Genomic DNA, 144,179 nt, shown 5'->3' with positions numbered 1-144,179 from the left:
GGTAGTTATAGTTAGGACCCCTTTTCCATAGGAAATCCGCAACATTCTATTTTGAATAACTTTGGCGCCGGTCGATGAATCCTCGCGAATTTCTCAAAATAGGTGGGGCGCTACGCTCCGCTCCTACCCTGAAAGTCTCGGGGGGATTCGTCAAGCGGGGGCTGAGATAAAAGGGGGGTCCCAAAACGCGTTTTTCCCATGCATTTTTCCATAGGACCTTTAGAACGAGCTACAGCCCGAACGGCTGAACAGAATTACTAGAAATTTGGCAGAGAGGTAGCCATAAGGTCAAGGAAGTGCCTTTTGCAGGTCTGGTGTAAATCTGTTCAGTATTTCCTGAGTAAATAGCATTTAAAAGCATATATATATGTGGGCGGAGCCTAACCACACATCTCATCCTGAGATCTGATTGGCTGTCAGCACTTCATCCAAGAAGTGTTGGCAGCCATCTTGGGACAAATATACATGATAGCACCTCATTAAAAAGCATTGCAGTTAATAGAAGGTTTTAAGACTTTAGTTACATTATAAATCATTTGTTGATGGTACCATACTCATTTTAGGAATTGTGGTATGTTCTAAGGTGATTTCACCATGTGAAAAAGCCTTCTGCTGGGATATCATGATTGAGAGAAAAATATTTTCTCATGCTTTTACCACAGAGGTTTGGAAGGTGATCTATAGGCTAAACTGAGAGCTTATTTTCTGTAAATTCACATTATCTTTCTCAGTCATGTGAGAATGAAGTCTGATATTCTCAGTAAAACATGTACATCCAACAAGGGCAGAGACTGTCAGTTGATTCCTTTGTGTTCTACTGCAGCTTCCCAGAGTGTTCCAAAGAACTACTAGAGCGCTAACAGTCCTACTTATGATAAACGTATGGCACACCTGAAGCCATCTTGCTTGGATTAAAGTGGTAACTCTTAAAACATTTAATTTAAAAAGGAACAAAATGAGGGGGTTCATTTTTCCATAAAAAGTATGATTAGTGCTGCAGAAAGCCATCTTGATTGGAATAAACTGGTAACACATTTAATTTAAAAAGGAACACAATGAGGAGGTTCATTTTGCCATAGAAATTATGATTAATACTGAAGAAAGAAAATGAGGGCACATTTTGAGTGACTTCTCAAATCCTCTTCTATTTCATTAAAAAATTCTGACATGCAGACTGAAACATGCACTTTCAATACCAGCAGCAGTTTTCCCTGGTGAGCAGTAGCTTTACTACAGTGATCTAATGAGCAAAAAGAGTGCTAACATTCTGAATTTATGGCAAATGTGTGACACATCTGAATGCCTTCTTGATGGAATCAAAGTAAAAAACTGAAAGTATTTCCTACTGAGGAGACTGCAGTAAATGAGGAAATTAGGAAACTTCATAACAAATAAGTCTCCCAAGATGGCCACCAGAGACAAAAGAGCCCAAATGTAGCCCAAATATCACCCAGATGTAGCCCAAGTATAGCCCAATGACAGAATGTCCCAGAATGTTCTTAAAAACAACTAGAGCGCTTACTGTCTTCATTATGACAAAAGTATGGCACACCTGAAGCCATCTTGATTGGAATAAACTGGTAAAACATTTAATTTAAAAAGGAACACAATGAGGAGGTTCATTTTGCCATAGAAACTATGATTAATACTGAAGAAAGAAAATGAGGGCACATTTTGAGTGACTTCTCAAATCCTCTTCTATTTCATTAAAAAATTCTGACATGCAGACTGAAACATGCACTTTTAATACCAGGAGCAGACTTCCATGGTGGAGTAGTTTTACTACAGTGATCTAATGAGCAACTAGAGTGCTAACATTCAGAATTTATGGCAAATGTGTGACATATCTGAATACCTTCATGATGGAATCAAAGTAAAACACTGAAAGCATTTCCTACTGAGGAGACTGCAGTACATGAGGAAATTAGGAAACTTCATAACAAATAAATCTCCCAAGATGGCCACCGGAGACAAAAGAGCCCAAATGTAGCCCAAAATCAACCAGATGTAGCCCAAATATAGCCCAATGACAGAAGTGTGCAAAACACTTATTATTTTGTGTTTTTGCAGTGTTATATAGTGCAGACTTGTCAGGTATTGGAGTGCTTTACATGAGCATTGGTTACATCACACAAGAACAAATTCATTTTGGTTGTAGACATGGGGAGACTAAGTGATTTGACCAGAATCACAGAATGTCGAGCTGAAGCAGAAACTTCAACCTGGTTCCCCAGTTGCAAAGTCTGCAGTTCTGGAAGTAACACCACATCCTCTCCCCTAAGTGCAACATTTAATCAAGTGGTCAACTGGATAAAAAAACATAAAGATAACAAATAATTTAAAAGTGCTTTGTCGCTATTTGAAAACTCAGAAAATATGTCCTTATTTTAGTCTTTTAGAGCACTAACCATAATTTTGATGCCAATAAGACCCTCTCATATATGTAATTTCTAAAGGAAATGCTCTAGGTATTACAGTTTTGATTACATCAATATGATGTCAGGCGTTCCACACTTTTGTAATAAATATAGAATGTTAGCAATCTAGTTGTTCATTAGGATACTGTTGAGAGGCAGAGGCCAGGGGCACGGACTCTGAAAATTGAAGGCAGGTAGGAGGGTGCAAAGGCAACAATTTAACCACACTGAGCAGGCAGGAAGGGCCGTGGAAGCACAACAGACTATGGAGGGCAGTGGAAAGGGGGGCAGGGGCAACAAACCAACAATAAAGGACTTGCAAGAGAGGCTGTTGGAGGGAAGATCTATTACGGGTCAAGGAAGCTAGGGGTGGTCCCCAGATCCCCGGGAGCCACCACAGAACTGAGCAGGAGAGTGAGTCAGGGACAAAAGGGGCACCTTAATTTGAGCCGGGGTGCCTAGGAACGCTTGCTCCAAAAATGAAGAAAACAGACATATGAGACATGGAATTGGAGGCAGAATACAATGGCAGTTTAATGAGAAGATGCAACTTCAAAGAAACCGCAGAATAGAGACATAAAGTACAAAAAACAGAATCCAGATAATCATACAGCTGTCATAATATTCTCTGTATCTCAATTAATGTACTGACAGAGAGAGAGAGAAAACACATCTATAAATGCATCATGAGAAACAAGTTACACCAAGGAAAATGTTACCTAGGAACACTCACGTTTACTCTTAGAGCAAGCATTCCTGCAATTACAATACAAAATCTTTTAAATGCAAAAGTAAAGAGAACAATGGTTAAACATAACATGACATTTCATATAGGTAAAATAGAATAAGATACTTCAAGCAAAGCAGAGCAAGACATTTTAAGCAAAGGAAGACAAGAGCTCCCAGCTCTTGGGGAAAACCTGCACTGCCTGTTAACCTACATACAGACGGCGAGGTAGTCCGTCGATATCTGTGGGTGCTCCCTTTTTATATCATTTTGTGGGCTCCTTTGCACGCTACATCTACCTACGTATGCTACCCAAAAGCTTCGACTGCAGATTTTACCAGACATTTCGTCATTTACCCACTTAATGCTGACAATGGACTGGGTGAAAAGGTCAGTCTCTCAGGCCAATCGCTTATCGTAAGTTCCATAGAGCAAGCAGAAAATAATGGGTATTGTACGGGAATTCAATATATTCATGTATAAAATCTCCTCAGTTCTCCTAACTTGACGCTCTGCGGTTGCCACTTCCTTAAAAGCGGGAAACCTGCCCAGGAAGCAAGTACCAGTCCAGGATGCAGCCTACTGTATGTCGACAGCTTCAGGGGGATGTTGAACTTTGATACCAAGCACGGAGCACTCGGGTAGGGTGGGGGCTACTAGTTTGGATCAGAAGGCCTCGCAGACCTGCCTTCAGACTGCTATACACTAAAATTGCAGAGCTATGGTCAATTTAACAAAGAGGCCTACATATTGAACAGAAGGGCCTACACAGGGGTTTTATGCTGGCTGAGTGGTAAGGATGTCTCAGGATAATTATATAGCAATACAGGACCCGCTGGTCAATTTAATACGGCCTACAAATGCAGCTGGCAGGGCAAGGACAAGGGTCTCATACTTCAGGTGTGGACAGAACGGGCCAGGGGCCCCCTGTGATACAAAATCTACCCTCCTTCAAGGCTGTGGCAATGTAATAGACCATTGTGGGCAGAAGGAAGAGGCAATGGTAGTACAACCATACATGCCAACAGACCCGATTCAGCCAGGAAACGTCCAATGTTTTTAAGCTCAAATGGGCTTTATTTGATCTGTCTCCTGTCTACAATATCCTCTTTTTCAATGTAACTCAAAGGGGAAAATCAATACCCCAGTTTTTTTTCAAAATCTCCCTCTTACCAAGTTCAAAATGTTCGCAAGTATGGTACATTGGATCATGGAAGGAAATGGGATAGGGACATGGACTTGGATAACAGAGGACAGGAGGGACATGGAGAGGTGCACCAAACTGACCCTGCAGGGCAGGCATCAGGGTTTGCAGCAGCACAATACACCACACAGGGCATGCAGGACGGGAGTGCAGCACAACAATCCATAGAAAGCAAGAGGGAGGGGACAGGACCATGCACATGGACAACAGAGAACAGAGGGGCAAGAGGCAATGGTAGCTAGCTGACCATAATGGACAGACAGGAGAGAAAGCTGCAGCATAACAGACCATAAAGGGCAGGAGGGACGGATCAGGGGCATTACAATGGAACAGACAAGCCAGGAGGGAGGGAGTAGGGCTGGGGGCAAGGGGGCAGGGCAGGAGCAGCAAGATAGCCATGGAGGTCAGGCAGGATGGGCACTAGAAGCAAGACACACCATGAAGAGCAACAGTGAGACTGTGATGGCATACACACAGACCATGGAGGGAAGGTGGGAGGGGGTCAGGGGCAGCTAACTGACCACACAGGGAAGGTGGGAGGGGCCATGGCAGCACAGAAGACCATGCATGGCAAGTGGGAGGGTTAGTGGCAGCACAATGGCTATGATGGGCAAGAAGGAGGGTGGAGGGGCATGCACAAAGGACAATGGAGGATAGAAGGGAGGGTCAGGACCTGTGCACAGACAAGAAAGTTCAGGGGAAGGGACCTCACAACAGACCACACGGGGCAGGCAGGAGGAGCAGTTGCAGCACAACAGACCAGGGAGGGCAGAAGGGTGTGGCAGTACAATGGACCATGTAGGACAGGAGGAAGAGGATAGGGGCATGGCATGTGGACAGGCAGGGTGGAGGTGGCAGGGACAGGTTACAGTCATCTGACAATGCTAGGCAGGTGGGAGGGGAGTGGCAGCTCAACAGAACACTCAGAGTAGATAGGAGTGGCAGGTCCATGGGACATGGTGGGCAAAAAGGATGGAGCAGGGGCATGCACAAAGACATCGGAGGGCAGGGGGAAGGAGAATAGGGGCAGCAAGCTAAGCACAGAGTTTAAGCAGGAGGTCAATGATGGGGCATAGAATTGGGCAATGGAGGGCAGGAGGACTGGACTGGTACATCATACTAAATTGAGGGCAGTGGCAGCACATCAGACCATGCATGGCAGGAGGGAGGAGGCTAGTCCATGGATTCACACAACAGAGGATAGGGAGGAAGGGGATGGGGCAGCAAGCTAACTGTTCAGAGAAGGCGGGTATTAGGAACTTTATTGTTTTTAAAACATTGTGTCTGTGCGAACTACTTAAAATATGAACAAGTATGCAGCATAATCTCACTTTTATTCAGGAAGAAGAGGACGTTTGTGACTGTGACTCCGGGCTCACTTGGCAGAAACACCCCCTGACCCTCCACCCCCTATCGCAAAATGTAATGCCCGTGAAAAGGGTAGGTGAACACAGTGTTATATAGAACATAGTCCTGAGAGCACGATTGAAAATGAAAACTAGATATAGTGTATGGTATAAACTATGCACCAAAAAGTGTGATATAAGATGAACCGGGCGTGAAATATAATTTGCAATACATTGTGCGCAATGACAGATTCATTGGAGAGCGCGAGATAGCACAGGCACTAGCGCGTGCTATGCGATATGCGCCTTGGAGTGTAATATGCACAGGGCAGTGTTGTGTAACCTAACTAGTCTCTAAAGTTGTAATATAAAATATGTGCTGGGGAGTGTAACGTTGCATATGCACTGTGACAAATATATGGATCCCAGATTGTAATATGTATGGCATAGCACTGTGCGTTATAACATAGGCATCGAGAAAGGCACGTTAGATGGGGCAATATAACCCGTGCGAAGACAAGTGTGGCATGACATATTCACGGGGTGGTGTTACAGTGCACATGGGCTAGAGAGTGTCATAGCATATGCACTAGCTAGTGGAATACAACACAGAGGTGTGTGGCACTCGGCAGGCAATGGTGGGTGTAACACAGCATTGGGCTCTGTCAGGAGCACGCTGTGACTCTCAAGTGATGTTCGTCCCCTTTCCAGAGAGTAAAATAAAAAGTATTACACATCCGGCAGTGGATGTGTGTTTTATTAACCGTGAGGGGGGTTTCTTGCATAGTTTTGGTCGAATTTTTGTCGAATCCCCTTTGAATGGCTTGGTGTGCATGTGTATTAAATGTGCCCGTCAATAGCTACCCATGTTTGTATAAATAAACGACAAGGGTGTCTACCAGGATTAGGCACGGTAGGGCATCAGACATGTCAGAGCTTCACTAGTGGTGTAAATACATTCCACGTGGATTCATTGCATGCATAGTCGCCTTTTAATGAATATCACGCAAATCGTCATGGTGATAGGTACGTACGGTTTGTCCAGCATGTCCTAGGTGTGTCTATAAATATATATTTTTTAAAAATAATAAAAAACAGTGGCCGGCCCTGGGGATTGGGGTCAAAAAAATATAATTAGGAGACTGGCCCTGGGGGATGGGGTCATCAGGGCCAATAAATTAGAATAAGAAGGGGAACCAAACAGCCCCCCTTCTTAAAAAACTAAAATAAATAAAAGACTGGCATCGTGCCGGAGGCCATGCCCCCTCCGTGCAGCACTCTGCAAACGCGCCTCCAACAGGCATCTCCAGTATGCGCCAGGGAGCTGCGCTGCAGCCAGGTGTTCTGAGGCCAAGCCCCTTTTTACACCTCTCTGCAACGCAGCTCTGTGGCGCTTACTGGAGGTACCTAGTGGTCTAGTTTGACCCTAGGGGCCCTTAGGATTCAGGGGGACTCTCAACTTAGAACAGCCACAGGGCGCGTTTACAAAGTGGTGAAGGGAGGGGACGGGGCGTGAGGTGACGTGTGCAAACACGCACTATGGCATGTTTTAAATTGGGGATATAATTTCCCTTCAATACTGAGGGCCCCTGGGGGCTAACTAGCCCACCAAGTGCTTCCAGTAAGCGCCACTGAGCTGCATTGCAGAGAGGTGGTCCAGGCCGTGCCACTTTTTACACCTCTCTGCAACGCAGCTCTGTGGCACTTACTGGAGGTACCTAGTGGGCTAGTTGGACCCTAGGGACCCTCAGGATTCAAATGAACTTAATCTCCCAACTAAAAATGGACACAGGGCGTGTTTACACAGTGGTGAAGGGAGGGGACGGGGCCTGAGTTAATGTGTGCAAAAACGCCCTGTGGCCTGTTTTAAGAGGTAGTTTTAATCCCCATGCCCTATTATACACTAGGGGCTTACAGAGGAGGTCATGCTAATCACAGGGGGACCCCAACGCATAATGTTCCCTAGTGTATGTAGGTGTTTTCACTGTATTCTAAGTGTCTTTTAACATAGCACTGGCTCTAGGACTGGTTAGTCAGACTCAGTTACCACCAGTATCCGTCTGAAAAAGTTGAGGGTACAGGATGATTTTGCAACAAGGCTTCTTTCTGCTCTTCTTTTTGTTCTTTCTGCACGTTATCCTTCTTCCTGCACTTATCTTCGTATTTGAGGACTTCTGTTGCTTCTTTCTGCACTTCTTTTGTTTCTTTCTGTGCATTTTTTCTTCTTTCTTCACATGTCCTATCTCTGTAGGCATAGTTAGAAATTAGCATTTAAAAAACCTTTGAAATTCACTAAAAAAACCATGGGTTTCACACACGTTATAGTTAGGAATTAGCATTTAAAAAACCTTAGAAATTCAATGAAAAAACCAAAGGTTTCACACATGTTATAGTTAGCTGGACATTTCACTCGTAAAAAACCATTGAAATTCCCCCGTTATAGTTAGTTCAGCTAACTATAACTCGCGCGCCCGCAATGCACTACTGATGACGTCACATATTACATCACTCATGACATGGTCACTGACATCACTCATGACATCACTGATGACATCTCAAATGACATCACTGATGACATCACTGATGACATCATCCAGTGATTGTGTGTTTTTATGAAAATTATATATTTTTTATATTTATGTATATCTCAAGGTCAAAGGAAGAATAAATGGGTATATAAGTGTCTAAATGGATACTTTTTTTTGGAATTTTTTTTGTGTAACTGACTGTTTAAGTGTATCATAGTGAATACATGGCTTACTGAGTAATCTTTAAATATTTAAATATCTGTATCAGTTTCTTACTTTGTGTATAAGTGGCTGCATGGGTTGGTGAGTAGCTACATGAGTGTCTATATAGGTTATTAGTTGGTTTTTTATCACTATGAGTGTCTGAGTTTCTGTATGGTTCGGTGGGGGGTATTACTTAGTGCATAGGTGCATGAATGAGTGACTCACTGTTTGTATGTGTTGAATACAGCATGTGTGCAGGACTGTATGGGTGGATGAGTGTGTGCATGGGTGTGTTAGTGAGTGAATGACTGTCTCAATAGTGTCTTTATGAGTAACTACATATGTTTTAAACTAGTATATGTGACTATTGGTGTATATAAGTGAGTATATGTGAGAGTGAGAGATTGGAAGAGTTCCTGTATGAATAAGTATGTGTTTCTATAAGTGATTGTTTAAAAGAGTAAGTATATGTAAGTTTCTGTAGAAGTAAGTGTGGTGGTGTGTGTATAACTGTATATGCAAGTAAATGGATGATTGATTCTTTATTAGCATGAGTGACTATGTGTGTGAGTTACTCTATGGATGAGTGGCATTGTGTAACGGGATGTACAGGTGTATGAGTACATATGATGAGTGAGTACATGTATGAGTGACTGTAGAGGACTGTTGGTGAATTACTGTATGTGTATGTGGTTCTTAGAATTACTGAATAGGTTGTTGTAACTGATATTGATATGTTCATTATTTTGAACATTTTAGTTTCTATTTTTGAATGTGTGTTTCAATGGTTATATTAGGGGGAGAGGAGGTCTGCCACTCTATCACAAGGATGATGTCATCAGTGATGTCATCAGTGATGTCATTTGAGATGTCATCAGTGATGTCATGAGTGATGTCAGTGACCATGTCATGAGTGATGTAATATGTGACGTCATCAGTAGTGCATTGCGGGCGCGCGAGTTATAGTTAGCTGAACTAACTATAACGGGGGAATTTCAATGGTTTTTTACGAGTGAAATGTCCAGCTAACTATAACATGTGTGAAACCTTTGGTTTTTTCATTGAATTTCTAAGGTTTTTTAAATGCTAATTCCTAACTATAACGTGTGTGAAACCCATGGTTTTTTTAGTGAATATATATATATATATAGAGAGAGAGATATATAGATATAAAGATATATAGATATATATATATACATTATCTACTGGCGGTCGCCAGTAGATAGTTATAGTTACAACCTAGTTTCCATAGGAAATTTCTAAATTCTATTTTGAATAACTTTGGCGCCGGTTGACGAATCCTCGCGAAATTTTCAAAACTAATGGTGCGCTCCGTTCCGCTCCTACCCTGAAAGTCTCGGGGTGATTCGTCAAGCGGGGGCCGAGAAAAAAGGGGGGTCCCAAAACGCGTTTTCCCCATGCATTTTTCCATAGGACCTTTAGACACAGCTACAGCCAGAACGGCTGAACAGAATTACTTCAAATTTGGCAAAGAGGTAGTCCTCAGGTCAGGCATGTGCCTTTTGCATATATGGTGTAAATCTGTTCAGTAGTTCCTGAGAAAATCAAAAGTAAACTCATATACATATCTGGGCGGAGCCTAACCACACATCTCATTGTGAGATCTGATTGGCTGTCAGCACTTCATCCAAGAAGTGTTGGCAGCCATCTTGGGACCAATATACATGATAGCACCTCATTAAAAAGCATTGCAGTTAATAGAAGGTTTTAATAATTTAGTTACATTATAAATCATTTGTTGATGGTACCATACTCATTTTAGGAATTGTAGTATGTTCTAAGGTGATTTTACCATGTGAAAAAGCCTTCTGCTGGGATATCATGAATCATGTTTGAGAGAAAACTATTTTCACATGCTTTTCCCACAGAGGTTTGGAAGGTGATCTATAAGCTAAACTGAGAGCATATTTTCTGTAAATTCACATTATCTTTCTCAGTCATGTGAGAATGAAGTCTGACATTCTCAGTAAAACATGTACATCCAACAAGGGCAGAGACTGTCAGTTGATTCCTTTGTGTTCTACTGCAGCTTCCCAGAGGGTTCCAAAGAACAACTAGAGCGCTAACAGTCTTACTTATGACAAAGGTATGGCACACCTGAAGCCATCTTGATTGGAATAAAGTGGTAGCATTTAAAACATTTAATTTAAAAAGGAACAAAATAAGAGGGTTCATTTAGCCATAGAATGTATGATTAGTGCTGCAGAAAGAAAAATTAGGGCACATTTTGAGTGACTTCTCAAATCCTCTTCTATTTCATTAAAGAATTCTGACATGCAGACTGAAACATGCACTTTCAATACCAGCAGCAGACTTCCCTGGTGAGCAGTAGCTTTACTACAGTGATCTAATGAGCAACTAGAGTGCTAACATTCTGAATTTATGGCAAATGTGTGACACATCTGAATGCCTTCTTCATTGAATCAAAGTAAAAAACTGACAGTATGCCTACTGAGGAGACTGCAGTAAATGAGGAAATTAGGAGACTTCATAACAAGTCTCCCAAGATGGCCACCAGAGATAAAAGATCCCAAATGTAGCACAAATATCACCGAGATGTAGCCCAAGTATAGCCCAATGACAGAAATCCCAGAGTGTTTTAAAGAACAACTAGAGCGCTAACAGTCTTACTTATGACAAAGGTATGGCACACCTGCAGCCATCTTGATTGGAATAAAGTGGTAACATTTAAAACATTTAATTTGCAAAGGAACAAAATGAGGGGGTTCATTTTGCCATAGAAATTATGACTAGTGCTGCAGAAAGAAAACTTAGGGCACATTTTGACTTCTCAAATCCTCTTCTATTTCATTAAAAAGTTCTGACATGCAGACTGAAACATGCACTTTGAATACCAGCAGCAGACTTCCCCGGTGAGCAGTAGCTTTACTACAGTGATCTAATGAGGAACTAGAGTGCTACCATTCAGAATTTATGGCAAATGTGTCACATCTGAATGCCTTCTTGATGGAACCAAAGTAAACAAGCATTGAAAATGCAATAGGTCTCGCCCTCGTTTAAGTTAAAGCAATAATGTTTGTAATTAGGTGGCTTTTTAGCTTTGCTTTTATTAGTGTTTTTCAAAATTTCATGTAAATAACATGCATATCTGTATAAGTATGCATGCATTTATATTTGTATTTATATAGATATGCAGATTATATATACGTTTATATATGTATGTATATACATATCTATACACATACATATATATAAATGCATATATGTGCATATGTGTGCGTGTAGAGAGAGGTAGAGAGGTAAAGATGTAGAGGTAGAGACGTAGAGGTAGAGAGGTAGAGGTAGAGAGGTAGAGGTAGAGAGGTAGAGAGTAGTAGAGAGAGAGGTAGAGAAAGGTAGAGAGGTAGAGAGTAGAGGATGAGTAATAGAGAGTAGAGAGTAGAGAGAGAGTAGTAGAGAGAGTAGCAGAGAGTGAGTAGGAGAGAGTAGTAGTGAGTAGTAGAGAGTGAGTAGTAGAGAGTAGTAGCGAGTGAGAAGTAGGGAGTAGTAGAGAGTAGTAGAGAGTGAGTAGTAGAGGGAGTAGTAGAGAGTAGTAGAGAGTGAGTAGTAGAGGGAGTAGTAGAGAGTGAGTATTAGAGAGTGAGTAGGAGAGAGTAGTAGAGAGTGAGTAGTGGAGACTGAGTAGCAGAGAGAGAGTAGTAGAGAATGAGTAGTAGAGAATGAGTAGTAGAGTGAGTAGTAGAGAGTAGTAGAGAGTGAGTAGTAGAGAGTAGTAGAGAGAGTAGTAGAGAGTGAGTAGTAGAGAGTGAGTAGTAGAGAGAGAGTAGTAGAGAGAGAGTAGTAGAGAGAGTGAGTAGTAGAGAGTAGTAGAGAGAGTAGTAGAGAGTAGTACAGAGTGAGTAGTAGATAGTGATTAGTAGAGAGTAGTGGAGAAGTAGAGAGTGAGTAGTAGAGAGTAGTAGCGAGTGAGCAGTAGAGTGAGTAATAGGGAGTAGTAGGGAGTAGTAGAGAGTGAGTAGTAGAGTGAGTAGTAGAGTGAGTAGTAGAGAGCAAGTAGTAGAGAGTGTGTAGTAGAGAGTGAGTAGTAGAGAGAGTAGTAGAGAGTAGTAGAGTAGTAGAGAGTGAGTAGTAGAGAGTGAGTAGTAGAGAGTGAGTAGTAGAGAGTAGTAGAAAGTGAGTAGCAGAGAGAGTAGTAGAGAGTAGTAGAGTGAGTAGTAGAGAGTGAGTAGTAGAGAGAGAGAGTAGTAGAGAGTGAGTGGTAGAGAGTAGTAGAGTGAGTAGTAGAGTGAGTAGTAGAGAGAGTAGTAGAGTGAGTAGTTGAGAGTGAGTAGTAGAGAGTAGTAGAGAGTAGGTAGTAGAGAGTGAGTAGTAGAGAGAGTAGTAGAGAGGGAGTAGTAGAGAGAGTAGTAGAGAGAGAGTAGTAGAGAGTAGTAGAGAGTGAGTAGTAGAGTAGTAGAGAGTGAGTGGTAGAGAGTAGTAGAGAGTAGTAGAGAGTGAGTAGTAGAGAGTGAGTAGTAGAGAGTAGTAGAGTAGTAGAGAGTATTAGAAAGTGAGTAGTAGAGAGTGAGTAGTAGAAAGTAGTAGCGAGTGAGTAGTAGAGAGTGAGTAGTTTAATTTAAAAGGAACACAATGAGGAGGTTCATTTTGCCATAGAAATTATGATTAGTGAGGAAAAAAGAAAAATTAGGGCACATTTTGAGTGACTTATCAAATCCTCTTCAATTTCATTAAAAAATTCTGACATGCAGACTGAAACATGCACTTTCAATACCAGCAGCAGACTTCCCTGTTGAGCAGTAGCTTTACTACAGTGATCTAATGAGCAACTAGAGTGCTACCATTCAGAATTTATGGAAAATGTGGGACACATCTGAATGCCTTCTTGATGTAAACAAGTAAACAAGCATTGAAAATGCAATAGGTCTCGCCCTCGTTTAAGTTAAAGCAATTCTGTTTGTAATTAGGTGGCTTTTTAGCTTTGCTTGTATTAGAGTTTTTCAATCTTTCATGTACATACCATGCATATGTATGCATATATGTATATGTTTGCATGAATTTATATTTATATAGATATGCAGATTATATTTATATGTTTATATATTCACTGAAAAAACCATAGGTTTCACACACGTTATAGTTACGAATTAGCATTTAAAAAACCTTGCAAATTCACTTAAAAAACCATAGGTTTCACACATGTTATAGTTAGCTGGACATTTCACTCGTAAAATACCAATGAAATTCCCCCGTTATAGTTAGTGCAGGCAACTATAACTCACGCGACCGCAATCCTCTGCTGATGACGTCAGATATTACATCACTATATTTAGACACTTATTTATCCATGTCTTCATCCATTAATCTTTAGCTATACATATATTACAAATATTTATTTTTCATAAAGACACATATGTCATCAGTGATGTAATATCTGACGTCATCAGCAGAGGATTGCGGTCGCGTGAGTTATAGTTGCCTGCACTAACTATAACGGAGGAATTTCATTGTTTTTTTACGAGTGAAATGTCCAGCTAACTATAACATGTGTGAAACCTATGGTTTTTTAAGTGAATATATATATATTTACTGAAAAAACCCAAAGGTTTCAGGGGCGTTATAGATAGCTGGACATTTCCCTCGTACAAAATCCTAGAAATTCCCCTGTTATAGTTCGTTCAACAATGCACTGCTGATGACATAACATATTACATCACTCATGACATGGTCAGTGACATCACTGATGACATCACTGATGACATCTCAAATGACATCACTGATGTCATCACTGATGACATCATCCAGTAGGTATGTGTTTCTGTACAGTTTTAATATGTTTAATATATATATGGAAAGGTCTGTTGAAGAATGAGTGGGTGTACAAGTGTGTGAATGGATGATTTTGTAGGTGCGTAACTGACTCTTTAAGTGAGTCATTAAATGTATCTTACAGCAGACTAGTGACTAAACTGAGTGAATGTCTGTATGTGATTGTGTGTAGGTGTATAAGTGGCTGCATGGTTTTGTGAATAGCTATATGAGTGTCTATATGGGTTATTAGTTGTCTGAGTATCTGTATGGGTGCCTGAGTGTTTGTGTTCGTTGGGTGTGTATGACTCTATGCATAGATGTGTGTGTGGGTGATTCTATGGGTGTATGGTTTTAAGAGTGCATTTGTGATGGACTGTATGGTTGGGTGAGTGTATGTATGGGTGTGTTAGGGATTGAATGTATATCTCAGTGGTACATGTGTGACTAACTACATATGTGAAAGGCAGTATATATGTGTGTAAGAGTATATAAGTGGGTATATGTGAGAGTGTGTGATTGTGAGAGTGGCTGTATGGATGAGTGTGTGCTTGTATCAATGATTCTATTAGAGCGTAAGAATGTGGAACTATTTTTATGAGTAAGTGAACTTGAGTGTGTTTAACTGCATAGGTGAGTAAATTGGACTGTGTTTAATTACTTGCACAACTGACCAGGTGTGTCAGTACCTCAATGGATGATTGGCGGTGTGTGAGTGTCTATATAGGTGTATAAATGCATATGATAGTCTTGTACGGAGTGACTGTAAGTATGAGTGACTGTACAGGTAAATTGATACTTGTATAGCGCACTACTCACCCGCAAGGGTCTCAAGGCGCTTGTACGAATACCGCTGTGGAACCCATCCTGGCTTTCCCTGTGAGGCGTCCACTCCTGGGCACCCCCAAGGTGGAGGCCAGGCATCCTTAGCGTTGTGGGGACCGTTGTGGAGATTAAGCAAGCTAATGCCCAGAGTTGCAGAGTGGGACTCCATGATTGGAATGGCACCGAGGCGAGAATTATCAGGTCCGTGGAATTTTTGAGCCCAAGACCCGCCGAGGCGTGGAATTGAACCCTGGTCCCGGGCTAGACCTCTGCATCAGGGTCTGCCGCTCTAATCATTGAGCCACACTTCTCCACAGGTGAGTGAGTGGAGGTGTATGTAGACCTAAGAGTTAATGAGTGGGTATGTAGTTATTGGTATTGGAGTATCTATGATTTTCAAAATGGCCGTCTGAAATTTTGAGTCGGTGTATCAAAAGTTATATTAGGGTGTGAGAAGATGCACTAATTTATCACATGGATGATGTCATCAGTGATGTCATCAATGATGTCATTTGAGATGTCATCAGTGATGTCATCAATGATGTCACTGACCATGTCATGAGTGATGTAATATGTGACGTCATCAGCAGTGCATTGCGGGGGCGCGAGTTATAGTTAGCTGAACTAACTATAACAGGGGAATTTCTAGGGTTTTGTACGAGGGAAATGTCCAGCTAACTATAACGCCCCTGAAACCTTTGGTTTTTTTCTCTGAATTTCTAAGGTTTTTTAAATGCCAATTCCTAACTATAACGCCCCTGAAACCTATGATTTTTTCAGTGAATTTCAAAGGTTTTTTAAATGCTAATTCCTATCTATAACCTATCTCTAAAGATATCATGAAAATCATTCTTTTTTAAAAGTAGGGTGCACATTAGTTTTGTGGAAAAGCATCTTTGTGATTGGTTAAGAAAAAGCAGTTTCAACATGGAGTACATATCAAAGGATAAAATTTGCTCAGATCAACCACACTTGCTACTTGCATTTGAAAGGCACTGTTCGAACTTAAAACAATCGTCAACTTTTAACCTGCACGTGTCGTTAAATATTCAAAAAAATGTTACAAAAAAATATCGTTAAGTTTTAAAAAATTGATAAACTTTTAACCTGCACGTGTTGTAGAATGTTCTAGAAAGTGTGTTGATAGAATACGTTGCACTTCTGACTTCTATGTGTTGTTCAATATTATAAAACGGTTCATATGGAAAATTAAAAAGAAACCAATAGAGAAGTTTTGAAACCTAAAAGAATCAAGGAACTGTTCTAATTTATTCTTTACATGTATTTATGTGTGCAGCAACAAAATTATAGACACAACAGCAGTAGGAAAAGGAAGAAGCAGGGAGTGGGGGGAGGGGGGAAATGGGCAGAATGGCACACAGGCACAATTAAGTACAACACACATATAAACTAACAATGGCCAAAATGAAACACAACAACAAGCAGCACAAGTCACACAACCCGCCAACATCACACCACTGAACGAGCATTGAAGTGAAAACCACGCTGCATTCATACAGGATGTGTACAAAGGCCAGTCGTTGGTGTTGTGGGATGTCTGCGACCGTGGTCATCATGGATGAGATGCCCAGCATGTGGCACATGGTCGAGTTCACTGTGTGTTATCTTGCCAAACGGCTGTACCTCCCTCCCACGAACCCCCACACTTTTGTACGGTGCGCTGTTGTATCTCGTGCACTCGTACAGCACACCATTGTATTGCCTATTTGCGCATGTCCTGCTACATTCCAACTACAACATCACAGTGCCGTTTGGAGGTGGTGCATGCCAGTTTACAACATCAACTGCTGCGGCTCTTGTAGCAGGCCACACCAGAACACAGAGAAACACTTACCGCACTTCCTGTACACGGACATGTCCGAGACACCCCGTTCCCCTTGCCGGATAGGCCCACCCCTGCACTGACCTGTGAACCCCAGACCAGCACACGCCAGTTGTGCATGCAGAAGGATGCGTGCGTAGCTACACATCCAGGCTCACTGCCAACGCTGAGGTGACAGCACACTGTGATGTTGCAGGGCTCGTGCCTATCATGCTAAGACAATGACCACAGGGACACACTTACTAAGATGTGGCTTTGGGGGTCATTGGCAGTCCTGGAGTTGTTGAGATGAGTCTTCTGTCCCTCATGGGTATCCCTGTATCATGCTCATTGACTCTATGGTACCTGTGGGTGTTCCGGTGTGGCTCTTGACTGTGTTCCCTTTCATGGTGCAGGTAGTTGTCCTGCTTAACACCAGCAGAAAGCAGGTGTAAAATCCCTGGTGCAACGTGTCTTATCGCCGGAATTTGTTTCGCATTGCAATTGGTGGTTCCCAAATACACACAGACTCACAGTGTGATTCTAGACAAACAACACTGTCCCTCGCAGCTTACCAAAACTCATTCACTACAGTGGAAGTGGTAAGGGAACTGCACACAATCTACATATTTCACGACTGCACTTTAGTGTCAATGCCTGACTCATTTAATCAACGCATAAGCAATGACTGGCTTCTAATGCTACTAAAACTTGACAACATGACAAGTTTTAAAACAGTTTTCTGTCAGCAAATACACAATGTTAACAAACGCTTCTTTCACAGTGGTTCCCAAATGCACAAAGACTCACAGTGTGATTCTAGACAAGCACGAGTATCCCTAGGAGTTTACCAAAACTCATTCACAACACTGGAAGTGATAAGGGAACTGCACACAATCTACACATTTCACGACTGCTCTTTAGTGTCAATGCCTGACTCATTTATTCAACACATAAGCAAAGACTGGCTCCTAATGCTACTAAAACTTGACAACCTGACACGAATCTGTCAGCAAATACACAATATTACCAAATGCTTCTCTCACAGTGGTTCCCAAATGCACACAGACTCACTGTGTGATTCTAGACAAACAACACTATCCCTTGCACTATATGAAAACACATTTCTTCATCTAGAAGTAGTACTACATTTTAGTATAGAAACATAACATAACTCATTTCACAAATTCATAAACAATGACTGGTTTCTAATTCTACCAAAATATAAAAACTGCACAGTTATCTCTCTACAAACACATGAAAAACACAAATGCCAATCACAGAATGGTTTCTACATGCACACACATTGTAGAGAAAAAAATTACTCCCTACACTTTAGCAGGAAAAATACATTAGTCTGATTAAAATCTAAATAGTCCACATACAACCCCTCACAATTAAATAACTCATCTTTCAAGTTCTTTTGTAGATTAAGGAGTATATCAATCACTCACCATATTTTCTTTTACAGCATCTCTGCACTGTGCTCCTCAAAAGCAAAAGCAAAGAATGGAAAAGTTTCCCTTTCATTTTCCACACATATACATGTAAACATCAAATCATAATCCTTTGCACATAAACTCAAAAGCAAACACACATTTCTATTGGTTAAACATTTCAACCCTTTCCAACTGAAATACATTTCAACCCTTCCCCCAATCTGCCTTCTGCCTGTTACCATAGAAACAGGTCATGGAACACTGCACTGAGCTCACAGGTCACAAGTTCAGCACACAAAGTTCCTACACAAGACAGGAAGTGTGCTTGACTTTTCAACATATCAGCTTATCATATATAATGTTCCTTACAATCTGTTTTTGTTAACCAATAACAATCATACCTTTAAAAAACAAAAATATACACCCTACCTTTCAGTGTAGAAAGTTGTTATACAACCAATGATTTCTTGTTGTTTTTCAAAAAACGTTGCCGTGGATCCGCGCACCCACCGCAAAAGAATCCGTGCATCCAACACGATAGGATGCGCGTACCGTGCGCGCATTTCGCCGCTTCTGGGACCTTCTGGGACCCCCTAAGCACCTCTAGAGGGTCAGAGTATTCCCACTCTGCCCCTTTTATATGTTTTACGCACTTATTCCCCTTGCTTCTTCAGCCTCGCTTCTATCGAGGCAGAAAATGGCCGCCAACAGTTCCTGGTTTCGAATGTAGAGAGACGCTCCACAGTCAATTAGCATTCAGCGCGCAATCGGGAGGGTGCGCGCTCGGTTCGGGGAGGGTTCGCGTACGGTGCGGGTACGGTCCGCGGATCCTCCACGGCCATAGATATCACTAACTTTTTTACCCTCATTTTCTCAGGAACTACTGAACAGATTCACACCAAATATGCAAAAGGCATGAGTCCGAACTGAGGACTACCTCTTTGCCAAATTTGGTGTCATTCCGTTCAGCGGTTCCGGCTGTAGCTGCGACAACAGATTCTATGGGAAATTGCAAGGGGAAAACGTGTTTTGGGACCCCCCTTTTTCTCGGCCCCCGCTTGACGAATCACCACAAAACTTTCAAGGTAAGAGTGGAGCGTAGCTGGCCAAAAGTTTGGAGAATTTCGCGAAGATTCGTCAATCGGCGCCAAAGAAATTCCCAATAGAATGTTGCGGATTTCCTATGGAAAATAGGTCCTAACTATAACTATCTACTGGCGACTGCCAGTAGATAATATATATATATATATATATATATATATGCACTCTATGGTGTGGGTTACAGGTATCTTGACCAGCGCCAAAATATCTCAGATACTGTTCCCCACCATATATAATTATATAAATCACAAACAATACTGAGAAATGAACATATCCAGTCAGTCAAGTTAGCTTTATTCGACGATTGTCATAAAAGCATACAGAATTAAATATAAGTACAAAAAAGAAGAACATATTAAAATATTTAAAAAAAAAAAATAGTATTACAACATGATTCATAATTCAAGGTTTTAAAAGATCTGCCCAGCCTTCAATTTGCACCTAATTACCCAGGCCCTTCCAAGGAATTTAGCAACAGATATGTAAATACATGGAATTTCAGTAGAGCGCAAAATTCTAACTGCTACCATGGCATTCCTGGTGCCCAACTGTCGACACATTGGTTTTATCCAGGCCCGTCGCGGGATTGCATATGATGGGCATTGAAACAAGAAATGGTTAATTGATTCTGTAAGTGCCAAGCAACCCGGACAGTTGAGCATGTTTCTCGAGGACCATCTAGATGTGAATTCTCTGACTGGAAGACTACCAACTCTAAATTGGAAGTAGAGCTTCCTATCCAGAGGAATAGTAATATCGTCCCAGAAAGTTGCCAGGGAAATCGTGTCCTTGAAATCAAGAAATACACCTGATAGTGAGAGCGGAGGTGTGCTTCTATAAACTCGAGTAGCCACCATTTCCCAATATAAGGCCTTCAAAGCATGCTTTGACGGGAACCTGGCATTTACTGGGTCCTCCCACAGTTCTTTAAGACCCAACTCTTTAAGCGTCTCATATATCCTATAGAGCCACTTAACTTTGTGGAAGGTATCAATCTTAATTATGTCCATAAGACCAAGAGCAAAGAGCCCAAGTTCCGGGGTAAACCATAATCGTAGCCAGTACAAAACTGGTCGAAACAAGGCAATTAATGCTATTGGTCTCATTCCTAGATCATAAAACAAAGGGCACAAAGGAGTACTCTGCAGTAGCTTAGTAAGATTGCATAAAAATCTATTTTCTGAAGTAGACAGTTTATGTAGATTCTCAAATCCCCACAACTCAACTCCATAGAGCGCTGCATCAACAACTTTTCCATCATACACACAGACTGCCGGGTCGATTGGTTTTGTCAAAGATTTAGTATGTTCTTTACTCAGCGCACCAGAGAAAAAACCAAACCACAAAGCTAGCGGTAGCCCTCTAGAGCAGCACCAGATTTAAAAATAACTCAATGTAATCGTTGGTGATATAATCCATTCACCATAAGTGTGCAATTTTTTGTTGACACCCGCCAGCACAATACCGTTCCAGTAACTGGAATATACATGTACAAAAACAACACCAAATGCACCACTTAAACAATGTAATTCAAATAAGTCCAAATCCTTAAGGTATTTTTCTTTTTCAAAAAGGTCTTCTTTATTATGCAGTGAATATTGCAATTAAAAAAAAAAAAAAATTCTTTCAACACAGCCAAAGCAGCCGACGCGTTTCGTCCACCTCTCGACTTCTTCAGGGCAAGGAAACTTGTGAGGGATTAACACCGTCTTCGGGTTCTAAGTTTCTTGTTACGGCTCCCTCACTATTTCAGTTGTCAGAATTAACGGAGATAGAGGTCAATATTTTTATTGTCGAATAAAAAACTGATTAATCGGAATGACGAAGTTGTCCGTTAATTGGCCCAAATGAGGCTTGACAAAGTAGTGGTGGTCAGTATCAATATTCATCCAATTGTGGAGGCAGCTAAAACATGGTCAGAGATACCCGATTCCGTATCTCGATGAAAAGGTCAAATACACCGTTCCTGTCAAGCGGCAACAGGAACGGTGTATTTGACCTTTTCATCGATTGGATGAATATTGATACTGACCACCACTACTTTGTCAAGCCTCATTTGGGCCAATTAACGGACAACTTCGTCATTCCGATTAATCAGTTTTTTATTCGACAATAAAAATAGAAGACGGTGTTAATCCCTCACAAGTTTCCTTGCCCTGAAGAAGTCCAGAGGTGGACGAAACGCGTCGGCTGCTTTGGCTGTGTTGAAAGAATTTTTTTTTTTTAATTGCAATATTCACTGCATAATAAAGAAGACCTTTTTGAAAAAGAAAAATACCTTAAGGATTTGGACTTATTTGAATTACATTGTTTAAGTGGTGCATTTGGTGTTGTTTTTGTCAGCGCACCAGAGAGTTGAGAATGTTTAAGGTTGCCAGATCTACCTGCTTCGTCCAACCCAGGTCGTGTTGGATACAAATACCTAGATAAATAAAATCTTGAACCTGATCAAGTGGCAGATTGTTCATAAATATTTTGCCCTTGAAAGTTTTGGACTGATATAAAGTCATAAATTTTGATTTTAAAACATTTATTTCTAGCCCACGAGCTGAACAAAAGTTCTCAAAAATGCTTAAAGATTTCTGAAAACCGCTCGGGGTTTTAGCTATAATCAGGCAATCGTCGGCAAACATTAAAATAGGAATTTTAGCACCTGCCAATATAGGGGCATCAACATTTGCATCAATTAATAATTTAGCCACATCATTAATGTACATAGAAAATAAAGTTGGCGCAAGAACACAGCCTTGTCTAACCTCTTCTGTATGGGGAACTGAGTGGTCACTTGTCCTACACAACCCCACCTAATCTGAGAAAAGTTATCCACGTGAAGTCTGATAATTAAAGAAAGTAATGAAGGTGGCATACCCATTTTGTCTAGGACAGCCCATAGGGATGCCCGAGGGACAAGATCGAACGCTGCCCTTAAGTCAATGAAGGCAGCATATAGGCTGCCTCCTCCTAGAAGTACGGTCTTCCAGTGGACCATAGCAAAATGCAACACCTGGTCGATAGTGCTTATTCGGGCTCTAAATCCTGCTTGTAAATGGGAAAGGATTCGATGTTCAGAGGCCCAGTCCAACACTTAATTCAAAATCAACCTACCCAGAATTTTTTGAGTGGTATCAATCAAAATAATTGGTAGATAGTTACCGGGGAGGGACTTATTCCCTTTCTTAAACACCGGAATAATTTCAGCGCCTTTCCAGGAGGTGGGTATCGGAGCGCCTCTAGCAATCAAATTAGCTAATACTAGTATATACTTTCCCCAGGATTCACTATTACTCAAAAAGATATCTGCTGAAACTCCATCCATACCGGGCGCCCTACCTGGAACCACATGTTTTAGAGCATTATTAACATCACCCAAAGTAAAAGCTTCATCCTTATAGACCACAAGTTGAGACTCAGGGGTAGTGCTCTGACCCTCTCCTATGGCATAAAGGGACTCAAAATACTCAACCCATGGTTCCTGCGATACCGAGTTTTGGTGTTTGTCAGGATTACCCCCACTCCCCCACTTGAGTACTGCCCAAAAGCGTCTAGAGTCTTGTTGAGCACCTGCTTCCCTGAGTTCCTGACATCTTTGGTCATCCCATGCTCGTTTGGCTTTTAGTATTACTTTCTTATAAACTTGTCTTGCAGAGCGAACACAGGAACTTACGCCACTTTTAAGGGCAATACCCAGGTTCAAACGAGCTTCTCTACACTCTGCAGTGTACCAGCGGGGGAAAGAATCATACTTATTCTTTTTTTTTAAAAACTCTTTTTATTATACATAAAAACATAACAAGGTCACATACGAAGACTTGGGTCATAAAGAGAGCAGGTTTGTTGCAGCACCGGCCATACAGACGACAGTGTAGTACTAGACAAATTAACCTTAGGTCTGAGCATAGGCTAGATTCAATCTTTGATCTCCAAGCCGGATAATCGGGCCTGCGGAGGCTCACAAATGTCACCTCTGTAGGTGTTCCAAAGCGCCCACACCTCCCCCCACTTTCTGGGGCACCCCCTTGCCGTGTATACCGTCTTCTCCTGCAGCATACACCAATCCATGTCTTTCTGCCAGTCCACCAATTTCGGCAGCCTCGCTGCACCCCACAGTCGGGCTATGTTCCTTTTGGCCACCATTTGCCCGAGCGTGACCCAGAGCCTCCCCGTGTAGATAAGTCTGTGGGTTCTCATATGTTCAGGAGACAGCGCTTCGCCTCTGTGCGAAGGTCCACCTCCCACACTTCCCCCATGCAGGACACAACTCGCCTCCAGAACCGCTGCACCCCGGGGCACTCCCACAAGATATGGAAAAAGGAGTCCGTCGCCCCACACCCCCGCCGGCAGAGCCCCTCCCCACCCCCCCCATCGCCTGAAGTCTTGTGCAAGAAACGCATACTCTGTGCAATATTTTAAGCTGCACAAGTCGGAGTCTAGCCGATATCGCCACCTCCCTTGGGGACGCCAGAGCGGCAACCCACTCCTCATCGTCAATTTCAAGTCCATCAGCCACCCACTTCTCTTTCAGGGAGTCGAGTGGATCTGGGGGGTTATTTATCAGTTTTTTGTACGTGAGTGAGATGGCATGTTCTGGCATGTGCCCGTCGAGCAGCCGATCCTGGAGCGGGGAGGCCTGCGGGGGTCGAGTTCCGGGTGGAATGTTCGCCTGGAGGGAGTGTCTAATCTGCAGGTACCGGAAACACTCCGCCAAGTCGTACGTTTCCTGCAGGTAGGCAAAGGATCTAACCCCCTCGGATCCCCACAGGTCCTTCACCTGGGAAATCCCGATAAGGTCCCAGCTACGGAACCCCTTTGTGTGTCCCAGGCTTCCCAATTTCTCCGACGCCCACAGGGAGGTGGCCATGGTCAAAGTGTTAGACGAGCCCAGCTTGCGGTGGGCCGCGTGCCATAGTTGCACCGAATGCTTCGTCGGGCCGGTACTTGCCGGGTTTAGAGTAAAGCGCGACCTCATAATTCCCCCCTGGGAGTAACCATCTGTCCATCCCGTAGCCTGGGTCATTCCCAGCACTATACGTCCCCTGATTGATCGCCGAAAGGTGTGCGGCCCAATAGTACTTGCGGATATCTGGGAGGGCTATCCCCCCATCGTACCATCCCAACGTGAGTTTCCGCAACGCTATCCTGGGCGCGCGCGCCCAAAGGAGAGCTCGCTGCGCCGCCTCTATAGCCACAAAGTACGAATTGGGCACTAAGTCCGGGTAGTTTTGGAGTGCGTATAGAAATCTGGGGAGTGCCATCATTTTAAAGAGGGCCGCCCGACCCAGCAGGGACAATGGGAGTTTCTGCCACGAAACCGAGTCGCTTTGAAACCGCTGCAGCAGCAAGTTCTTTCCATACCGTAGAGTGACAGGGTGACAAACACGCCAAGGTACCTGAAGCCGTCCTCCGCCACGGTGAGCGGGCAGCTGTCGGGGAGCCTGGGGGGGCCACCATGTAGGACATAAAGGACGGATTTGGTCCAATTCATGCGGAACCCTGAGTTGCGACCGAAACGTGTAAATATATCCATTGCCGCCACTAGAGATCTCCGCGGGTGGGACAAGTAGAGGAGGATATCATCGGCATATAGCGAGATTTTATCCTCCCAGCCGTCCGTCCAGCGCAACCCTGTGAGTTGGATGTCCTGTCGGATCCACGCCGCCAGCGGCTCAAGGGAGAGCGCAAAGAGGAGAGGAGAGAGCGGGCACCCCTGTCTGGTGCCCCTCTCCAGGGCGAAAACCTCCAAAACCCTGTTGTTGACCACCACCTGGGCCAGGGGCTCTGAGTAGAGAAGGCGAACCCATGCCGCAAAGCGGGGCCGAAGCCCAGTTTACGCAGTACCACCATCATGTACGGCCATTCGAGGGTGTCGAAGGCCATGGTTGCATCAAGCGACACCACCACTGCGTCTTCTCGTGTGGCACCTACCCAATACACCATTCAGGCGGCGAATGTTTAGTGCCGTATTGCGATGCGGCATGAAGCCGGACTGATCAGGGTGGACCAGCGTGGGGAGGACGGAGAGAAGCCTATTGGCGAGAGTTTTCGCTAATATTTTCGGCCCGGCATTGAGCAGTGAGATCGGTCGATACGATGAGCAGGCATCTCTTGGCTCCCCTTCATTCGGTATTGGCACTATAGTGGCCAGGCGCTGCTCGCGCGGCAAGCTCCCCGTCTCCGCGCTTTCCTCAAACATATGAAGGAGGTGCACGCTAAGAACATCGGGCTTCAGCTTGTAGAGCTCGATCGGCAGACCATTCGGTCCAAGTGCTTTACCCGGGCGGAGGTCCACAATCGCGCGCTGCAGCTCTTCAGCAACGAGAGGGGCCTCTAGGGCCTCACGGTCGGCCTCCGACAGGCAGGGCATGCGAATATCTGCGAGCAGTTCATCAGAGTCCTCCTCCAGACGATCCGACCCCTTACTGTATATCTGTCGATAATGCCCTGCGAATTCCGCCGCTATCTCTCGGGGCTCCGTTAGCACGTCCCCCGACGCCTTAAGAATCTCCGGCACCACAGTAGTGGCCCTTTGTTTTTTCTCAAGCCAGGCAATAAGCTTGCCCGCCTTGTCGCCCTGGTCATATATCCTGCCTACCTTGTGTTGAATGGCTGTCTGAGCAGCGTGCGTGACCAGCTCCTTATACTCTGCGGTTTTGAGGCGCAACGCGGTCTCCTCCAGTGCCCGAAGGTCCGTCTCTGCCGAGGCGATTTGCGCCACCCGTTCCTTGCGGCTGCCTGAGATGGCCGAATGGGCCTCTCCCCGCAGCACCGTTTTAAAGGCCTCCCACAGGGTGACCGCGGAGGTAGTCGACCCGACGTTAAGCTCGAAGTATTGCTCGATAGAGCCGGCCAACTTTTTCCGTATGTCCTCACTCCTGAGGTGCCAGGCGGGTATGGGCAAAACACAACCCTCCCGGCACCCCCCCCCGCAAGGTGCACGGAAACCGGGGAGTGATCAGATATGCCGCGCGCCAGAAGGGCGGCCTCCCGTACAGTCATGTCAGGCTGTGAGGAAGTCAATATGTAGTCTAGGCGGGAGAAAGAGTGATGAGGAACAGAGTGGAAAGTAAAGCGTCTGCTCGTGGGATGCAACAGCCGCCAGCTGTCCGTGAGCCCAAAGGCGTCGAGGAAGTCTGCCAGCCACCGTTGCCCCCGCGGTGTTTCCCTAGGTGGTTGTCTGTCAAGGGTTCCGGAGATGACTGCGTTAAAGTCACCCCCGATGATCACCGCCCCGTCCGGGAGGGAGAGCAGGAGCCTACCGAGGTCCACATACGCCTAAGTCTGGAGGCCTGGGGGGGATATAAGCAGAGAGGAGATTCCACCGGCGGCCAGCCCATCTCCCCGACAAGCCCGCAAAGCGGCCCAGTGGGTCCGTTTCTGTGTGATCAAAGTGCAGTGGCAGGGCCCGGCGAAGCAAAATCCCCACCCCCCAAGAGCCGGAGGTGAAGCCAGAGTGCACCGCCAGAGTGTACCCCCATCTGTTGAGGGCCTGGCATGCGTTTCCCATTAAGTGCGTTTCCTGCAGTAACACTATATCTGGGAGGTGGCGCTTGATAAATTGTAGGACAAAAGTACGCTTGAGCCCATTGCCCAGACCATTAACATTCCAGCTAAGAACCCGGAGGCTATCTTCCCGGCTACTAGCCATACCCATTACTGTAGGAGCCCACCTGTCTTCGAGTGCCGGCACCGCCTTCCCACCCCTCCATATCATCAGTGTGTGACCGGAACAACCTTCTACCCACCCCCCCCACCCACCCCCAACCGCTCAAAACAAGAGACATAGCAATAAGGACTGCCCAACGTGGGTCCGTCCCGGTTCGTATTCTTGACCCAGCCAGAACCGCTGTAACATCCCACCAAACATAGCCCCCCACCCCCCACCCTCACCTCCGCAGGTTTTAAACTACCCACCGCCCCAATTAGCAGAGCACCTGTCGCCCAACCCACCCCGGAGAGAGTAACCGCCCCCCCGGGAGAACTCTGTTTAGGGAGTACGTAAGCCGGCCCCAACTCCAGCCGCCATAACCGTGTGTTCCCAGACCCATGGTCCCCTGAGTGCGTGATGAAAACCAGATCAGTCTTAAAACCAGTTAGGGAGGGAGCGACAAAGGCTGCATCACCACCCATCCACATCAACCAGGACCCCGGTAGACGCCCTATACCTTACTGTTCCGTATGTCCTGGTCCCTTGTTTGGCAGTCTCAACGTTCCGCAGCGTCCGTAGGCGAGTCCCAGCGGGGGCTATTCGATCTGGACCTCCACGACCCCTGACTCTGTGCAGCTCGCGCCGCTCCCCCGTCCACTGAGCCAGGGGATGCCGCTCCCCTCTGCGGCGTGTGTTCACGATCGTGCCCCCTTCGCACCTCCGTCACCGTCACATCAAGCCACTCCTGGACCGCCGCCAGCGAGGTGAAGAAATGCGATTTGCCGTCCGCGATGATTTTCATTTTAGCGGGGAAGAACATCATGTATTTTACGCCCTGGTCCCTGAGCGCCGCTTTCACGCCCAGGAACGAGCGGCGCTCCTGCTGAACTCGCAGCGTGAAGTCAGGGAAGAATCTGATGGTGGCCCCTTCGTGCTGGAGATCGCCTTTCTGCCTGGCCACCTGTAAGACGGCGTCCCTGTCACGATAGTTCAATATTTTAGCGATGATTGTCCGCGGCGGCGCCCCCGGCCTGGGTCTAGGGAGCGGGGCACGGTGAGCCCGCTCGATGGTGAAGAGCTTTGAGAGTCGTCCGGGCTTTAAATGATGCAGAATGAGGTCCTCCAGAAAGAGCTCTACGCTGCGCCCCTCCATTCCCTCCGGCACACCTACGACACGGATGTTGCTCCTTCGGGCCCTCCCTTCCTGGTCCTCGATGCGAAGGGCCATTTGACGATGCTGGAGGACAAGCTCGTTAATGCGCCTCTCAAGTTGTTTCTCTGAGGCCTGCAGTGCCTTTATGTCCACCTCATTAGCTTTAGACCGCTCCGTAGTTTTGCCGAGGTCCGTGCGCAGCAGATTAACCTCAATCGAGATCTTGTCCATCTTTGTCTCAAGGTTAGTACCTAGCGTCTGTATCGCGGCCATAATGGAGGTCAGGGAGGGTTCTGCACGTTCCACAGCGGTCTCCATCGTCTCCATCGTCGCCCCAGACTGCGCCTGGCCGGTGGGTACTGCGTATTTGTCCAATTTATTGGTTTGTGTGGGTTTCCCCACCTGCGAGCGCATGGTGGGTCTCGCCCTCTGCTTCGCCAAGGATCGTGGCTCAGCCCGAGCACCGGCGGGCACCCCTTGCCTCTGGCTTCACCTCCTCTCCGCCCGGGCGATGCAACCTTCCCACCACACCGGCCGGCCACGTCGCCGCCGTAGAGCCATCAGCGCAGCCAGCTCACCACGCCGCGGTCCGCTGTCCTCCTCAGGCCCTGCCGCCCGCCGCCGTTTGCCGCTACTGAAGGGCTCCCTTGGATGTTGGGCAGAGGGCGCGGGTGCGCTCCCACTGCACCCCCGGGATAGGCCCCACCGGTTCACCTGCGCCGCCTCCAGCCGGTCGAACTCCCGGCCTCTTCTCATTCGGCGGTGTCAATCCCTCGGGGCAGGCCTGTCTCTTCGCCTCGCCCTGGACCTCAGTCGTGCCTCAGGTGCTCCGGCTTCCCCCGCAGGCTTAGCAAGTCCGTGTGCCGAGCTCCACCCGGGAGCCCAGCCCGCCGTAGGCGCCCGCCACCACAGGCCGGGCCGAGAGGCGTACAGTGTTGTCCCCGCTTCTGTGTGCTCACCAGGGCTCCCAGCCGGCAGTCAGTCGTCAGGCCGCGATGTCCCGCGGCGAAATCTCAGACGCCGCCCGAGATGCTCCGCTCTGCGGCTGCCGCACCCACGATGCAGGCCTCACGCCTGGACCTCAGGCAGCGGCCCTCCCGCGTCTCGGGTTCCAGCCGCTCGCCAGCGTCCCCGCGGCACTAGCAGTCGCCGCCGCCGGTCCTCTCACAGCCCCCGGACGCCGCTCCAAGCGCTGAGCAGTCGCGCTACACTTCAGGGAGGTGGCGCTGCGAGTTTGATGCGCGCCACCCGGAGAAATGGACGGATATCCTCGGGAAACACGGTGGGCTCTGCGGAGCTCTGTCTCTAGGCGGCCATCGTTGTCGGCGCCTGGCCACGCCCCCCAATCATACTTATTCTTGATTGGTTTGCATGGCCTCACAAAGATATCTCTGAGTTCTTTGAAAAAATGATTTGTGGATCATTATGGCTGGGATGCGGGATAAATCTAAGGCACTCTTTTGATACTCTGCCCCTAATTCCTGAATAGCAAGGTTTAGGCTACTTAAGATAAAATTAATATTTTCTTGACTTTGGACTACTTTTGCCCATCTAACATGACGCATATCATTCGCAATGACTGGATCTTGTTGAGACTGAGCAGACAAGTCTTGGCGGGCAATAGGGTTCTCCCAGAACAAGAGTGACAAAGAAAGAGGATTATGGTCACTCTCCCGTCTATCGATAATCGTCATCTCTCTCAGGTCTTCCCTTAGTTCAAGGGATAACAAAATGTAATCGATTCTACTGGCACGTGAGCCACTCTTAAAAGTATTGGACCCTAATTTGTCTTGCTCAGACCTGCCATTAGTTGTTCGAAGCCCCTTATTCAGACAAAGGGCATTGATCTGAATTGCCACTTCAGACCAACGATTGATAGGATCAAGGTCTAATTTTGGAATACCCCATAGACTCTCCTCTTCATCCAAAACACTCCAGTCAGCGCCAAATAAGGGTTCAAAAGTAGTATTAAAATCTCCTCCAATAATTACATGGGAGTGCTGAGAATAGAGAAGCATAAGTTCCTCAAGGCAAGCTATGGTATCAGATTTCTTACCACCAGTGCTTCTAGCGTAAACATTATAGATATCTAGTGATTTCCCATTTTTAAACTTGACATTAAGGAGCTGAATATCAGGATGTAAAGTAGAGAACTCCTTGACAGTAGTGCCAAGGATCTGCTTGATCCAAACAGTAAGACCGCCTGAAGGGCGCCCTTTTTTACCCTTTTCTGCCAAGACATTAAAATTCAAGAACCCAGTAAAATACTGGGCCTCCAGGAGCCAAGTCTCCTGGAATAAGCATACGTCATAAAGATTAATAAACGATGCCCAATCAGGGTCCTTATTCTTTGATTTTAGACCTGCAATATTCCAAGACAATAGCATCCCAAACTCTGGATGAATTACACTACCTTCCTGATGAACCTCCAAGATACATATCCATTAAATAAACATTTGTGAACAATGAGTCCTCTGATTCCGTTTCTTTTATATTTTTTTAATTTTTCTTGTGTGGTCAGAAAAAAACACAATGCCAACACGTGTTTTGCTCACACTGCGCTTCTTCAGGGCTGTCATACAAACACAAAAAATACAATTAGATTTTCAACTAGTGTTCCCAATACACAAATAATATTTCAATGTATCCTACCTATTTAATAAACACATATTTAAATTTAAACTATATATACAAGCACAAATATAACTTCCTAAATTTATAATATATAGTGGAACTAGTATATCAACATTTTGAGCCTTTTTAACAACACTCATCTGGATTTAAACCATATATAGGAGCATATATTTAGCCCCCACAGTTTTCATCTTGAATGCAATAATTTATTTAGGCTGCAAGAAAATACTTTACTCTTTTACATTATACCATTCTCTTACTTAAATTCCTTCCTCAATGTTCATGATTTCTAGTTCTACTGTTTTTCTATGTTATTGACATCTAAACCATCTCTTCTATTTTGGATTCAAGATTCCATATCCATTCATCCTCTATGTCTCCTAAGGGGCAAGAAATCTCTATTTGAATTTCCTTATGTTATATCTTGAGTCCCGTCTTATTGGATCTATCCCTCAACCCAAACAACCTATGTATTCAGTATCCTGAAAAGTATATTAAAACACAACCTCATTACTATTCAGAGTTGAAAAACTGATTTTAATATTAAGTCTTTTTATTCTAACTTATTAACTGTTTTCTCACCTTATTTTTTAAATTAAAGTTGGTATAGATGCATTATTTATATTTTCATTATAAACGGAGTTTTCACGTCCTATTTCACTGGTCTTAGCACTCTTAAGCGCCCCTTGATACGGTCTGTAAAATGGAATTAAGTGAGACTTGTTTTAATCATTATTTATGTATATACATAAAGAAACATTATAGAAATTATATAAATTCCCTTCTGTTTATGTCTCTCTAACCACAAGATTACTCTTAATTTTCAGAGCCCTCCTTCAATATTAGAATAATGGAGTAAGGACTTTGCTCTTGCTATCGCCCGGTTCGATTTCCTCCAATATCACCGTTTAAAAAAAGAGAATCTGCAATCCCAGCCCACAGTAGAGCCACTCTTAGTTCCCATAGCCCAAGCACAATGCATCAAAGCTTTATTCCTCCTTACCGCAATAAGGCTCGGAGCCTCCGTGTCCGTCCCACGTCAATTCCCAGCAGGTAGTGAATGGTTCACTACTACTACCTTAAATACTCCTCCCTCCTTAACCTGCGACAGCTGTTGTTGGCGGGAAATGTTTTAACGTGACGTGGTGCATCTCCCTTCCTTTGATTTTACCTCATTATGATTAAACTCAAAATATTGTTTTTTCTGGAATATTATTTACCCGTGAATAAACCAAAATTACATATACAAATTATAAATTAGAATGAAATTATCTAAATTGAATAAAAAAAACAAAATTCTTCCAAAGGTCAGGATCGAACATATTACCCTATTAGCACCAACCATCGTGTTTAGTATGGTGTGCTAATATGCTTACCTATTTGTTCATTGTGCTCTACTTCTTATATTATATTCTATAAATGGTAATTTAATTGTGTCTGACGTCAATTTTTATGCACTGTTTGGTCCTTATGTATATAATACACCTTATCTGTGCCACGATTGTTAACAAAAAACCTGAGATCACCATTTCTTCAACTCTCGTCTATTGTTAAACAGCAAGATTTCAACCGGCACTGCACCGTCCCACTCCATTTCAAAAAGTTTTTAATTATCATGGACTTACTCAACATTTAATTTTTAAATTATGTGCACTTAAAAAAAAAAGGTGTACACATATTGTTAGTCTTTCATTTTTTTATTATTGGACCCTATTTCAATGATTTTTCGCCCGAGGTGGGGAACGAACCCACTACTAAGATCACATCTGTCCCCTTGTTTAGTCTGATGCGCTATCACGTTTCTTGTTAACATGTTATGTTCTTTGTCTTGTTGATCTATTAACAATGTCTAATCCAACTTTGAATATCAAGGTACTGGATCACTAGTATATCACATGTCTAGATAAGATATATAAACTTTCTTAAATTCTATTGAATATTCTACTTGAATCATTTTGAAACTGCACTTTCATATTGTCTTAATGTTAGTTCAGTGGAGTAATTTCGAATAAGTCCTAACCTATTAGTGTGGATATCTCACGATCAGTATTGAGACCATATTGAACCGCATACAGTTTATTAATCAAATAGGTTTCTCTGCTCCGCAGTTTAGCTTCTAAGTCTCCACCCCTTCTATCTGAACTAATCTGTTCTATTCCCAAGAATCGAATTCCTCCTATTTCTGTGAGTTGATGTGTCTCTTTAAAATGGACCGCCATGGGGTATTTAAGATCACCATTCTTAAAAGCCCGTATATGTTCCATCCATCTTATCTTGAGTTTCCTCACTGATGACCCTACATATATTTTCCCACATATACAGGTCATTATGTATACACAAAAACTGGTGTTGCAATTGATAAATGGATTAATTCTGTATATTTTCCGGTGTCTACTGTCATGAAATGTCTGTGTCTTATCCACAACATGTTTGCAACAAATGCAATTATTGCATCTATAGCACCCTAGAGGTAATGCACTCCCTGTTCTGTCTGTAGTTTCTCTTACCACAGTGGGCACTTCATACTTAATCCTGTTGCAGGGACTTAGTATACTTCTTAGAGTAGGTGCTTTATTGTATACCATCTTTGATTTGCTTTGCAAAATGTTTGCAATATCTTTATCTAAAGTTAATACATCCTAATGTTTACACAGGGTGTTATAGACTCTGTTATTCTCTTCACTGTATGTGGCGATATACCTTATTATTTCATTACTGTTCTCCTTGGGTTTACTTTTATCACTCAATAATTCATTCATTGTCACTTTCTGAGCCCTCAATCTAGCTTTATCTACCCACATTTTATCATAACATCTTCTAAGAAATCTCTCAGTTATATCCTTACTAACTAATTCATATTCTTTCTCTTCACTGCAATTTCTTTTGGCTCTTAAAAACTCCCCGTAGGGGATGTTATCAATTTGTCTCCTCAAATGTCCCGATGTCGCATGAAGTACTGAATTAGTTGATGTGGATTTTCTATGTAACTTTGATTCTATGTGCCCTTCCGTGACATTTTAACATCAAGAAAAACAATACTCTCCTTGCTGTATTATAACGTGAGTGAAATATTGTACTCATTGTTATTTAAATGGTCATGGAAGAGTTTCAGTTTTTCTTCATCCCCCTTATAGATCATGCACATGTCATATATAAATCTACCCCAATAGATAACATTCTCTTCATAGATATCCCCAAACTTCCAGCCATTGCCGTTGCTATTACTTGATGAAATAAATCCTTTCTATAGTAGAAAAAAATGTTGGTGAGCACCAGCATTAATAAATCCAAGATCATATTTGAATGCTGTAAGTAGCTAGCAGACTTCGTATATAAGAAGTATCTAACGGCCTCTATCCCTTTCTCATGTTTAATACTGGTATATAAACTATTGACTTCCATAGTTACCATGATCATCTCTTTTTCCCAGCTTATGTTTCTCATTTGTCTTAAAAAATCTTTAGTGTCTTTGATGTAAGATACAAGTGTTTTGACAAATGGTGCCAAATGCATGTCTATATATTCTGAAATGTGTTCTGTCATACTTCCTATACCTGATATTATAGGTCTCCCGGGTGGAATCCTCCCCCCTTGTATTTTTGGAAGAAAATATATTATGGGCATTTTTCCATTATCTACCCTTAGATAGTTGTCCCGGCCGTATCTAGTAGATGTTTCTCTAAATATAATCTTAGTTTACTTTTAATGACATCTTTTGACTTGATCACCTGGGTTACATTTGCTTTCACATAGCTATCACGATCTCTAAGTTGTCTTAATGCTTCATTGTGAAAGTCACTGTGAGTTAAAAAAAACTACATTTTCCCCCTTATCTGCTTGTCTGATGTAATATTCTTATCATTACTCAAATCTTGTAGTGCTTTAAATTTATCTTTATTAAGATTGAAATTATGTTTTATGGGTACATGTTTATCAAAGTCTCTCATAACTAGATTGGTAAATACATCAATTACATTCTCTCCTTTTGTAGGAGGTACAAACTTTGATTTGAATTTTAAATTACTCTATACTATGACCAGTTTCAATTTCTAGTTCTATAGCAATGTCTTCAATATCACAATGGGTCTCATTATCCAAATTAACAAGAACCTCAATATCCGTTAACTCTTTAATGGATATTTGGCTTATATCTTTCTCAAGCTGTACAGTTTCCTTCAAATCTTGTTTATTCAAAAATAATTTTTTCAGTTTCAATGTACGAGCAAACCTATTTACATCCACCTTGGCCTTCAAATCGTCCCATCTGTATGAAGGTGCAAAACTTAATCCTCTATTTAAGACACTTGTCTCTGCTTCTGTCAAGACTTTGTTGGACAAATTCACAATCACATTTTCTACTTCTTCAACTCTGTCTCCCTCTGTGTCTGAAGTCTGGTTCTCACCCTGTTTCTGTTTCTGTCTCCTGTGGTAGGATCTGTTTAATTTCTCAGTATTGTTTGTGATTTATATATATATATATACATATATATTACCTACTGGCAGTCGCCAGTAGGTAGTAATAGTTAGGACCTATTTTCCATAGGAAATCCGCAACATTCCATTTGGAATAACGTTGGCGCCGATTGACGAATCTTCAAAAACTTTTCGAAACTTTTGGCCAACTTCGGTCCGCTCCTATCCTGAAAATATCACGGTGATTCGTCAAGCGGGGGCTGAGAAAAAAGGGGGGTCCCAAAACGCATTTTCCCCATGCATTTTCCCATAGGACATGTTGACGCAGCTACAGCCTGAACTGCTGAACGGAATTACACCAAATTTGGCAAAGAGGTAGTCCTCAGTTCAGACTCGTGCCTTTTGCTTAAATGGTGTAAATCCGTTCAGTAGTTCCTGAGAAAATTAGAGTTAAAAAGATAGATATATCTGGGCGGAGCCTAACCACACATCTCATCGTGAGAACTGATTGGCTGTCAGTAATTCATCCAAGAAGTGTTGGTGATGCAGTTCGGGTTCCTCAATTCCCCTCTATTTCCACAGACAGAGTGATTTCTTAGTCACACACACACACACACACACACACACACATCATACGCTGGTGGGGACCATAACACCAACATTTATTCTATCAATCTATCCGCACCTACTCAAAGGGGAAACATTGGTTCTGAACTACACTGCTTCCTTGATGGGAGTATAACTTTTCCCTGAATCACCCTAGCGTCTTTCCCATCAAGACAGGTCAATAGATCATTTAGTTGAGTTTATTTTAATGACGCCTTTACACTCTAAACTATTCAAAATACATTTCAATGAAATAACAACCCAACACATAAATTCAATTATTGTTTCTTTATCTAATTCAAATGCAGATTAAATCCTAATAATTAAATTTTCATCTTTTGTCATATTTACCTATTCTGGCTAATTGTCGTTTTCTGAGTCAGAATCTGGTCCTCAGTCAAATCGCCAAAGTTTTGTTATATCATGCAGAGTCACCGTCCTCTCCGTCAGCATAACATCAGGATACTCTCCGTCACTCTCTGTCCAACGTCTCCTTTACCTCTCTAGTCTACCATTATTTATACTAATTTATATTTGCAAAAAGTATCAAATACAAGTTTGAGGGGCTCTCATTGGTCCATTGGATCACATCTTGGTGCATCAGGAAACATTCAATGTAGTTCCCATGTGGGAAAAGTTTCAATGCAAACAACTTTGTCAATTTTATTAGTCCAATGTATCTTTGTTGCACATCCAGGGGAACTGCCGCTTAGCCCAGGGTGGCCTTGCTGGGTACAGTTGGAACAGGTCACAGAGGGGCACGGCTGCTAAAGTTTACGCAGGCGCACTTCTCCTTGTTCCATCACTGATGTCATTCAAACCAGTCGGATTCAGTCGGCAGCCATTTTATGGCAGGCCCAAATGGTCAACTTAAGCAAAGAAACGCAAAAATGTAATTAATACATTGAAATGTTTTAAACAGTGTTATTCCCTCACTAATACCATATGTGTGTGTATTTATCTAGCCATTTTGCCACGTTCAAAGCCATTAATACTCGTTTATTTAAGCATAAATCACGAAAAACATCACATAAGCAACGATTATCATATTAATATGCAAACAAACTTAGTTCACATAATATTTTAGCCATGCAAATGCATTCCCACGTATATTCTTTCTGTTAATAAGGTTGGTTAGTCACCATACAGCAAACCATTAATTATTATGATTAATTATTAACCAATTTAATATAAACATACAGAAATGGATTGGGTACATAAAAAGAAAACATATTACCCTCTCCATCAATCCCCCCCTTTGGTGATTTTATCACCATAAAAAAAAAACCATGAATTCATTTTATCTTCCCCTTTTGCGGAAATCCAAATGTTTTCTTGCTCAATTATAATTCTGTTTCCCCTTCATCTTCTCTTTTTGCTTTGTCATACATACTATCCTTCTATTCCTCCAATTCTATTTCTTCCAAATCTCTTTCTTGTTTCTTTTCTTTCTTTTTGATATTTTCTCGTCTAATTTTCTTTTTATTTCTTCTATGTCTGCAACACATACATCCTAGTCTAAATATTAATAATATGAAAATTACACACGTTAGTGGAAATAGTATTTTCCCTAATATAGTACTACCTACTTTACCTAAGAAATTCTTAATAGCAGCCATTTTATTGCTAATTTTAGTCCAGATACTTTCAACCTCCAGTGGTACTATTTCATCATGCAATTCTGTAATGTTTTTGATATAAACCTTCAGATCTTTGCTTTCGTCAGGAATGTAAGTGCAACAATGTTGAACTTTCAGCATTCCACAGACTCCACCCTCTTTTGCCAATAAGATATCAAGGGCAAGTCGATTTTGCATTATCATAGCACGCATAGCAACCATTTCAGTGTTTACCAATAGAAATCCTCCAGCGGTGCTTGTTGACAAGCGATCCACTATTGTTGATAATTTCCGAATAATATTTGCATTCAAAGATATTCGCACTGCTGGTATCAAGGCTCCAAATATGTCACCTACAATGTCTGCCCAAGTTTCTCTTCTACTACGCATGAATAGATTATTTTGTCCATTATTTTCTACTCTATCCATGTGAACATTTTTGGGGAAAGACCAGGCCAACATAACATGTGCCATACCAATGGTCTGGCAACCTGTAATAAGCATTGTTCCCACAAATGTAGTACAATCCAGGAAAGACTGGATCATTTCCACCTCTAAATCCCCATCCGGTTGCAATAAAATATATATCATGGCACTCACTAGTCCCTATATAATAATATTCATATTGGGATCTTTCCCTCATAATACATAATTTTCCTTTCTGTGGTGTATCTATAGCCATTGTTGGACTGGCTTCATTGTTCAGCTCCTTTTCTTCGTCTATATCCCAAACAGTTTTTCTCATTTTATTTCCTTCTGCTTTTCTATGCATTTTTAATCTCCTTTCCTCAACCATATCTAAAAATGTTTTCTCTTCTTTCTTCAAACTACAAGTTAAATTGATTCTAAAAATATATTCTAATGTTAGTTCCTTAGTTTCTATAAAAATTTCACCTAACACGTTAGCAGTTTTAGCAGGGTTCAAATCATTATTCATAGGTAATTGTCCAAGAATGTTATCTATGTCTGACAAGTTATATTCTAATTTCCCTACTTGATAAAATATACTTGTTAACACACTACATGTTATTCCATAAGTTGCTGGGAGGTGATGATAAGTCACTCCTTCTGAAACAGATGCAGGTAACTGCATACATACGTCGCAATCCCTTACGTCCATTGTCTTCACGTATTCATATAATAATTTTGAAAACACATTACTCGAAAAATCAGTTATAGACTTATCCTTGTGTATATGTTCAGTGTTTGTTTTAGTCGGAACTACCTTTTGAGAACTCTTCCTTATGTTAGTCATATTCCCTGTATGCCCTTCTAATGTATCTAAAGTTACTTTGAAAGAGATCAGTAGAGCAAGTACGCTCCAAAGAAGCATTAATAATCCTGTACAACAACAACACATTTTACACCATCTCTTCATAAAGGTGCATCTACTCTTGTTATCATCTATGTTAGCCATCTTGTTAAATTGACCGTGTCTTTTGACTTAGCCTCTTCTACTCCACTACTGGGTCTTCCACCTTAAAGCACTAAGCACTTATCAGACTATCCCAGTCCTTCAATTTCTTATTCAATCTCTTTATATTTTCTACAAAGGCCTTTTCGGAATTACTCATTTGGCATCTCATCATTTTTCACTTCCTTCTCATCATCCAAATACAGAAATTCCTGAATTTTCGCTTCTTCTCCAATATCGGATAAGATAACTCTCAGGATTTCCGCTGTTTCTTCTTCCTCAACCACTTTCAGTAAAGCCTCCTCTGGATTTCCTTGACTATCTACCTCTTCTCCTTGTTCAGGTAGTGCCACATACGTCCATTCTGGTGACTTATGCTTCTGGTTTGGTTTTCTTGTTCTTTTGTTTTCTTCAGATACCTCTGTCTCTCCCTCTTTTGCTTTGTTCTGACTTGTCACTTCGTTCACCTGTTCAGCTTTTGAGGGATTAACTCGTGTCAATCGATATCTCAGTCTTTTTATATTATTTGGCCAAAGGTCTCCTTTAGCATTTCTTCTTAGTTTGCCTTCTTTAATGTTTCTCTTCTCGATCCAAGTTCTCTTTCTCAGAACTCGACCTTCAGGTATTTCATTTTCACTGTCTTCAGATTCTGTCTCAATTGACTTTTCCTTTCCAACAGTTACTTTTTCCACCTCTTGTGTTTGCCCTACTTCTGTCCCTCCTCGGGTCTCCGACACACAATCTTCCTGCTTGCTACTTGTCCCTTCACCTAACTCAGTGTTGGATGTCCCTACACCTCGTCGGGGGTTTTCCGCAGAAATCTGTCCCTCTCTCTCTATTTCTGTCCCTTCTTCCCCTTCAAGAATTTTCTCAGGTGGAACTTCTCCCACTCTTTCATCTGGTGTAAATGTCACCTCTGTTGGAGTATTCTTTTCATTTCTTCTTTTTGTGTTCGTTACTGGTATTTGGTATTTCTTGCTCGTCTCCAGAATCTGAACTTGTATCTGAAATCTGCAGTCTTTTCCTCAGGATTTCTCCTCTTGAAATTTGAGCTGGTCTTTGCTCTTTCTCCCCCCTTTTCTTTTGTCTTTGAATTCTCGTTGTCTGAATCAGCACTCGATTCTGAAGCATCAAAATATTCTTTGCCCACACTGTCTGCTGGATTTGGAACTCTCAGAGTGTGACTTGCATGTATCCAATTTTTCAGTCCAGCACACTTCACAGCAGTTGTTGTGGTCAGGACAACTTGCCTTGGCCTTCCCCACCTTGGAACCAAGCAATTTCTTCTTCTGTGGACATTTATTCTCACCCAGTCCCCTGGGCTCAGGTCATGGGCTGGTTTTTTCTCAAGAGTAGTGGCATCCGCTCCAACCTGGTGAAACACAGAATGGACTGCGTCAGCCAGGCCTTTACAGTAATCCAAAACCATGTAATCAGTTATAGTCATCAACTTGTTGACTGGAACAAACACGTGTCTCATGGCGCGTCCCATGATAATTTCGTAGGGACTCAAACCTGTGGTTCTGTCTGGAGTAGATCTAATCATCATCAGGACTAGAGGCAAGACATCAGGCCATTTCATTCCTGTGGCCAAACACATTTTCACTATTCTGTTTTTGATTGTACCATTCATTTGTTCAACCACACCAGAAGCCTCTGGTCGGTAGGCACAATCTAGTTTTTGTTGTACACTCAATGCTTCACAGATCAATCTCATGATTTCATTATAAAAGTGTCCTCCTCTGTCTGATTCAACGGTCACTGGGAACCCGAACCTTGGGATGAATTCTCTTAACAATAGCTTAGCCACTGTTATTCCATCATTTCTTCTTGTTGGGAATGCCTCACCCACCTGGAGAACAGACATACTATCACCAAAACATACCTCAACCTGTTACAAGGGGGCATTTCTATGAAATATATCTGCATTCTGGTGAAGTGTCCTCCCTCTCGGCCTATTGTGCCTAGGCTCACTACTGTTTTCCTTCCAGGATTGTATTGCTGACATATCAGGCATCTTTGACAGAGACTCTCTGTTATCAACCTGAATTTTGCATTGTACCAGGTCTGCTTAAAGGCCCTTATCATGGCATCTCTCCCTATGTGTCCCTGGCCATGATACATCCGTGCCATGGTTGACATCATGCTATCAGGCATTACTGGTCTTCCATCCCGATAGACCCACACATGATCTTTCTCCCTTGGTGCACAACCTGCTTTTACCCACTGTTTCATTTCTTCATCTCCTGCTTCATCCTGCAACTGTCTCACTTCTTCCCATGTTCCCACAACGTTAGTAAACATTAAGGAGCAAGAAGACATTTCCCTTTACTTTGCCCGATTGATTGAATACTGATTTTGTGCACAATACTGAGCCATATCATTGGCATATCGATTCCCTGTAGTGATGTAATCACTACCTTGACCATGAGCAGCACATTTCACAACAGCCAGTTCTTTAGGCAACTGTATCGCTTCAAGCAATTTTCCAACCACTTCTGCATTCTTTATAGGAGTTCCACTGGAGGTCAGGAAACCTCTCTGCAGCCAAAGTTGGCCGAAGTCGTGGACAACTCCAAAGCTATACTGGCTGTCAGTTATCACAGTCACTCTCACATTCTTCCCAATTTTGCATGCCTTTGTCAATGCCACTAGTTCTGCTACTTGAGCAGATTTAACTCCTTTCAAGTGGGATCCTTCTATGACTGCTGCAACTGTGCATATTGCATATGCTGCACTCAACAATCCTTCATCTGTTCTCAAACAAGATCCATCCACAAACATCACATAATCACTTTCTGGCAATGGCAGATCTCTTATGTCTGGTCTGGGTTTCTTGCAAAAATCAAGCACATCCAAGCAATCATGATCAACATCATCTCTTACCTCCACTATTTCTGCATCTGGCAATAGTGTAGCTGGATTCACATTCACATATCTCTCCAGACTCACATTGGTTGCACCTAGAATGACTTTCTCATACTTAGTCAGCCAACTATGTGACATGAACTGTGTTCGGCTCATTGTTAAAAGGATTGCCACATCATGAGGTACAAACACTCTTAATGGATATCCTATCACAATTCCTTCACTTTGCTCTAGGCTTCAGCAGGTAGCAGCTACTGCTTTCAGACAGCCTGGCAAACCTACAGCTACTGGGTCTAGCATTGACGAGAAATATGCAACTGGTCTCCTCAATCTTCCATGTTTCTGTATTAACACTGAGAGTGCACATCCGTTTCTCTCACTGCAGTACAACTCGAACTCCTTCTCATAGTCTGGCATACCCAGAGCAGGGGCTTCACAAAGGCTGTCCTCAATTGTCTAAATGCTGCCAATTCTTCTTTGTTTAATTCAAGGGGGTCTTTAACCTCACTTTTCGTCAATTTTACCAATGGTTTGGCAATCAGGGAAAAGTTACTTATCCACTGACGACAGTAGCCAACCATCCCTAGGAACATTCTCACTTCTCTTTGTGTCATAGGGGCTCTCATTCCTTTGATAATTCTGATTCTGTCTATTGTCACTTTTCTCAGCCCTTTTTCAATATTATGTCCTAGGTATTGTACTTCCTTCTTGCAGAATTGCAATTTTGTCGGAGATACTTTTAGTCCTCCATCTGCCAAATGATTCAGCAAAGCTATTGTGTCTGTTTCACAAGCTTCACGCGTTTTCGATGCCACAAGTAGGTCATCGATGTACTGGACCAAAACTGAATTTTCAGGCATTGCTAGACTTTCCAGAGATTTCTTCAGCAATTGATTAAATATTGAGGGGCTCTCTGAGTACCCCTGTGGGATTCGGCACCATGCCAAAATATGCTCTCCAAACCAAAATGCAAAAATCTGCTGACTGTCATGATGCAATGGAATGGATAAGAAAGCATGACACAAATCAATTACTGTGTACCATTCTGCATCATGGGGTATCTGATATAAAATCACTGATGGATTTGGTACAATGGGACAACGTGACACAACAATTTTGTTAATCCTTCTCAAATCCTGCACTATTCTGAACTTCCCATTAGGCTACTTCAGTCCCATTATACGTGAGTTACATCATGGACTGCTCATTATTTCCCTCAAAACTCCCTGCTGGATCATTTTCTCAATTAAGGGTGTTACTCCTTCAATTATTTCAGGTGTCCGTCTGTATTGTGGAATATTTGGATAAACTGCTCCTTCTTTTACCGTAATTTTTACTGGATCTACATTCCTCATAAGGCCTACATCTTCTCCAGTAAAATCCCAGACTACTGCTTTCACAGACTGCTTCAATTCTTTTGGTAATTCGTCAAGGTTGAATACTGCATACATTCCTGTAACTTCATTCTCTTGATTTGCTATTGTCATTTTATATAGTACATCCTCATCTGGTGTCTCAAATGCTATACCATCTGGAGTACAGAATATAGTGCAATTCATTTTGCACAACAGATCCCTTCCTAGCAAATTTACACCACAAAACGATGCATGTCTGAAAATTTCCCTATTTTGACCTTTACTGGTTCTGTAAGTTATGTTCTAATCTGTGTGTTTGACACACCAACTACTTGGATTGTTTCATCCGATAGAGGAAGATTCTTTACATCTGCTGACCTGACAGTTGATCGTGTAGCTCCAGTGTCTACTAGAAAAGTAATGTTTTCATCATTAGCCTGCCCATCGACAAATGGTCCTGTCTGATCTATTTCTAGAATTGCACCAAGCACGCACTCTTTTTCCTCCCTTCGGCACCGTCAAAAATTCTCCTCTGAATCACTCTCGTCATTTCGCAGCCAATATTGTGAAACAGCGCTTGCGCGTTGCGATTTGTTTACCTGTTCTTCATTGTAGAATCAAAATTTGTTACTGGGTGTTCCTGCTCTGTGGTAAAGGTGGTTTTGGCACCTGATTCTGTGGATTAACAGCCTTCTGCTGTTGCTGCTGTTGGCCACTCACCTCACTATGCACCTGTGGATTCAATGATGGATTTTCATTATTAATACCTGGAGGAAATTTACACTCGGATTTCCAATGCCCAAACCTACCGCAATTGTGGCATGGAAACTTCTTTTTAGCTTCTTCTATATTACCCTTCCCCTTTCCTGGGCCAAATCTTGCTTTATTTCCTGGGTTATTTGCTTGTTCGACTAACTGAGCTTCCTTTCTTTCTGCAACTTTCACTTGTGCCCACAGTGCCTTTTTCCTTTCATTTTCGTTGCTTTGCCTCAATCTCATCACTAAAGTATTTAGCATGTCTCAGGATTTCGTCAATTTTCATGCTTTGCCAATCGACTGTGTGCTGTTTTATCATTTCGCTAATTTCAGGACGTAAACCATATACAAATCTGTATACAAAATGACTCAGATCCTTTTCACCAAGATTCTCATCTCCACTAAACTGCTTGAAAGCTAGTATTAGTCTTTTGTAGTAGGCATGAACTGATTCTTTTACTTCCTGATGTGTCCGATCTATTTTTACCCAGTCTGTTTCTTTGGGAGGTACTTTGATTTTCAAAAATACCATAACTTGTTCATATTTCTTCATTACCTCTGGGTCTGGTGCTCCTGTTTTGGGATCTCTCGGGTATTCTTTAGCTGGCCAATCTATGACTATTTTGCATTCTGCCCATAAATCCGCTGGCACTATTATATCAAATAGGCTATTCAGATCAATCCACAGTACTTTTGACAATTTAAAAAATCTGTCCACTTGTCTGTACCACTCGACGGGCTTTTCTCGCGATCGAGGGAAGTCATTTGTAAAGGACAAAATGTCCTGTCTCATCCATGGGACATGCACATATCCCCCTCGTGGAATCTCTCTCATGGGAAATTCTGTCACTACCTTTTCCTTTTCTCTCACAGGAAATGCTGGGAAAGTTCTGTCTGAGGCATCATCTCGCTTTCTATACCACCTACTTTTCCATTTATCCACATCTCCCCATTTTCTCAACAACGTGATTATGTCCTTAATCTGTCCTATTCGTCCTGTAGTGTTCATGTTTTCAATATCTTTTTCCGTGAAATCCACTCGGTAAGGCTTTTGTAAAGCTTTCACCTTGTCCATATCAATTCCCATTTCGCTTGCTATTTCTTCTAGCCTGTCATGTAGGTTCTTTGCTCTCCAAGTGATACTCTTGCATAAAAACAACAGCTCCTCATCCTGGTAATTTTTCAGCTTTTCTGTGGGGATTGTCCCTACTATTAATTCTTCTAGTACCATGCGTAATTTTGCCACATCAATTGTTTGGGATTCTTTTTCCTTTCCCTGTAAACCCCTCAGCCATTCAATCAATTCATCTGTAGATATTCCTGTGGATTTTTCTACACTTATGTGTTCTGTCACTCTTTGTGGTTCTAATATCGATCCTCCTACCATTCTGTTTCTTTCTATTGAATCGGGACTTAAAAACGGGTTATTTGACATAGTCAATTCACCTTCACTCATTGTATGTCTCCACAGGTTCTCCCTTGCTCTCATTAGGGGTTGTTCAACCTGTCTGTTGCTCACATACGGAACTGTTAGGCCATGCTCACTTTCTTTCTACTTTTCAAAAATGGGCATAATGGGACCTATGGTTAAAGGGACTGTGACTGCTTCTAGATTTGTGGTCAATTCTCTTATCTTCTCGGTTAATTCTAGCGTGGTTTTTGCTAATTCCATAGATTTTTCACAATCGGCCTTATTTTCCATTTCTTTCTCTCTTTCCCTAAGAGAATTACTTCTCTTCACCTCTGGGGTCATAACTTCTGTTTTGATGATTCGGAGGGTTTCTCTCATTGGAGTACCTGGGGTTAATGCCTCTGGTTCCTGTCTGTATGGTGGTGGACTTTTATAAAACATATCGTCTAGAACATCATCCTCTGATTCATTAGCTCCATACCTTCTAGATTCTACATTATGTCTTTTTTCTATAAATTTTCTCCCTTCAATTTCTCCTGTAGTTCTTACGGGAAACAGTCCTTCGGTCATACTCGCATCTCGCCACCTTCTCAATCGATCACTATGAGTTTCACGATCATATTGTCGTCCAAAGATATATCTATATCTACTGCCACTTCTCTGTTTTTCTCGCTCATTCATCTCATCTTCCCACTCAGTCAGTGCCTCAAACTGTGTCGGTCTAGGTCGCGGATCTAGATTCATCATCTTTTCGCGTAGATTCCTTAAAATTGCCAAATTAAATGAACCATGTTCCGGGAACGCTAAAACTCCGTCTTCCCTTGTGTACTTTACCCAATTGTCTACCCAAATGCAAGTATGGTATCCATATTTCGCAACCATGAAGGATGCAGGTGTTTTCGTCGGAGGAAGTAACTGTCCTTCCCTTGTCACAATCTCTTTGTCTTTTACAAACCATCCTTTTATTTTACTAAACAAGGATCTTTTCTTCTTTTCGGCTGAATGACAATACATCTTCCTATCTTCCGTGATTCCCTAGTCTTTTCTTCAACTGTACGATCTTTAGTCCAATAGCAACGCGATTCTCACTAACGCACCAATCCAGTGCGTCCACGTCATTGTTACAATCCTCAAATCCCAGCACGACTCACACTAACGCACCAATCCTGGAGCGTCTACATCACCCTGTACTTCTTCCAATCCTTGCGCGGCACACACTAACGCACCAATCAGGGCGTTTCTGCGGTTCTGACCCACTGTCCAATCCCAGCGCGGCTTTCTGACGTCAACAGTCGCTGCAGAAGCTCCTGCTCTTGACTCCTGTCTCCTGTCTCCTGTCTACCCCTCCTTTACAAGACTACTCGGTAGACTTTGTTTCAATTTTACAATTCTGTTAGTTACAACATATAAACATCTCCAGTGTCTGCTTTGCTAACCACAGAATAGCAATAGACCTTTCTTACGAGATTTCCGTCTTTCCCGAGAGCAGCGCTTACCTCTGCCCTACTACAGATCGTTACTTCCGTTGATAAAGTAGCACATCCCTCTACTTCACCCTTCTATCAGGCATCAATTAACTGTTTCTCCAGAATTAAGACACATAGTTGGAAACGCAATGCTCCTGAGAAATAAAACCAGAGTTTCACAATTAACCGGAATGCCTTTACATTCACACACGTTCACACAACAAAAATGTAGTACATTCCCACAGAATTCTGTCTTTCCCAAGAACAGCGAACAGTCTGTCCTACTACAGAATTATGACATACGTTAACAAAGCAGCGCTTACCTCTGCCCTGTCCTTCTAACAAGCTCAGAGAGTACCTATTACCTTTTTAGTGATAAGCGTTATCGGAATGCCAATAGGATCCCTGGTACCTAAGATCAGAACTTCATAGGTAACCTTCGCTATCATACACACTTCTCTCGGCAACACACAACGATGTCACCAAATCAAACCAAAACAATGCGATGCGCAACTTCAATTTTTACACGTTTCTCCCTGTATACCTACAGGGCCAACAATTCCACCTTTCCAGAGAGCAGCGCTTTCCTCTGCCCTACTACGGAACTGTTACCGACTTCCTACATCCCAGAAGCCGTACAGACTACATAAAACTCAATACGACTTCAACATATAGTGTTAGTACACATATCAATACCAATCAATAATCAATAAGCTTTATACAAGCAAAATCATAAAACCAAAACAATAAAAACCATCTCTAGCTACCAGAAAAACTGATGCAGTTCGAGTTCCTCAATTCCCCTCTATTTCCACGGACAGAGTGATTTCTTAGTCACACACACACACACATCATACGCTGGTGGGGCCCATAACACCAACATTCATTCTATCAATCTATCCGCACCTACTCAAAGGGGAAACATTGGTTCCGAACTACACTGCTTCCTTGATGGGAGAATCACTTTTCCCTGAATCACCCTAGCGTCTTTCCCATCAAGACAGGTCAATACATCATTTAGTTGAGTTTAGTTTAATGACGCCTTTACACTCTAAACTATTCAAAATACATTTCAATGAAATAACAACCCAACACATACATTCAATTAATGTTTCTTTATCTAATTCAAATGCAGATTAAATCCTAATAATTAAATTTTCATCTTTTGTCATATTTACCTATTCTGGCTAATTGTCGTTTTCTGAGTCAGAATCTGGTCCTCAGTCAAGTCAAGTTTTGTTATGTCATGCAGAGTCACCGTCCTCTCCGTCAGCATAACATCAGGATACTCTCCGTCACTCTCTGTCCGACGTCTCCTTTACCTCTCTAGTCTACCATTATTTATACTAATTTACATTTGCAAAAAGTATCAAATACAAGTTTGAGGGGCTCTCATTGGTCCATTGGATCACATCTTGGTGCATCAGGAAAAATTCTATGTAGTTCCCATGTGGGAAAAGTTTCAATGCAAACGACTTTGTCAATTTTATTAGTCCAATGTATCTTTGTTGCACATCCAGGGGAACTGGCGCTTCGCCCAGGGTGGCCTTGCTGGGTACAGTTGGAACAGGTTACAGAGGGGCACGGCTGCTGAAGTTTACGCAGGTGCACTTCTCCTTGTTCCATCACTGATGTCATTCAAACCAGTCGGATTCAGTCGACATCCATTTTATGGCAGGCCCAAATGGTCAACTTAAGCAAAGAATCACAAAAACTTAATTAATACATTGAAATGTTGTAAACAGTGTTATCCCCTCACTAATTCCCATATGTGTGTGTATTTATCTAGCCATTTTGCCACGTTCAAAGCCATTAATACTCGTTTATGTAAGCATAAATCACAAAAAACATCACATAAGCAACGATTATAATATTATTATGCATACAAACTTAGTTCACATATTATTTTAGCCATGCAAATGCATTCCCACGTATATTCTTTCTGTTAATAAGGTTGATTAGTCACCATACAGCAAACCATTAATCATTATGATTAATTATTAATCAATTTAATATAAACATACAGAAATGGATTGAGTACATAAAAAGAAAACATTTTACCCGCTCCATCATTGGCAGCCATCTTGGGACCAATATTCATTAAAAAGCATTGCAGTCAATAGAAGGTTTTAAGACGTTAGTTACTCTATAAATCATTTGTTGATGATACCATACTCATTTTAGGAATTTTGGTGTGTTCTAAGGTGATTTTACCATGTGAAAAAGCCTTCTGCTGTAATATCATGAATCATGTTTGAGAGAAAACTATTTTCTCATGCTTTTTCCACAGAGGTTTGGAAGTTGATCTATAAGCTAAACTGAGAGCATATTTTCTGTAAATTCACATTATCTTTCTCAGTCATGTGAGAATGAAGTCTGACATTCTCAGTAAAACATGTACATCCAACAAAGGCAGATACTGTCAGTTGATTCCTTTGTGTTCTACTGCAGCTTCCCAGAGTGTTCTAAAGAACAACTAGGGCGCTAACAGTTCTACTTATGACAAACGTATGGCACACCGGAAGCCATCTTGATTGGAATAAAGTGGTAACTCTTACAACATTTAATTTAAAAAGGAACAAAATGAGGGGGTTCATTTTGCCATAGAAAGTATGATTAGTGCTGCAGAAAGAAAAAGTAGGGCACATTTTGAGTGACTTCTCAAATCCTCTTCTATTTCATTAAAAAATTCTGACATGCAGACTGAAACATGCACTTTCAATACCAGCAGCAGACTTCCCTGGTTAGCAGTAGCTTTACTACAGTGATCTAATAAGGAAGTAGAGTGCTAACATTCTGAATTTATGGCAAATGTGTGACACATCTGAATGCCTTCTTGATGGAATCAAAGTAAAAAACTGAAAGTATTTCCTACTGAGGAGACTGTAGTAAATGAGGAAATTAGGAAACTTCATAACAAATACGTCTCCCAAAATAGCCACCAGAGACAAAAGAGCCCAAATGTAGCAAAAATATCACCCAGATGTAGCCCAAGTATAGCCCAATGAAAGAATGTCCCAGAGTGTTCTAACGAACAACTAGAGCGCTAACAGTCTTACTTATGACAAAAGCATGGCACACCTGAAGCCATCTTGATTGGAATAAAGTGGTAACACTTAAAACATTTAATTTACAAAGGAACAACATGAGGGGGTTCATTTTGCCATAGAAATTATGATTAGTGCTGCAGAAAGAAAAATGAGGGCACATTTTGACTTCTCAAATCCTCTTCTATTTCATACAAAAAATTCTGACACGCAGACTGAAACATGAACTTTGAATACCAGCAACAGACTTCCCTGGTGAGCAGAAGCTTTACTACTGTGATCTGATGAGCAACTAGAGTGCTAACATTCAGAATTTATGGCAAATGTGTGACACATCTGAATGCCTTCTTGATGGAACCAAAGTAAATGAGGAAATTAGGAAACTTCATAACAAATAAATCTCCCAAGATGGCCACAAGACACAAAAGAGCCCAAATGTAGCCCAAATATCACCCAGATGTAGCCCAAGTATAGCCCAATGACAGAATGTACCAGAGTGTTCTTAAGAACAACTAGAGAGCTTACTGTCTTACTTATGACAAAAGTATGGCACACCTGAAGTCATCTTGATTAGAATAAACTGGTAACACTTAAAACATTTAATGTAAAAAGGAACACAATGAGGAGACTGCAGTAAATGAGGAAATTAGGAAACTTCATAACAAATAAATCTCCCAAGATGGCCACCAGAGACAAAAGAGCCCAAATGCAGCACAAATATCACCCAGACGTAGCCCACATGTAGCCCAATGACAGAAGTGTGCAAAACACTTATTTTTTGTGTCAGGTAGTGGAGTGCTTTACATGAGCATTGGTTACATCACACAAGATCAAATTCATTTTGGCTGTAGACATGGGGAGATTAAGTGATTTGACCAGAATCACAGAATGTTGAGCTGAAGCAGAAACTCTAACCTGGTTCCCCAGTTGCAAAGTCTGCAGCTCTGGAAGTAACACCACATCCTCTCCCCTAGGTGCAACATTTAATCAATTGGTCAACTGGATAAAAATCATAAAGATTACAAATAATTTAAAAGTTCTTTGTTGCTATTTGAAAACTCAGAAAATATGTCCTCATTCTAGTTTTTTAGAGCACTAACCATAATTTTGATGCAAATAGGACCCTCTCATATATGTAATTTCTAAAGGAAATACTCTAGGTATTACAGTTTTGATTACATCAAGATGACGTCAGGCGTTCCACACTTTTGTAATAAATATAGAATGTTAGCAATCTAGTTGTTCATTGGGATACTGTTGAGAGGCAGAGGCCAGGGGCACGGACTCTGAAAATTGAAGGCAGGTAGGAGAGTGCAGAGGCAACAATTTGACCACACTGGGCAGGCAGGAAGGGCAGTGGCAGCACAACAGACTATGGAGGGCAGTGGAAAGGGGGGCAGGGGCAACAAACCAACAATACAGGACTGGCAAGAGAGGCTGTGGCAATATTATAGACCATAGTGGGCAGAAGGAAGAGGCAGTGGTAGTACAACCATACATGCCAACAGACCCGTTTCAGCCAGGAAACGTCCAATGTTTTTAGGCTCAAATGCGCATTATTTGATCTGTCTCCTGTCTACAATCTCCTCTTTTTCAATGTACCTCAAAGGGGAAAATCAATACCCCAGTTTTTTTTCAAAATCTCCCTCTTGCCAAGTTCAAAATGTTCGCAAGTATGGTACATTGGATCATGGTAGGCAGGAGGAATTGGGGTAGAACCATGGACTCGGATAACAGAGGACAGGAGGGACATGGAGAGGTGCACCAAACTGACCCTAAAGGGCAGGCATCAGGGTTTGCAGCAGCACAATACACCACACAGCGCATGCGGGATGGGAGTGCAGCACAACAATCCATAGAAAGCAATAGGGAGGGGACAGGACCATGCACATGGACAACAGAGGGGAAAGAGGCAATGGTAGCTAGCTGACCATAATGGACAGACAGGAGAGAAAGCTGCAGCATAACAGACCATAAAGGGCAGGAGGGATGGATCAGGGGCATTACAATGGAATAGACAAGCCAGGAGGGAGGGAATAGGGGTCTGCACATGGAAACAGAGGGCTGGGGGCAAGGGGGCAGGGCAGGAGCAGCAAGATGACCATGGAGGTCAGGCAGGATGGGCACTAGAAACAAGACACACCATGGAGAGCAACAATGAGACTATGATGGCATACACACAGACCATGGACGGAAGGTGGGAGGGGGTCAGGGGCAGCTAGCTGATCACACAGGGAAGGTGGGAGGGGCCATGGCAGCACAGAAGACCATGCATGGCAAGCGGGAGGTTTAGTGGGAGCACAATGGCTATGATGGGCAAGAAGGAGGGTGCAGGGGCATGCACAAAGGACCATGGAGGATAGAAGGGAGGGTCAGGACCTGGGCACAGACAAGAGAATTCAGGGGAAGGGGCCTCCCAACAGACCATGCAGGGCAGGCAGGAGGAGCAGTTGCAGCACAACAGACCAGGGAGGGCAGAAGGGTGTGGCAGTAAAATGGACCATGGAGGACAGGAGGAAGGGGACAGGGGCATGGCATGTGGACAGGCAGGGTGGAGGTGGCAGGGACAGGTTACAGTCATCTGACAATGCTAGGCAGGTGGGAGGGGAGTGGCAGCTCAACAGAACACTCAGAGTAGATAGGAGTGGCAGGTCCATGGAACATGGTGGGCAAAAAGGATGGAGAAGGGGCATGCACAAAGACATCGGAGGGCAGGGGGAAGGAGAATAGGGGCAGCAAGCTAAGCACAGAGGCTAAGCAGGAGGTCAATGATGGGCCATAGAATTGGACAATGGAGGCCAGGAGGAGTGGACTGGTACATCATGCTAAAAGGAAGGCAGTGGCAGCACATCAGACCATGCATGGCAGGAGGGAGGAGGCTAGTCCATGGATTCAGACAACAGAGGATAGGGAGGAGGTGGATGGGGCAGCAAGCTAACTGTTCAGAGAAGGTGGGTATTAGGAACTTTATTGTTTTTAAAATGTGTGTCTGTGCGAACTACTTAAAATATGAACAAGTATGCAGCATAATCTCACTTTTATTCAGGAAGAAGAGGACGTTTGTGACTGTGACTCCGGGCTCACTTGGCAGAAACACCCCCTGACCCTCCACCCCCCATCGCAAAATGTAATGCCCGTGAAAAGGGTAGGTGGACGCAGTGTTATAAAGAACATAGTCCTGAGAGCACGATTGAAAATGAAAACTAGATATAGTATATGGTATAAACTATGCACCAAAAAGTGTGATATAAGATGAACCGGGGCATGAAATATAATATGCAATACACTGTGCGCAATGACAGATTCATTGGAGAGCGCGAGATAGCACAGGCACTAGCGTGTGCTATGCGATATGCGCTTGGAGTGTAATATGCACAGGGCAGTGTTGCGTAACCTAACTAGTCTCTAAAGTTGTAATATAAAATATGTGCTGGGGAGTGTAATGTTGCATATGCACTGTGACAAAGATATGGATCCCAGATTGTAATATGTATGGCATAGCGCTGTGCGTTATAACATAGGCATCGAGGAAGGCACGTTAGATGGGGCAATATAACCCGTGCGAAGGCAAGTGTGGCATGACATATTCACGGGGTGGTGTTACAGTGCATATGGGCTAGAGAGTGTCATAGCATACGCACTAGCTGGTGGAATACAACACAGAGGTGTGAGGCACTCGGCGGGCACTGGTGGGTGTAACACAGCATTGGGCTCAGGCAAGAGCACGCTGTGACCCTCAAGTGAGGTTCGTCTCCTTTCCAGAGAGTAAAATAAAAAGTATTATACATCCGGCGGTGGATGTGTATTTTATTAACCATGAGGGGGGTTTCTTGCATAGTTTGGTCGAATTTTTGTTGAATCCCCTTTGAATGGCTTGGTGTGCGTGTATATTATAGAAGCACACGTACAATAACGAAAAACAATCTTTTATTTAAAAGACCATTCCTCGGGGAGTCGGTACGGGTCGCTTAGGGTAGGCACAGATGCTGGTGACCAGCTCCACGTAATCATGTTTCCTGAGCTGCCACCACGACCCTGACTTCTATGAGGCATGCTATTACGCGTCCTGTTATTTCTTCCTGTCTTCAAATGGGATGACAGGATACCTGACCGTGAGTAAATTGTTAGGTCCCGGTGATCAAGGGTAGGGTACATCTTAGCGTATGTACACCGCCCGGGTCACTATATCTGGTCCTGACGAAAACCTAAGTAATACCAGCACATAGGTTGAAACATGTAGACCGTCTTTTTTGCACTTTTTAGCACATCATTTCACCTTCAGATACCAGTGGTCAATTTAACCAATCAAGGTATCTCATTAACGTTTTTAACATTGACCAGTGGCTCCAGAATAAAACCTTTTTAGCGAGTACATCTGGCCCAATTTTTAATTCACTATTCACTCACTTGCACTACGAAAAACTACCAGCTCCACTGTAATCAGGTGTTGTAGCACACCTGGACAGCACTCGGCTGTTCGGGTGGGACCCCTATGATGAAGCATGTCACCAACTAGGTTGGTGAGTGAGGGGTCTTTTAAATAAAAGATTGTTTTTCGTTATTGTACGTGTGTTTCCCAGTATTGCGGAGACTCTGTTCAGTCTTCTGGATTTACTCCTCTTTGTGTTTTTCTAAATTATCTTCAAGGGGATTAGGAGTATCTCCCTCCATTTTTTGGATCATTGCCTTTTCTCTTCAATTTTTTTTGTATATAATGTGCGTGTATATTAACCCTTTCGATGCGCATGACGGAACTGCTCCGTCATGGCCCCGCCCGCGCACCGAACCTTCAGCACAGAGCGGAAATCCGTGCCGCGCTGAAGGGGTTAAATGTGCCCGTCAATAGCTACCCATGTTTGTATAAATAAATGACAAGGGTGTCTACTTGGAGAGTACCCACCGACGGGGGCGCCGGGATTAGGCACGGTAGGGCGTCAGACACGTCAGAACTTCACTAGCGGTGTAAATACATTCCATGTGGATTCATTCTATGCATAGTCGCCTTTTAATGAATATCACGCAAATCGTCATGGTGATAGGTACGTACGGTTTGTCCAGAATGTCCTAGGTGTTTCTATAAATATATATTTTTGTAAAATAATAAAAAACAAAGGCTGGCCCCGGGGGATGGGGTCCCTGGGGCCATAAGTGGCCTGAGGAGGGGGGCAACGCAGCCCCCTCCTAAAGAATTTTGTTTTAAAAAAGGCCATTACCCGGGGGTTGGGGTCCCCGGGACCGATTAAGGCCTTGGGAGGGCCAAATTAATTTTTTTCAACAAAAACTATTAGGGTGCAGGCCCTGGGGGATGGGGTCCCCAGGGCCAGTAAATTAGAAAAAAAAGGGGAGCCACACAGCCCTCCTTCTTAAAAAAATAAAATAAATAAAAGACCGGCATCGCGCCGGAGGCCACGCCCCCTCCTTGCAGCACTCTGCAAACGCGCCCCCTGGCCAGTTGTAAGTTGGGGAATTAATTCCCCTTCAATACTGAGGGTCCCTGAGGGCCAACTAGCCCAACAGGTATCTCCAGTATGCGCCAGGGAGCTGCGTTGCAGACAGGTGTTCTGAGGCCACACCCCTTTTTACACCTCTATGCTTGCAGCTCTGTGGCGCTTACTGGAGGTACCTAGTGGGCTAGTTTGACCCTAGGGACCCTTAGGATTCAAGGAGACTTAATCTCTCAACTTAGAACGGCCACAGGGTGCGTTTACACAGTGGTGAAGGGAGAGGACGGGGCCTGAGGTGACGTGTGCAAACACGCCCTGTGGCGCGTTTTAAGTTGGGGAAATAATTCCCTTTCAATCCAGAGGGACCCTGGGGGCCAACTAGCCGACCAGGTGCTTCCAGTAAGCGCCACTGCTCTGCGTTGCAGAGAGGTGGTGCAGGCCATGCCCCTTTTTACACCTCTCTGTAATGGCGCTTACTGAACATACCTAGTGGGCTATTTTGCCCCTAGGGATCCTCAGGATTCAAGGGGACTTAATCTCCCAACTTAAAAAATGGCCACAGGGCGTATTTACACAGTGGGGAAGGGAGGGGACGGGGCCTGAGGTGACATGTGCAAACACGCCCTATGGCGCGTTTTAAGTTGGGAAAATAATTCCCCTTCAATCCTGAGGGCCCCTGGGGCCCAACTAGCCCACCAGGTGCTTCCAGTAAGCGCCACTGAGCTGCGTTGCAGAGAGGTGGTCCAGGCCGTGCCACTTTTTACACCTCTCTGCAACGCAGCTCTGTGGCGCTTACTGGAGGTATCTAGTGGTCTAGTTGGGCCCTAGGGACCCTCAGGATGAACGTAATCTCCCAACTAAAAACGGCCACAGGGCGTGTTTACACAGTGGTGAACGGAGGGGACGGGGCCTGAGGTGACATGTGCAAACACGCCCTATGGCGCGTTCAAAGTTGGAGAAATAATTCCCCTTCAATCCTGAGGGACCCTGGGGCCCAACTAGCCCACCAGGTGCTTCCAGTAAGCGCCACTGCGCTGCGTTGCAGAGAGGTGGTCTAGGCCGTGCCCTTTTTTACATCTCTCAGCAACGCAGCTCTGTGGCGCTTACTGGAGGTACCTAGTGGTCTAGTTGGACCCTAGGGACCCTCAGGATTCAAGGGGACTTAATCTCCCAACTTAAAACGGCCACAGGGCGTGTTTACACAGAGGGGAAGTGAGGGGACGGGGCCTGAGGTGACGTGTGCAAACATGGCCTGTGGCGCGGTTTAAGAGGTAGTTTTAATCCCCTGCCCTATTATATACTAGGGGCTTACAGAGGAGGTCATGCTGATCACAGGGGGACCCCGACGCATAGTGTTCCCTAGTGTATGTAGGTGTTTTCAATGTATTCTGAGTGTCTTTTAACATAGCACTGGCTCTAGGACTGGTTAGTCAGACTCAGTTACCACCAGTATCCGTCTGAAAAAGTTGAGGATACAGGATGATTTTGCAACATGGCTTCTTTCTGCTCTTCTGTTTGTTCTTTCTGCACGTTATCCTTCTTCCTGCACTTTTCTTCGTCTTTGAGGACTTCTGTTGCTTCTTTCTGCATTTCATTTTTTTCTTTCTGTGTGTTTTTTCTTCTTTCTTCACATGTCCTATCTCTGTAGGCATAGTTACTAATTAGCATTTAAAAAACCTTTGAAATTTACTGAAAAAAACATAGGTTTCAGGCACGTTATAGTTAGGAATTAGCATTTAAAAAACCTTAGAAATTCACTGAAAAAACCATAGGTTTCAGGGGCGTTACAGTAAGCTGGACTTTTCACTCGTCCAAAACCATTGAAATTCCCCTGTTATAGTTAGTTCAGCTAACTATAACTCGCACGCCCGCAATGCACTGCTGATGACGTCATATATTACATCACTCATGACATGGTCAGTGACATCACTCATGACATCACTGATGACATCTCAAATGACATCACGGATGATATCATCCTTGTGATAGAGTGGCAGACCTCCTCTCCCCCTAATATAACCTTTCAAAAATAGAAAATAAAAATTTCAAAACAATGGACATACCAATATCAGTTACAACAACCTATTCAGTAATTCTAAGATCCACATACACATCCACTCATTCACCAACAGTCCTATACAGTCACTCATACATGTACTCACTCCTCATATGTACTCATACACCAATACATCCTGTTACACAACACCACTCATCCATAGAGTTACTCACACACATAATCACGCATGCTAATAAAGAATCAAACATCCATTTACTTGCATATACAGTTCTAAACATACCACCACACTTACTTCTACAGAAACTTACACATACTTAGTCTTTTAAACAATCACTTATAGAAACACATACTTATTCATACAGAAACTCTTTCAATCTCTCACTCTCACATATACTCACTTATATACACCAATAGTCACATATACTAGTTTAAAACATATGTAGTTACTCATAAAGACACTATTGAGACAGTCATTCACTCACTAACACACCCATGCACACACCCATCCTCCCATACAGTCCTGCACACATGCTGTCTTCAACACATATGTTAGACCTGACATCCTTGGCGTGGGTTTTTCCCCTATCTTTTGCCTCTGCTACCTGGATTTTTGATGCTGTGCTGAATTTCGTTTTTGCTGGTTTAGATGCTTTGGACACTCTGCCACTGCTAATCAGTGCCAGAGTGTAAGTGCTCCCTGTGTAAAATATCATATTGATTGGATATACCTGATTGGCATATTTGTATCACCATGAAGTCCCTAGTAAAGTGCACTGTGTGTGCCATGGCTGGTGATGACAGATGCTACTAGTGGGCCTGCAGCGCTGATTGCGCCACCCACACGAGTAGCCCTAAATGGTGTCTCAGGCCTGCCACCGCAGGCCTGCCTGCAGTCCCTGGACTGCCATGTCCTCCTGGCCAGTGTCCACACTGGCCAGGCCTAACCCTTCCCTTTTTTTGTGCACATCAGTCATCCCTATGGAAGGCCCAAGGTACCCCCCTGGGCAGGGTGCAGTGTATGTAAAAGGTAGAGCATGTGCTAGTGCAGGTATCATGCTCTGGTAGTGAACAGCGGCCATTTTGTGTGTTCACTGCTGCAAGGTTATCTTGCTCCATAGGCTAACATGGGGGAGGCTGATGCCAATGGCTATCAGCCTATCTTCTCATAGGAACAAGATAAGACATGAGTGTTTGATATCCCTGAGCTCAGCATTTAATAACACTCATTCATGCACCTATGCACTACGTAATACCCCCCACCGAACCATAAAGACAATCAGACACTCATACTGATACTCAAAAAACCAACTAATAACCTATATAGACACTCATCTAGCTACTCACCAACCCACGCAGCCACTTATACACAAAGTGAGAGACTGATACAGATATTTACATATTTAAACATTACTCACTAAGCCATGTATTCACTAAGATACACTTAATCAGTCAGTTATACAATCAATTTTTCAAAAACAAATCATCCATTTAGACACTTATATACCCATTTATTCTTCCATTGACCTTGGGATTTACATATATAAAACTAATGTAATTTTCAGAAAAACACACATTCACTGGATGATGTCATCAGTGATGTCATTTGAGATGTCATCAGTGATGTCATGAGTGATGTCACTGACCATGTCATGAGTGATGTAATTTGTGACATCATCAGCAGTGCATTGCGGGCGCGTGAGTTATAGTTAGCTGAACTAACTATAACGGGGGAATTTCAATGGTTTTGTACGAGTGAAAAGTCCAGCTAACTATAACGCCACTGAAACCTATGGTTTATTCAGTGAATTTCTAAGGTTTTTTAAATGCTAATTCCTAACTATAACGTGCCTGAAATCTATGGTTTTTTCAGTGAATATGTATATATATATATAGATATATATATTTTCCCTGAAAAAAACATAGGTTTCAGCGACTTTATAGTTAGTTGGACATTTAACTCATACAAAACCAGGGAAATTTGGTCGATATAGTTAGTTGTGCTAACTATAACTCGTGCCCCCACAATGCACTGCTGATGATGTCACATATTACATCACTCATGACATGGTCAGTGACATCACTGATGACATCAAAAAATGACATCTCTGGGCCACTTTTGGCCCTGGGGACCCCATCCCTAGGGCCTGGCCTCGTTTTTTTAAAATAATTATTTTAATGAGAGGGGGGCTGAATGGCCCCTTCTTCCCTGGACCACTTTGTGCCCTGGGACTACATTCCCCAATGCCCCTGCGGTCCCAGCCGGCTCCCCGCCTCCTGCAGGAGCAGGCATTGCTTTTGGACAAGGGGAACTGCTGACATCCAGCTTACCATGTCCAAAAGCAATACTGCTTCGCTTCACGGAAGCAAGAGCAGGTTTTCTGCTCTTGCTTCCATGAAGCGAAGCAGAGTTTGCAGCCTGCAATATCCCGGGGGTAGTCTCCCTGGGACATTGCCAGACCAGGCCCTGGGGGTGGTGGTCCCCAGGGCCATGGAGGGCTCCAGGAAGGGGGCGGCATGGCCCCCCTCCCAAGACGGCTGAACCCCCGGCAAAGTGGTGGTCCACGCGGTCCCCAACGGACCCCCACCCCTATTAAAAGTTAATTCAATTAATGTCAGCGTGGGGGAGGCAGTAGCCCCACATGTATTTTCCATCAAGGGTGGTGGTCCCCAGGGCTGTGGGGGGCTGCGTACCCCCACTCATTATTGATAAAGCCCCAGGGAGGTGGTAGTCCCTGGGGCTGTGAGGACCCCCATGTGCCCCCGTATTATATTAAAACATTGCCCCCAGGACCGTGGGATTAAAACTACCTAGTAGGAGCAAAACAAAACTATTTATTAACTTGCTTGCTCTAATAGGATTAAAAAGCAGTGCATAAAGCAGTATGTAATTGAACTGCTTAGTATCAAAAGACAGTCTACATGTTTCAGCCTGGTTGATATAAGAGAGTATCTAGGCTTTCATCAGGACCAGAAAAGACTAATGCTGCTGCTAAAAGAAGGTGAAAGAAACATTGATAGTGATACAAAACCAGTAATCCTATTTTTTCTTTTTCGGATTTACCTGCAAAAGTGAGACAAAATAAACAGAAACAACAAATCAAGAAACCATTAGTAACCCGTCAATCACAGGGTAATTTGTGCCACTAGAGAAGGGATATTGCTTTCCCAGCTCAACTCTATCTGGGTACTTGAATATATGATTAGATAGATACACTCACCCAAAATGTTGGATAAGCGGCCGCACCTCAGCCTGGTGACAGCTCAGGGAAGGGGGCCCACTCTGAAAAGAGAATGTAAAATCTTGTGTCAAGCATACATGTCCAAATGTAGACACTAATCTGAGGATAGGTGTGTTGGTCAGACACTCACAATTAGAAGTAAGCCAGTATAAGGACAGTGTCATAAATACCCAATGTTAAAAATTAAAGCAGTTCGGCACCATCAATAATGCCCATTCCTTGTGGAACACATAAAGAAGCTGGATTACGTTGAGGTCACTAGTGTGTCAGTTGGAAAATCAATTTAAGTCATAGGCTACGGTATAGGACTATATAATATGGAAAGTGGACTATCCTGCTTTACGTGTCTTATTTAAAATATGAAGCAGGAAAAAACATTTACGTGGAATAGATGTATGCCCCATATAAAATGCCTATCCTAAGCAGAAACACTCACAACAACTGAGTTGCGTTAAAATACAGTTTGTTCACCGGGAACTAAATTCTAACATTAGACTGTAACAAAGGACTGCTTCACGCTGGAGAGTCAACTCTTTGGTTAGTAGTGTTCTTATTTCAAATATGAGGTTGAGAAGGACATCACTCATATGTATGGAGTGCAAAAAGCTGCAGTTTTAAAGATGCTAGGAACAAACTGTAAGGCAGCCCAACGGTATGACTGATATACCGGAATGGCAAAAAAAAACCATACCGATTAAAAAGACCAACCCACACAGACCCTGTCAATGACCCCGCTTACCTCCCTGTCAGTACCCTGTCGTGGTACATGAGCTGCGACCGGAGGTGCTGACGGAAGGCAAAGACACTGGTATAAGTAGTCTGGAGATGGGTGTGTTTTTTCCTGATCTAAATATTGCACCAGTGCATAGTTCCAAAGGAAGAGGGTGTCAATCGTAATGCCTGCAAGCAGTAAGCGTGTGTACTCACTGCGCATGTGCGCTGCCGAGACCGAGCATATTTCCTAAGAACACTGTTTTTGAATAACTTTATTTCGCGTTAGTGCCTCCGTGCATGTTTGGCAAGAAAGGGAGAGCACACCTAATTAACAATCTCTGTTAATTCAAGTATGAACATGTCTAGAGGGTCTTTTGATTTATAGCCCTTTTAAAGAACGGCGTATGACAGAGCGAAAATTCATACATACTAACAGTTGTATTTAGATGGGTGTGAGGGGAAAGGCTAACAATGTATGGCATGAGACCAGTGAGTATCAAAGAATGTCACTTCTAATCACTGGTCCTGTGAAGAAAACATCCGTATATTGCAACCCTAGACTATAGAGATACCCAAGGAATGTCATCATTTAGCCTAGTACTATCGCTCTTAAGTCTGTGCACCCACCGTTGCTCACATCTGAACACAAATTTAGATACATTTGTGATGTGGGAAGGTATCCATGGTTGTTCTAGGACTGTCCAGTTTAGATCTTCTTCAGTGTGGTTCATATCTAGGAAATTATTCGTCATTTTGGTGGATCACTTTTTGCAATGAATATTACTTTTATGCTCTAGTATCCTTGTTTTAATCTTCCGTGTTGTCATTCCCACGTAGTGCAAGCCACATGGGCATGTGATCAGATAAATCAATTTCTCGCTGTTGCAGTTGTGTGTTTAGACAAAATCCATGGCTTAATGTACCAATGTCAATATCAGCGGTTTGTTTTGTTTGAGGACACACAGCACAAGAACCACAAGGGTAATCTCCTTTGATAGGTGGTAGGCCCCACAGAGAGTCTTGGTTAGAAGATTCTTTAGTCTGGGCCGAGTATGTACAAGTTGGTCTTTATTATTAGTGCTCCTCTTGAAAGCAAACAAAGGACGAGACAGCAGTTCATTACCAATGTCGAGAACTTTCCAGTGTTTGAGGATACTCTTCTTGATCTGGTTTGAGTAACTGCAGAATGTATTATTGCAGGTTAGCCTTGGCTGCTCTTCTTTAGGAGGTGCTACTTCAATCAATACCTCTCGGAATAATCCTAGGCAGATATTTATTTTCTTTGAGTAGAGAGGAGAGTTTACTAGCATATTGAATGTATTTCTCTTTGGAGGAACAATTCCTCCGAATCCGTAGGAATTGCCCAAAGGACAGATTCTCACGGAGAGATTTCAGATGAAATCTCTGATATGACAAAAGCGAATTTTGAGCCATTGGTTTCCTGTATAATTCAGTACCCAGTCCAGCCCCTTCAGGAAAGATGTGGATATCAAGAAAAAGGCAGACTGGTATTGGAAAATTCAAATGTGAATTTGAGAAACTCTTTCCTGGTATTTAACCAATGGTAGAAAGACATGATTGTCTCTGATGTGCCCTTCCATACAACAACCACATCATCGATATAGTGTTTCCAAATGCGAATGTGTTCTCTGTAGGGGTTGTGCCCTATAGAATCTCTGTCTGTTCAAAATGATATACGTAGAGGTTTGCCAAGCTCGGGTAAAAACGCTGCCCATGGATGTCTCTGACGTTTGTAAGTAGAGGTCATCTTTGAACTTAAAGAAGTTCTCTTTCATGGCCAGGTGTGCACAAGCCATTATAAACTGCACTGGAGTGATGCTATCGCCAGTGTTGATGTTTGGTAAGGCCTCTATCATGGTCAGTTTCTCCTCCTGCGGTATGCAGGTATACAGGGATTCCAAGTCAAAAGAAACCAGGTAATCCTGATCCACATCAAAAGGAGTCTCTGCAAGGAGACGTAAAAGATCTTTCGTATCCTGGATGTATGTCGGTATCTCTAGTAGCAGCGGCCGGAGGAAAAAATCCACAAAGGTCGACAGAGGCTCAAGAATCGATCCGATGCCAGAAATGATCGGCCTCCCTAACGGTGTTCGCTGTTCTTTATGTATTTTAGGCAATACATAGAAGTAGGGAGTGGTGGGATAAGGTGTAACCAAAAAAAGATGCTTCCTGATCGGTAATCAACCCTTCTGCCTGGGCTTCATCCACCATCCTTTTTATTTCTGAAGACAGTCGTTTAGTGGGTTCCACCTTAAGAGGTCTGTAGAATCTTCTATTCTCCAGTTAACGTAGAAACTCGGCTCTGTAGGTGGTGGTCTCCATAATGAAAATAGCTTACTCTTTGTCCGCTGGCTTCACTACGATAGATTCATCCTCAGCCAGTATCTGGAGTGCTAGTTGTTCCTGTTAAGGCAAATTTTGGAACTGTCTAGTGTCTTGCTCAAATAGATTCATCAGGTCTTGTAGTACAGCCTTCTCAAATGTGACGATCTGTGCCGGAATAAGATGTGTAGGAGGGTTAAAGGTGGATCGTGGCCTCAATCCAGTGTTCTTTATATCCTTGTCTTGTTCCCTCCCAGGTTTATCCTGAAGAAGGAGCATAGGTGTATCTTGCGGAAAAATAAGGCAAGTTCTTTTCTGAATTGAAAAGTGTCCCCTTTGTACGTCGGCACAAAACCCAGACCTTTATTTAGAACAGCTATCTCATCATCTGTCAATGCACGTTTGCTCAAATTGACGATTAAATTGCCTCGGGGCTGCACCCTGGTTGGACAGGGGGTTTGGTCATGCTGCATGTTGTCCTGGAAGATGGTGGCGGGCTCCAATGAACGTTCGCTTATTGGTTTTTTCTGCGTCCTCTTGGCCGACCTTAGCCATATCCTCCAAAAGGCTGGTTGGGAACCATGTTGTTATACGGTTGGAAAGGAAACATAGGTGGTTGGAAGGGTGGTTGAGGAAAGCCAAAGGGACCTGGAGGCCACCATTGTGTTGGTGCTGGGCCAAATTGGCCTCCTCTCCTATAAGAATATCCCAGTGTCTAGAGAGAATGCGCCTGACGTTGTTAGCATTCCTGTTATATGTAAGGATAATCTCTAGTCTAGACACTGGGATATTCTTAAAAGCGACCCCAACATTGGTCTGTTGGTTAGTGAAAGACCCAGTATCGCCTATAGAAAAGGCGTCAGTCTGAGAGATAAACTAGTACAGAGTGATATCACACTCCTACAATACCATTAAAAATCAAGGGTTGAGTGTTTTTTATTACATGTGGGCACTGTAAGGCCTGTAAAAACAGTTATATGCACAATGAATTTACCAATGTGGGTGATAAAAAGAAATGGATAATTCAATTCCTCACAAGTGGAACACCATTTGTTATATACTGTTTAGAATGCCCATGCAAACTTAAGTACATTGGTAGCACCATCCATCCAGCCAAGAAATGTGTACTTGAGCACATGAGGGCAATCACGAATAAAGACCAGCAATATCGGGTGGCACGCCACTTCCAAGAACATAATTTCTCTAATAGTGCCCTGCTCAGTTTCTTTATACTAGAACACATTACTAGACCATCAAGAGGAGGGGACAGGGCACTGAGACTCAAACAGTGTGAGTCCAGGTATTTGATTGATCTTCAGACGAAAAGCCCTGGTGGATTAAATCTTCACAAAGAGTTACGAACACATCTGTATATGACCTAATCATTTCTCTGCCCCCTGTAGTTTTCCCCAGTCTCCTATGGATTATACACTGCTTATACATTAGTTGGATATGTAATTCCATGTGCAATATGATTCTGTAATGTATTACTGATTTTAATCTAATTATTATTTTTCTTCTTTTCCCTTTTTTTCACTGCAGGAGGAAAGGAAGGGGCCCACACTACCTTGGTAGTTCACCTTCATGGGTTCCCTAACCTTTTTTTCCAGAGGCACATGGTGAATTCACATAATTGCAGTCAAGAGTACAAACCTGTGGTTTGATTTTTTTCTTTCTGTATTTCAGTCTCTAGTTATGGTTCTTTCTGTGAATCTAATTGGGCACTGTCCCTTTACTGCTTTGTCGGGCATCCTAACGTATATATATATATATATATATATATATATATATATATTCACTGAAAAAACCATAGGTTTCAGGGGTGTTATAGTTAGCTGGACTTTTCACTTGTACAAAACCATTGAAATTCCCCCGTTATAGTTAGTTCAGCTAACTATAACTCGCGCGCCCGCAATGCACTGCTGATGACGTCACATATTACATCACTCATGACATGGTCAGTGACATCACTCATGACATCACTGATGACATCTCAAATGACATCACTGATGACATCACTGATGACATCATCCAGTGAATGTGTGTTATTCTGAAAATTAAATATGTTTTATATATGTATATCTCAAGGTCGATGGAAGAATAAATGGGTATATAAGTGTCTAAATGGATGATTTGTTTTTGAAAAATTGATTGTGTAACTGACTGATTAAGTGTATCATAGTGAATACATGGCTTAGTGAGTAATGTTTAAATATGTAAATATCTGTATCAGTCTCTCACTTTGTGTATAAGTGGCTGCATGGGTTGGTGAGTAGCTACATGGGTGTCTATATAGGTTATTAGTTGGTTTTTTGAGTATCAGTCTGAGTGTCTGCATGGTTCGGTGGGGGTATTACGTAGTGCATAGGTGCATGAATGAGTGACTCACTGTTTGTATGTGTTGAACACAGTATGTGTGCAGGACTGTATGGGTGGATGAGTGTGTGTATGGGTGTGTTAGTGAGTGAATGACTGTCTCAATAGTGTCTTTATGAGTAACTACATATGTTTTAAACTAGTATATGTGACTATTGGTGTATATATGTGAGTATATGTGAGAGTGAGAGATTGAAAGAGTTCCTGTATGAATAAGTATGTGTTTCTATAAGTGATTGTTTAAAAGACTAAGTATGTGTAAGTTTCCGTAGAAGTAAGTGTGGTGGTGTGTGTATAACTGTATATGCAAGTAAATGTATGTTTGATTCTTTATTAGCATGAGTGACTATGTGTGTGAGTAACTATGGATGAGTGGCATTGTGTAACAGGATGTATAGGTGTATGAGTACATATGATGAGTGAGTACATGTATGAGTGACTGTATTGGACTGTTGGTGAATGAGTGGATGTGTATGTGGATCTTAGAATTACTGAAGAGGTTGTTGTAACTGGTATTGGTATGTCCATTGTTTTGAAAATTTTAGTCTCTATTTTTGAATGTGTGTATCAAAGGTTATATTAGGGTGAGAGGAGGTCTGCCACTCTATCACAAGGATGATGTCATCAGTGATGTCATCAGTGATGTCATTTGAGATGTCATCAGTGATGTCATGAGTGATGTCACTGACCATGTCATGAGTGATGTAATATGTGACGTCATCAGCAGTGCATTGCGGGCGCGCGAGTTATAGTTAGCTGAACTAACTATAACGGGGGAATTTCAATGGTTTTGTACAAGTGAAAAGTCCAGCTAACTATAACACCCCTGAAACCTATGGTTTTTTCAGTGAATTTCTGAGGTTTTTTAAATGCTAATTCCTAACTATAACGTGCCTGAAACCTATGGTTTTTTCTGTTAATTTCAAAGGTTTTTTAAATGCTAATTTCTAACTATGCCTACAGAGATAGGACATGTGAAGAAAGAAGAAAAAATGCACAGAAAGAAACAAAAGAAGTGCAGAAAGAAGCAACAGAAGTCCTCAAATACGAAGATAAGTGCAGGAAGAAGGATAACGTGCAGAAAGAACAAAAAGAAGAGCAGAAAGAAGCCTTGTTGCAAAATCATCCTGTACCCTCAACTTTTTCAGACGGATACTGGTGGTAACTGAGTCTGACTAACCAGTCCTAGAGCCAGTGCTATGTTAAAAGACACTTAGAATACAGTGAAAACACCTACATACACTAGGGAACATTATGCGTTGGGGTCCTCCTGTGATTAGCCTTACCTCCTCTATAAGCCCCTAGTATATAATAGGGCATGGGGATTAAAACTACCTCTTAAAACAGGCCACAGGGCGTTTTTGCACACGTTAACTCAGGCCCCGTCCCCTCCTTTCACCATTGTGTAAACACGCCCTGTGTCCGTTTTTAGTTGGGAGATTAAGTTCATTTGAGTCCTGAGGGTCCCTAGGGTCCAACTAGCCCACTAGGTACCTTTAGTAAGTGCCACAGAGCTGCGTTGCAGAGAGGTGTAAAAAGTGGCACGGCCTGGACCACCTCTCTGCAATGCAGCTCAGTGGCGCTTACTGGAAGCACTTGGTGGGCTAGTTAGCCCCCAGGGGCCCTCAGTATTGAAGGGAAATTATATCCCCAATTTAAAACGTGCCATGGTGCGTGTTTGCACACGTCACCTCAGGCCCCGTCCCCTCCCTTCACCACTGTGTAAACGCGCCCTGTGGCTGTTCTAAGTTGAGAGATTAAGTCCCCTTGAATCCTAAGGGTCCCTAGGGTCACACTAGACCACTAGGTACCTCCAGAAAGCGCCACAGAGCTGCGTTGCAGAGAGGTGTAAAAAGGGGCTTGGCCTCAGAACACCTGTCTGCAGCGCAGCTCCCTGGCGCATACTGGAGATGCCTGTTGGGGGCGCGTTTGCAGAGTGCTGCATGGAGGGGGCATGGCCTCCGGCACGATGCCAGTCTTTTATTTATTTTATTTTTTTAAGAAGGGGGGCTGTATGGTTCCCCTTCTTATTCTAATTTATTGGCCCAGATGACCCCATCCCCCAGGGCCTGTCTCCTAATTATATTTTTTTGACCCCAATCCCCAGGGCCGGCCACTGTTTTTTATTATTTTTAAAAAATATATATTTATAGACACACCTAGGACATGCTGGACAAACCGTACGTACCTATCACCATGACGATTTAAGGAAGTGGCAACCGCAGAGCGTCAAGTTAGGAGAACTGAGGAGATTTTATACATGAATATATTGAATTCCTGTAGAATACCCATTATTTTCTGCTTGCTCTATGGAACTTACGATAAGCGATTGGCCTGAGAGACTGACCTTTTCACCCAGTCCATTGTCAGCATTAAGTGGGTAAATGACGAAATGTCTGGTAAAATCTGCAGACGAAGCTTTTGGGTAGCATACGTAGGTAGATGTAGCGTGCAAAGGAGCCCACAAAATGATATAAAAAGGGAGCACCCACAGATATCGACGGACAACCTCGCCGTCTGTATGTAGGTTAACAGGCTGTGCAGGTTTTCCCCAAGAACTGGGAGCTCTTGTCTTCCTTTGCTTAAAATGTCTTGCTCGGCTTTGCTTGAAGTATCTTATTCTATTTTACCTATATGAAATGTCATGTTATGTTTAACCATTGTTCTCTTTACTTTTGCATTTAAAAGATGTTGTATTGTAATTGCAGGAATGCTTGCTCTAAGAGTAAATGTGAGTGTCCCTAGGTAACATTTTCCTTGGTGTAACTTGTTTCTCATGATGCATTTATAGATGTGTTTTCTCTCTCTCTCTGTCAGTCCATTAATTGAGATACAGAGAATATCATGACAGCTGTATGATTATCTGGATTCTGTATTTTGTACTTTAGGTCTCTATTCTGCGGTTTCTTTGAAGTTGCATCTTCTCATTAAACTGCCATTGTATTCTGCCTCCAATTCCATGTCTCATATGTCTGTTTTCTTCATTTTTGGAGCAAGCGTTCCTAGGCACCCCGGCTCAAATTAAGGTGCCCCTTTTGTCCCTGACTCACTCTCCTGCTCAGTTCTGTGGTGGCTCCCGGGGCTCTGGGGACCGCCCCTAGCTTCCTTGACCCGTAATAGATCTTCCCTCCAACAGCCTCTCTTGCAAGTCCTGTATTGTTGGTTTGTTGCCCCTGCCCCCCTTTCCACTGCCCTCCATAGTCTGTTGTGCTTCCACGGCCCTTCCTGCCTGCTCAGTGTGGTTAAATTGTTGCCTTTGCACCCTCCTACCTGCCTTCAATTTTCAGAGTCCGTGCCCCTGGCCTCTGCCTCTCAACAGTATCCTAATGAACAACTAGATTGCTAACATTCTATATTTATTACAAAAGTGTGGAGCGCCTGACATCATCTTGATGTAATCAAAACTGTAATACCTAGAGCATTCCTTTAGAAATTACATATATGAGAGGGTCTTATTGGCATCAAAATTATGGTTAGTGCTCTAAAAGACTAAAATAAGGACATATTTTCTGAGTTTTCAAATAGCGACAAAGCACTTTTAAATTATTTGTTATCTTTATGTTTTTTTATCTAGTTGACAACTTGATTAAATGTTGCACTTAGGGGAGAGGATGTGGTGTTACTTCCAGAACTGCAGACTTTGCAACTGGGGAACCAGGTTGAAGTTTCTGCTTCAGCTCGACATTCTGTGATTCTGGTCAAATCACTTAGTCTCCCCATGTCTACAACCAAAATGAATTTGTTCTTGTGTGATGTAACCAATGCTCATGTAAAGCACTCCAATACCTGACAAGTCTGCACTATATAACACTGCAAAAACACAAAATAATAAGTGTTTTGCACACTTCTGTCATTGGGCTATATTTGGGCTATATCTGGGTGATTTTGGGCTACATTTGGGCTCTTTTGTCTCCGGTGGCCATCTTGGGAGATTTATTTGTTATGAAGTTTCCTAATTTCCTCATGTACTGCAGTCTCCTCAGTCGGAAATGCTTTCAGTTTTTTACTTTGATTCCATCATGAAGGTATTCAGATATGTCACACATTTGCCATGAATTCTGAATGTTAGCACTCTAGTTGCTCATTAGATCACTGTAGTAAAACTACTGCTCACCATGGAAGTCTGCTCCTGGTATTAAAAGTGCATGTTTCAGTCTGCATGTCAGAATTTTTTAATGAAATAGAAGAGGATTTGAGAAGTCACTCAAAATGTGCCCTCATTTTCTTTCTTCAGCATTATTCATAATTTCTATGGCAAAATGAACCCCCTCATTGTGTTCCTTTTTAAATTAAATGTTTTAAGTGTTACCAGTTTATTCCAATCAAGATGGCTTCAGGTGTGCCATACTTTTGTCATAATGAAGACAGTAAGTGCTCTAGTTGTTTTTAAGAACATTCTTGGACATTCTGTCATTGGGCTATACTTGGGCTACATCTGGGTGATATTTGGGCTACATTTGGGCTCTTTTGTCTCTGGTGGCCATCTTGGGAGACTTATTTGTTATGAAGTTTCCTAATTTCCTCATTTACTGCAGTCTCCTCAGTAGGAAATACTTTCAGTTTTTTACTTTGATTCCATCAAGAAGGCATTCAAATGTGTCACACATTTGCCATAAAATCAGAATGTTAGCACTCTTTTTGCTCATTAGATCACTGTAGTAAAGCTACTGCTCACCAGGGAAAACTGCTGCTGGTATTGAAAGTGCATGTTTCAGTCTGCATGCCAGGATTTGAGAAGTCACTCAAAATGTGCCCTAATTTTTCTTTATGCAGCACTAATCATACTTTTTATGGAAAAATGAACCACCTCATTTTGTTCCTTTTTAAATTAAATGTTTTAAGAGTTACCACTTTAATCCAAGCAAGATGGCTTCAGGTGTGCCATACATTTATCATAAGTAGGACGGTTAGCGCTCTAGTAGTTCTTTGGAACACTCTGGAAAGCTGCAGTAGAACACAAAGGAATCAACTGACAGTCTCTGCCCTTGTTGGATGTACATGTTTTACTGAGAATGTCAGACTTCATTCTCACATGACTGAGAAAGATAATGTGAATTTACAGAAAATAAGCTTTCAGTTTAGCTTATAGATCACCTTCCAAACCTCTGTGGTAAAAGCATGAGAAAATATTTTTCTCTCAATCATGATATCCCAGCAGAAGGCTTTTTCACATGGTGAAATCACCTTAGAACATACCACAATTCCTAAAATGAGTATGGTACCATCAACAAATGATTTATAATGTAACTAAAGTCTTAAAATCTTCTATTAACTGCAATGCTTTTTAATGAGGTGCTATCATGTATATTGGTCCCAAGATGGCTGCCAACACTTCTTGGATGAAGTGCTGACAGCCAATCAGATCTCAGGATGAGATGTGTGGTTAGGCTCCGCCCACATATATATATTGATTTAAATGCTATTTTCTCAGGAACTACTGAACAGATTTACACCAGACCTACAAAAGGCACTTCCTTGACCTGAGGACTACCTCTCTTCCAAATTTCAAGTAACTCTGTTCAGCCGTTCGGGCTGTAGCTGTGTCTAAAGGTCCTATGGAAAAATGCATGGGAAAAACGCGTTTTGGGACCCCCCTTTTTTCTCAGCCCCCGCTTGACGAATCCCCCCGAGACTTTCAGGGTAGGAGCGGAGCGTAGCGCCCCACCTATTTTGAAAATTTCGCGAGGATTCATCGACCGGCGCCAAAGTTATTCCAAATAGAATGTTGCAGATTTCCTATGGAAACAGGGTCCTAACTATAACTATCTACTGGCGACCGCCAGTAGATAATATATATTTATGGCGACTACTATGCGAGCAAGCGAATAAATTGCACTAAAGAATAACTGGTCCGTGTCTGTGATCTCTGGGTGTGAGGCTTCAACGATTCAGCCACGCCGAGTTAGCACTACCTGTTGGATATATATATATATATATATATATATATATATATATATATATATATATATTAAACACAAAAGGGTTCAGCACTATTCAAAAAAGTCCATGAATACATCATCATAGTCAGTTTATCATCAACGATGATCCCTAAGTTCTTAGCCTTGGCCACCGGTGTGGGAGTTATGCCCAGAGTATGTGGCCACCAGCTAGGTGACCACTGGGGGGAAAGATTCTCAAAAAGCACCACCTCAGTTTTACCTGAGTTCAGCTTGAGGCAGTGCCTACCCATCCAGTCATTCAGCAAAACCATGCAATCATGGAGTTTAGTGGAATAGTTAATGTCTTTATCCACTGCTGAGATGACCAACTGGGTATCGTCGGCGTAGGAGGTTGGACATAAGTTGAAACTTCTAATCAAAGAGGCTAGCTCAGAGACATAAATATTAAAAAGCGTGGGGCTCAACGAAGACCCCTGCGGCACCCCACATGGCAAAATGAAAGGAGCTGATTTAAAATTACCCAGATGCACAGTTTGTGTTCGATCCGAAAGAAATGACTTTAGGAGGGAGAGGGCCCTTCCACCTATCCCAATAGTTTTAAGACGGTTAATCAGGGTCGTATGGTCCACGGTATCAAATGCCGCGGACAAGTCGAGGAGAACCAGAGCTGCCAACCGTCCAATGTTTTTCGTATCTCTTCGGTAGTTTTTATTACTGCCTAGTGTTGTGTCCGGCTCTAAAGCCAAACTGACTTTGATCCAGAATTTTGTTTTCAGTGATAAAGGTGGAAAGTTCAGCATTGAGCTGTTTTTCAAAGATTTTAGCGGGAACAGGGAGTCTAGCAATAGGTCGGTAGTTAGCAGGGTCAGCTATATCCAATTGGCTTTTTTTAAGAGAGGGAGAACATAGGCTTGTTTCCAAATTAAAGGAAAATGTCCTTGTAATAGCATCTGGTTGAACACTTTGGTAAGTATAGGGCTAATAATGGGACTGATGCTTGTCAGAATTCTGGGGGGGCAAGGGTCCTCAGGGGATCCTGATTTAGTGGAAGAGAGAAGAAAGAATAGTTGATCGGTGGAGGCCAGGGAGAAGTCTACAAAAGTCACTTTATGAGAGGGTGTAAGTGGCACGCTCAGAGTAGCAGCACTATGAGAGAATTGATCATAAATTTGCTCTACCTTGGACTTAAAAAAGCTAGCAATATTGTTACAGAAGTCTTGGTTAGAGTTGGCAGAGACGTACTTGGGTGCAGAGTTAAGGTACTTAATCGTCTTAAAGAGTTCCTTACTGGACGTGCCGGCCCCTTCAATTTATGTTGTATAAAACTGACTTTTGTCTGCAATTAGTTTTTCCCTCTAGTCAGCTAAAGTGGCTTTTTATATTTCCTTCTCAACTTTATCATAGCTTTTTCTCCATCTTCTTTCCATTCGCCTGCAGGCTTGTTTCTCTAGTCGTAAAGCCTCTGAGAACCAAGGGGCCGAAGGAACTTTCCTGTTTTTATTAACAACTAATGTCGGAACTTCCCTTGCAAACTTAGACTCTAGCCATGCCGTATAGTTTATGGCTGAGGCTTCTGCTTCCCCGAGCACCGCAGGTTGACTTTGTATTAGCTTAGCAACCAGTGAACTATGGTCAATTTTATGCCATGCTCTGCCAAGAGTCTTACTGCTGGCAGAGCTGACGGCAAAAGATTGGGGCAGGTAAAAACTAAATAGAACAGCATAGTGATCAGTCCAGGTCAGAGGGAGTAGAGACGTCATAGAGATGGCTGTGTTGTTGGTGAAAAGTCCATCTAAAGTATGGCCTGCTATGTGCATAGGTTGATGTATGATCTGCTGAAGCCCTAACCCTATAGTAGTATCAAGAAGTTCACGTGTATCTCTCTCTTCTGGAAGATCCAGATGGAAGTTCATGTCCCCTAGGAGAGTAAAGAATTCCGAATGGAGCCCTAGCTCTAATAGTAGTGAAAAGTGGTAAGAAAGCTATTTCTAGGGCCAGGAGGACGGTAAATTAGTATACCATTAAATGGCTTTTGGTCATCAAAGGAGATTTTAAAATGTAATGCCTCAAAGTCGGGTGTAGGAATGGAGGAGCAGAAAATGTTGAACACATCCTTATAGATAAATGCAATCCCTCCCCCTTTTTTAAGATGCCTATCTTGTCTAACTACTTTGTACCCCTGGGGGGTTGCAATATTAAAATCAGAATCAGATGATTGATCACCCCATGTTTCCGTAACGAACAGGACGTCAAGTTTGTTGTCAATAATAAAATCTGTAATTTCATACTTATGTTTAATCAGTGATCTGGCGTTAATAAGGGCTAGCTGGAGGTCGATGGATTTCGAGGCTAGACTATTCATTGATTTTTTAGTGTTAGGCATGGTCCGTGCTGTCCTATTAATTTTAATTAAGCATTCAGGACACTGGAAATCCTTTGTACTGGGAGGCATTTTACAGGGGAACAACACACACGCCTTACTCCTATGCTGGCGAAAGGCACGAAGATTATCCCCTGAGTACGTTATCGTGTCCATGTCTGAGAAAAACGGGCTAGGGGTAGCGGCCCTGGGCCCGGGCGAGGCGCAGACGGGCTTGCCTTAGGCGCGCCTTCAGCGCGACAGCGGCGCACCCGCTGCGCGCATCCGCTGCGCTTCCTCTCCAGCCTGCCCTTAAGTAGGTGCAGCTGGAATCTAGAGCGTCAAGCTGGGCATCAACCTGGGTGGAAGTGAGGGCCTGGCAGAGTGTAAACTAACTGGACTTCCCTCCGCAGCAATTGGTACAAACCGTGGCGGACCGGAGAAGCCAGACAGAGAAGGTACGTAAGCGCGCCAAGTAAAATGCAAGTAAAATTAAATTTAAAGTTTAAAAACGCCGGAGTGGCGATCACAACATATAATCTAAAATGGCAACAGGGGTGGCGTTTTAAAAGCACACTAAAAGGAATAGCAGCATACAGAACCAAAAACTTTCTGACAAGCACTGGTACATTCGCATAAAGACGGAAAATAAGAGATAACAATCTCCGACTTACAGCAGTAGGAGACCACTGCGCTTCCTCTCCAGCCTGCCCTTAAGTAGGTGCAACTGGAGTCTAGAGCGTCAACCTGGGCGGAAGTGAGGGCCTGGCAAAGTGTAAACTAACTGGACTTCCCTCCGCAGCAATCGGTACAAACCGTGGCGGACCGCGGAAGCCAGACAGAGAAGGTACGTAAGCGCGCCAAGTAAAATGAAATTTTAAGTTTAAAAACGCCGGAGTGGCGATCACAACATATAATATAAAATGGCACCATGGGTGGCGTTTTAAAAGCACACTAAAAGGAATAGCAGCATACAGAACCAAAAACTTTCTGACAAGCGCTGGTACATTCGCATAAAGACGGAAAATAAGAGATAACAATCTCCGACTTACAGTAGTAGGACTTACAGCAGTAGGAGACCGTACGGTGGTTCTTCACCTTTTGACTTTCGTGAACTGCCACTTCATCAATACTGGAATCCAAGGACCCTCACTGAGTAATTACTGGAAGCTGGGGCCATTATCTAAGCATTTTCGATCATTTGAACTGCAAAACAATGCATACAAATAAAGAAACGAGCATTTATCAAATGAATATAGAAAAGATGACATTTTATTTCATCCACAACCAAATATAAAAAAATGAAAATTTAATTTTGATGAGAGGGTTAGATCTTTTCTAAATGCATTTGAGGCCACCCTTATATTCTTTTTATTGCTCTTACACTGCCCCATGAATTAGTCTGAGGATACTAACATAATTGTTAGACTCTAATTTCAAATCCTCCACATTTACAGAATCTTTTAAAATGTTCAGTTGTACATTTTACTTCTTTATTTACATACAGTCTATTAATCTGTTTAGATTATTTAATATTCTAACCATTCGTGGGCCCCCTGTGTAAGCTTCGTGAGGACCGCAGGTTAAGAACCACTTGGTTAGTATGCATGTACTATTGTTAACACCATATTTACATACCTTGAAGATACATATATCTTTGTTATAAATACATGTGATAAAGAAATGTGAATAAAATTAAACTTATCTAAAAATACTTATCTTCATAGTATTGTTGTAGTTGAAATTATTTACAAAGTAGTTTAGCTAGATGATATTTAGAACTCAAAATTGTAGAATAATACCAACCAACCAATGCATGAGACAGGATTACTGATATCAATATAAAATGTCTTCAAGTGGCTATTGAAATAACAGCCACAGCAGAATGAGTCAACTGGCAAAAAAGAAAATACTCACAGCTAGACTTCTCAACTTATTTTGTAGTATTTTTGATAATTTGGAATTCAATTATCAGCATATCAGTTTCTCAAAATATATTTATTTATCAATTATACCCTTTCTATATTGGGTTAACACACTAAAAAAAAATATTGTCTTGATCTGAAAAGAATATCAGTTTTTTGCTTCAAAATCAGTTTTCACGCACAGTGCCCAAATGTCAGCTTGTCCCTTATACACATGCAACACATTGACTGATTTTGTTCCACCTACCCAGGTAATAAAATCATATGCCATGGATGTCCACTAGAATGCCAAGGATGCATACATTATGCCAGGGATGCCACCCATTACATCAAAGCCAACATTCTGACATCAAATCATGTCAGTTATGGACAGGATTATTCACGTATGACCACAACTATGTGAGAGATGGCCACAATTAGACCATGTATCCTGACAGCATAGCAAGGATGGCTGCCATTGTGCCATGATTATTCCAAGGATGCCCGTCATATGTTAGGATTTACCATTAGAATGCCAGTCTCAACATTATGTCGGGAAGAGTCATAATTGTGCTAGAGAGGAACCCCTTATATTGGAAGCACCATATGCACTTCGTGTTACTTGACACCAGCAAAGTCTTCTAGTGTGAGACACTGTCTTTTATGGTGGGACACAACCCCAGTCACATACACAAGGTTCACAAAATATTGCACTTATTTGCAGTGCTGTCAATGCAGAATGTACACACTCTGTCTCCAGCAGTTCCACAATCTAGCGGCTACACTCTCACTATTGCTGGAACTTCTTTTTTCAGGCACTGTGTGATCGATAGAGAGGGTATTGTAAAGAGACTAAACTCACCTTCATGTGACTTTGTTACACTGAGAGTGGAGACAGATGGTCATATTGCAGGTATCGCAGGATGTCCCAGCATGTTTCTGGGTATGTGTGGCCCTGCCATTTATTTGGATGTAAGCCACTTCAAGAATACGGAGTGCTGGCTTCTTTAAAAGGGCTAGAGCTTGAATTGCATACTGTATTGAGCTGTACTTTAGGCAACTACTTTAAGGGTACTGCCGAGATATAAGTAGCCCCGCGCTAAGCATTGGAGATCCTTGGGCTAGATGCTGCTAGATGGTAAGATGCAGATGAAGAGCTGATGTCCCAGTAAGGCAGTAGTAAGTTTCTCACTGCCATGCAGAACCTCTTTTTTGCTAATGTTCTATTTATATTTTAGAAATAAACTTTACTATCTTCACTAGCTTCAAGCAATCTAAAGATGCTGAAGATTTTCCCAAAAATGTGCAGAGTTCCATAGCCTTCAGCTTCACAACATTTCACGCCCTAGCACCAATATCAATTTTCTTTCATGTATACTAATGATGCATGCTTAGCAATAGTTGCAAGTACTAATTACTCATCATGCATGATCAGTATTCATAATATATTCTCATCGATCAATAGTTGAGTGAGGTGCATCAAAATTATCAAACTCTCTCCTGCCAATGATAACAACTTTCTAAGCTCACATGGGATTCAGGAAGGTGATAAAAACCTGGCTCTTCACCTAGTCATAAGGAAGGACCACAACATTCAGGAGCCCAGGAGACAGATTGCCACTGGATGCAGGATCATACACACACAAGAAAAGAAACCAAATCTCACCCTGCACAATGATCGTTCACTCTTGCATGCGCCGCTCTGTGCATAAGAGCAGCTACCCGAACCGAACAACATGATAAAAGCAGTAATTGGGCAGGACTCCACACAAGCAACAGATATCCTACGAACCAAAAATGCCCTATAATCATTGGCATCCTACCGATCAATCCGTTTCACTCTTCTACACACCCAGACACAGTAACATTTGACTAGAAAAGAGGAAAACTTCATCAAACACTCCCCACATGTCTCATGGTACAAACCTACACTTTTCCAACCAAGCACATCACATGGAGTAGTGTGCCATCCATCTCCCAAAGTGTATTGATGCCTCATCAGAGGTATGAAGTCTTTTATAAATGCAAATAAGGTATAATATAGTCTCCCTGTATAACTTCACGATACATACATCCTCAGAGTTGTTTGTACATGTTCATGATGACAGTCAATAGTCAATGCAGTTTTAAGATGGCTTCAATGGCCTATTAAATCACCTGGGGTCTGTTGTAGTGTTCCATGAGTAAGCTAGAACTACTCCTGGTTTACATCTCAGAGTAACGAGTACTGCAGGTGCACTTCAAAAGTAAGCTGCAGCAATAGATTTCTGAGCTAAATGCCAACTTTCTGTCAAAGTGTAGAAATTGACTCGTTTTTTTTAGCAGGGCAAATTCACTATGGGGCACATGCATCAACAATGCCATTTGCGATTCCTTATTAGCGAAAAATAAGGAATCGCTAATAAGGAATAGCAAAAGGCTATGCATGTAGGAATCGCTATTCAAATAGCGATTCCTTAACTTTCCTTAATTGCTACTAGCAAATTGCGAGTAGCAATTAAGGAATGCCATCCCAATCATTCCTATGGGCCTCCAGGCCCATAGGAATGAATTGGAGATTGCATGAGCAAATAGCGAGTACCAGTAGGTTCTCGCAAATTGCTCATGCAATTTCAAGGGTGCAAGGGTGTCAAAATGACACCCTATTGCACCCCTGAAATTGATATGTGCACATATGTTGCACACACACATGCTCTAAGGGCATGTGTGTGCGCAACATGAAACTTTGAAAAATGCACAAAAGTGCATTTTTCAAACTTTTAGCAAATTACCATGCAGTTCATCTTCATGGTAATTTGCTCCCCCTATTAGCGAATTCGCTAATTTTTTTACTTTCATGCATTGCATTTAAGGAATGCCAAATTGAGATTCCTTAAATTAAGGAATCTCAATTTGGGATTCCTTAAATGCTATCGCTATTTAAGGAATCGCTATTTAAGGATTCCTTAAATAGCGATTTTTGCTTTTGGGTTGATGCATTGGGATTGGGTATTTTTAACTCAATACCGGGAGCTATTAGCGAATCGGTATTTTACCGACTGGATTTTGGCTTGATGCATGAGGCTGTATGAGAATAATATCACAATGCATCTTTGGATGCATTGCTTTTCTAATCCAATTTGTGTGTGATCGTGTGTGCATTTTCATTATCTAATTAAGTTCTATGGGTGAGATGTGGCCGAATAAAATGTAAACCTTGATCCACTCTTTGGTAACTTTATTAATGACTCATGCAATGAAAATGAACAGTTGACAGGCACGAAGATGGCAAAGTCGAAACATGCTGTTAAAAAGTGTTCTAATTTAAGGTGGAGATGCTGTTACTTTGAATAAGTTGGAGTAGAGAGAATATGGGGTGAACAGATTGGGTGATAGCTCTGGTAATTCAGATAAATCAGAAAAAAGTAACATTATATGTTTGTTATTCATAATCCGTCAGTCTACGTTTAAACTTTAGAAAAAAGGCATCACGTCACACTTAAGTTAAAAACAAAATGCCTCATTTAACCCAGGATCTTTACATTATTTACATTAGTTTTGCGAATATCACAGCTCCACTGCACTTTTTACCCTTATAAAGGTGTAATTGATACTGAGAGAAGGAGAATAGATGAACAAAATGCATTTTGAGTCCCTTCTAAGATATCACAAAGAGCTCATTCTCACCAAAGAGAAAGCTGCTGTTTAAGGTCAGAAAACCATTTGTGGAGAGTGACCAGGTGAGTTACCATCAGGGAGTACAATTTTAGTCCTAATTGTCAGAACCTGAAGTTGTATCACCTGAACTAGATCAAAGTCCTATAACCAGGCAATTCTAGGGACTTATGGAATTGCTGCACTGAGGTGGATAAACTGCAGCTCGAGGCTTCAATATGGTCTTTCTGCCAGAGAGGATGGAAGCTGAATGTTCGGTCCCTTAGGAAGTCACAGATCCTTGCACTGGTCATGGTCTGTGCCTCTACCTAGCTGAACATCTAGTGACTAAATCTTAGCCTTTATACAAAATACATGAACGTTTAATATACAATGCACACAAAACAGTTCTATGTATCACAGCCTAATCAGAGACAGAAACTCTTATAACTGGATAAGTTACAGAAAATATCTCAGGGTACTTCTAACCCACTGCAGCACTCAGCAATGATAATAGGGCTGAATATAAAGGAGCCAATTGTAGCGGAACCCGGGTTGTGTCCCCTACTTGCTGCTCCAAAAGGGAGAAGAAGCTTAAGAGTATGAAACTGACAGAACACCCTCTATCCCTTGAGTCCCCAATGTTCCTGGCAGGATCATATGAAAAGGGGAGTTAGGCTGTGGAATACTCCTAAAAGGAGTATCCAAGTCCTACTCCTTTACTGTGCCATTTTCAATAAGGCCCGGTGATGATCAGTGCCATATAACGAAAGCCTGGTCATGATCAGTGTCTCTTCTCCGGTTATAGAACAGGAGGCAACTAATCTCCAACCTTGTGGAATGGGAATCTGAGTCTAATCCTTGCATTGACACAAGGAGCAGGGTATGATACTATGAAGGGGAAACACTGTGCCAACACAGAATGAGTTAGCAGCAGCGTTCTAGTGAATAAATATGAGTGACTCCAATTTTGTATTTTGAAAACCCACTAGGTAACAAGGGTGTCAATCACTCCAATAAAACCACTAGTGAACTTTAGAGGTGAATATGGATGAATGATTTGCTTTATTTAGAGTATGTACAAAATTATGTAGGCCGCCTCTTTGAAAAAATACACAAATATTGGAACTGGGCATATGACAACAACAAAGATGATGCCAGATTTAAATAATGAAATCTCATGGAGTCCTCGCAATACATCTGTACAGGCTACAGGGCAGAAGGGAGTAGCATCATCATATGATAGTAACAGTTGGGTATGGCAGGGGATTAAATCAGTGAATGAGGTAGAAAGAGTGGATCCACAGCAAACGATTACGAGACAGAAAATACCCCGGGAGGCAGGGTGATAACAAAGTGGTTCCCTTCAAAAAAGGGTTGTAAATGACCGTGACTGCCTAGGAGAGTTGATACTAAAGCCTGTAATTGAATCCGAAAATGCCTGGGTCAGTTGGACTGACATAGCTGGATATTCATGAAGTAACAGCAAATACAAAGTTGAAACATCAGAATGTTACAGTTGAAGTGGACTGAGCAGAATTTCTCGTTCACAATGAATGGTTTGCCTCACATTGCCCCTAACCAAAGACACTACTGCTCACTCATACATTGAATTGGATACAGTCTATCAGAACACTTTGAGTGCCCTAGACCACAAAATGGTTAGACTATGTGCAGTCTTCATAATGCCAAGCACATGCGGTTAGTGTCTGGCATCTTGGGAAATTCCAATTTATTGCAATTTTGGGGGGGGGGATCACATAATCCTGATGAGGTATAGCACCTCATGAAAAGCCAAGGTGACTTTTCAACGTCACTTGCGTTTAACACTATCTTCTCTGGATATTGTTTTTCCTAGTCTGCATGGAATTTTGCTGATAGTTTTGTTACTATCATTCAATGCTCAATATAGGGTTCAATTTATTTTAGGAGTTTCATTGTTTCGAAGAGTTTCTTGCCTGCACTCTGACTTTATTCCTATATTAAATAAGCTTTACCAGGTTTATAGAATGTCGGCTGTTTTTTAAACCAATGCACATAATAAATTATTTCATTTGATTGACGCGAGTGTTTACAACCTCATATTAGATTCCTGAAAAAGTGATGAATTATGTGGATTGCACTGTGTAGGCCAACATTCAACTCATACAACATAGCACCAGTAAGCAATGAAAGGAGAAAAAATGACAGAGTTCTGAGCCAGTGCAAATGATGGTGCAAACTTACCCCAGTGCAAAATTGTCGAACACCAGTGGCATGTGCATTAGCAAGCCAGAATACATGCACCTTCCATCATGCTTGATGAAGGTCTGGTTTACATGAAGAGACCTGTAGGCACTGTTACACGGTCTCACTGCCCTGCGGGAAGAGAGGGTGAATATTAGCGGTGGGCGGAATTTGCGAAAGCGACATTCGTAAATTATCGCGAAAATGTTACAAATCTCCGCAAACACGCGGAAATATCGCGAAGAAGCAGAAGTTTTTTTCCCGCCCGTTCGCGGTATTTTCTGCGTGGTCGCGGCTCGCCAACTTACCCATGCAGTTGCTCGCGGGCGCGGCCATCTTGTTTTCACTCTTCTAGGGGTGCATGATCGCGAGAAGAAAGACGTGATCGCGCGACGCATGACGTTATTGCGGGCGCGAACTGTCGCGAGACAGCGCAAATGGCTACCAACAATCTAACATCTCATGGAGAACGCGACTGGATCGGGAAAACTTGTCGGCGAACGCGGGGATTCAGGTAAGGCGATCGCGCGCGCGCGAGAATGTATTATTTTACAGCTCGAGCAAGAAACAAATTATCGCTAAGCTGCGGAATGCGGAAATTTTGACATTTTCGCGCTCTCCGTGGAACTCAAAAATGTCAAATTATCGCAATTTCCGTGAGCGCAACGGAAATTTAGCCCAGGCCTAGTGAATATGCAGAGAGAAGGAGGAGAATGGGCTGACATGGGGAGCAGGATGGGTTAGATGAGGTCAGGATGGGCCGGGTTCTCCAGGGAGGTCTGGAGCAAGGAATATCGTCTGGAAAATTCTTCATGAAATCCAGATGTGCTGGGTGTGGCGGAATGGCTGAGTTCATCTTTGGAAGGGGGGGTTGGGCATAGGGGGCTGCGGGGGAGTGGTTGGGGGGACATATGATGGTTGATTCTCGGATAAATTTGACATGGCATAACGATCGGTCATCATTGGCAGTAGCCCCTCTATCCTATTTCAATCTCAAAATAATTTGCATAGTGTTATTTCGTCCAATAATTTACCTTGTCTGATTCGTGTTTATTAGCCATAAGCTACCTACACGTTTATGGTATTATGTAGCCATCCTTGATACTTAAGGATAGGAGAATGCATTCTTACATACTTGTTAATTAATTTATGTTTGTTTTACTCTAAATGTAGAACATATTGGTGGCACCCTAGCAAGGGGTTACTTTGCAACATTCAAAGCTATTAATACTGCTTAAATATTACACAAAGAGCCGGAGGTCTGGAAAGTACATATTGCGCTGTTTAAAATTATTCTTTTAGCTAGGTACCACAAGAGACGCTCCTATTCCCATGGCTTTGACATCTGTGCTCTTTGCAAACCTTTGCCCAATGTTTTTATTAACTCAATTTAATGGAACCTTTTTTATGGTGACCTTAAGAATTTAATAACTCCTCAATGCAAGGACAATACCATGTGCAGCCCCCACTGGGATTAAGCTGTGGTAGTTCAATAAATCTGCTGGAACACATTTAAGGAAAGCAAAAAAAAATCTCAAGCCATACAAATCAGTCATTTTTTCTCTGTGTAGATCTCCATGACTGGCTGTGAGCGCGCTAATGGGCATACTGCGCATGGCTCCTGTATGTTTCATCGTAGTGAGCATATGTTCTCTTAATGTTCCCTAATGCCATTAATCTTTGATCATGTCATAAACGCGAGCCATTTTCAATTGCAAACTCCCTCTCTGTGTGACAGACACTCTGCATATCTTACTGGAGTGATCGATATGTTATTAGTCAACAACCTGACACAAGCCCATAAATTAATCCCTTTCTGTCAGCCCAGCAGATTCCACTCTGGTGAAACCCCATCCTCACGGTGTAGATGAAACCTGTCTTAATCCAATTAGGGTAAAATGAACTTTTATTCTTTGCTGCTCTCCGTCTATGTTAATTCAAATCTCTACAGGCAGGTGCACAGAGAAGCAAGTGCATGCTCGGCCTTTATATGCAAGGTCACATTTGGTATAGAGATATGCAGCTACAATCACCAGGGGCTCTTTCCATCATGGCTCTTATATTCTATATTTGGCAACGCGAGAAACTATCCTAATATTGAGATGGTTTTAAACTGACAATGTCACATTTATTTTGGAGGCATAAATGAGTTTGTCACCGACATATTTATCTTACTTTGCATATTTATCTTGTTATAAGTTGAATTCACAATTTGAGGTGACAGACTTGTCGGTGGTATTGTGTGGTTGTGGCAAACACACTATGTTAGTGAGTACTCAGCAGGCAAGCCTAATAACTGCATTTTGAAGTGAGATTTTTGCTATGATGACACACACGGTTGTAAGAACAAAGTATAACATCAGAGATTCCTGTCTTGATGAGCTGATATTTTCAAAGCTAAGATCAGCTAAACCAAATATTTGAAAGAGTATAGTGTTGTCTAGAACCCAAGAATCAGCGGGACGGATTTATCAAGGTTTTGCGTCGCGTTTGCTCCACGCAAGGGGGCGCAAGGGCGACACAAAACCTAAGTGAGATTTATCAAGCCACGCAAGGCCGCCTTGCACGGACCTGCATGGCTTGATAAATCCAGAGTAACGCAAGGCAGCGCAAATCACTGGCATGCGTTACTGTGAGACAGGGAGGCCTTCCATCGGTGGAGTGTTGGTGTTCTCACAGCCACCCCCGGATTTTGGCAAATTTCCAGATTGCAAATTTCCAGATTTACCATTTGTGGTAGACCAGATAATGCGTGAAAATGCTACGCCTACCCATGTGAGGCATAACAAGGAGAAATGGATTTATTTCTTTTTACTCTTTATACATGTGCTGTATTCTGCAGCACACATAGAGAGACGAAAACGCCTCTCAGAATTGTTTTTGTGCAGTAAGGGACACCTCCTGGACATAAACAATCCTGCCTGCAAACCAGACACCCTTGCGCCATGATGCAAAGGTGCCTGCACTGGTGCTAGGCAACCAAAATGCCACAATACTAGGTAGGGACAGGAATGTGTCATATAATGGTAAATATGGCTCATTCCTGCCTTTCCGTTCCATGCAGCGCAGCAAGGTGGCTTACTACATTGCATGAAAGAAAGATAAATCTGCCCCTGAATGTTTCCATTATATCCAATCATTGATTGATTATAACAGATAATATCCATGGCTCAAGACTGGTCAGAGTCAGAAACAAATTACTCATGTGAACTTGGAAGAAGAGATATTTCTTACAGATGCACATTTACAACCCTGAAATTGTTACAAAATTTACCACATGTATCTTTGGAAAGCTGTAACAGTCATATGACTTCTTGTTTCTTCATTTTTTTGGGGGGGCTATTGTTGCCTCATAATGGAAGTGCATGCACAGGTATTGTCAGCACCCCTGTGCAATGGTACATTTTTTTCTCCATTGGTTAAATATTTACCCATTGAGGAAGCCCATTCCCTGCACCAAATGGAGTTTGCCCTTCCCACCCTTAAAAGTAATATAATACAATAAGAAAATCTCTGACCATGGCGGGGAAGTGGTCAGAGAAATCTACAAACTGATACGCTTGTTGGAGTTCACAAACGTTTAAGGTTGAAACTGCAATGAACAGCCACATCCCACCCTTTTTATAGGATTTGCTCCTACTTAATTTTATACTTCGATGGGGTAACAGTACTTGATTGTAATAAGAACAATGTAATATTATGTGCTCCATTGATGGCAGTGAAGTGATTTGGGGCGAACATTATCTGATATAGGACTTCTGCTCCAAAATGCCAATGCCTATCTTTCTATTTCTCCCCTTTTAATTCGAACATTCTACCCTCTTTGGGTGGAATGCTCTAAAAGCTTTATAACCATGGTTTATATCTGTTTCTAAAGGCCCTCTAACTAGTTATAGGACTTATCTGTGGCTTAGGCATTTAACTCAATTTCAGGGCCTCTAACAGCTGGCTTAGCCCTTAGTGTTAGGCAATAATGCTATTAGAATTTTACAACTGCTGGATAGCATTTTGTGGATTCCTAGCAGTTGCAAAACCTGCTATTAGTGGCCATAAACCTTTAGTATGATTTCAACTGTGATTTGTTTTTCATAAGGTCCGTTTAGTATATACATGCTACTCTTGGTGACTCTAGAGACATCAATTACTCCATACATGTCCAAATCCCCTATAATATTCTTCTTGGTTGTCTGAAAGATGTAAAGATTTAGATTGCTGCAAGCAAATGACCCTTATGCATGGTCACTCCCCCATTGTTGACTGAATTTTATTGTTGGTTTTTAGACTACTCGCTGGGGCAATGCTGTCAAGTGTCCAGGTTTTGTGCTCTGACTATGGAACATGGAGGAAATGACTAATCACTTGATGGAGTGTTTAGCTCTCCTATTAAGCCATAGAATATGCTGTAGAAACAGTTCCCATTGCATTAAAAGTTAAATGTCATATTTGAACTGCAGCATTTATTGTGCCTTCCCCTAGTATGAAAAGGAAATCATGGATTTTGGCCTACCATTGGAGACTGACTGCTGCAGTTTAAACCTGCACTCTTACTTGTTGATATAACGTTTTTGACAGAAAAAATCTCCCTTTTTAGGTCTCACAGACTTGCGTTGCAGCTCGCATGCGTTGCTCGCTCTGCGAGGCTTCTTATAATCAAGCAGATTTCAGAAGTGGAGTGTAGGCTTTGCCCCTTGTTTCCATTGGCTTAAGTCATCGTTGATGCTAAATGTTGGCTTTCAATTGTAAGTGAGGCTTTTTAGTCCCTCCTAGTTACCGCCCTGTCTCTTTTTGGCCCGCCCACCCGGACTGTATCGTTCACTTGCGGCATTACATTGTCTCCTTCATAAGTCTATAAGCACTCTTTTATTTTCATTTTCTGCGCGGTCTGCTTTGGCTGCGCTTGTTTTGTGTTTGCAACGCTGCTGAGCACAGCTCCCACTTCAGGGACAACGCCCTCCGTTTATTATTATTTTTTTTTAAACTTTAAGACTGAGCACGGCGCCTGCTTCTGGGACACCGCACTCGGTTTATTTATTTATTTTTAAAACTTTATCACTGAGCGTGGTGCCTGCTTCAGGGACATCGCACAAATTTATTTATTTCATTTTTGAAACTTTAAGACAGAGCGCAGTGCCCGCTTCAGAGTCACTACGCTCGTTTATTTGCACCAGCTAAATGGCATGTTTATCATTTAATTTAGTCAGCCAGTGCTGGAGCAGAGTTTTCTGTTGAAAATCTATTGGGTTTTTAAGCTCTGGTTTGTCTATGTGTCGAAAATTAAAAATATTAATTTGTAACGTTAATCATTTGTTTTGTGTGAAAATTCTAATTAACCAATACGAACTAACAAGAGAAAACTACACGTGGGGATGCATACGTGTTGCTTATTAATAAATGTGCAGGTTTTATTAAATGAATGTTGCTAAGTGTTGTTTGTTTTAAAGCATAAAACGCTTTTGAAATAACGTGTACTAATGCTTAAATGTGTTGCAAAGGCTAGATAATTACATACACATAAGGGTATTAGTGGGGTTAACACTGTTTAATCACTATGCTGTGGTAACGTTGTTTTTGTCTCTTTTAATTAAGATGGTCTGTTTTGGCCTATCGTAAAATGGCTGTCGTTTAAAGCCTACATTCGAGTGCTGAGATTTTGATGAGAGGGCCTTGCTGAACATGGTCGAGAGTCACCTGACCACAGCCTTCGCCTGGTTTAAAGTTTTCCGTGAGGACAGCAGTTCTGGGCGTTAGTCCAAGTCCTTGGGCAAGGATAAAGTACAATGAACATTGTCAAGCTTGTGGTGACTCTGCTAGAGATATCAAGGAAGAGCGGCTTTCGAAAGAAACATTTGTAAATTTGAGTTCCTTCTTCCTTTTTTATTTTTGTGATTTTTTCTGAGCGAGATTTTCCAAATGTAGCAATGCTACATCCTTTCCTGCTCGCTCTGCTCAGCGGCTCAACGGAAATCAAGAACATTTTATGTTGCTATTATTTTGTAATTTTGATTATAAATATACTAGACTAGAAAGGGTTCGTGGTCATTGCATTTGGATTTCTGAGGCCACTTCTTTCCGAACTTGCGTTGGTGAGGATCGATGCTGTGAGGACGGCGACTTGGGAGATTTCTACTAAGAGACCTGTCCTGACCCATTTATGACATTTAGCTAGAATAGGTAACTATGAGAATAATGATTTATTTTGATTGCCTTTCTAATTGAACTAATTTTAGATAAAGAATCATAATTTTAAAATACAGTGTTGGTGATTATTTCTTGTCAATTATTGAGTACACTATTGTGATTATTGTTGTTTAAATCATGACTCAAGACAGTGTCAATTAGGTCTTATCGACCTGGTTGTAGATGCAGGGTGTTTAGGAGTTTCCTCTCTCATGGTTGGTACTTATAGAGTAATCTGAGTGTATGTTAGTGAAATGGGCCCAAGAGTATGGTGAGTGTATGTGCGTGTATCTGTGAAATTACTCTATCCGTGGAAGTAGGGAGAATTTATATGCCCTGATCTGCATCAATTTCCTGGTAGCAGAATTTGATGGTTATTGATGATTGTCTTGATCTGATTAGATTGCTTGTATATTGGCTTTTGATTTATTGATTATTGATTGATGTACTAATACTATATGTTGGAGTCGTCGTGTTGAGTTTTATGTAGTGCTTCTGGAATTTGGGAGCTGGTAGCAGTTCCGTAGTAGGGCAGAGGGAAGTATATGCTGCTCTCGGGAAAGACGGGATTGTTGGAATTACCTGTACGTATGCAGGAAAAACGTGTGACAATTGAAGTTGCGCGTCACATTGTCTGGGTTCGGAATCAGTGACATCGTCGTGTGTTACTATTAGGGATATATTTCTAGTATAAAAGGAGTGTGAATGGTAGCGAAGGTTATCTGTGAAACTCTAGTCTTAAGTCCCAGGGATCCGTAAGGTTTGCCGTTAAAGCTTATCACGGGAGGAGTAATAGGTATTCCCTGAGCTTGTCTGAAGGACTGGGCAGAGGTAAATAAATGCTGCTTGGTTAACGTGTGTTATAATTCTGTAGTGGGACAGACTGTTCGCTGTTCTCGGGAAAAGCAGGATTCTGTGTGCATGTACTACATTTTCTTGTATGAAAGTGCGTGAATGTATGAGCATTTAGTTGATTGTAAGACTCTTTGGAGCAGTCCTAGAGGAAGCAGTTAATGGATGCACGTTAGAAGGGCAGAGTAGAAGAATGTGCTACTGTGTCAACGAGAGTAATAATTCCGTAGTGGAACAGGAGTGAGTGCTGTTTCAGGGAAAAGACGGGATTCTTGTGAAAAAGATTTTCTTTACTATTCTATGTTTAGCGAAGCAGACAATGGAGATGTTTATATGTTGTAACTAATAGATTTTGTAAAAATTTGACACGAAGTCTACTGAGAAGATTTTTGTAAAGGAGGGGTAGACGAGTGACAGGAGACAGGAGCAGGAACGACTGCAGCGACTGCTGACGTAAAACAGACCGCGCTCTGATTGGATAGTGAATCAGAATAGTGCTCGCGCTGGGATTGGTGTGTTGGTGTGAGCCGCGCAAGGATTGGAAAGAGTCACCTTATACTTTTGTGACGTAGACGCTCCAGGATTGGTGCGTTGGTGTGAGTCGCGCTGTTATTGGATAAAATATCGTACTGAGTTGTATTACGGAAGGGATTAGAAAGTTTTGGTAAACGCAGAAATGTATTACCAACAAGAGAAAAAGAAGAAATCCTTGTTCGGAAAAATAAAGAAATGGTTTGACAAGGATAAAGATGTTAAAACAAGAGAAGGTGAATTGTTACCTCCAACGAAAACGCCTGCATCCTTTATGGTTGCGAGATATGGGTATCATACTTGCATATGGTTGGAGAATTGGGCTAGATATACCAAGGAAGATGGTGTCTTAGCTTTCCCAGAACATGGTTCATTTAATCTGGCCGTGTTGAGAAATTTGCGTGAGAAAATGATGAGCCTAGAGCCTAGACCAAGGCCGACACAGTTTGAGGCTTTAGTGGAATGGGAAGAGGAAGTACATGAGCGAGAAAAGCAGAGGTCCGGAGGAAATTATAGGTACATGTTTGGGAGGAAACATGATCGTGAAACTCATCATGACCGAATGAGGAGATGGCGAGATGCTAGTATGTCAGAGGGATTATATCCTATGAGAACAGTTGACGAGAAGGAAGAAAGGAAGGGAATGGAGAGAGTTCCTGAGACAGAAGTGAGAAGATATGGAGTTAGCGATTATGAGGATGAGGTCTTGAATGACATGATTTACAAGAGACCACCTCCATATAGACCAGAACCAGAAGAGAGCATACCAGTTGTTTCTCCGATAAGAGATACATTGCGTATCATTGAGACAGAAGTTGTGACACCTGAATTAAGAAGTGGTAACCCTTTTAGAGAAAAAGAGGGAGAGAAAAGATGTGGTGATGAGAATACGAGAGAATTAGCCAGAACTACATCAGAACTGACTGAAAGGATTAGGGAGCTGACGAAGAATCTAGAAGCTGTTACGGTGCCTGTAACTATAGGTCCGGTTATGCCTGTTTTTGATAAACAGAGGATGGGTGAAAATGGTCTGGTGGTTCCATATGTTGGGAATAAGATGACAAGTTTGGCTGGTCCTTCAGGAGATTCAGGAAAAAAGATGGAAAGTAATGATGATTTGAGACAATCCAGACATGACACATGCAGTGGAGGATTAGAGGTACAGTCTAATTCGAGATTGGAAACTAGTGATGCTAGTTGTTCAGGGATGCCAATGTTAGAACCACAGAGGGTGTCAGGAAAGGTGGTTCCAGTGAAAAGAACTACTGAAATAACAACTGAAGATTTGAATGAATGGATGAAAGTCCTTCAAAAAAGGGATAAAGATTCCCAGGCAATTGATGTGGCCAAGTTACGCATAGAATTAGAGGAGCTTGTTGTAGGGACAGTTCCTACAGACATTCTAAAAAATCATCATGATGGAGAATTGTTATTCATGTGTAAAAATATTACCTGGAGAGCTAAAAATACACATGACAGGTTAAGAGCAATAGCGAATGAGCAAGGAGTTGACATTGATAAGGTGAAAGTATTGCAGAGGTCTTACAGGATGGATTTTACAGACAAGGATATTGAAAATTTGAATAGTAATGGTAGAACAGGACAGATTAAAGAGATGATCGCCTTATTGCGAAAATGGGGTGACGTAGAAAAATGGAAGGATAGGTGGTATAAGATAAGGGAAGAATCAGTGGACAGGACTTATTCAGCTTTTCCTGTGAGAGAAAAAGAGAAAACAGTTGATGCTTATCCTATGAGAGAAATACCTGGAGGAGGATATGTACATGTTCCATGGACCAGACAGGATATTTTATCATTTACGAATGATTTCCCTCGACTGAGAGAAAAGCCCGTCGAGTGGTATAGGCAGGTAGACAGGTTTGTGAAATTGTCAAAAGTGCTGTGGATTGACCTGAATAGTCTGTTTGATATAATTGTTCCAGCAGATTTGTGGACTGAGTGTAAAATAGTTGTAAGTTGGCCTACTGAGGAATATCCAAGAGATCCGAGAACAGGAGCACCAGATCCAGAGGTAATGAGGAAGTATGATCAGGTGATTGTATACCTGAAAAGTAAAGTACCTCCAAAAGAGACAGACTGGGTTAAGATAGATCGAACACATCAGGAAGCAAAAGAATCAGTTCATGCTTTTTATGAAAGGCTGATACTGGCATTTAAACAATTCAGTGGGGATGAGCACCTGGGTGACAAAGATTTGAGTCATTTTGTATACAGATTTGTATATGGCCTGAGACCTGAGATTAGTGAGAGAATTCGTGAGCATACAGTGGATTGGCAGAGTAAGAAAATAGATGAGATTCTGAGACATGCAAAATACTTCAGTGATGAAATTGAAGCAAAACAGAAAAGCTGAAAGAGAAAGCAATGTGGGCACAAGTGAAGGTTGCGGAGAGACAAGAAGCACAGTTGGTGGAACAGACAAATAATTCAGGGAATAGGCCCAGATATGCAGGGAAAGGAAAGGGGAATCTTGACGAAGCGAAGAGGAAGTTCCCTTGTCACAACTGTGGCCAACTGGGACATTGGAGATCTGAATGTACTAATCCACCATTAGCGAATAACGAGAGTAAACCCTTAAATCAACAGGTGCGGGAACGAAGGAAATAATCAACAGCAGCAACAACAGAAGGTTGTGAGACAGCAGAGCCAAGAGCCAAAACCGCCCTTGCCGCAGAATAGAGGGTCACAAAAGTACAATCAGGATTCGGGATTCTACAATGAGGAGCAGGTAAACAAACCAAGGCGTTCTAACCAGGTGCAACAGTATTTGTTAAAGAATGAAGGGAGTGAGTCTGAAGGTGATTATTGACGGTGCCGAGGAGAGGAGAAAGAGTGCATACTTGGTGCAACTCTAGAAATAGACCAGGCAGGACCATTTGTAGATGGGAAAATAAATGAAGAAAGTGTTACTTTTTTAGTAGACACAGGTGCGACAAGATCAACTGTCAGGTCAGCAGATATTAGAAATATTCCTCTCTCGGATGAAGCAATCCAAGTAGTTGGTGTAGCCAATACACAAATCAAGACACGACTTACTGAACCAGTAAGAGTACAAATAGGGAAATTTTCAGACATGCACAGATTTATTGTCTGTGACACTAGTCCAGTGAACCTGTTAGGCAGGGATCTGCTATGTAAGATGAACTGTACAATTTTTTGTACGCCAGATGGAATAGCTTTTGAAACACCAGATGAGGATGTTTTGTACCGAATGACTCTAGATAATAGAGAGAGTGAAATGGTCGGTGCATATGCTGTGTTTAATCCAGAGGATTTGCCTCAAGAGCTGAGAGACACAGTGAAAAAGACAGTTTGGGATTTTACTGGAGAGGATGTGGGATTGATGAATAATGTAGATCCTGTGAAAATTTCAGTGAAAGAGGGAATTACTTATCCTAACATTCCTCAGTATAAAATGACACCAGAAATAATTGAAGGAATAACTCCTATAATTGAGAAAATGATTCAGCAAGGAGTTTTGAGAGAACTACTGAGTAGTCCGTGTAATTCACCGATAATGGGGCTAAAGAAACCTAATGGGAAGTTCAGGATTGTACAGGATTTGAGAAAAGTTAATCAAATTGTGGTGGCATGTTGTCCTATTGTGCCAAATCCGTCAGTGATTTTGTATCAGACTCCACATGATGCTGAATGGTACACAGTGATTGATTTGTGTCATGCTTTCTTTTCAATTCCATTGCATCATGACAGCCAGCCGATTTTTGCATTTAGGTTTGGCCAGCGTATTTTAGCATGGTGTCGAATCCCACAGGGGTACACAGAGAGTCCATCGATATTCAATCAGTTATTGAAAAAGTCATTGGAGAGTTTGATCATGCCTGAAAGCTCAGTACTAGTGCAGTATATTGATGACCTACTGGTGGCATCAAAGACACATGAAGCTTGTGAAGTAGATACCATAGCTTTACTGAATCATCTGGCAGATGGAGGGTTGAAGGTATCTCCAGCCAAATTGCAATTTTGCAAAAAAAAGAGGTGCATTATCTTGGACACAATATTGAAAAGGGTCTGAGAAAAGTGACTGATGACAGGATCAGAATTATCAGAGAAATGAAAGCCCCAAAGACCCAGAGAGAAGTGAGGATGTTTCTGGGGATGGTGGGTTATTGTCGTCAGTGGATAATTAATTTTTCGCTGATAGCAAAGCCACTGATTAAGCTGACAAAAAGTGAGATGAAAGACCCATTGGAACTAGATGGAGAACAAATGGCAGCATTTGAGGAGTTGAAGAGCAGAATGTGTGAAGCCCCTGCTTTAGGTATGCCAGACTATGAAAAAGAGTTTGAGTTGTACTGCAGTGAGAGAAATGGATGTGCACTTTCAGTGTTAATTCAGAAACATGGATTACTGAGAAGGCCTATTGCGTACTTCTCATCGACACTTGACCATGTAGCTGTGGGTTTACCAGGTTGTCTGAAATCTGTAGCTGCAACATGTAAAAGTCTGGAACAGAGTGAAGGAATCATAATGGGATATCCTGTAAGGGTATTTGTACCTCATAATGTGGCAATTCTTTTGACAAGAAGCAAAACTCAGTATATGTCACAAAGTCGGCTGACTAAATATGAGAAAGTCATTCTGGGAGCATCAAATGTGACTCTTGAGAGATGTGTGAATGTGAAACCAGCAACATTATTGCCAGATAATGAAAGTGTGGGGATAAAGACAGAAGATGATCACAGTTGTTTGGATGTGCTGGATTACTGTACAAAAACCGAGACCAGACATAAGAGATCTTCCGTTGCCTGAGAGTGATCATGTGCTGTTTGTGGATGGATCATGTCTGAGGAATGATGATGGTGTGCTGAGTGCAGCATATGCAGTGTGCAAAGTTTCAGAAGTTATGGAAGCATCACCATTGAAAGGAGTGAAATCTGCACAAGTTGCTGAATTGGTGGCATTGACGAAAGCTTGTGAAATTGGGAAAGATCTGAGAGTGACTGTGATGACTGATAGTCAGTATGGATTTGGAGTTGTGCATGATTTTGGCCAGCTTTGGCTACAGAGAGGTTTCTTGACGTCGAGTGGGACTCCAATAAAGAATGCTGAGGTGATTGGAAAATTGCTTGAGGCGATACAGCTGCCTAAGGAATTAGCGGTTGTAAAATGTGCTGCTCATGGACAAGGAGATGATTTTGTGACAATTGGAAACAGATTTGCAAATGACATTGCACAGTATTGTGCTAAAAATAATCACTCGATTAATAGGGAACGAGAAGGGGAAATGTCTTTTTGTTCTGTGATGTTTACTAATGTCCTAGAAACGTGGGATGAGGTGAAACAGTTGCAGGATGAGGCAGGAAAGGAAGAAAAGAAAGACTGGATCAAGGCAGGTTGTGCCCCAAGAGAAACAGATCATGTCTGGATCTATAGAGATGGTAGACCAGTCATGCCTAACTCTATGTTGTCAGCAATGGCAAGGATGTATCATGGCCAGGGACATTTGGGAAGGGATGCGATGATCAGGTCTTTTAAACAGACTTGGTACAATGCAAAGTTCAGGACGATTGCAGAAAGCATTTGTCAAAGATGTTTGATTTGTCAGCAATTTAACACTGGGAAAAAGACAGTGGTGAGTCTAGGAACAATAGGCAGAGAAGGTGGTCCTTTTACCAGAATGCAGATTGATTTCATTGAAATGCCACAAGTGAACAGATTGAGGTATGTTTTAGTGGTAGTCTGTTTGTTCTCAAGATGGGTGGAGGCCTATCCGACTAGGAGAAATGATGGAATAACAGTTGCAAAATTACTGTTGAGGGAGTTGATTCCTAGGTACGGATTTCCAGTAACGATTGAGTCTGATAGAGGTGGACACTTCTATAATGAGCTCATGAGTTTGATTTGTGAAGCATTGGGCATACAGCAGAAGCTACATTGTGCTTACAGACCAGAGGCTTCTGGTGTTGTGGAGCAGATAAATGGCACAATAAAGAACAGGATTGGTAAGATGTGTTTAGCCACTGGAATGAAATGGCCTGATGTCTTGCCTCTAGTGCTAATGACTATTAGATCTACTCCAGATTGAACTACTGGTTTGAGTCCACATGAAATTTTGATGGGACGTGCAATGCGTCATGCATTTGTACCTGTCAATAAGTTGATGACAATAACTGATGACATGATTCTGGATTACTGTAAAGGCCTGGCTGACGCAGTTCATTCTGTGTTTCACCAGGTTGGAGAAGACGCTACTACCCTTGAGAAGAAGCAAGCTCATGATCTGAGTCCAGGGGACTGGGTGAGGATTAAAGTGCACAGAAGAAGAAATTGCTTGGTTCCAAGGTGGGGAAGACCAAGACAAGTCATTCTGACTACGACAACTGCAGTGAAGTGTGCTGGTGTGAAGAACTGGGTGCATGCAAGTCATACTCTGAGAGTTCCAAACCCAAAAGACGGGACTGGTAAAGAGTATTTTGAAGAGTCAGATTCCAGTGATGATGAAGAAACAGAACCAGTAAAGAGAAATCAAAATTCTGGAAGAGCTGAAGGAGAAAAAGAGTCAAGTGATTCTTTCTTTCCAGGAGAGACTTCAAGAGAAACATTGAGAGTTTCAAAAGGGAGATCAGATTCTGTAAGAGAGCCTGAAGTTCGAATAAGCAGTGGGAAAGAAAGAAGAGAAAAGAGCAGTTCCACAGAGACTACTCCTGAATCAGATGAGGAGGTTGAAAATCCACTTGAGATTACACTTGAAGAAGTAGGGTCAGAAGAAGATAGAGAGGGACAGATTGCGGAAGACCCCGAGGAGGTGTAGGGAATATTCCTGATGAGCTAGGTGAAGGGACAAGTAGACAGCAAGAAGATTGCGTGTTGGAGACCCGAGGAGGGAAAGAAATAGGGAAGTCTCAAACAGTGGTGATAAAGAGTGTGGAGCGAAAGAAAACTGCTGAAGAACAAGAGGCATTTGAAACAGAATCGGATGAGAGTGAAAATGAGAAATCAGAAGGTCGAGTTCTGAGAAAGAGAACTTGGATTGGAGAAAGAAATAATAAAGAAACAAGACCAAAAAAGGTTGTAAGAGGAGATCTTTGGCCTAACAACAGAGTAAAGAAGCTGAGATACAGATTGATAAGAGCAAATACATCGAAAGCTGAACAAGTGAATGAGGTATCGAGTCAAAACGAAGTGAAAAAGAAGGGAGCAAAAGGAGTCAAGAGAACCGGAGGAGATAAAGAGAATTAGAAGACCCAACCAAAAGTACAGATCACCGGAATGGTCTTATGTGGCACTGTCTGAAGGAGGAGAAGAAGAAGAAACAGTGAATCGAGACAATCCGGAGGGGATCTTGAGAAAAGTGGTTGAGGAAAAGGAAAAGTCTGTTGGAATCTTAAAAGTTATCCTGACTGACATTGGAGAAGAGTCGGATGCACAGGATGTCGTTGATGATCTGATACAATTTGATATTGCTGAAGAAGGAGTGAAGAGTGATGAATATCCAAACTGAGTGAACTGAAGAAATCACTTGGTGAAAAGTGAAAAGGAGAAAGTCTGAAATTTAGCTGTCTGAAGTAATCCAGAAATAAAGAATTGCAGTAGTGGAGTAGTAGAGGCTAAGTCAAAAGACACGGTCAAAGTAGTAAAATGGCTAACATAGAGAATAATCAAAGTAGATGTGCCTTTTTCAAAAGATGGTGTAGAATGTGCTGTTGCTGTACTGGATTAATAATGCTACTATGGGGTGTTTTAGCTTTATTAGTTACATTTAGGGTTACAATAGGTACATTTGAGATACATACTGAAAATGAGACTAATATAGGGAAGAATTCACAAAAAGTATTCCCAACTAGAATTAGTAATACTTACATGCATAAAGATAGGTCAATTAATGATTTTTCTAGTAATGTTTTTTCAAAATTATTGTATGAATATGTGAAGACAATGGAAGTGAGGGATTGCTACGTATGTATGCAGTTACCTGCATCAGTTTCAGAGGGTGTTACTTATCACCATTTACCAGCTACGTATGGAATTTCATGTAGTGTGTTAAGTAGTGTTTTCTATTTGTTAGGGAAAATAGATTATGAGATGTCTAACAAAGATAATATTTTTGGGCAATTGTCTATGAACAAAAGGCTGAATCCAGCTAAAGAAGCTAACATTTTTGGTGAGATTTTTATTGAGAAAGAAGAATTAACATTAGATTACATTTTTAAGAATAATTTGACTTGCAGTTTGAAAGAAGAGGAGAAGGCTTTCCTAAACATGGTAGAGGAAAGGAGAATGAGCATGCATGAAAAGGCAGGGAAATACAAAGTGAGTGAGACAATTTGGGACATTGAGATGGGGAAAGAATTGAAGAATGGGGCTAGTCCAACGTTAGCTCTAGATGCACCACAGAAGGGTAAACTATGCATTACAAGGAAGAAATCCCAATATGATACATATTTTGTTGGGACTAGTGAGTGTCATGATACATACTTCATTGCGACAGGATGGGGTTTTAAAGGAGGAGAGGATCCAGTTTTCCCAGGAGTGTATTATGTTTGTGGGAACAAGGCTTATTACAAGTTGCCTGACCATTGGTATGGCACGTGTTATGTGGGCCTGGTCTTTCCAAAGATTTTTAAGATGTAGAACATATTAATTTACTAACACGATTTAAGAGAGAAACTTGGTCCGAAATAGTGGGTGATATTTTTGGAGCTTTAATTCCAGCAGTGGGAATTTCTTTAAATGCATATGGAATTCGGAAATTGTCAACAGTGGTGGATCGCTTATCGACAAGTACCGCTGGAGGGTTTCTTTTGGTGAATACGGAGATGATTGCCGTACGTGCCATGTCTATGCAAAATCGACTTGCCCTTGATATTTTATTGGCCAAGGAGGGTGGGGTTTGTGGAATGCTGAAAGTTCAACATTGTTGCACTTACATTCCTGACAAAAGCAAAGACCTGAAGGTCTATATCAAAAATATTACTGATTTGCATGAAGAATTAGTACCACTGGAAGCTGAAAGTATCTGGACCAAAATAGCTAATAAAATAGTAGCTGTTAAGAGTTTTATTGCAAAAATAGGTAGTACTATTATAGGTAAGATATTGTTTCCTTTGACTTGTGTAATTGTTGCTCTATTGATACTAAGATTGGGGTGTTTGTGTTGTAAAAACAGGGGAGGGAAAAAAAATTAATCAAAAGAAATATTGAAAAGAGAAATAAGAGTTCAAAAAGAGATCCACAAGAAATAGAATTAGAAGAATTGAGGGAGAGTGTTTACTTGGAGACGAAGAGGGATGATGAAAGGGAGTCTGGTGTGTAGTGTTGTGAAAAAGAAAAAGACATTTCCAATTTCTCCTAAAATGGGACTAAATTTGACAAAAAAAATGTTTGGGGTTGTTTATTTGGTGATAATATCACCAAAGGGGGGATTGCTGGAGCAGAGTTTTCTGTTGAAACTCTATTGGGTTTTTAAGCTCTGGTTTGTCTATGTGTCGATAATTAAAAATATTAATTTGTAACGTTAATCATTTGTTTTGTGTGAAAATTCTAATTAACCAATACGAACTAACAAGAGAAAACTACACGTGGGGATGCATACGTGTTGCTTATTAATAAATGTGCAGGTTTTATTAAATGAATGTTGCTAAGTGTTGTTTGTTTTAAAGCATAAAACGCTTTTGAAATAACGTGTACTAATGCTTAAATGTATTGCAAAGGCTAGATAATTACATACACTTAAGGGTATTAGTGGGGTTAACACTGTTTAATCACTATGCTGTGGTAACGTTGTTTTTGTCTCTTTTAATTAAGATGGTCTGTTTTGGCCTATCGTAAAATGGCTGTCGTTTAAAGCCTACATTCGAGTGCTGAGATTTTGATGAGAAGGCCTTGCTGAACATGGTCGAGAGTCACCTGACCACAGCCTTCGCCTGGTTTAAAGTTTCCCGTGAGGACAGCAGTTCTGGGCGTTAGTCCAAGTCCTCGGGCAAGGATAAAGTACAATGAACATTGTCAAGCTTGTGGTGATTCTGCTAGAGATATCAAGGAAGAGCGGCTTTCGAAAGAAACATTTGTAAATTTGAGTTCCTTCTTCCGTTTTTATTTTTGTGATTTTTTCTGAGCGAGATTTTCCAAATGTAGCAATGCTACATCCTTTCCTGCTTGCTCTGCTCAGCGGCTCAACGGAAATCAAGAACATTTTATGTTGCTATTATTTTGTAATTTTGATTATAAATATACTAGACTAGAAAGGGTTCGTGGTCATTGCATTTGGATTTCTGAGGCCACTTCTTTCCGAACTTGCGTTGGTGAGGATCGATGCTGTGAGGACGGCGACTTGGGAGATTTCTACTAAGAGACCTGTCCTGACCCATTTATGACATTTAGCTAGAATAGGTAACTATGAGAATAATGATTTATTTTGATTGCCTTTCTAATTGAACTAATTTTAGATAAAGAATCATAATTTTAAAATACAGTGTTGGTGATTATTTCTTGTCAATTATTGAGTACACTATTGTGATTATTGTTGTTTAAATCATGACTCAAGACAGTGTCAATTAGGTCTTATCGACCTGGTTGTAGATGCAGGGTGTTTAGGAGTTTCCTCTCTCATGGTTGGTACTTATAGAGTAATCTGAGTGTATGTTAGTGAAATGGGCCCAAGAGTATGGTGAGTGTATGTGCGTGTATCTGTGAAATTACTCTATCCGTGGAAGTAGGGAGAATTTATATGCCCTGATCTGCATCACCAGCATACGAGCAGCTGCCCGCGGGGAGCGGTGAGGCCAGCTGAGAAAGCTGAAAATACGGCGGCACTGAGAAGGAGTCTTGAAGCAGGGTCAGAGCGCGGGCTACATCCTTGTGCTCGTGTTTTCCAGTCCATGTGCTTATTCAGTCCTCTTCCACCTCCTCCTGGTCTGCTTCCCCCTCTTACGTTAGACCCCTTGTGTCCTCCTTTCTCCTCTGTCTCTTCCACCCCTTCCAGCACATTTCCCCTCACACCCATTACCATCTTTATTGGCCTTTTAACCCCCCCCTCTCCACCCCCTAAGTAGCGTTGCTTGTTCTACGGCTTTACGCCTTTCCATTTATCACTTGTTTTTCTCCTCACTTTGACCAAGTCTTAAACTTGTCTCTTCAAATCGTGGACTTCCTTTCTCCATCCGTACTTCCTCTGTTTCTTTCTTCCTCTCTCCTATTTCTCCCTCTCCTCCGCCTGTAGTTCATTATATAGGGACCAGCTGTTGCATTTTTCTAGCATTCACAAACCCAACACATGTGCGCGTGTCCTCCCTTGCCTCCTCTCTCCACCCATACACTTGTTTGGCCTCCATGTCCTGGCTGCGGGGCGCTCCCTGCTCCCACGAGAACAAGTATTTGCAATGCAATAGGTCTCGTATTTACGTGGCTTTTAGATTATTGGCATTGTAAATCACAATTACTTTTATATATGTTTTTGTTTTCAAAATGTAAATAAAAGGCATTGTCATTTACAATGCCAATATAGATTAAACTTGCGTAAATGCGATACCTATTGCATTGCAAATGCTTGTTAATATTAGCAAGTCATTTCCCTTCAAGGGATGGTGCATGGTATTTAAAGACAGACTTGCTCAAGCAGGTTCTTGGAATGCATCACTGCTCTGAAGGGAAGATTCTCTTACTATAGGTGGAAAAACAGAGCAATCAATATTGTGCGATTTTGGTCAGGTAAGATCAAGAGAGTTATTTCCAGCAAAGTGAATTCAATAAAAGAAGAAACCACCGATAGTCTACATGTACAGATAAGGATCACCAATTATGGCTCCAAGGATAGTCCACATGCTACTGCTGCACCTCAGTTTCATATTCACTTAGTCATTCGTGAATGACGCTGATGTACATGAGTGTTTACTTTGCATCACGGATATTCATTCTACATCAAAGTATTGTCAACTCTCTTTTTTTCTATTTGAAGCCCGTGGGTGCCCGAACTTCAAGTGTTGCCAACGTGACGGCTACTACCAAAAAAGAGACTGCACTGTATGATTGATATGCTACCTTTGTGAAAGTGTTCAGTGCCTAGGTACCAAAAACACTGCTTCTATATTTGTCAATCGTTATCGCCGTGGCGCATGATCCTTGCAGTTAAATTAACGCTTTCAGGAGAAGCAAAGTGCAGCATCTTTGCCGTTATTTATGCAAGTGTGTCAGCAATGGATTAATGGACCATCTTGGGGGCATATTAACAAGCCAGGCGATACAATTATCGCAGCTTTAGTGGCAGGAAACTGCCGTTGAAACGGCGATAATGGGCTTGATAATATGCTCTATGGAATTCCAATTGAAACCCATGTTAAATGTGAAGGACGTCTAACATGGGCTTTAATTGGAATTCCATAGAGCATATTATCAAGCCCATTATCGCCGCTTTAGCGGCAGTTTTCTGCTGCTAAAGCGGCGATAATTTTATCGCCTGGCTTGTTAATATGCCCCAAAGTTACTTGACACTGCTCCAGTTTTCTTGTCGATTATCATGCCCTGAATATAGCCAAAGTCACATCCGTACCCTTCTCCACTCATATCAGTGTTACTAGACAAACTAAGGGGCAGATTTACAAGCCCCTTGCGCCTCATTTACGCCGCCGTTGCGTCACTTTTGTGATGCAGCGGCGGCGCAAATCCTGCGCCATGGTGCGGGGTACTTACAACGTGACGCATCTGGGAGATGCGTCACTTTGTAAAGCCCTGTGCCACATGTAGGCGTTCCTGCGCAGGGGGGGCGTTCCGGCGCAGGAACTCCTACTAAATGTGGCTGAGTGAAATCTACAAGATTTCACTCAGTCACTTTTAGGCCCATGCTACGTCAAAACCCTGCGCCTGCCTGAAGCAGGCGTAAGGATTGACGCAGCATTAGCAAGATAGGGCCCCCCAGAGCATTGCAGGAGCTGCGTCACGCATCTGTGCCGTTTTTGCCCCATGGTGCCCTGCATTGTAAATTCGGCGCATCCATGGTGGCGGAGCTGTGGCGCACAATAACTGGCGCATCCCTGCTGATATGCAGGGATGCGCCAGCTATTGTAAATATGCCCCGTAGACTGCAACCATTTATAAAGAGGTAAACTTCTGAGGATGTTGTACGATTTCATATATATAAGACATGGAAGATAATGGATTCATTAACCCTATTGGAACATAGAATGCATAGCAAGCTAGCGAAAACCAAGCTCAATGTGACTAAAGTTGAGTTTCTGGATTTCATAATTGCCCCTAGTAGGCTGTGGATGGCAGTCTGTACCATCCAATTGTTGGTGGATTGGCCAATTACAAAGAGTATATGTGCAAAGCTTTATTTGATTATGTATTTATTCGTTTATGACCAGTTTTCAAAGGCAAGACCTCCAATTACAGGGCCATTTTGAAAAATGTTGCATTCTAATTGTCAGACGAAGAAAGTTAGGCTTTCCAGCCTTTAAAACTAGCATTCTTCTCCAATCCCACTACTCCCTAATTTCACTCCACTACTTATGCGTCTGACATAGCTCTGACAGACATTCAAGGATAGCCCCCAAAACATGCAGGTTGACCAATTGTATTTAGTTGTCTATTATGGAAATTATCTGCCATGAAATGTGGGCTAGTCATTTGACAAGCTTTCAACATTTGCTTCAGTATTTGTTAGAGGCAAAGAGTACAGTAACAGTTATCAGAACCATTGTAGCTTTTAGTTTCTGCTCTCTGCTAGACCCTTAATTCCTTGTCAATTACGGTTGTCTTGTTTTTTGCAGAATATGTCTTTCCGATCACTATTTTCCCTGGTACAGTGAATCTAAAAATATATTCTTCCAGCATCTAACACCATTCCAAATACCCATCATGCGTTTTCATCATGTGATAGAATGTATTCAGGCAAAGATGACTTCAAAGCAATTTGCAATTTCCTACTGACGATACAATGCTTAATCTTTGACTTACTGTAAAATTAATCGGATTCCCCTATTTCAAGATTGAAAACCAAGTTGCCAACAAAGCCTTATAACACACTGCTCTATTTTAATGAGGTCATGTCCCATATGACATGGATAACACTGATGTTCCCCTTTGAAGGTTGTAGGGAAGTCTCACCGGTTTTCTGACATACTAGACTCCATAGGCATAGGAAGTAGGCATGCATTTTGGGAAGAACCAAAATGCAACTTTAAAAAGTGTGTGCAATGTTAGCATCCTTCCCATTCCATCAGGGAACCTGTACAATGACCTCCCAATTTAAGATGGCGGAGGAGTACTTTCAAGTCAAATTGGGAGGTGACGGTATTTCATTCACATTCAACTGAGAGCACCTTAACTTACAACTGTGCATTTTGTTGGGTATCTTCACTCATTTACCAGTTCACACCTGGTCATACCTTTACATGCACCTTTGTTATTTTTTTCACGCCCTTCAGTTTCCCCTTGATTACATCCGTCCTAGCCTTGGTGCTTCTTCGCTTCAGTTAACTAATACTTTAAACTTGCACTTAAGGCCCTCAAGCTGTGGGTGACCTCTTACCCTCATCCCACACTGGTGAGTATAATCAACTACTTGGCATAGATCTATTCTTTACAAATTGATGTCCACACATAATAACATACTGTGACTTACCATGTGTGGTGGACAATAACAGAGTAAGGGTCACAGTCCTGAGGATTCTGACAGAACATTCCAGTGTTTCTCCTTTCCCTTATTATTCTTCCAGATTCCCCCAAAGGCTCATACGCAGTGATTGCCTCCTACCATGACTGGAACCTGTAAATAAATAGGAGACGCCCTCCTTCGTTCTCCGAGTGAAAAGATGTATTGCTAAAGCTGCCCTTTGTTTTGACAACCGTTCCTGTCCCTTCTCAGTCAGCTAATCCCTGCTGAGTGGTCAGCAAATAACACCCATTGGACCTTCGTAGGGACACTATAGGGCCTACGCCATGAAATAACTGTTGGATTTTATTTTACTGCGAGTGTATATCAACCCAATTTTTACATATTAGCACTCTTTCTTGTGGACTTACAAGGCAAATTTAGGAGTGACTTATGGATATACAAAAATAGGCTTTCCTTACATGGCAAAGGCATTTTTTCTGCCGTGTATCACTGCGTGCATTTAAACTGCAGCCTAGCAAACGCACAGTGATGCTCCCAAAAGACATAAACTTTTGTCACTTATATGGAGGCTATAAATATACACTTTAGTCCATTTATGACACTTACTTTTCCATGCCATAAATATACTTTAGTCGTCATTCACAATGATCATATAGGAAAGTTAAATATGTCTTATAGGAACGTTCAACATGCAGCACGTGTTTATGAGGGGAAGTGTGGGCACTTTAGTACTGTATGGCAGTGGTAACGGGCATAGACCTCTAATGCCGGCAAATCAAAATATGCAAAAATTGGTGGAATATGAGAACAATTGGATAATAGGTTCTATGGCTCTGTCTCGCTGAAAAAAGGGGCAACTACCTATCCTCATGGGCGTTCTGATCACTAAGGAGGGTAAACCTGGGCAGACAATCAGCAATACCAAGGTCAGCCTTTGACCTCTGCATACTCTGTAGGAAGATGGCCAACCTCAACAGGTTTGTGCGCTCACACTTGTAAGAGATGTGGGTGTTACTTGAGAGGGGTTGAAGCCCCACTCAAATAATAAACACAATCCTTTTCAAGTTAAACCACAAAAAGTCACTAAATTAATCTCTTGATATCTTGGCATACAAGCCAGTCAGGCTTAATTGAAAGAAAATGCGTAAAGTATATATGCAGCAAATATACAGTAATACAAGTGAAAACACAACTCTAGAAAAATACCACACCATTTATAACAATATAGTACATTTTACGAAAAATAATGACACCAATACAAATTAAATCCAACCAGTAGAACTGAAGTTATGTACTTTTATGTTTCTAGTGAAAATAGCACCTAAAACATCAAAGTGCCAACAGTGAGTGTCTGGTCACGCAAAACTGGAGCATAATCAAAAGTTAAGACTGACTGTGATGGAGCACAGGGCAGATCCAAGGGGTGAATTGGGCCTAGTCTCTGCTTACCTTCAATCAATAAATCAGTATTTGTAGTGTGCACTAATCACCCAGAGGGATATCCAGACTTACAAGACATTTCTGCAAAAGTTCTGGAGGAAGTAGAGTCTCAGTGGGACAATTAAGCAGGCTGTGCCTGAATATTAATCATTGATGATGGTGAGCTGCTGGTCAAGGTCTTAGTGAAGCAGTTGATGAAGGCAGGAAAAAGCTCCAATCAGATAGGCAAACATTGAGCCCAAAGAGGTTCTCGCCGTCAATGAGGTGCTGGTCGTCATTGAGCCCGGTAGAGATTTCTACCTTCAATTTTCCTGGAGCTCAGATTCACCCAGCAGGACAAGGCTGCAGGCCGTAGGCAAAAAGGGATCCAAGGGGTTGAGTATTACTGCTGAGAGGTCCTGCTGAGGAGGATTTGTTGCTGTAGAGAAGAAGATAGCAGGAGCTACCATGAAGTCAAGCTGACAAGTAATGCACCTTGGGCAGAACGGCTGGCAGTAAGGTCTTGTTCTTTTGTCAGTTCTCCAGGCAGTTTTTGGTGGAAAATGTTTTAAGTTCCGGGGTTTTAATTCTAGAAGTAGGATAACCACCAATACCACTTCCAAGGGTCCTGGATCTGGGCCTTACCACTTGGGAAGGTTAGTACTTACTCCAGTAGAGGACAGCAGTACCATTCAAGGCATCAGAAGGTTGTTATGTCCCAGTAGCATGCACAGAAAACCATCCAATTAGCCCTTGGAGCAGGTCCAGTTCTTCTTCTTCAGTCAGCATGGCAGCAAGCCAGTCATATCAACAGCAGGTCTTGAGGACAGTCCTTCTGGCAGTAGGACAGCAGGACCGTAGCACAGAAAGGTCTACCAGAGGCAATCTGACCCAAATATCTGGGAGGTTTGTCTTCAATAATCCACAGCATAATGAATCAGTTAGGCCTAGGGACATCCCAATTCAGTTTGGCACTGGTGGTAACATCATTCTTACATTTCGTTCCTAAAATCCAATAGACCATTGAAGGTTGTTGAGGCTCAGAGAAACACCATTATCTGAAGAGGTGGTTTAACCTGTGTCCTAATGGGTAGGCACATCACAATACCTTTTTGTCTCTCAAACACAAATTCCAGTGTATTACTAAGTGTTGACACTCAAATATTATCCCTGCATTTCTGCATGTCACTCTCTGATTCATCTCACCAGTCAGTAAATGAACCTTGACAAATCAATATGTCCAATTCACATAACTGAATACTCCCACATCATCAGCATGAAAATTCACATTGTGAGAAATTATTGTAAGTCTACCTGTCATGTACTTCATTGCTTCATCAATTGGACCTGACTAATGACATTGAGTAATGGCTTAGGGCATGTGGGACCCACCAACCAATGTCTACACACTCCTTTCTGTGGTAACTCATGAACTGTATACCCATCACAAATAACTATATTCAAATACAGATTGGCCTACACACACATTTGTGATGGAATCAGACATCAACCTATGCAGACACGTAGATAATGTATGAAACAGTAGTGCAGATGATACTACCACAGAGAAAGTTACACATGCCAACAAGTAGGCACCAATACTGATGGCACCAGTGATGTTTGCCATCTCATGTTACTGTACATTCCTCACTTACTAAGGGGACGTATTGCTCAGTGACTGCATCCAAAGTGCATGGTATGCTATGTCATATGCAAGAGGGCCACCATCGCAGGAGACACAGTAGTGAGGGAACATCAGTCCTGACATCACTTCTGAACACTAAAGACAAGTGGTCTGGTACAATTGTGACCCACAACATAAAACAACATGAGCTGATTAATCACAATATTCAGTTATGTGTCTGCTCAAGACAGGAAATTGGTAGTGGACTGGACTCGGCTGTGTTCCTGGTCAGAAAGACAATAGGCAAAGCACATCAGAATGCACCTCCTACCAGACCAACACAGCCAATAACTCTTCTTGTGCGTTGCACATGCCCAACGCCAAAATTGTTGGGGAAATGTCTGCCTGCAACACACAAAGGGCCCGATTCACAAAGGTAAACTGAGGCGAAAGTCTAACATTATGACTTTTGTTATTCACAAAGGGCATTTACTACTCATAAATGCCCTTTGGGAATATGACACGTTGAACTTTAGGGCTTTTGGTATGCATAAAGTGCATTTACGAGTAGTAAATGCCCTTTGGTGCATACCAAAAGTCTTAAAGCTAGACTTTCATCCTATTTTACCTTTGTGAATCGGGCCCAAAGTTTGCAATGTAACATGTATGACTTTGAACAGAACTTACCCCCTTGTAACTGTTGTTGGACTCTTAACTGCCCATCATGTTCCAAGTAGGCCACCACCAGAATGTGGACCATTAGTGGGGTCAGGTTGCGGAGTGCGTCCAGTCCACATTGGGAGGACATCCCCAGCTGGATATCTGTGATCTTCCGGTTCCAGAGTCTCAGGTCATGCCACCTTTTCCTGCAATGGATGCTGCACCAGCGATAGACCCCAGGGTCTGCACCTTCCGGGTGATGGATTTCCAAATGGATTGCTTCTGATGGGTGTTGACCTGTATGAATACAATAGATGAAGAAACAGATTACAATTGATTATAACTGCAGGCATTGACACACAATTTGTATACACCTAGCACAAGCATCAATCAAAAGTTGACACACTACACTTGTAATTCTCACATGCTAAGCACCATAAAGACATGAATACACAATTTTTTTTTTAAACATCTTTTTTTATTAACATAGCTCAAGATCATATGCATGACAAAGCAGTGATCAAAAGGCACATAAACAAACAGTGGTACATTACAGAGTTGAGGATCGGGAGAGTTACCCAAAGGTCCCGCTACCGCTGCCATGAATACACAATTTTGTATTCATCTACACTGACTAATTCAGGCCACTAACATCATGTAGCCCAGGGTCATCCTATGTGTACTGTGATGTGAGCTTCTATGTAACACAACTCACCGCTGTTACCTTCTGAAGGGTAAACTACTTGTGCATGACTGTAAAGCCACCTTTACAGCCAGGCCCATTGATTTGATGCATATGGCCCATACAGACTAGTACCATAGTATATACTACATCCTAAGACTTAGGTCATAATGAAAGGGCTAGCATGTGTGTCACTGAGAGCTTCCTTTCTGGGGATGTGTGGACATGTGGACTGTGAGATATCACACTATTTCTGATTGAGTCTGTTTGGTATGTGTACTACGATTACAGGACACACCTTTTACCATACGTGGCACGGTTACAGGGATGACATTTAGTATACCATTGTATGTGTAGTTTGATTGGTTGACTATTACAAAGCTGGTGATTCACATATCAAAATACCTTCAGAAATAACCAACTATCTGCACTGTTAATGTGTCAAATGTACAATACACCTGTGCAATGAAAGCATGACTTACAGAAAAGTTACAACAGAACTGTGGGAGACTGTGGGCCTGTCATTATTAAATGTCGCACATTGACAATGTGGTTTATTATAAAGAAGAATCAGGTCCGGGAGTTACCTCAGTCACCATTCCAAATATAGCCCAGGCAAAAACAATCAGGGACAATATTGTTTTGGAAAACTCATTTTGGGAACATCAAAGGATCAGAAGGTCTACAAGGAGATTGCTCTGTGCATCAGTTCTATTGCCACAGTAACTCTGTCTGAGTCTGGGCCATGGCCCAAATGGAGAACAACTCATTGTCAGGCCTTGCTCTCTGCAGACTGAGCATACTGATCCCACGTGAATATCATATTTTCTCCACTTCAATACATAAATGTGCAACTTGTGGCCATCCAATAAGTGACCTTAAAGTTTTGTGACACTCTGAAGGGGTCTGTGAGGTATAACTAGATCCCAGACAACAGTTTGGTGAGCCCCAATCTGGGCTGAGAGACAATTGGGATTATACACATAGCTAACATCATCCTCAAGTGCTTCTTACAGTATACATATTTAGCTCATGCTGTAAATCCTATACATTTCAGTGCACAATTACCATGATCTGATTAGCAAATATATCATAGGTACCATGAAATGTATACATGCATAGAAATGTGCATGCAACAAAAGTAGGACCCAGAGGTTAGTACACAAAGTACAGTCAGACATGGATAAAACTGCCCACATCATGGTCAACTTCCATCGGCGGTGGTAGGTTCCGAATGTCCTATATGTGAGGTCAGACAACCACCATTTTAGTTGCTGGAACTACAGTATTGGTGACTGTTAAGTGTGTCACCACCACTACAAATGTTTACATATGTATTACTCCATTGCTCTGTATTTTCATTTACACAAGCGTCAGTGTAGTGCAAAACTGTGCTTAAATGCTATAATACAGCAGTGTAGTGTACACCGTTGATGGTGGTATTTTGTGAGAACAGTTCAAACTTTTTTGGATTGTAAATGTGTATTATAGGTAGATGTTGGAAAGTAGACACATATTATGTGAATTATGTGTAATGCTTTGTGAAGCAGTTATGTTTTGTCACATGACTTTTGGTTTACTCTTCATACTGTGGACTCCATGACCAATGTTCAAAATTGTTTTCACTCCACATATAGGTACCCTGGGAGAGGGAGGAGACAACATCTTACAGTGTACCGCCAATTTCCACACCTTCAGACCATGGAAGAAAGGGCTATCATCAAGGAGTTTTGTTTGAATATGCATACAATACAGGATTTATGTAATCAGTTACAGCCTGATCTCCATCCTCAAAACACTAATCCCATGTGTATCCCACCTATTGCAAGACTTATGGCAGCATTGCATTTTCTGTGCATAGGTTCTTTTCAATTCAATGTGGCTATATCTGGTGGTATGTCACAACCAATGACAGCTACATCCAGTTCCCCAGACATGAGGATTTAGCCAATGTGAAGGTTGACTTCTATGGTTTTGTTCGCATCCCACAAGTTGTTGGAGTAATTGATGGAATCCATATTGTCTTAGTTCCACCACAAGCCAGGGAACAAGTTTTCCGTAACAGAAAGCACTTCCATTCTTTTAATGTGCACGTTGTCTGCTTACTGGATTTGTACATCTCAAATTTCTGTGCCAGGTTCCCCGGTTCCACCCATGATCCCCAGTTGATGTCACAAATACTACAGGAGAGGGCCTGGCATGTTGGTAAGTTTGATCCGTCCTAACTTTGTGATGGTGATGTCAGATATTATGATCAGAAAGTGAGTAACTTAATGTTGCACCTATGTCGGTGGTCCATCTAGGAGACTCAGAATATCCCAACTGCCCATGATTGTTGGCACCTCTGAGGAAACCAACTACACCAGGGGAAGTCTGCTTCAATGAGGCCTATGGAAGAACATGGCAGCCAGTGGAGTGGGCTTTTTTTAGGGTCCTGAAGGCCAGATTCAGATGTCTGGACAAGACTGGGAGAGCCCTCCTCTATTCACCCAGGTAGGTGTGTAAAATCAATGTGGCCTGCTGCATGCGCCATTACATTGCCTCTGATGGAACATCGCTTACATTGCAGAGGATTTAGACATTGAAGTGTCACAGGGTGAGGATCCTGAAATGCCAAATGATGATGAAAACTGAAATCATACCATTGGGCCAGGATTTACTCTTCTGCCCGAAGGACTGGTGGCCCAAAGACTCAGAGGCCCCACCTAGTGCTGTGTCTTCTGCGCACAATCTGGGCGTGCAATTTGATGCAACCTTATCCTTTGACGATCACGTCAGGATCACGGCCGGTTGCTGTTTCAGACTCATTAAATCTCTAAAGAAATTTTTTGACTTCCTCCCCGTTGCTTCTAGGAAATCGGTCGTGGTAGCACTGATACTCTCCCGACTAGATTACTGCAATGGGTTGATGGCAGGAGTGAAAAAGTCCACTCTGAAGAAGTTGCAAAGTGTACAGCACGCGGCGGCAAGACTAGTGTTAAAACTTCCCAGGAAATCTTCAGCTTCAATTGCATTAAATTCTCTTCACTGGTTGCCACTGCATAAGAGAATCCTTTTCAAACTCTTACTTACAGTTTTCAAATCCTTGAAAAACATAGGTCCCAAATACCTCGTTAATCGTTTCATTCATTATGATCCTGTACGATGCCTGCGATCCTCAGGGGCCAACCTTGCTAAGATCCCGAGGTACAAATACAAAACTAGGGGTGGAAAAACCTTCACAGTCCTAGCAGCAAGGGCTTGGAACAAACTGCCCGTAAATCTTAGACTGACCGAGACCGAGTGTCTCTTTAGGAAACAACTGAAGACCTGGGTTTATCAGCAATCTGATATCTATGTGTTGGCAGCTATTTAGATCTTTCACCACTTGTCCCCTATACGCATGCTCAGCGCCAAGATGCTCCCTTCGGAGCGAAAGATTGCGCTTTACAAATATCCAAATGCAAATACAAATACAAATGATAGCGGTGAAGAGGCAGAAGTTTACTTGTGTCAAGATCTCATCAACAACTTCTCATTAGTGTAAGTATGTTGTGAGATTTCAAGGTTTTGATTATTAAAGAAACTCTTGTTGTAGTGATATGAGGTATATGTTTATGTTAGATCATCGTAGGTGCGTGATGGTAAAACCATAAAAAACACTGACCGATTCCTCAGGACGTAGTCGCCAGGCGCAGTCGTTTAGGCTAATGAAACTGCAAATCCCAGAGACCCTAGCGGGATTACGTTGACGTCACGGGAGACCGGAAGGAGCACAAATAGGCTTCCGTCTCCCTAGACTTAGCTGATTATTTTGTGTCTTGGATGCCGGTGCGCTTGGAGGCTTTATTGTTCCGCTTTCGTAGAAAGGGCTGGTAAGGGTGCGGTTGCACCACCATTGTTTATTTCTGGACGCTTGAAACTTTTCAATCCCTCGAAGAGTTGGGGAATTCAGTGCTAACATTGTTCGGTTCATTTTCTCTCACCATTCCAGCAGGAGAGTTCTAACTATGGTATTCTGCTGTGTTATTTGAGAACCATTATAACAACCGAGTTCCTCCCTGTTGAAGATACACAAGTTTGTGGTCTAGTGCAGGTAGAAGGGACTCCTTTGACTTGTTAATTAACTATCAGTAATTTCCTTTTCCCATTGGTGAGTGTTGGCTCGTTACTCATGCGGGGAGAGGCAACTCGTGATTGCCTTTTTGATTACAATAATCATAGCCCTTTCAGTTTTGGGAATCATTATGGAAAACAGCGTTTATAGACGCGTAGTGTGTTATGAAGCAATAACCTTGCGCATTCTCAGATATTGTGTATTTAACCTGGATTCTTTTATTTTTTATTGCCTTACTAACAGGGAACTGTGGTAGAGATGTGTATTACTACCTCTAGCCGTCCCAGTCATGCATAGCTCAGGCTTTTATGGGTAGGTAGATGTCTAGTACTGTGCTCCTGATATCTTGTAGTTAAACTAATGCTATTTGGTGAAAAGGACGCTTATGCTGATAGTAACTGTTATATGTTTATATGTATTGTTGTTGTTACAGCGTATCAGTTCCTAAGTGGCATCTGAGAACAAATTGGTCACATCACTATATTGAAGTGTGGGTTCCCGTTGTGCCCAGCTACGAAGTTATTTTTCTTTACAGGTAAAACAGATGTATGAGTAAATTACTATTCTTATAGAGAGAGAGAGAGAGAGAGAGAGAGAAATAGAGAGAAAGACAACGAAGGATAGTTTAGTGAACGTATGGTATGATTATCTTTTGTCTTATGTATGTCTCCCTCCCACCTGTCCCCATCCTTTCCTTCCCTTGCTTGTTCGCTTGACTGATCTGTGCTATTATAGTATTCAGACTTGATGCTATCAGGAGGTGGACATATTTGAACATCAATCCGACCCTGAGGAGGAAGTGAATCAAACAGTTTAGGGAAAATATTAGGAAGCAAAAGCTCTAGCAAAATCTGGTGTAAGGTGTTTGTGGAGGATGGTTTGAACACATGGTCATTTTTTTAGTGTTGCTTTGTTTAGCTTAGATTTGTGTAATGGACTGTGTTCTCCAGCAGATGACACTGTGAATTGTGTCATGTGGAAAGTTTCATATCTAATGTCTTTGATTTTGTTCTGTTTTTGGTACCTTCAGCATGGCATCTTCATTAGACACTTCTGAGTTGCGCCATTAGCAGGTATATGGTGCTGTTTGGATGTACGAAGTGGACATGGATTGTTCCTGGGAGTGTCTGTGTCTACAAAACCTGTACCAACACAGCTGGCACAGCGATAGGATGGAAGTTAAAACTGATCCATTGGACTTGGTCCTTGTCATGTGTTGGTCTTAATGCAATATGTGTTCCATCATGTGCTCCAACAAAATGTTGTTGTGGGGTCAAATCATGCTAGTCTCCCTTCACATTGGCTACTTTCTCATTGTGTGCAGTGTGTATGTAGCTGTTATTAAGTCTCCTCGTTGTAGGGAAAAGTGCTTGTGGCACATCACTGATGTGTGTTTGTGACATTCCACTAGATGCAGCAACACTGAATCTGAATGACTCTGTGATCAGAAACTGTTGTACTGTCATGTGTCTGTTTATTGGTTTAAATTATGTGGGAATTTTTTTGTTAATTAGGCGATATGGCTCCAGCTGAAGACATAGACCAATTTTATTTAGCCTATTTTATAGAAAATTGTCTGATGTGTCTCCTCCTTCTGTGTTTTTAAGGACTGCACCAGAAAATGTGATCACTGACACAGAATATTTGAGTCATGTGTGATTTGCTATTTTTCTGACAACATGTCAGCCTACGATTTGAACAATGTAATAAAAATGTTATTAGGCAAGACACTTGTATGTATGTGTTGGTGAGCCATGGTGGAAAAGCCCTGCACAAGGTTTTTTTTTATGTCCTGCAGCACTCCAATGAGCTGGCCCATGTTGGTGTTATGGGTGGGCCTCTGCAGCTGCTTCATCTCCTGGATTTCCATCAATACCTTGTCCATCACATCTTGGAATTCCTGAAAGGCTCTCAAGATTTGATCGATGGTGGTCTGGGTGTGAGTGGCCCCAGTGGCTCACTCAGCGGACCCACATCTACACACCCTACCCCCACAGGCCTGTGCTCTTAGCCCAGGGTGTACCCTTCTACTGGTTCCTGGTTCCTCTGTGACAGGGCTGGTGATTGTCACCTCAGAATCTAAGACTGGATGGCACAAGATGGTAGTGACTGTGCTAGGTACACAGGTTTGGGGACTGGGGTTGGCTGAGATGTTGCAGTGGGGTGGGAGGTGTTGTTGTGGGCACAGTGAGACTCACTGTTGCCATCTGCCTATGCTGACCAGATATGCCAGGACCATCATCCATGTTCATATGTCCAGGAGCATTATCATCACTGCGGGCTTCATCTAGGGTTAGAGTGGGAGTCTGTTCAGCAGCCAAGCTGTGCACAGGTCCTGAAGGGACAGGTGCGTCCCTAGCCTCCATTCACACATAGAGGCCCAGAGGACTGGTGGTAGTCCTCCAAATGCCCGATTGCAACTGTTTCCCTGGTAGGGGGTGCCAGATCGACCTATTGTAAAATAGAGAACATTGTTACTGGTGGAAGTGTGGTATCTATATCCAAATGTAGGGAAAACAAAATAGACAGAGATTACTATTGTGATACATTTTTGTTGTATTGAACTTGTGAACAAGACATTTGGAGACATTCAATAGAATTACTTGAATTCAGCAGCTCATTAGATGTGCTGATAACTTGTATTTTGGATTAAGGAAGAAACATGGCATCTCACAAACATTTAATCCAACACTGTCAAGAGGTTACTTGTATATCAGTCCTAGGCCTACTTGTGTACAATACAAGCGACCACCTTGTTTGTATATTTAGCATTAATCATCATGTGAGTAGTGCAGAGTCAATGGGTCACCTGCCACTTCTAAACAGCTGACTTAGCTTAATGCCTTACAAATATTTGAGGTACACATTTGGAATAGTGTCACTCATGCCATCAATAGTTTCAATTGAGGAGACAAGGACAACATAAAGCTAAGTAGACAGAATTGTCTCTGAGTTGAGCATAGTCTGTAGATTGCTCAGTCATTGAGAAATGAACATCAATTGTAATATGTCAGACAAGTGATAATGGGCAAAATCACAATTGCATCTTGTTTTCTGTTACAGAAGCAGGGCCTTGTGTTAGTTGCAGTCATTTCAATCTCTTCTTGGCAACACTTAACAAATGGTTAACTCCATGAGCAGTGAACATCAGTTGCAACTTGTTAGGTAAGTGAGAATGGGCAAAGTAACTATTGCATCGTGTTTTATGTTACAGAAACAAGGCCTCATGGTAGTTGTAGTCATTTCAATCTCTACTTGCCAACCCTTAACAAATGGTTTACTCCATGAAAAGTGACCATCAGTTGTATGTCAGACAAATGAGAATGGGTAAAATCACTATTTCATCATGGTTTCTGTTACAGAAACAGGGCCTCATTGTAGTTGTAGTCCTTTCAATCTCTACTTCCCAACACTTGCAAAAAGAGTAGTGTAACATACATGTTGTCAAAATGCAGTTGGGCTAGGCCATACATTTACATATTGACACATATCATGGGTCCTGGGATTATGATTTAGTATTGATACACTTACAGACAGCATTCGAACATGTGGCATGTAATGGAGATTGATTTGTGTGATCTTATATTCAACAATACATATTAACACAGACAAGCAAACATCTCTGATACTTTGAGTACTGCATGTTCAGAAAGTAGATAGACAACACAAAAGCAGATGCTGAGATGAGGGCATATAGGACATTCAAGTGTTGTGACAGTTAGTGAGGTGTAACTTACCAGAATCCACTCCCCGGGCTATTCCCATCCAGCCCTCAGAATGCAGAATGGCCAGCACCTTCTCCTACCAGGGAAATCGTTGCAATGGGGCACTGGGAGGACCACCGCCAGTCCTCTGGGCCTCTAGGTGTTGATTGAAGGCCAGGAACGCACCTTGCCCCTCAGCTCGTTCCACCTTCTCCTAATTTCCTACTTTGAACACTGGGTGGTACCTACAGCATTCACTCGGTTCACTATCCTGTCCAACATTTTCCTTTTCCTATTGAGAGGAGTATGTTAGACTTGGGCTCCAAACAATTGTGGGTCAACTCTTATGATTTCATCCGCTATGATCAACAACTCAGCATCTGAAAAATGTGGATTTTTCTGATGTAACATAAGAGTAAATTAAAGTGAGTGACAGTGAGAAAAAACAAAGGGAAATTGGAATAAAAGTCAACAAAAGTGTGTGGAGAGGAGTAAATGGGATAGGGAACGTGTAGTGTCTGGCTTGCTGTGCTGCAGTGGACAGACAAAGAATCATGGTCTGGGATGGGAGTGTGTGTTATAGTGTGATCTGTAGATTTTTCCACTTGGCCTATGGATATCAGCTGTGTTGTTTTTGTATCGATCCAATTGCCAGTATTTTGGTGCTTTGCTGGAAGCGTACAGCGATTGCCTACCACAGGGGGACCACCAGTACAACTGTGTTTTCATAATCGACTTGGCAGGAAGCCATGGCCCTGACAGCGATGACTTATGCTTTGCCAACGTTGCAGTTCACCACACTCCTGGCTTTTATGTGTTCTGACTGACTCCTATGTGTAGGAGAGCAGAATCTGCTACACATGTTTACCCCCACTTTATGCTGGTGTTTCACTGTTTTTCGACTTTAGTCTGGCTGGGACCCTGCTATTCAGGGTCCCAGCCTAGCTGCTTCCTCTCTAAAATGATTCCATGTACTTCAGGTACATTACAGATTGGATCTGAGGTGCCCTTGTAAGCCCATAGTACATGGTATACTATGTACCCAGGGCATAGGTACCCCAGAGGCCTACCAGGGGCTGAAGCATGTATTATGCCACCCCTGGAAAGCCACCCAAAATGACACCACAGGTCTGCTACTGCAGCCTGGGTAAGGTGGTGAATGCAACCCTTACTGTGATATAGGTTACCTATATCACTATATATATATATATATATACACATATATAAACCTATAAGTCACTCCTATGGCAGGGCTTATCAATCCTGAAGGCAGAGTGCGTTTTTGTGTATTCAAGTTTATTATTCCCAATAAAAATTGATCTTTCTTTCTTACTGGCTTTCCCACAGCTCATTATATAAGTTTTAGTAACATTTATCTTCAGATCGAGGCTTTCCATGTAATCGTTATATTTATTTATAGCCTGCTGAAGCTCTAGTGGGATTTGAGCCAATATCACGCGTCATCGGCGTAGAGTAGGGTGGGAATGGGTCGATTTAATACTTTTGGTAGGTCCTGGCACCCCTCGAGCATCACCCTTTCCAGACCATTGGTCTAGAGGGTGAACAGGAAGGGTGCCAGGACACACCCCTGTCTAACCTCCCTCTCCACTGCAAATGAGGCTGTGCATTCCTCATTTGGTCCATACCGTACTCTAGCTTTTGCGTCAGAATACTACTCCCTTAGTATTTGAATCAAGGGAAGTTCAACTCCCATCGTTTTGAGGATCTTCCACAATTTGCTATGAGATACAGAATCAAATGCCATGGAAAGGTCCACGAAAGCTAGGTATAGTTTCCCTTTCTTTGCCTCAACGTATTTTTCCATCAAGATTGTTAGATTCAGACCTTGTTCTATAGTTCCTAGACCTTCCCTAAATCCGAACTGTAAATCTGTTAAAATATTATTATCTTCAGCCCATTCCTGAAGACGATTTAAAATGATACGACCTAAAACCTGGGCAAAGCACTACGCTACGCTCGCGTAGTTTGCGAAGTTCGCGCTACTTCGCACTACGCGAACTGCACGTAGCACAGTGCGAACATGCGTAGCGTAGTGTTGCGTAGTGCTGTGGTCATTTTTTGCTTGCTCGCGGTCCTCAACGTCAAGTTGGCGACCGCGAACAAGCAAAATGACATCCCGGCGAGACTTTTTCCTTGTTCGCGATAAGCATTTTCAAGTTGGCGATCGCGAGCATAGAAAATAAACCTCCAGGCAAAATTCCCAACGCGAAGAGGTCAGGTTTCTCATTGCGAGTGGTCGCGTATGCTCGCGACCGCTTGTGATGAGAAACTACCAGTTCGCGTTGAGAAAGCTGAAGCTCGAGTAAAAACCTATTCGAGCAGCAGAAAACTACAGCTCGCACTGTGCAAGATGCCATTTTCAATGATTGCACAGTGCCGGTTGCTTGTCCGCACTGTGCAATCATTGAAAACGACATCTGGCACAGTGCGAACAAGGTACTACGCAGTTCGCGGAGTGCTACGCGTAGCTCGCGTAGTGCAAACCTCACTTTGCGTAGCTTTGCGAAGTGCTACTTCGCGAACTACGCCCAGGCCTACCTAAAACCTTTCCCACCGAATCTAGTAGGGAAATTGGCCTGTAACATGTTGGGCTTTGTCTGTCACCTTTCTTGAAAATTAGAACCATTAAAGATTCGGACCAGGTTCTTAGAAGTCCTATCTTACAGGCTGATTCAAGGACTTGTTTTATTAATGGTCCCCATAACTCAATGTTTTGTTTAAATATATATACGGGTACCCCGTCTGGTCCCGGTGCCTTTCCACCCTTACTAGCTTTCAGAGCCAGTTGGACCTCATCAAGGGTAAAATCAATATTGATTGGGAAGGGCTCTATTATAGGACTAGAGGATATAGGGCATACGGTTCCAATATTAAACTCCATTTGCTTAGCATACATTTTGGAAAAATGGTCCACCCATTGGCCTTCATCGATTGCTAATTCTAGTCTTGGAGTTAATTCTGGTTTCAGAAAAGGTAAGTTGAGCACGCGCCAAAATGTAACACTATTGCCCTCTGCACAGGCCTTATGTAGATCGGTCCATGCGTTCCTTTTTATTTCCCTCTTTCTTGTTTTTATTGCTAAATCATAAGCGTTTCTGCATCGCGCTATTTCTGTTCTGTCCCGTTCCTTTTTGTGCAGAGCATGCTTTAAGGTGGTATATGACCTTGTACAATTTTTATCAAACCAACCAAGTTTCTTTCCTTTCCCATTTTTCACTTCCCTTTTCAATGTGTTCCTTATAGTGTCCGTTATACAATTATATAACTTTAATATGTCTTCGTGCGATATAGTCTCATCTAAACAGTTAAAAATGTATTTTTAATGATTTTCCACTACTAGTTTCGTAATTACCGATGGCTCTACCTGGGCCCATTTCAATGAGTATCCATTTATTTTATTTATTTCCAAACCCTGTAGTTGTTGAATTCTTTCAGAGTGTGTTCTCTTTATTTTTGACGTAATTGTTACCTCCAGACTTTGGGGATAGTGATCACTGAGAACATTTTTATGGGTTTTAAAATTTAGGACTCTGGTAGCAAACCTATTCGGAATTATTATGAAGTCTATAGTTGTATTTGACCCTCTCCCATGAAACGTCTGCATAAACGAAGTAGGTGGAGAGGTCAACACATTCACAAAACCCATGTCTAAGAAGAAAAAAATTTCATTTAAGACTTCCCCCTGTAAGCTGTGGGAAAAATGAGGAAGATTAAATTCTCTTTTATCTGTTAAACCACATAATACATTATCACTATGTGGACATAGAGCCGTATTAAAATCACCCTCCCAAACCAATAATACATCATCCTTATTACCATTCGCAGAGTTCGACATTACATCTCTAAGCTGTTTCAATATGTCACGGATACATTCCTTTTGCACGTTGTTATAAAAATTAACCAGAATGATTACACCTCGCTTATGTAATTTCATTTCCAAGACTTGATAATTAGGTTCTGAAAAAAGCAACCCTGCTTTGTTTCTCTTTAGTAAATTTGACACATAAATGCATAAACCACCCTTTGGCCTCCCACTTGCCGATGGCATGGCTGGTGTATTAAAGGTCTTACAGCCTTCAAGGTGATTTTCTTCCAGAGACCAAGTTTCCTGCAAGCATAGTATATCGAATTTGTTCACAAAATTCTGCCATATCTGATTGTGTAGTTTGGACCGTAGTCCTGCAACGTTCCAAAGGAGAATCGTAATGCTATTTATAATCGTTGGTCTCTGGATTTGATTAATGGAATGTTGAGATCCATGTGGACTAAACGGCGATATCCTGGTGTGGACTGCTTCTTTTGAAAGAACTGGCTCATCTACCCTGCCCGTATTATTTGGTCTATGTATATCTGACGGGCAATTGGAGGGTGTTCCTACAGGTAGGGACAGGTTATTAACGTTTCCTGCTAACGCACCTGTTACTAAAGTGGGTTCAAGTCAGGTGCTGATTGTTGTAAGCCCCTCTATTGAATGTAGGCCAGTTTCCATATAATTTTTAGAATCCTGCCTTTGAACTTGACAGCTCTTAGGGGAAGCATATACAGGGACATCGGGAGAGTTGTTCGGGCAGTTGGTCAGTCAATCAATCTCCTCTAAGGAGGTCAGTGGTGCATATCGGTTTTTCAATGTGATGGGAGGGGGGTGACCTACACTTATTTTATATGTCCAATCTGTGTCATCCCTCCCCATTACGTTAGCAGGTTTATAAAAAAAGCCCAAAGGGAGAATGTTAATATCAACTGTGCTTAGGCATCCATTTCCCCCATTCCATAGGATTCTTTTTACTAACTCAGGTGATTTGAAGGTTAGCACTATACAATCCCCATGAAGTGGCTTATGCTCTTTTCCTACCCAGTTTATCCTCCTAGCCATTTTGAAATCCGTGAAGAGTTGAAGAGTTATTCCCACCCTTCTACTTAACCAGTAAAGCGCTTTATTCCTTAGGCTTTCCCAGGTTTCAGTTTCTTGCTGTCCCAGCTTAGGTGTATTAGCTAATATTACTGTATACGGATTACAAGCTGGTGGTAGGTCTAAATATGTGTGCTCTATAGGTGTCTCATTTTTAGGTCTGATCTCTTTTTGTTTGATAGAGGGGATCATCCTAAAAGTGGATCTTTCCTTTTCTGCATTACTGGTTCGTTTTTTGTTAATGGACCTCCATTGGCAATTCTCAGCATTATCTTGGGATCTACCTGAATGTAAAATTGTCTGGCCTTGCTCATTCTGCGCTATACAACCCTCCCCTACATCCTTTCTACGTGCTTTACTCAGACTGCTTGGTAGATGTTTGGGGGGTACCCTGTCGGAAAATCCTATTAGGGTATGCTCTATCATATTTAATCTTCCCTCTATTTCAGCGATTGAGGTCCTTAGAAATTGGTCTAGGTTAGTTACCAAAGCAGTTAAAATTCTTATATCAGAATCCCTTGGTTTCCCTTTCGTGTTTTTCTCAGGGTATGGTCTTTCTAAGGGAATCCTCACGGACTTTTGTTTCCCTTGTTGTACAATTTTTGTTTGCTTCGCTCTTTCGAGGGTCTTGTTTTTATTAAAAGTGGGGGGAGCTGGTAGTTCTATATCTTTAATTGGTTTTGGAGGCATCTTTATACGCTTTTGAGGCGGCTGGCTCAAGGAATCCAGATCACTTAATTCCTCAATCGTATCTATCATAGGTTGTATCGAGCCTTTCACAGGGGTATTGAGGTTAGAAACCCCCACATTTTTACTATTGGTTTCTTCCTTGGCTCCAATATTATCGTCTTCGCTGCGACAATGCGTATTTACTTCTAATGACTCCTCTACTGAGGATATCTGCCTCTCAATTGCCCCCATTGCCCCTGTTAAATATGAAAGCAGTGTCTGTTGAGTCTCCCCAATAGTCCTATTCATAGGGGGCGCCTGTGTAGTTAGTAGTTTCCTTTTCCTCATTTCAAAGACGTATAGCTCTACTAAAGCTCTACTGAGCAGACAACTTTAAGATAACAGCGAAACGAACACCTGGGAAATTATATCTTTAAAAGAGTCTAAATGATACAGTTACGGATATATTCAATAACGTTCATCCACAATAGGCCAAGGAGGGGACTTTCAGATTTACATTACCTCTCCAGTTCTCAGAGTAACAGGCTCCAGGTTTAAGCGATCACAATCCCGGGGCAATTTTGATAGTCATGTGAGATGGGCCCAGCCCTGCCTCACACAGCCTCAGACGGGCCCGTCTTGACCCGGTCTTCGCCCGCTCAGCGTCCGCGCGCGCGTCCCCGTGCAGCGGGTACACCCACATCCTTTGAAGCACTCCTGCGCTCGTGGCTCCTCCCGCGGGGTCAGCTGTCAGGGACCTGGGCAAAAGTCAGTGGTCGATTCTAAAACACAAAGGCTCCCGCTCCGCTGATACACCCGCGTCCTTTGAAGCGCTCCTGCGCTCGTGGCTCCTCCCGCGGGGTCAGCTGTCAGGGACCTGGGCAAAAGTCAGTGGTCGATTCTAATACACAAAGGTCCCCGCTCCATCGATACACCCGTGTCCTTTGAAGCGCTCCTGCGCTCGTGGCTCCTCCCGCGGGGTCAGCTGTCAGGGACCTGCCAAAGGTTCCACAGTCTTTGGCCTACTTCTTCATCCAGTTCCAGAGAGGGTGGGCTCCGTCGCCTTTGACATACAGTTTGCTAAATATGTGATGGACTGCACCCGGCAAAGGCTTGAATCTGCACCTGATCCCCAGGTTCCTGTATTTTTCCAGGGACATCTTGTTTTTATTAATGTGTCTGGATGAGAACTCGTAAATGGACTGGTCTGCCCTCAGGTCATCTACTTGGGCATACTCAATGAAGAACAGCAGTGGATTCAAGTTTGGAGGGTAAGTTGGCAATGATGCAAACAAGCCCACTGTATTTTTCCGGGGACACCTTGTTTTTAATCAATGTGTATGGATGAGAACTCGTAAATGGACTTGGCTGCCATCCAGTCATCCACTTGGGCACACCGCCAAAGGTTCCACAGTCTTTGGCCTACTTATTTATCCAGTTCCAGAGAGGGTGGGCTCCTTCGCCTTTGACATACTGTTTGCTAAATATGTGACGGACTGCACCCAGCAAAGGCTTGAATCTGCACCTGATCCCCAGGTTCCTGTATTTTTCCAGGGACACCTTGTTTTTATCAATGTGTCTGGATGAGAACTCGTAAATGGACTGGTCTGCCCTCAGGTCATCTACTTGGGCATACTCAATGAACAACAGCAGTGGATTCAAGTTTGGAGGGTAAGTTGGCAATGATGCAAACAAGCCCACTGTATTTTTCCGGGGACACCTTGTTTTTAATCAATGTGTATGGATGAGAACTCGTAAATGGACTTGGCTGCCATCCAGTCATCCACTTAGGCACACACAACCTATAACCAATAAGGGGTTGTTTGGACTGATACAAGGTGCCCACTAGAACTAGTGGACGGCATATATCAGGCCAACTTCTCACACTATCCCCCACATACTTAGAATAGGTATTCTTTCCTTAATGAAACGTTCTTAATGCATCTGTTAATATTATTTGCCTTCTTATTGATTTAAACAAGATTCTAATGATCAAATATTTATGAATGTATTTGATGACCCAATACAACTTTTTTACAACAATATTTAGATGAATGCTAACCTTAAAAATGTACACCTTACTCACTTTATTGGCTCAAAATAATATTAATGATTGTGATGATAATTTACTTGATGTAGTCACCTTCTCTTCTTAAAACAACGTCCAGGATCCTTTTTGGCTTGACAGACCAGGAATTATACCTGGATGATGGTACACTAAAAACTCTTAATTTAAAACTGATTTTTACTGATTCTCACTCCAGATTGGAAACATCGCTGTTTGATTATGAATATAAATTCATATATTTCTGTTTATCTTGTGAGTTAACTAAATGATAATCTTATTTGTTGATGCATCTCATGTTTAGGTAGCTTTGGACAGTTGAAATAATTTGATGTTTTGTTAACTTTTTCTTGTTGATTATTTATGGTTTAGAGTGTGTGCTTCTTGTTTTGTAACGTTAAACAGACATTCTATTACTTCTACTACCTTATTAGTGTTTTCCCCTGCCCTAATTGCTTGACCTTTGGCACAAACATCTGAGCTAACAAATTCTTCTCTTTGGGCTGCCACCAGCAAAATCCTTACTCTGCATCCACTCAAGACCAAGCCAGGACCCAGTTGGAAAACAGACCTCCCCCCCTGCTGCCATCCCACTAGCACAGGTGTCCGAGAAAGGCACTTGAGGTTCTTTAGAGCCTCTCTGTGTGGCAATTTGGACTGTTGAATAACATTCAGGGAGTCAGTCAACAACTTATCAAAGTGAATGACATTCTGGCAGACTTGCGCTCTACCATGTCTGTCCCATAAAGTGGTTCAGTCAGTGTTAGTGACTTCTTGGCCACCAGTGTTTCCAGGACACCTGATCCTATTTCTTAATCTACCTAAATCCCTCCTCCTGCCCTAGTTCCACCCCAGCTCAAATTCCACCACCAGACCCAATGTTAACTAGCAGATCCAATTTCTCCACCTCCCTCCATTATCCCATCTGCCCCAAGACCACAACCTGACCTAAAATCTCACCATGCCCAAAAACTCACTATGTCCCAAGACCCTCCTTTATAGAACACCCAGACCTAATCCTTCCTCCTAAAAGTTCCAAAACCTTATGCCATCCAAAGAAAATGGGTGCGATCTACCCAATGAGATGGAGAACCCAATAAAATGGAATCTGTGTGGAATGGGAGGCAAGCAGAGAGGTAACAAAGTGCTCTAGAACTATGAGAGGAAACTATCTTTCTGCACCTGGACTTTTATGTATTATTATTTGTGTACATTTAATTTTTACAGTTCTTATGAAGCAAACTCGATTCCATAAATACAATGTTTTTTGATGAAATATTCAACTGCAAGAATTCTATTAGATACCTGGAGGAAACATATGTAATACATTTTATGTGGAAAAAAATGCCAAACAAGTATGAATCTCAGTTTTAGGACTATATACCCTGAGTGAACACAGTTACAATTATATACTGTAACCAGCTTCTTGAGTTTTTGAGGAGGTGTGGGATTCAGATTTTACGTGGCGCCTAGTGAAAATAACCTAACAAATATGAAGTCCTCACCTTCACCAGGAGATAATGGTGATGATCAAACATCATAACTATAGACTTAAATTAACAATCGATAAGAAGTTGTCCATGGCATTTGTTTCGCACTCATGACCTCAGGAACACAAAAAAATATTTTGCATTACGCCAATTCAAAAATAAAACATGCCAATCCACCTATCCTTAACAGCTGGCCGGGCTGCAATCTAATTAGACCTCATGGTAACCACCCTTTGTTGTGTCCAGTGGTTGAACACTTTTGTTAAACGGTATGAGTAGAGGCAATTCAAACCTTAGTGAAAAGAAGTAAAATAATTCACTCAGAAATGTTGACATTTGGGGGGCGTGGCCACGACGCCAACCAAGATGGCCGCCTGACGCGGGACCTCCGACGCACCGGAGCTTGTCATTCATCCCGTTTCCCCTCCGGAGAGCATTTTTCCGCCACAGCCACTGGATTATTGTGTCGGAATGCGGCGCGCTTCTGGTGAGCGCTTTTTGACACATTTTTAGGGCCGGGGTGCCCCTTTTCTCACCACATTCGTTCTCTCCTCAGAGAGCGGCCGCCATTTTGTCTGTGGCGTGATGCTCGTCTTTCTGCCGGCTTGGATGCCTTTGCCCCTTTTTGTGGGATTCTACGCCTCCTGATTGCTGTGTCATCCTTTCTGGGCGCTGTCATGACACTTGGATGTCTCCTAACTCGGGCTGCCCCACGTGGATGGAATGAGGTAGTTTCTGATTAATGACTTTTTCTTTGCTATGTTCCTGTCGCCCTTTTTGACTGCGCTCATCACTGCTTCTGACAGGGGACGTCCATGACCTGGTTGGTTATTGACCCTCCACTCTTCATTTCTGCTTAGTTTGGCACTGGCTTGTCTCTGCTTACTCTGGAACACTTCTTTATTTACTCCACAAGCTCTCCTAGGATTACTGCTCCACCTCTAAGCGACTGAATCCCCTCACTTTTTTGGCTTTTCCTCACAGTCGCCTCTTGTTTGCTGCTTGTCACTTCTGGCTGGCTTCTATGGGCAAGCTACGCAATCCAAAATTCGTCTTTACCCCTTCGAGGAACTCTCCTGCGGTAACCTCTTCACCTCATATACCGACGGACTCTCCTACCAAGGCAGCACCAATGGCGGGAGTAGCCCTCCCCCGCTCCTCCTCAACACAGTCTCCTTCAAGCAAATCCTCTCCCCCATCAGCTTCATCTTCTAAGCGCCTTAAACAAGATGCGTCTTCGTCGGAGAAGCCAGCATCCCCCATTTCCATGGAGATGCTCTTTGAGGAAATTCGTGCTCTTCGGCCTTTTGTTGAGGAGACCAATAGTAAGATGCAGTTTCTTGAGGAGAAATGGTCATCTATCGACAACAGAGTTACAGTTGTGGAGCAACAGGTTTCGGACCTTCATTCTACCTCCCTGAGAGTTTCCTCATTAGAAAAATCTGTCCTGGCGCTTCAGCAACACACGGAGGAGTTGGAAAATAGGAACAGGAGAAACAACCTCCGTATTTATGGTTTGCCGGAAGCTTTAGAAGGGGACGACCCTGTGCTCTTTTTCTCCTCCTTTCTCCCGAAGCTTCTGGACATGCCATCCACCACCTCCCTCAATATTCAGAGAGCGCATAGACTTGGTCCTCGTTCATCCACGTCAACCAGGCCAAGGGGAGTCATTATCCTTTTTCTGAAATTCACAGATCTTCTCTCTGTCCTTTCAGCGTCCAGAGCCAAGCGTCAGATCTCCTGGTTGGGTCAGAGAGTATATCTTTCCCAAGATGTTTCAAATGCTACTGCCTCTCGTCGGAAGGAATTTTTGTCCCTACGTGCTCCGCTGAGGTCCCTTGGTGCTAGATTTGGTTTATTTCACCCGTGCTCTTTCAAAGTTACGCTACAGAATCAGACTTGGACCTTTCAGGATCCTGCTGAACTTAAAAATTTCATTCACACCCGTTCTAATTCTACTATGGAGACCTCCTCATCTTCTTGTGGCTGATTGTTTATTTGTTTTACACTTTTTGATTACTTGATATGTCTAACTTTTGCTTCCCTTACAGGTCATTTATTTTTGTCCCCTGCCTCTATCTCTGTTTATTAATTCTATGTATTAGATTATAAATATGTTTTTCTTACTCACATGTTTCTAACTTCAAACTCCCTCATACCTCTATATAAGAATTGTGTCCAGTTTTTGTCCTTCAACATTTGCACTTTCATCCTTGGTTCGTCATAGTATGTTTTCATATTCTCAAATGTTGCTTTTTCCTTTATTCATTTATCTAGATGGACCAACCTCCCTTCAACCTGGCTCTTCGGTTATGTTCTATGTTCCGGTGCGGTCCGGCCTGGTCTCCCGTCTTGGGGGATCTGTCTCGTTGAGTGTCGCCATTTCCCCGTTGTCCTATTTCGTATTCCCCTCAGGTATGTTCTCCTCAGTCGTCCCTTTGGGATATGTGCTGTCTCTCCTTGTACTTATTTTCCTTTCCCGTTTCCTTTATCCTTTTCTCTTCCCTGTACGGGTTGATCTATTCCGTTTTTCCTTTGTTTCCATTCACCTCTTTTCCTTTCTTCTCAACCTTTTCCATCGATATTTCTCAAAGTTTTCTCCTTTTCGACTTGTCTTTTGCGTATGCCTCTTCTTCTTTACTTCTTCTGTCCTACTTGATTCTATGTTATTTGTTAATTCAAAGTTATTACATGGAATGTAAAAGGTTTTATTAACCCCATTAAGCGGCAGAGAGTTTTGTCCCATTTGGCCTCCTACAACCCAGATATTGCTCTCTTGCAAGAAACCCACCTTAATGATGTTGAATCCCTGAAGTTAAAAAGAAGTTGGGTGGGTACAGTCTTATTTTCGCCCTCTGACAACAAAAAGAATGGAGTTGCTATCCTTTATCACAAGAGGCTTAAATGTACGGTTGTGTCCCAGGAGACGGACTCTGAAGGCCGTTGGGTACTGGCTAAATTATTGATAAATTCGATTCCTTTGACTGTCTTTAATGTCTATGGGCCCGTACAAGCAGACTGTTCTTTTTGGCCTTTGATTACAGAGAAATGTGTTCAATATAAGGATGTATCATTTGTTTTTGGTGGTGACTGCAACCAGATTGTTGACCCGTTCCTTGACCGCAAATCAACAGTCCGCTTCACACCACATAAACCCCACAAACAATTTCTTAATACTATTTCACAATCACATCTTATTGACTCTTGGCGCCTTTCACACCCTGACACGCTGGACTATTCCTTTTTCTCTCCTCCTCACTCATCCTTCTCTCGTCTTGACTATATTTTCCTCTCTAATTCTTTATCTCAGAACGTTCTATCTTCTTCCATTGAACCTATTGTCATTTCGGACCACGCTCCCATCGTGACAGATTTTGACCTACTCCCACCACAGCCTAAACCTTCCCGTTGGCGCTTCAACAGTACACTCCTCACTGATCCCAATTTTTCTTCTTCTTTTCGCTCTTTCGTAGAGGACTTCTTCTCTCTCAACTCAGACCCTAGTATTTCTCTTCACACTCTGTGGGATTCCTTTAAAGCCTCCGCGAGGGGTTTCATTATTGACTTTGTCTCTCGGAAGAAGAAACGGTTTATTCAAAAGCGGAAATCCTCCCTGGCTCATATTAAAACTCTAGAGCACCAGTTTTACACTTCTTCTGATAAATTTATGTCACCGGATCTCCTGCGAGCTAAGTTAGAGTTCAACAAATTAACTACAGACAACGCTTCTTCGATTCTTCTTCGCAGTAGTGCACGGTATTACGGAGGTCGCAATAAATCTGGTAAGCTCTTGGCCAATTATCTCAAGTCCCGTAAGGAGCGCATTCTTATAGACTCAATATATTCTTCTGCTGGCACCCTTCTCCACAAAGACAAAGAAATCCTTGAGCAATTTCAATTGTTCTATCAGAATCTCTATACCCCAGAGTGTCCTCCCACTCCTTCCCTTATTCAGAGTTATTTTGAGAAGCTCCCTGTACCGTCTAACTCTCACCTGAATTTTCCGGATCTTGATCTCGATCTCTCTCTTCAGGAACTCTCTGCAGCCTTGTCAGCCCTTACTAAAGGGAAGACCCCTGGCCCTGACGGTTTTCCTGTGGAATTTTATTTGCATTTCTCAGACATCCTACTACCTAAACTTTTAGCCCTCTTTCAATCATTTTCCTCTTCGGGCAAGGCTGCAGGCACTTTTCAAGATGCCTCCATCTGTTTGATCCCCAAAGAAGGTCGTGACCACCAGTTTTGCAAAAACTACCGACCGATTTCGTTAGTCAATGTAGACTACAAAATCTTTGCCAAATTACTTGCAATGCGCCTAGACCCCCTTATGCCTCACCTCATTGGCAAAGAGCAATGCGGATTCGTTAAGGGCAGGCTTACCTCGGACAACTCTCGCCTTCTTCTTAACGTTCTAAATAAAGCTCCCTCACTTTCAACCCCTCTTGCTGCTATCTCTGTTGACGCAGAGAAGGCCTTTGACAGGGTTGACTGGTCTTTTTTGTTCGCTTCATTGCGGTGGCATGGTTTTGGTCCCAAATTCATATCCCTTGTCTCTCTCCTATATTCTGCCCCCAAGGCCTCGGTGCTTGTGAATGGACAACTCTCTCCATCTTTTAATCTTCAGAGAGGCGTTCGCCAAGGTTGCCCTCTTTCCCCACTCATTTTTGTTTTATCTCTCGAACCCTTCTTATCCTCCATTCGCAATAACGCTTCCATTTCTGGTTTCCCATATGGCTCTAATCAATTGAAACTTTCTGCCTATGCGGATGACATCTTACTATTTATTTCTGACCCTGAATCCTCCGTCCCCCCCTTATTATCCGAGTTTCATTCCTTTTCTTTGGTTTCCGGTTATAAGATCAACTCGGACAAAACCGAGATTCTTCCTCTCACCTCATCCTGTCTTCCCCATCTTTTCTCTGCTACTGGTTTTGCCTGGAGTAGCTCCAAGATTAAGTACCTTGGTATCCTGTTTTCCAATTCCATCTCATCCTCAGTTAAATTGAATCTGTCGGCAGTTATTTCCAGGATTGATCAGTCGCTCTCAGCCTGGAATCCCCTCTATCTCTCTTGGTGGGGTCGTTTGGATTCAATCAAAATGATGATCGCCCCTATTTTAATTTACACCCTCTCTATGCTACCGGTTCACATTCCTGCATCTTACTTTAAAAAAATTGATTCTCTTCTTTCTCGTTTTCTCTGGAAAGGTAAGAAATCCAGAATTTCCATTGCCTCCCTCCGTAAGCCTAAATCCAATGGTGGGGTTAACTTTCCTGATTTCCGTCTTTATCATAGATCCTTTTCTCTACGTCAGGCCTCGAGATGGATCTCATCAACTCTCTCTCCCTTCACGCCCCTCTGGCTCCTTATTGAGCAATCTTTACTATTGCCCTTCTCCTTTGCCGAGGTGATGCGATTCTCTTCCAGGAATCCTTTTTCTCTTTGCCCCCTATTTAAACATACCTCTTCTCTTTTAAGTCCTTTGGTTCTCCCCTCTGAGGTCACACGTACATCCTTCTTAAATTCTACTATTTGGTATAACTCTCTTATCCTTTTTAGAAATAGACCTATTTTTTGGAAAGCATGGAGGGTAAAGGGCATAATGTGGGTCAACCAACTCTTTGACGGTGTATCCCCTTGCTCTTTTCCCCAATTTCAACTTTTATTTCGGGCCCTCGTTCCTTTCTGCGGAAATTCACAACCCTCATGGCAATTATCCTTGATCGTTATTATTCTCTTCCCTCCTCATCATCATCGTCTCCTCCTCCTTCTCTTCTCAATACTCTTGCTACACTCCCTAAAGCATCTCTCATCTATAAATCTTTTGTATCTCCTAATCCTAATCGGGTCAAATCTAAAGTGGAGCTTTCTTGGGAATCGGATTTTTGTTGTACCTGGCCGATTGCTCTGTGGGATAAGCTGTGGTCCAGATCTTTAAAAATTTCCCGCTCTGCTTCTCTTACTCAATCCTTATTTTATCTGTATCACAGGCTTTACCTTTCTCCTCTTTCTTTATCCCGCTTTTCTCCCTCCTCCGATTCTAAATGCTGGTCTTGTTCTTCTTCTGATGCTGACCTTTTCCACATGTTTTTTCTATGCCCTGTTGTCTCTACCTTTTGGGGGAAAGTGTGGTCATGCCTCTCCCGTATTTTCCCTCTTCCTTCCTCTTTTATACACTCATTTCTCTTTTTGGGTAGCCTTTCTGACTCCTTGAATCTCCCTGCTCATCTACACGGCCTCTTTGACCTCACGCTTGCGCTTGCCTTCCAACATATCTCTTCCAACTGGAAATCTCTAGCTTCCATCTCCTTACAAGGCTGGTGGAATTCATTATGCCACTTTCACAGATTGGACGTTTCCTTTGCCTCCACTTGTAAACCTGTTCGTAATGTTGATGTTTTCTGGTTGCCTCTCACCACGTATTTGGACTGCTTGGCCCTAAAGAAACCTATTTGTCTCAGTGCAGAAAATTTTAAACCTCCTTGAACGTCTCGAACTCTCTCCTTTTGCTATTCACTATAAGTTTTGTTTAATATTACTGCTTGTTTTATGATAGTAACTTCGCATCGCTGACTTTCTACGACTTTTACAATTTGAATATGTGTTGTAATTTTTAGATATGGTATGATCTATTTTATTATCTTTATATTTTCCTTTCCCTCTCCCTCTCCCTTCCTCCCTTATCCTTCCCTCCCATTACCTCCCTCAATGTTAAAAATTCTCTTAAAAATGCTTTGTGGTCTCTAATACTGATATTAGCAATGTTAAGTTTCTCAATGTTTCTGTATTGTAATTTATGCTGATATCTCTCTTTTGTTATCAACTTTTTAATAAAGCTTTCAAACACAAAAAAAAGAAATTTTGACATTTCTGCGGGACTAAAAGGCAACATCTGAGGAGCCAAAAACAGGTGTGCTGAAAAATGAAGGATTCCTACCTCCCTAGAACAGCCTTGACCCCTAAGCTACGGTTGGTGACTCCTAAAATAAAGTTCTGTGGCTCCATCATCACACAGTAATCAGACGTCTTTCTGTGTTCTGATGTCATGCAATCTGCACTATCACACACCTTTCTTCAACCTCCTTTTCCATGTTTGTTTACCAATGTATATGATTGCTTCATTCAGTTAGAGCGAAGACGCCCCAATAGGCAATTAAAGGAGCTGTGCTGGGTGTCTTCTATGCAAACATTTTCTCTGCAGATGCGATCAGTAGCTACCGATAGTGCAACCGCTGCATTTTCGCAAGGTTCGAGTGGTCTGAGTCCCTCTACTGCCAGATAGCTAAAATTCAGGAGAGAATCCATTTCCCTTGTTTGCATTAGGCCCCTTTGTACCTGTTCTATACCACTACAGGTACTCACTGTTCCAGCTTGACTCCAACCCTTCTGAGCTGCACTTACATTGAATGAATACCCGAGTTAGTGCCTGCAGAGTCGCTGGTCTATAGTGATAGCTGCAAATACGATTGCACCTCCTTGCCTCATGTCACTCCTCCTTCCATTCTTATATTTCAGCTAACTTTCGCTCTTGCTGGAAAGGCAGGCAAAGGTGCAATGCTGCAGAAAGTTTCCACAGTTTCACATTTCTCTGAAAAATGTGCAAAATGTTCAAAATCTGTGGCGAACTAAATCTGTTTTCCTTTGAAAAATCTGCACCTTTGATTTAAACTCTCCCTTGTATGCTAATTAGGTCGGAGGTTAAAAGGTTACTGACGCCGTTTACTATATGTGTGTTAATCATGAATGGTCCGCTGGATAATGAATCCTTCTATTTCAAGTAAGCAGCATAACCTATCTGGCTTCGGTTTAATATTATTTTTTAGTTCGAGATTTGTGTGGTCGAAGCTGGCTGTTGCTAGGATATGAATCGGTGAGGGGTGCACGCATGAAACAAGGGGTGAGAAGATCCATGTAATCTGACATTGTTGAATTTGTAATGCAATTTATGGTGAATCGTGTTATTTTCTGTAACGATGATATCCTCAATTTTAAATTACCTTCTGTATTGTAAATTTGTAACGCCCAAAATGTTTTACCCAAAAATATAACCTAATGGGCACATGATTTATGGATAATGCGGAGTGTGGACCTTTATAACAGTTATTCTCAAAGTTTCAAAAAGCATCTGCAGGTAATGTTAAGCAATGTGCAAAAAGTTACAAATGTTCTCCAGGACTCACAAAGCCTGTGCTTGTATGACCACAAAGGGTTATCCGTTCACATTGTCAGTTTACATTATATTGTTTATTAACTATTCGTCACGAAGTAGGGAGTACCATGCCAACCAAGCTAATGTTAGTAGCAGCTGAGCTGTGGTGCTAAGCCCATGTTAAAAGGAGCTGAGCTGTGATGGAAGGATGAGTTAACATGTTTTGAAAGAACACATGGTGCTAGGACCGAGCCCAGTAAGCTTCGAGCTCCTGCAAAGTGAAAATAAGTGACATCAGGAACTAAAAGTTATATACATACATTAGATTGGGTTTCTCACACTAACACTGACATGCTGCAAAAACATGTCAACCTATGTCCACATATACTTCATAGTCAAACTCGAGCAAACCTAAAATGAAATAAATCCATCCATCATTTGCGCGTCTTTTGCTAGAAACAAATAAATGCATCAGGAGGCATTTTATGGCATTAACATCTACTCTTAATCTTTATAAGAAGATGTCAATGGATGCGCACAACAGCTACCCAGTTTCAACTGAAGCAAACAAATAACACTTACTAGCCAAGATGAAATATGGCATAAATATTTTGGAAGGAATTGTTTGCTGCGGAGGAAAATACATTCCGTGTGCACTCCTCCAAAATAATTTAGCTTGGCACAGGGGCTTTATTCACAGACATCAGGAGAGCAGACATAAGGAGCAATGGCAGATAGTGACGATCTGTCACTCCGCTTCAGAATGAAGAACCTCCCCACTGGATTACAGTGCACTGATATCTGTATTAAACTCATAAGGTCATTTGATGGAGTGTTGGTTAACCATCCAATATGAAAACAGAGTGAAAGGAAGTTTCCCAGAATGAACTAGATTGATTTCATAGGATTTTCATCACCAACACTGAAGTGACAGGTCGGGATGCAGAAATCCATTAGATCTGACCCCAGTGTTTTAAATGAGATTTTATATAGCTCTTTTATTAAACTCTCTTCCATCAGTAACGTGTAGTGGGCCAACTGAACTTCAGATTACTGAGGTTCAAAGCTCAGAAGTCTTTAATGGAAAGACACGTCATACACCTTGCAAGCACTCTGAGACAATCACTGCTTTGCTATTGCAAGCAAAAATAGCAAGGCCATACTCAAAGATAAAAATAACTCCAAAAAAAGATGGAAATGTCTGACTTTTCCCTGGACTTGCTACCCTATCTGTGATATGGGAATATTTCATACCATTCTGATGCTGGTTGTAGAAAAGGTATCATAATTATATTCATATTTATGATAATCTGAAAAAAGTATTACCTTTGGAGAAGACCATATTTTGCATGGCATTCCTGTGACACATTTTAGCCTTCAGTATCATATTTTTGTTTAACCCACATTAGGACTCTGCACACTTTACTACTGTAAGCAGTGGTAAAGTGCTTGTACTCTCTCTTTCAAACATGATAAAATTAGTATACATCTGATCAGCACCTTTAATTTACTTATAAGTTCCTAGTATGTGGGGGAAATAGCCTTTACAACGCTGCCTTTACCACAAGTATTGGTAAAGTATATGTGTGTATGTGTGTGTGTGTATAGGGTTTAGGAGTGAGTAGTGGTAAAGGGTGGTAAGGATAATTCTAGGGCTTAGGGTTGGGTATGGGAGGGTTATTTAGGGTTTATGGATGGGAGTCTAAGGTCAGTAGAAAAATCAAAATGGGTGGTTTAGGGGGGTATGACCCCCAAAAAAGAATAATGTTTGGAATATTAAATATTATATATATATATATATTTTTTTTCCAGGGAATATATATATATATATATATATATATATATATATATATATATATATATATATATATATATATATATATATATATATATATATATATATACTCCCTGAAATAAACATAGGTTTCAGGGGTGTTATAGTTAGCTGGTCATTTCCCTCGTACAAAACCCTAGAAATTCCCCTGTTATAGTTAGTTCAGCTAACTATAACTCGCGCCCCCGCAATGCACTGCTGATGACGTCACATATTACATCACTCATGACATGGTCAGTGACATCACTGATGACATCACTGGTGACATCTCAAATGACATCACTGATGGCATCACTGATGACGTCATCCAGTGACTGTGTGTTTCTGTAAAGTTTAAATATGTTTTATATATTTATAGTGAAAGGCCTGTGGAAGAATGAGTGGGTGTACAAGTGTGTGAATGGGTGATTTTCTAGGTGCGTAACTGACTCTATAAGTGAGTCATTAAATGTATCTTACTGCAGACTAGTGACTAAACTGTGTGAAGGTCTGTATGTGTCTGTCTGTTGGTGTATAAGTGGCTGCATGGTTTTGTGAATAGCTATATGAGTGTCTATATGGGCTATTGATTGGTTGTCTAAGTATCTGTATGGGTGCCTGAGTGTTTGTGTGGGTAGGGTGTGTGTGACTCTGTTCATAGATGTGTGAGTGGGTGATTCTATGGGTGCATGGTTTTAAGAGTGCATCTGTGATGAACTGTATGGTTGAGTGAGTGTATGTATGGGTGTGTTAGGGATTGAATGTATATCTCAGTTGTACATGTGTCAGTAACTACATATGTGAAAGGCAGTATATATGCGTGTAAGAGTATATAAGTGGGTATATGTGAGAGTGTTATTGTGAGAATGGCTGTATGGATGAGTGTGTGCTTGTATCAATGATTGTATAAGAGCGTAAGAATGTGGTACTATTTTTATGAGTAAGTGAACTTGAGTGTGTATAACTGCATAGGTGAGTAAATGGGAGCGTGATTAATTATTTGCATGACTGACTAGGTGTGAGAGTACCTCTATGGTGATTGGTGGTCTGTGAGTGTCTATGTAGGTGTATAAATGCATATGATAGTCTTGTACGGAGTGACTGTAAGTATGAGTGAATGTACAGGTGAGTGAGTGGAGGTGTATGTAGACCTAAGAGTTTATGAATGGGTATGAAGTTATTGGTATTGGAGTATCTATGGTTTTCAGAATGGACGTCTGAAATTTTGAGTTGGCGTATCAATGGTTAAATTAGGGTGTGAGAAGATGCAGTAATTTATCACATGGATGATGTCATCAGTGATGTCATCAATGATGTCATCAGTGATGTCACTGACCATGTCATGAGTGATGTAATATGCGACGTCATCAGCAGTGCATTGCGGGGGCGCGAGTTATAGTTAGCTGAACTGACTATAACAGGGGAATTTCTAGGGTTTTGTACGAGGGAAATGTCCAGCTAACTATAACACCCCTGAAACCTATGGTTTTTTCAGTGAATTTCTAAGATTTTTTAAATGCCAATTCCTAACTATAACGCCCCTGAAACCTTTGGTTTTTCCAGTTAATTTCAAAGGTTTTTTAAATGCCAATTCCTAACTATAGCGTGCATGAAACCTATGGTTTTTTCAGTGAATTTCAAAGATTTTTTAAATGCTAATTCCTATCTATAAATTATCTCTGAAGATATCATGTTTAATGATTTTGATTGGATTTGTATATTTTTCAAATTCAGTGTGTCAATTTCATTAATTACGTTTTTTAAAATACTTTTTTTATCACCATTTTTTAAACTTATTTTTTCAATTAATTCTTTTAAAAATTAAAAAATATTATTTGAACTTAATGGGTTTTCCAAACATATTTTTTTAACTATATGTTCAAAACTTTATTTTATATATATTTTTTCAATATTTTAGGATCCGCACACCCTTAGCGCACCGTTCTCGATCCCCACGTGATAGCATCTGCACATGGTAAGCGTTTGGTACGTGTTTAGTGCGTGATCGCAATGCGACCGGTACGTGACTCCCAGCCTATACGCGACACGTTTGTTGTATGTAACGCAATGTTTACGCGCTTCCACGATGCGTCATCTGCGTCTATGACGCGGTAAGTGCGCGGATCCCACGAAATATTTTACATTTAAAAAAACATATATATATATGTATTTCATGTGAATATTAATTGAAGACAAACTCTAAACTAGTCTTAAAACTAATATATTTTTACATCTAATCCTATAATTTCTTTAATTCACTTTCGCGGATGCGCGCTGGGTGCGTACTGCGTACGCGCAGGGTGCGCAGATCTCATGTGACCTGCAAAAAATTAGATTTGATTGGTTCATTACACTTCCTCTTCAAACTATTGAAAGACCCCACCCATTTCAATCATTCTTCTTTGATCTCCTTTAGAGCACCATCACTTTGGAGATAAGAGGATTTTTTAGACTAAGTTTACAGTTAGCTCTAACTTTTTTTAAACCAAAAATGGCTTCAGGGCAGCAGGCATCACCTGCATCTCCTCATACTTCTGAGGATGAATTTTTGGAGGAGGCCCCACCCAAAGAACATTTTTCTTCAGTGGTGTGGACATTTTTTACTTTTCCTGAGGGGCAGAATAAGACCAATGCCACCTTGGTCACGTGCAAGATTTGCGAAAGAGTCCTGTCGCGAGGGGATCCTAACAAGAAATACTCGTGCGGCACGGCAAGTATGATGAAGCACATGAGGACCCTTCATCCAAACAATCTTGCACGAGAAGAGTGCCGACGGATGAGAAACACTCCTGCTCCTGCGCCATCCACCTCATCGCAACTGAGCACAGCAAGAGTGCATCCATCAGCCCAAACCTTGGACATCCGTCCTCAATTTAAAATTTTAAAAGTGCTCTGCACTAAGTGCAATAAGACTTTGTGCTATGGTGAGCAGTCGATCGATCTGATCTGCCGCCGGCAAGAAAGTCACATTTGCTAGGTTTTTTTTGTTTTTTTTATTGTTCCCTGAAGTTCATTGTTTGGGTCCTCCTGTTTTGTTTATTTTGTTTTTTTTTGCAGAAAACCCAAAAACAATTAAAATTGTTCAGAAAACCCCCAAAAAATTATAAAAGAAGAAAGAAGAAACAAAAAAGTTCTTGTAAGAACTAACTTTCCTGGTTTAAAAAAAGGGCTAAGTTTCTTTGTTAGTGTTAGTTTAGATGAATGTATGTGTAGTACTTAATTGACTGAATGAATGCATTTGTAGCGTATGGTGAATGTATAAGTGCAGAACTATGAGGAAGTGCTGCAGCATCACACAGTAACCTCTTTAACTGCAGTGTGCTGTAGTACTTCCGAAGCACAGGGATGCAACATATGTACATAAATTTGTTGCAAATCTATGCTTCTCTCTGCACGGCTGCTTAAACTGCAGCCATGTGGTGACAAAGGCACCCTTGCACCATAGTGCAAGGATAGCTGTGTCATGTGCTGTATGTTTTTCTACAGGAAGACACACCTTCCTGCACCAAAACAATGAGAAAATGCATTTTTCTCCTTCAATGTATGCTGAACATTTCAGCATGCATTGAAGATATAAAAATGTGGAGAAATTAAAACAATTCTCCTTGTTGTGCTTTCCTACACCAATTTTAGAATGGTGCACCATTCACACACATATCGAGATTCATGATTTCTGATAAATCTAGACATGTGTCTTGTTCTATGAGTATGAACTGCAATCATGCACAACAACACTTATAGAACACCCTTTCAACACAAAGTGGTCTGCATGATGAGGTTGTATTTACATGGAGTATAAAAAGTGCACAGAGTGCCTTTTCCTCTCTTTGTAAATATGAAAGAGTATCTTACACAATAGCTATGTTACAAAAAGTGACATATTTCCATTTTTAAAATTCCTTGCGAATGATAAATGGTAAGCACAGAGTTTTGTCTACAAAGATGTTCAAAGAAGAATGATTGAAATAATGGCGGTCCTTCAATAGCTAAAATAGGAAATATTATGTACCCATCAAATCTCTTTTTTTGCAGGTCACATGATATCTGATTATGGTCAGATTTCAAAACTACAAAGGTATAAACAGAGTGTTTTTAGAAACATGTTTCAACTTTGTAGCTTCTTGCAGACCTCCTCATTCTGCATATTGAGACTTAGTTAAACTTACCTTCACAGTAAAAGGAATAAAAAATGGTACACATTTTTTTCACATTTTCGTTCCAATCTAAATTCATAAAAATTGAGTATTTTAAAATTTGGATCTATGAAAGAAAAGGAAAAAAAAATTATAACATGTAATAATACATTTTTTACAACACAGCATAATTTCCACAAAGTAATTTTTTTGCCTTTTTTGCTGTTCTCAGAATATATTAAATTTCACTAAAAATAGTGATTTCAATCGTACTCATCACTTAACAGCGGGCAAAAAAAAATAATCTCAAAGATTGTTAAAAAAACCTAACATGCTATTCTCAAAAAAAAAACAAGATACAAATCACAGATATATAAAATGCATACGGCTAACAAAATTTTATAAGTTTACAAAAACTGTAAATGTTGTCGCTTTAAAATATTCACCGAATCTAAGGATGAATTTTTGGAGGATGCACCACACCCACAACTTTTTCCTTCAGTGATGTGGAAATGTTCTACTTTTCTCGAGGGGCAAACAAAGACCAATGCCACCTTCGTCACTCGCAAGATTTGCAAAAGAGTTCTGTTACGAGGGGATCCTAACAAAAAATACTCGTGCGGCACAGCAAGTCTGATGAAACACCTAAGGACACTTCATCCAAACAATCTTGCACGAGAAGAGTGCAAACAGATGAGAAACACTCCTGTTCTGTATCTGTAAAAAAGAATCACAAATAAATGTATATTAATAACTTTCAAATTTATACTATTCCATTACTGTACAAACACATTTTATATAACAGCTGAGTAAGAAACTATAGCCCTGAACCACAAGTGTGACGATGGTTAAAACACTACATGCATAGTGCATACTACTTTGAAGCAGTTCATGCCCTAAAGCCTACCTCACTAAAAGACTACATGCTAACTAACTAAATGATTACAGTACTATAAGGAGACACACTGGGTGAGTGACAGGGTGTTTGCTAGAAGTGTATGAATACTAACTAGGGAATTGAAGGTGTGAAAGACAACTGTGTAGGTGATTAGAAGACTGCATCCATACTGCATAGGCATTTAAAGCAGTCCATGTGCTAAGGCCTGGCTCACTGCATGACTACTAGGGTACTGACTGAATGATTAGAGTACAGCAAGGAGAGTGCCTAGGTGAATTTATAAGTGGTAGGCTTTTCGCACAGGGAATGGATTAGTACTTGGTACTGAATGGGTCACTAGAGGAGTGCAAAGGGAGTGACAGGATGTTTGCTGGACTGTATGGATACTGACTAGGGAATTGAAAGTGTGAAAAACAACTGTCTAGGTGGTTAGAAGACTGCATACATAGTGGATAGTGGTTTGAAGCAGTCCATGTGCTAAGGCCTGGCTCAGTGCATGAATACTTAGGCACTGACTGAATGATTAGAGTACTCCAAAGATAGTATCTTGGTGAATTTATAAGTATGGGTTTTGGCACAGTGAGTGGATTAGTACATGATGCTGAATGGGTCACTAGAGGTCTGCTGCAAAGGGAGTTACAGGGTGTTTCCTGGAAGTGTATGGATACTGACTAGCGAATTGAAAATGAGAAAGACAAGTGTATAGTATGTTAGAAGAATGCATGCATACTGCATAGACATTTGAAACAATCTATGTGGTAATGTATGGTTCACAACATGAGTACTTGGAAACTGACTAAATCATCAGACTACTGCTCGGTTAGTGCCTGGGTAAAACTTTTAAATTTTCAGTTCTGGCACAGTGAAGAGAATAGTATATGGTACTGCACTTTAGTGTCAACCCCTGACTCATTTTATCAATGCATAAGCAAAGAATAGCTTCTAAAGCTACTAAAACTTGACAACATGACCAATTTTAAAACAGTTATCTGTCATTAAATACATTATGTTACCAAATGCTTCTCTCACAATCCTTACCCAAATGTACACAGACTCACAGTGTGATTTTAGACAAGCAACACTATCCCTAGCAGTTTACCAAAACTCATTTACTAGTCTAGAAGAGGTAATGGTACTGCACACAATCTTCATATTTAAGTACAGCACACTAGTGTCAAAGCATGACTCATTTAATCAACGCATAAGCAAAGACTGGCTTCTAATGCTACTAAAACTTGACAACATGACAGGTTTTAAATGAGTTATCTGCTAAAAAATACACAATGTTACCAAACGCTTCTCTCACAGTGGTTCCCAAATGCACACAGACTCACAGTGTGATTCTAGACAACAACCACTATACCTAGGACTTTACCAAAAACCATTCACTACTTTGGAACTGATAAGAGAACTGCTCCCAATCGACATATTTCAGGAGTGCACTTTTCTGTCAAAGCCTGACTCATTTAATAAAAGCATAATCAAAAACTGGCTTCTAATTCTACTAAAACTTGACAACATGACCGGTTTTAAAAAAGGTTTTCTGTCAGAAAATACACAATGTTACCAATTGCTTCTCTCACAGTGCTTCCCAAATACACACTAACTCACAGTGTGATTCTAGACAAGCACCACTATCCCTAGGAGTTTACCAAAACTCATTCACTACAGTGCAAGTGGTAAGGGAACTGCACACAATCTACATATTTCAGGACTGCACTTTTGTGTCAAAGCCTGACTCATTTAATCAAAGCATAAGCAAAAACTGCCTTCTAATGCTACTAAAACTTGACAACAAGACAGGTTTTAAAACAGTTATCTGTCAGCAAATACACGATATTACCACGTACTTCTCTCAGCACATGCCCTAAAGCCTACCTCACTAAAAGACTACATGCTAACTGACTAAATGATTACAGTACTATAAGGAGACACACTGGGTGAGTGAAAGGGTGTTTGCTAGAAGTGTATGAATACTAACTAGGGAATTGAAGGTGTGAAAGACAATTGTGTAGGTGATTAGAGGACTGCATCCATACTGCATAGGCATTTAAACCAGTCCATGTGCTAAGGCCTGGCTCACTGCATGACTACTTGGGTACTGACTGAAGGATTAGAGTACAGCAAGGAGAGTGCCTAGGTGAATTTATAAGTGGCAGGCTTTTCGCACAGGGAATGGATTAGTACTTGGTACTGAATTGGTCACTAGAGGAGTGTAAAGGGAGTAACAGGATGTTTGCTGGACTGTATGGATACTGACTAGGGAATTCAAAGTGTGAAAGACAAGCGTCTAGGTGGTTAGAAGACTGCATACATAGTGGATAGGGGTTTGAAGCAGTCCATGTGCTAAGGCCTGGATCAGTGCACGAATACTTACGCACTGACTGAATGATTAGAGTACTCCAAAGATAGTATCTTGGTGAATTTAGAAGTGTTTGGGTTTTGGCACAGTGAATAGATTAGTACATGATGCTGAATGGGTCACTAGAGGACTGCAAAGGGAGTTACAGGGTGTTTCCTGGAAGTGTATGGATACTGACTAGCGAATTGAAAATGTGAAAGACAAGTGTATAGTATGTTAGAAGACTGCATGCATACTACATAGACATTTGAAACAATCTATGTGGTAATGTAGGGTTCACAACATGAGTACTTGGAAACTGACTAAATCATCAGACTACTGCTAGCTTAGTGCCTGGGTAAAACTTTTAAATTTCAGTTCTGGCACAGTGAAGAGAATAGTACATGGTACTGGACTTTAGTGTCAACCCCTGACTCATTTTATCAATGCATAAGCAAAGAATAGCTTCTAAAGCTACTAAAACTTGACAACATAACCAAATGTAATCTCACAATCCTTACCCAAATGTACGCAGTCGCCAGTAGGTAGTTATAGTTAGGACCTATTATCCATAGGAAATCCGCAACATTCTATTTGGAATAACTTTGGCGCCGGTTGACGAATCTTCGCAAAATTTTCAAAACTCGTGGCCCGCTCCGGTCCGCTCATATCCTGAAAGTCTCGGGGTGATTCGTCAAGCGGAGGCCATGAAAAAAGGGGGGTCCCAAAACGTGTTTTCCCCATGCAATTTTCCATAGGGACTTTTAGTCGCAGCTACAGCCCGAACTGCTTAACGAAATTACACCAAATTTGGCAGGAAGGTAGACCTTGGTTCAAAGTCGTGCCTTTTGCTTAAATGGTGTAAATCCGTTCCATAGTTCCAGAGAAGATCAAAATCAAAATCACATATATATCTGGGCGGAGCCTAACCACACATCTCATCATGAGATCTGATTGGCTGTCAGCACTTCATCCAAGAAGTGTTGGCAGCCATCTTGGGACCAATATACATGATAGTGCCTCATTAAAAAGCATTGCAGTTAATACAAGGTTTTAAGACTTTAGTTACATTATAAATCATTTGTTGATAGTACCATACTCATTTTAGGAATTGTGGTGTGTTCTAAGGTGATTTTACCATGTGAAAAAGCCTTCTGCTGGGATATTATGAATCATGTTTGAGAGAAGACTATTCTCTCATGCTTTTCCCACAGAGGTTTGGAAGGTGATCTATAAGCTAAACTGAGAGCATATTTTCTGTAAATTCACATTATCTTTCTCAGTCATGTGAGAATGAAGTCTGACATTCTCAGTAAAACATGTACATCCAACAAGGGCAGAGACTGTCTGTTGATTCCTTTGTGTTTCTACTGCAGCTTCCCAGAGTGTTCTAAAGAACAACTAGAGCGCTAAC

This window comes from Triturus cristatus, chromosome 4_2, assembly GCF_964204655.1.
Source record: "Triturus cristatus chromosome 4_2, aTriCri1.1, whole genome shotgun sequence".
NCBI classification, from domain to species: Eukaryota; Metazoa; Chordata; class Amphibia; order Caudata; family Salamandridae; genus Triturus; species Triturus cristatus.
The sequence above is the reverse complement of the archived record's forward strand: the minus strand, read 5'-3'. Positions refer to the sequence as shown.